At 45.4% G+C, this 143887-nt stretch overlaps 2 protein-coding genes across 2 annotated transcripts; one reads left to right on the top strand and one right to left on the bottom strand.

Annotated features, from left to right (window-relative positions):
• Nucleotides 1-4157: 4157 nt before the first annotated feature.
• Nucleotides 4158-91979, top strand: GASK1A (golgi associated kinase 1A). The gene is made up of 5 exons (XM_053599772.1): nucleotides 4158-4433; nucleotides 58208-59500; nucleotides 88950-89072; nucleotides 90502-90605; nucleotides 91344-91979. The coding sequence occupies exons 1-5, from the start codon at nucleotides 4431-4433 to the stop codon at nucleotides 91552-91554; spliced, it is 1734 nt and encodes a 577-aa protein (XP_053455747.1). The 5' UTR covers nucleotides 4158-4430; the 3' UTR covers nucleotides 91555-91979.
• A 10907-nt stretch (nucleotides 91980-102886) lies between these two features.
• On the bottom strand, nucleotides 102887-126657 carry POMGNT2 (protein O-linked mannose N-acetylglucosaminyltransferase 2 (beta 1,4-)). Its single transcript, XM_053600315.1, has 2 exons — nucleotides 126420-126657; nucleotides 102887-105178 (listed from the first exon to the last, which is right to left on the bottom strand). Exon 2 carries the CDS (start codon nucleotides 105079-105081, stop codon nucleotides 103339-103341), a length of 1743 nt encoding a protein of 580 aa, XP_053456290.1. The 5' UTR covers nucleotides 105082-105178; nucleotides 126420-126657; the 3' UTR covers nucleotides 102887-103338.
• Nucleotides 126658-143887: the final 17230 nt, after the last annotated feature.

The following is a 143887-nucleotide window of genomic DNA, read 5'->3' on the forward strand; positions in this document are numbered from 1 at the left end:
TGTCTGCTCACGTCCTGTCGGTCAGTGTTAGTCTAGGGCCAAGCCCAACAACAGTGGAGCAGAGATACATGCTCTGCTCACAGCAGGGAGAAAGAGAGTGAATATTTGCTGAACATTAATATAAATGACCTCAGCCCCCTTTAAGAGCTGTCTGTGGTCCCCACCCAGTGACTTCCCATTTACTTCTTATTGGTTGTTTTTGCAAGGGAGATTGTGAAATATATAATTTTTTTTAGCTGAGTATTCTGCTGTCCTCTGAAATATAGTTTAGTGAATGAAGAAAAGGGAAAATATAAACTGATGTTAGTAGTCTCTACTGCTATGAGAATGAGAAGAGAAATTTCTCATTCATTATTCATGGATTCAACTAGTATTTTTGACAGTTTACCATGATGACAGTCCTGTTCTGGATGATGTAACTTACATGAACATATTACATGGTTGCAGGCATCCAGGGAGGCAGGCAGAACAGGGTTGATGGTCCTTACTTGTGGATGGGGATGATGCTTTACTGAGGACCCATGCTTTGTGAATGGTAGATTCAGTTTTGAACCTCAGTCTTCTATCTCCTTTCTTTATTTGGAAGCATTTACTGAGTAGCTACTTGGTGGGGACAGAAGGCCCAGAATGGTCTCTTCCTCCAGGGAGAGAAGAAAGGAGACATTATTTGCAAGAGTAGTTTCAGGGGACATGCTGTGTGGGTCTTCAGGATAGAGAGGATTGGTGGGGGATATATCAGCTTGAAAGTGGAGTGTGTCAAGAAAAGCCTTTAAGATAGAGGGAACCACACTTCAGAAGGTTCAGAAATGTGTAGAAGGCCTGCAGAGTCAATGAGCGGTCAGATCTTGATAGGCTCTGAAAGCTGTGCTGACAAATTTACATTTAATTCTGAGAGGTATACAGAACAGGCTGGTGGCAGGCACATGCTTAGATTTAGGTAGTGATGTGCAGGCTCGGTTAGGGGAACAAGAGTACAGCCTGAGAGACTCGTTTCTGAGGTACTGTGAGTGATGGCAAAAATTTGAGCCAAAGAAGTGGCAATGAGGAGAAAGATCCCAGAATCAGAATGACCATTTGGATACAGAAGCCAAGGAAGAGGGATTGTTTAGCTCAGCAGTTCTCAACCCTGACTGTGTTTAAAAAACATAAAGACTCAAGCCTTGGAAAGTTTGCTTCAGTAAGTCTGGGTTGGAGATAGACATGAAACCATATTAAAGAGTGGGCCAATTGGGTAGCTGCCTGGGGTACCAATTTGTAAGAGGCCCTAAAATGTCCTTAAGGCAAGTTGGAAATCTTCTAAGTGGTGAAAATAAAGATAGACTCCCTAGTAAAGTAGGAAGCACCCTCTGGGGAAAATAATAAAATATTCCTGTCTAGCCCCAGCCTGCCTCGGTTGAGTGTTTCCTACTTATGAGGTGCAGAGTGTAAAGTGAGGCCCACCTGGGGGCAGCCAGCTACCAATCAGCCCAGGTTCTGGCAGCAGTAATACATGAAACGCTGTTTCCTAGAAGGGAGAAGCTTACTGATTATCTCCACTTAAAACCCTTTAGTATAGCTTACAAAGAGTTGCCTTGTTCAGAAAAAAAAAAAAAAAAAAAATCAGAAGACGAAACTGAAGAAAGGAGTGTGCGATCTCATATAGATAGTCAGTGAAGGCCTCCCTGAAGAGGGAACACTTGGGCAAAGGCATGAAGGAGAAGAGGGAGCAAACCATGGGTCTGCCTAGGTCATTCAAGGCAGGGGGGTAGCAAGTGCAAAGGTCTTGAGGTTGGAGAGTGCCTGGAGTAAGCAAGGAGCAGTAGGGGGTGAGTGTGCCCTGGAGCACATGACTGAGAGAGAGAATGCAGGTGATGAAGCTAGAGGAGCAGTGAGGGCCAAAGCACAGGATTTACAGCTCCTTCTATGATGTGGCGTGTTCTTCTGAAGAAGTGACACCTCTGGGAGCTTCTGAGCAGAGTCATGACAAAACCTGATTTATCACTCTTAAGTGACTCTTCTCAAAAGTAATTTTATCTGGCTTGGTGCCTGTGGCTCAAGCGGCTAAGGCGCCAGCCACATACACCTGAGCTGGTGGGTTTGAATCCAGCCCGGGCCCTCCAAACAACAATGACAGCTGCAACCAAAAAATAGCCGGGCGTTGTGGCGAGTACCTGTAGTCCCAGCTACTTGGGAGGTGGAGGCAGGAGAATCGCTTGAGTCCAGGAGTTGGAGGTTGCTGTAGCTGTGATGCCACAGCACTCTACCCAGGGTGACAGCTTGAGGCACTGTCTCAAAAAGAAAAAAGAACAAAAAGTAATTTTATCCACTGATTAGGGCGGTCTAGGTTACACTATAGTAATAAACAATTCCCAAATCTTAGTGGTTTAACACAACCAACTTATCTTGCATTCGCTCTCGTATCCAGTGAGAGCTCCTGGTGGCTCTGCTCATGAGTCGCCCAGTGACACAGGCCAATGGGGGCTCTACCTCCACAGGTGTGTAAGAGCAGGCATTTGGATGATCACGCATGGGCTCTTACAGTTCCACCCAGAAGTGATGTCACTTCCATTCCCATCTTATTGGCCAAAACTAGTAACACAGTTGTTTCTAGTTTGGAGACACTATAAATAATGGTGCGGTGAACATTCTCACACATAGCTTTCATTGAACGTGGGTAGGCATTTCTCTCGGTTATGAGTCTACAAGTCATAACCGAGACTTGGGTTATGGGGCACATATGTATTTGTTAAATACTGCTAGACAACTTTCTCTTTCTTTTCTTGACATTTAGCAGCTAACACAGAATGTGATACATTATAGGTGACTGGCAAAAACGAAAAAAAGAAGAAAGGGCATGACATGGTTTGTTAAGTCATAGTATGGCTCTGTGGAGGAGGACGTTATCAGGGAAGTAAATGGTCATGTCTCAGATAATATGGACCAAGAGTCTGAATTATGACGTCAGAGCTGCAAGGAATCCTGTCAACTAGATGTTAGTGAAGAAAGGGTCGTTCGTTTTTCTAGGCAGACTTCTGTGAAGGTAGGTCCTTGGTGGGGTCACTGCACATCCAGGGTGAGTCCTCAGCTCAGTAGGTGCAGAGCTCAATTTTATCTGCATCCCCAGCGGTGGTCATTCTTTGAGTAGTGACTGTTCACACTGTATCTGGCTTATAGGTCAAGTGGCAATTGCTCATTTACAAATGGGATACCTACACTCACCATCTGCACACCTCCTAACTGAGCAGAGTACCAGGTGAACAAAAGGACGCTGAGCTTGGGAGTCTGACCTCAGGATGGAGGGTTTCAACTCTTTGTTCTTGAGTGACAGTTCCCCAGGCAAGGCCAGAGCCTGCAGCAACTTTTCCCACGTGTATCCCAGGAGTCCGCTGAGCTGCTTCCAGCAAGCCTGGGAAACATTGGGTTACTGAGGGACACAAGTCTCAAACAGGCCCCAGGTGGAGATCAGGGGGCTGGTTGAAGGCCTTCCAACTGTCAGTAATGGGTCCAGCCCCGATTCCAGGGCTGTAGACTCTAAGCCCAGGACTCTCCAGCAAGGAGCGTGCATACTCCCCGGTCCTGCCTCCACTGTGCCACTGTCAGCAGGGGTGAATCAGGGGACACCAAGGCACTGTTTGTGCATCCCAAGCGGAGAGGTGGGAATCGGACCCTGGCTCCAGCGACTTTAACAGTGATTAGTTCTCAAGGAGAAAACCTGTGCATTGTTAATAACTTTAAGCGGTCAACAGATCTTCCTTCCAAACCACCCGCAGGAACTGAGCTCGAACGAAATGAATAGGGGCCAATAAAAAAAGGACTTGTCTTTCTGAGGCTGTGTAGGGAGGACGGCAGTTTTGGCGACCTTAAGCCATACGGTCGGGTTGCAGCGAGCTAACTGAGCAGCACCCCACACACCTCAGAGGCGGGATGGGCCGCGCGACTTGGCCCTACCCGGCGCCCCTTGCCGCACAGCCTTCCGCATCACCCGGCGGGCGGGGCGGGCGGGGCCCTTGGGTTCCTGGCACCTGGGCCCTTGCTGCACTCGGCTGCGGCTGGCCGAGCCCCCGGCAGGGCTTTTATTATGAAAGGCGCTCCTCCTCCCGCACTTTCGGGGAAATGGGGAGGTTGGGCCGGGACGTACGGCTGGGACTTTGCAAACTCTGCAAACGCCTGCAGCAGATCCCAGAGGCTCGCATATCCCCACATATCCCTCGTGTGTTTCCCACCCGCGGAGCATCGCAGCGTCCATCACTCGCTCGGCAGTCGGCGCAGGGCTGCTCGGCGACAGAGGTGTGGCCCTTCAGTCAGGGAGACCCGGCCGAGCCCCAGGGCAGCAGTGCATCCTCAGGAGCCCGGCTAGCCACGGCTCCAGGGGCGGCCCGGGGTCGCGGAGATGACTCTGCGAGCCCACTGAGCGGTCCCGCCGGGGGTCCAGCCGAGCCACCGCGGAGGACATGGTAGGAATTGCGGGAGGGAGCGGCCGGTGGGGTGGTCACCCGGACAGGTGGCCGCGAGCAGTGCACACAGGCTCTGGATGCGCGAAACCTGCCGGCCTTCCTGGGTTGGAGTTGCTCCCCCAAAGTTAGGTGGGGCAGCGGCGGCTTTCATTTCTGCACCAGAACTGGGGGCGATCAGCTTTACTGCCTCCCTTGGCTAGGAGGACTGTGATAAGGCACTTTCCATTACCCACGCGCGCGCCTTGGCTGAGCCGCAACCCAGGCGCTCGGCTGCGCACACTTCATGCAATGCACCGGCAGGTAGAGGGGAGGATTCTGTGGGGCACCCAAGGCAGCCTTGGATGAGGGAGATGGCTTTGAAGTCACCTTTATCCTCTCCAAAATGCATGTGAAGTTTGTGCTATCTTTTATACTTTAGCTATGTATTAATATTAAAAAATAGCGTCCTATGTATATTACAATTAAGTTAAATCGGCTCCGGCAAAGTTTCAGGCCCCATCCTCCTCCATAGGGCAGATGTGGGGACACTGGTCTTGCTGGGGATGTCGTTGATGAAGCTAAGGACGTGTGGACGTGGCCCTTCCGTTGATAAACCTCACAGATACTAACAGGCAGAAAAAATAAACCCTTTGAACATGTGGCCACTGCAGCTTAGCTAAAGCACCTGTAACCCTGAAGGGGCGTCTCTCGGGCCTGGTGGGGGCTCTGCTGCTCCTCATCCCCTGGGCAGAAAACCCCTGCAGCCCCACCCCGCTCTGCTGTCCTGCTTCCAAGTCCTCCCGGCTTCTTCTTTCCTGCCTCCAGGCTCACAGAGGGCAGACTAGAGCCCACTGGAGATGCTTCTGGGGGAGTTTAGAAGGCAGGGTAGCTACTCCCCTGTAGGATGTAGTAGGGTCTCTGTGAAACAGCTTCCTGTGTGCAAGGGGGTCCTGGCAGGTGTCCAGACCAGAGGTAGGGCTGGTCACAGGAGCTGGGGGCTCAAGGAAGTTCCCTTTAAGGGTAGGTTGTATGGTGTGTCACCTTTCCCTCATTACACCGTCCACCCAGTCCTCATAGGTCTTTTCCTCAAAGCTCCTAAGGGAGCGTGATCAAAAATCAAGAACCCGAAAAGTATGGGAGATTTTTTTTACTAAAAGAGTGTTGCCAGAAGAATGGGGGTTGGGGCAATTCACTGTGAGGGGCACTGGCGGTGTGCTGGAGTTTCCTGGCTCTAGACGTGGCTGTGGCAGCGTGCACAGAGGGGAGAGGTACCTGCCTTCTGCTCATCCATGTGCTTGCTCCCCTGCTGGTGTGAGTTTCCTGTTCTGTGAGCCAGTGCAGCCTCTTGGCTTCATTTCCCTGGTCTGGGACCGGTTGTGTTAGGAACAGGACTTGAGTCAACACCTCATCAAGTCAGGGTTCACTTGCCAGAGAGAGGGACCCGATGGGCATCCTTGAGCAATGAAGTGGCTTTGGAGATCTGAAGGATCAATTTTGCTTCTCTCTCTGAATGAAGGGTCTTGTGTTCCAGAGGACTAGGGGACCCATGGGACAGCCTGGCTCTGGCCAGAAACAGCATGGGAGGAGACAGCTGATAATCCTTTGGGGGCCTTAGTTTCCTCCTCTGTAAAGTGAAAGATTGGGCCAGATGCCTTGTGAGATGCCAGTTAGCTCCAAAAATGAGTCATATGTGAATAATTCTGAGGCTGGACCTTCACTTTGGTGTCCAGCTATAGTTAGCATAGACTACTAAAAATCTGTGAGGGTGTAGTTCTCAGACCTGGGTTCCACTGCTCCCTAGGCCAAATCCAGGTGGGACCATTCTGAAGGATTTTTCTTTTAGGCTCCACAGGTGATCCCAATACACAGAGAACCACAGGGCTGGGAACCTAAGGGAATAGGGAAGACAGGGATTGAAAGCTGCACTTTCCAAGATAGCCCTATATTATATCTGTAGAGTCATCATTCCTTGAGGCAGTCTTAAAATAGGTTTGGGAAAAGATATATGCAATGTTCCCCTCTTGCAGGGTCCTACCATAGAGCAACCTCTTTTTCTATGTTCATTGAACAGAGATGCAAAACTTGCCTAACTTGTTTGAATATGATATCCTTTATCCAGTGTAAATTCCTTTACACAGTCGTATTACTGATCCAAGGTACACCGGATGGGAAACTCTGGGTTAGAAATATGAAACCCAAAGTCTAGAATCCTTAAGTGTCTTTTTGGAAAAAAGAAAAAGGACATTAAGCTATAGGAACATTTTTGATGATACTAAGGGAGCGTGAGTTATTGCCAAGGCTTGGTGTGTATATTTCTAAAACTAAGACGGGGCCACTGGTCACTTCCTTTCATTGCAACAATGGTTAGAGGCTTGATATTTGCCAAGGACTTGGAACTTCAATGAAAAATATTGATAGAAAAAGTTAAAATTATTACTGCTAACTTGAAAAAATTTTTCTCTCCTGATATTTTGGGGGAAAATATGTACATACAACTTGTATATAGATACTACAATTATCATTTTGGCATATTTTTTATTCTCTTTGAGTATTATTTTAAAGAGTTGGAATTATAGTGACTGTGCAGCGTTGCAATCTGATTCGTTTTACTTCAGGTTATATCAAGCATGTTTCCATGTTTACATCTGTAGAAAAATCTTCATACCCATACATTCACTGTTCAGTGCCATGATTTTGATAATCATCTCCCTATCTGTAGACATTTAGCTCATTTTTAGTTTGGAGCTGTTTTCAGTGGCATGTGGCCAGCTTCTGAGTATCTGTGGACAGGGAGATCTGAGTGTTCAGCCTAGTGGGAATCAGACAAACGCACAAGAACAAGGTGCTTCAGTCTCTTTCTCTATCAAAGCTTTTACTGTAACCACCCTCCAGGGCTCAGAGAGTGTGTTGTGTGGGGAGGTTCCTCCTGTCTGCCTTGGCTGTGAGCCGTGGCCATGTTATCATGCAGGCAGTGGTGGGGCAGGGGGCCAGGAGAGCCCCCATGTGGGTCAGTCCTGCTCAGAATAAACAAGAGCTAAAAATCCCTGGATGTTAAGCCTCAGAGTGGAAGGAGCTGAGGCCAGAGAAGGGCTGTGACCTCCTCATTGTCACTTAGAGATGGACTTGCGGGAACTGGTGTGGCTGGAGGCGGCAGAGGAAAGGCACAGTGTCAGACATCAGAATGGGGTTTGTGCTGGGCCCATCTGGGGCTGTAGGTGAGCACTCTGTTGCTGTGAACCTTGGCCCTTCTTCTGTAAAAGGGGTTGTTACGAGGAGCAAATGGAATCATGAAGGGAAAGCACTTATTCCAAAGGTGCTATAGGAGTGTGGTTTTTATGGTAGATGCACACGCACACACACAGAGGTTTGTTTTTTCTGGGGACCTAAAACAAATGGTGAGGAAGACACATGCTTTTCATTCAATACTAGGCAAGGGGACGCTTCTGGGACTCTTCTCTAAGTATCGATCAAGTAGAAACAGATTTTATCCTAAAATAGTTTCCTTGCTTCTCTAAGTCTCTCTTCTCACTGGGAAGGAAAAAACCCTGTAGAAGAAAACCAATTGTCTCCCTGACTCCTTGCAGAACACTGTTGCTTGTATGAAAATGTAACACCATGGGCTGCCGAGATGCAATGCTGGGGTAAATCCCCCTGCCCAGACAGCATCTCCAAAGTTCTCAGGCTCAGCTGAAGAAGGGATTAAACCAGTTGTGGAATCAGAACAGGGAAATTTGAAATCTGGCCTGAGGAGCCTGGGGGGAATTTGATACCCTCTTTCTCCTGGGAACCTTTCTTATCTGCAGCCCTTGCTTCATATTTGACCCAGGCTTTGGGCATGGATGGGCAGGGAGCAGAAGGTTTTAAACCATCAACGTGATCAACCAGACTAAGGGGGGTTGGGGAGAGGCAAGTTGCCCAAAAAACAGTGGTGGGGACAAGGACAGGAATAGGCCTCACAGAGAGATTAATTCCTTAGTTGTTTCAGAAGCCAGTGAGAGAACATGCTTGAGGTGGGCCTCAAAGATGCTGGGAGCCCCTCAGAACAGGCCTGGGCGGTCCAGCCCCCACCCCTAGCCAAGGTACCATTGTGGGCACAGGGTATATCACTTTTCATTGAGGCTTGGTTGCTGGGACTGACCTGGGACTGTCTTTGCTTGGATCATCTTTTAATGTGCCTGCCACAGTGTTTTCCTCTGGGGATTTTGGGGTAGGGTCCCGGCATCAGCTGGATCTGCACAGGCCTGGGCATGAGGGTGGGAGCAATGGTTGTGGGGAGCCCCCAGGTGCTCATCTCTGTGTGGAATCCATATCCCCCCACTCTTTCTCTCTCCTGGGAGTTGCTTGGATCTTCCCCTGTTCCCCAGAGCCCAGCCTGGTGGCTCCAGAACTGCTTGCTGAGTGAAAAATATGGGGTGTGTTGTAGGAACCCAGGCTTGGAGGGGAGAGAGTGGAAAGGAAGCAGGGGAAGATGTGGAAGATGAGGAAACAGCAGGGACCTCCCTCTGATTCTCAAGGAAAAGGTGTCTTCTGGGGCAGGAGCTGAGTTTTACGCCCAAGTGGCTTTGAAATTCCTGAATGGCATATTAAGAAGGCAAGAAAGGGGAATTAACAATTTATGTATAAGTATGTGTTAATGCTGCCTTCCTCTCCCTGCCACTTTGGCATTCATTCATTCATTCACAAAATGCTTGATTTAAACCAGACATTGTGTAAGGCAGAAAATACAAAAATAAAAAACACATCCCCTGACCCCGGGGAATATGCAATCTAATAAAGCTGCGTGTGTGTGTTTGTGTGTGTGCACATGTGCTTGTGTGTATGTATGTGGGGCCACGGGAGAGGAAAGCACAGAGAAATATTGCAGTCCTGTGAGCCGAATGTTCTGATGAGGATGCAGAGAAAGGACTGGTCCAGGGAGTGGTCTAAGGAGTGAGGGGAGCACAGGGCGGCTCCAGGACCAGGAGTATCTGAGGAAGACCTGGATTTCCTCAAGTGTTAGAATAGTTAAAAAGAGAAATAAAACATTCTGACAACAGCAAGTGATGGCCAGGTTGCAGAGCAACTGGAACGCTCGTCTGTGAAAGATGGAAGAACAGCAATATAGCCACACTGAAAAACTTTGTCAGTTTTCTAATAAAGTTAAACATACACTTACCCCATAGCCCTGCAATCCATTCTTATGTATTTATGCAAGAGAAATGGAAACACGTGTCTACCCAAAAATCTGGGTGCAAATATTTTTAATAACTTTATTTGTAATTGATCCAAACTGGAAACAATCCAAATGTCCCCTCAATTGTAGACGAGATAAACAAACTGTGGCATATCCATGTCATGGACTACTCCTCAGGATTAAAAAAGAACAAATTATTGATCCATGCAACAACACAGATGACTCTCAAAGGCATTTTGCTGAGTGGAAGACATCAATCTTAAAAGGTTACACTCTGGGCGGCGCCTGTGGCTTAAGGAGTAGGGCGCTGGTCCCATATGCTGGAGGTGGTGGGTTCAAACCTAGCCCCAGCCAAAAAAACAAAAAAAAACAAAAAAGGTTACACTCTGTGGGATTCCATTTATATGACATTCTAGAAAGGGTAAAACTGTAGGGATGGAGAGCAGCACAGTGGTTGCAGGGTTTAGGGAGGGGAGGCTGCGATTACAAAGGGGAAGCACAAAGGTTTTTGGAGTGGTGGGACTGTTGTGTCCTGATTGTGGTGAATCTGTTCATGTGTTAAAACTCATAGAACTGTACATAAAAAATTCCAGTTTTACTATATGTAAATTAAAAAAATAATATAACAAAAAGAAGAGGGAAAGGCATTCTAGCAGAAGGAACAGTGTGTACAAAGTCCCTGGAGGCAAAAAGGAACTGTTAAAAGTTGGTTGGGGGGCGGTGCCTGTGGCTCAAGGAGTAGGGTGCCAGCCCCATATACCGGGGGTGGTGGGTTCAAGGCCAGCCACGCCAAAACTGCAAAACAAACAAATAAACAAACAAAAGTTGGTTGGGAGGGGTCTGGGCCAGGATAGCCAGGGGAACCCCTGGGAAATGACACTGGGGCAGAGCATGTGTTATTGTCTTCAGGGCAGAGAGGGGCTTTTGAGCTTGGAGAGGTGGATTCATGTGCATTTGAGAGATCTGTCCTGGGGTCTAGGAGGAAGAGCCTAGGGAGGTGGAGCGGAGTGTCTGGGGGTGACCCAGGTGGGCAGGATGGAGTTCTGGGCCCTTTAGCTGCCTGGGAAGAGCAGGCAGGAGGGGCCTCCAGTCCTTGGTGACCTCAAATGTGGAGCCTGAGTGACTCTAGTTTTCTTGTTCAGGCGTCTGGGTATCCAGGTCTCTGTGTGCCTTCCTCTTCTCTTCATTTTTTTTTTTTTTTTTTCAGAGACAGAGTCTTACTTTATCACCCTCTGTAGAGTGCTCTGGCATCACAGCTCACAGCAACCTCCAGCTCTTGGGCTTAGGCGATTCTCTTGCCTCAGTCTCCTGAGTAGCTGGGACTTCTCTTCATTTTTATTTATCTTTTGGTGTCTTTTTGCTAGTTATGCTTTAAAATGCTCATGATATAGAAGTAATTTATTTTAAAATGACACTAATTATTTTCATTTTGTAGAACAGGTTATTTTGTTATATTCTTAGGAGCAATGGTGAAATGTTTGCTATTTCTCCCTTAATCCTCTTAATTGGTTTTGCACATAATGCCTTTATAATCGTGAAGTATGATAAAGGTAATTCCCATAATAAATGAGTCCATGTTATTTATGTCACCTGGGCTGCCTTGCCTGTGGTCCCTGTTGCCCCTCACCAGCCAGAGCAGCCACGGGCCCCACTGGAGGGTGGCCAAGGCCTGCAGCTGCTGCATCCCTCCTAGCCTGGCTCCTCCGCCTGCCTTGGGCTTGGGTTTCTGCTAAGTGGCCGCAGGAATGGGCTGCATCACATGCTGTTTACTTGTGGGCACTTTTTGTTTGGCTTTTGAGGGTATTTGTTTGCAAGGAGCAAACAGCCTCTTCTAGGACTGTCTGGAGAACTCAAATCCTCCCAACTTGACTGGGATGGCAGGTTCATGGTTCTGTGTTAGGAGGAATTTTTCCAGGAATGCTATCAGCCAAAGAGCTCATCAGAGAAAGCAGAGGGGATAAGACTAGAAGAGAGAAAGGGAGAGAAAAAAAGAAGAATCAGAGCCAGAGGCGTAGTATGTGTGCGAGGTGAGGAGAGTAAGGTGCAGACACAAAGGAGGCCATCTCCCGAGGGCCTGTCACCCATGGGTACAGTGCAAGACAGGCAGGGGCTCCTTGCAGCCTGAGAGTCTGCCACGTGTGTGGGGGGAGGGGCACAGCGTGGGCTGGCTCTTCTGAGCTGGGTTCCATCAGTGGTGATTCCTGCTGGTCTGGGTGGCACAGCTTCATGCCCCCAGAGCTGTCCTGGTATCAGCCCTGTGCTCCTACTGGGGAAGCTTTAGCAAACAGTAGGACAAACCTGACTTTGTCCCACTGGCTGGTCTTGTCTCTGCCCTGACTGTTTTTGCACCAATGCTGTGACGTAACATTTAATATACCGGGCACTAGGAAATTCTTAAGATAATCTGGCAAGGATTTTAAAAGTTACTTAAGTACTTTTAAATGCTTGGTGACATTTTTGAGGCAGAAAAAGCCAGATACAGTCAAATCTGTAATGTCAGAAGGCCGTAATTTCAAAATGTACAGGGTCTACAACCCTTTTTATCCTTTTCACCAAAGGAGATAAACAAACTCCAGCCCAGGGATAATGTGATAACCTTTCCCAGCAAGGAGAAGGAAAGATGGAAAGGGGGTTGGGGAGCACGGAGCCTGTTTCCTCCCAACACATTCCATGCATGGGGCGTGTCTCACATTCACTTTCTGTCTCCTGGTCTGTGCAATCTCTTCCTTTTAGGTCTCCCATTCTGTCCATCTGGACTCCCCTTTTAGGGTTCAGAATGCTGTGGACCTTTCTTTTTGGCAAATGTTGACATAGGATTCTTCTTTTGAGACAGAGTTTCACTTTGTCACCCCTAGTAGAGTGCTATGGTGGCATAGCTCACAGCAACCTCAAACTCTTGGGCTCAAGTGATCCTCTTGCCTCAACCTCCCTAGTAGCTGGGACTATAGGTGCCCAACACAGTGCCTGGCTATTTTTAGAGATAGAGTCTCACTCTTGTTCAAGCTGATCTCAAACTCCTAAGCTCAGGTGATCCACCCACCTCAGCCTCCCGGAGTGCTAGGATTATAGGTGTGAGCCACCTCGTCTGGCTTTGACGTAGGATTCTGAGAAATTTGTTCTTTTAAATATTGTTGCTGCTTCTCTTCCTGACCTAATTATAGAGAAAATTTTCACTGGTTTTTATTTTGGGCCTGATAGTGTTCTAAAATGCTCTGATAGCTCCTGCTCTCTTTTTTAATTATAAGAATGATACCGGCTTATTGTGGAAAACCCCACCTGCTTTTGCATCTCTTTGGAGGTGTCCCTGCCTCAGAGCTGAGGCATAGTCAGCTGCACCTGCTGGGAGGTCGGCATGGTCAAGGCCCGCCTGCATTTGCCCTTGGAGGTAAACTATCCACCAACTTCTCCGGGTGCTGCTCACTGGCTATTCCTGGCAGCAGTGGTTGTCTGTCTATGGCAGAGGGAAGCAGGATAAAGGGAACCCAAATTTACTAAGTTTAGTTATCAGACAGGAACCTGCCTGTCATGTGCCCAGGCACCCTGTCAGCACTGGGGTGAGGAGTTCCCAGGCTGGGGAGCATGGGTGCAGACCTACTCCATGACTGGTGTATTATCAGTGTTCCAGGTGTGATGTTCTGTGTCCCAGGCATGCTGTACCATGGGTCAGGCGTATTGTTCTGACAACTAGATATGACTCCTTCTTTTATGAGTGAGGAAGCTCAGACTCAGAGCCACCTACTGCCTTGCCTGAGGTCTTGTGGCTGAGAAATGGTCGAATCAGGAGCTAGACCCAAACCTGAATAAGACCAGCCTTGTAATCTGGGACCAAGGGGAGAGATGAACACATATGTAAGTGGTGGGAGTGGTTGGCTCACTCTTTTTACTCCAGCCAGTTGGGAGGAGGTTGTGAACACCTAGAAGAATGCCTAAAGTGCTTTGATCATGTTGATGTGGGGTGGGGGCCAGGCCAGCTATTCACGCCATCTACACAGAGTCACACAGACACAGTTCTACATGCTCACTCACACACATTATTCCCACGCTCACATACTATTGACCAACTACAGACACCTCCACTTGCTCACACAGTGACATGCTCACACACCCTCACACACTTGCACTCACACACAGCAGCTGCCAAGGTGCCATCTGGGTTCCCAGCAGCCTACTCTGAAGCAGGGGTGTTTGGCAGGTGGAACATCTGGAGCCAGCCTCAAGCTGCGTCCAGGCCGTGGTGGGGGTGCCGGGGTCATGCTGCCTAGGTGCTGGTGCCCAGGGGAGGTGGAAGCTGCAAGGCAGCTTGAGGGCTGGAGGCTAGGATGGCCAGCGAATGGCCTTTTGGACGTCTATGCTGACGTTGGAGGTGGGTGGGCAGGACACGCAGGCCTCTTTCTCCAGGACAGAGTGGTTCTGTTGTCTGTGCACACAGAGGCTCAGTGTGTGGCTCCTGAGGACCTAGATCCCAGCTCAGGGACTGGCCACCAGCAGGGCTGCTTCCTGGACAGCAAGGATCCTTGCTCCCAGCCTGCCTGTGCCTGGCTACTGTCTGAAGGCCGCGATCCGAGTCTGCTCTTAAAGTCAGTCACCACCTTCTGACCCATCCCACCCCCGCTCTCCTGGCGCCCAAGATCCTTTTGCAACTACAAAGATGCTATTATACCCCTTTCTTTCAGAACACTCTGCCTTGAAACTTTAGTTAAAATCCTTTCATCTCCCTTTAGGCTGACTGGGCAGGGGCACCTGCACGGTCACTTCTCCAGGAGTCAGGAGAGACCCCTGGCTCCTTGATCATGCTCACTTATCTCCCTGGCAGTGGCCCAGGGTGACTGGGTTTAGACCGTAATGGTCATACTAACTTGCTTGGTGCAGTCTTAAAGCATGAAGATTTTAGAGGGTGAGTTCTAATGAGAACTGAGCAACCAGCCAACAGGGAGGGGGAGAGAAGGGAGTAAGGGCAGGCTGGAGCTCTGTGTCAAATCCTGCTCACCATTTTGGGTAAGTCAGTGAGCCTTTTGACTCAGTGAACTGAGTCACAGCCTCAGTTTCCCTGAAAAGTAAGAGGGCCCCCTTGAAGGGATGTATGTTTGGTGCTATAACGGGACATAAAGCACCTCCTACCATCGTCAGCACACAGTAAGTGCTCAGTTAACGGGAGCTGGGATTACTCTGTCCTCAGACAATAGACAGGGCTGGAGATGCAGCAGGGCCTGGGCTTCTGGGTCCTTCAACAGGAGTCTGCAGTGCGTCAAGCGTTGCAGGAGTGGGGAAGGGCTGGACTCTAGCTTCCACACAGATGCTGGAGGTAGGGATGTGTGCTGTAAGGGGACTGCCTTTATATCGGTATATCGGCCCTGTGGATCCATTCCTCTGACAGTGAATTAGAGAAAGCTGGAGTCAGAGGAAAAGGAAAGGTGTGCCTAGACCAAGAGTTCTTACTTGGTGTCCATGTATAGATTTTAGGGTAGCTCTAAACTTGGTTAAAGAAAGTTAACATTGTTATTTTCACTGATCTCTAACTGAAATTCAGTCTTTCTTCAATCATGAATGTAGGCACTACCCACAGTAGTGTTAGTAGGACCTGTGACTTTGTTACCAAGAGAAGTCATATTTATCTTACATCATGCCAGTGGATAAATGTACTTTGAAATATGGTCTTTACTCATCGCTACTTTAAAAATGTAGTTGTATTTTTTGAGACTTTGGAAAACAAAAAAATAAGAAGTTAATTGATGACTCCATACTGAACCTCAGAGTCAAAGCATTCTATAATAGACATACTCTTATTTGACAATGTGAATGTTACTTTCTTTGCATTACTATTATTATTATTGCTTAATACTTTGTTGCAGCAATCATCTGATTTCTTTTCTGAATGTATTTATCTTCGTTCGTTCGTTCTTTACGAGGTTTTCGTTTCTATTCCTTATCTTAAACATTGTTATTGTAAAATTTAAGCTTTTTTAATTTTGTGAAGGCAAAAAGTGGAAACCTAATAAACACACATATATGTAAAAAAAAAAAAAAAAAAAAGAGAGAGAGAGAGAGCCCCCATTCTGGAAGTCTGATACAGTTTGCTGCCCGGGACCAGGCTGAGAGAGCATGTTGTAGATGAGTAGAGTGTTTTCATTGTGTCTTGAGCACAGAGACCTGGTCCTCCTCTCTGACTCTGAGGGCATCTGTGTGACATCACCAGGCGCCACCCACTGTCTTTGGTCTGGGGACGTGGCTTTCTCCCTAATTTCTATAAGGCAGTAACTCCAATGCCCCAGTACATATCATATCCGCTCACAGCGCCCAGCACAAGTTAGAGGCAGAGGATGTGGCAACAAATGTTTTGGTCAGCTGGTGGCCTCCTAAATCTCTCTGGAGTTGTCTAACAGAATTTTCTAAGATGATGGGATGTTCTATCCCATGCTGTTCAACATGGTCGCCACTACTCACGGGTGGCAAGTGAGTACTTGAAATGTGGCAAATGCAACCAGGAATGGAAAATTTTAATTTAATTAAGCCATATGTAAATAGTCACATGTGGCTAGTGGCTCTCATATTGGTCAATGTTGCCCTGGACCGAGAGATACAAACTGAAGTGGGGTGGAGCCCAGGCTGCTGGCTGGCATAAGTGATTGGAGGGGCTGAGTGAGTGAGAACAAATCTGCCTGCATTTTGTTTTCTCAAGTTTAATTGAGCTGTGGTCAGAGGAGTGTTCATTTTCTGTAAGAAAAACAGTAAAGCACAGGAGATGCCAGAAGTGCCTGTTAGAGACAATAGGGAGTGGTGGGGCCTGTGGTGAATTCGGGGAGCATGTCATTGAGAGGGAGCCACACTCAGACAGGCCTGAAGCATGACTAGAGCCTCCCTCTTTGCAAAGAAATCCAGAATCTGAATTTTTGTATAAAATAATCCTGGATTTTAAACACTGGCTCAAATTTATTTAAAATACTTCAGGCCAAACAGAATACATCTGTAGGCCAGATTTGGCCTGTGGATCTCAGTTTATAAACTCTCCTCCAGATCTAACTCTGTATGAGTCCACACCTGGTGACTGGGTGGATTCAAGGCAAAGAATAAGGGGGATTATGTCCTGATTGGCTCAGCCTCCCCGGTTGTCATGAGTTTGGTCAGAGTGGGGAGAAATATGTCTAGGAAGTCACAAACCCGCCCCTGTTCCCTTCTCTGGGGCCATCTTGGCCTCTGAGCAGCCAGAGAGTACAAATCTCTGGAAGACTGGAAAGGAATAACCCAGAAAGAAACTTGCTTAATTTTTTCAGCAGCAATCCCCACCCCCTCCTGGCCCAACCCTACTCCCAGGTCTGAGAGAAAAATGTGTGGCTGTTGATACAAAGGCAGACAGAGAAAATTTCCAACAAATGACAGGGTCTCCAAAATTCCATCTGGCCTGCGGTGTTCCCACACTGGTGCTCTTGAGAGCTGGAACAAAATGCTAATTCAGCTGTGGATGTGGGGAGGGCTCTAGGAGCCAGCAGGGCTGCACGGCCCCCAACCAACGTATAATCAATGCAGACACTGGAGCACAGCAACCAGCCAGCAGGGAGGGGGAGATGAGGGAGCCGAAGAGCTAACACTCCCAATTGCAGGGCATTTGTTCTCAGCACCAGTCCCAGCATCCCTGCCTTGGAGGTGATCCCACGGCATTGCTGTTATCCTGGTAATGGCAACAATACTAATGACCCAGCTTAAGTGCAAGTCCGACTCTGTTCTTAATGCTTTACCTACAACACCACATGCGACTCTCATGGTCCTTAGAAGAGGGATTTTATTTTTATGAATGACAAGTCACATTCTTTTCTCACCAGAATGTTACCACCATTTTTGGACTTTTGTCTGTTTAGTTTGTGATGTATCTTTTCTGCCTGGGACAGTGCTTGGCTCAGGAGATTTCTGCTCAGTGAATTAATGAAAGGACCACCCCATAGGAGAGGTGCTATCCTCAGTGTATGGATGAAGAAATTGAGGCCCAAGGTCACACAGCAAAGATCCTGTGGAGCTGGAATCAACACCTAGGCAGCCTGGCTCCAAACCAGGTGTTGTTAACAGCTGGACGAGGCCGAGTATGGCAGGAGACCCCGGAGACCTTCCCTTCTGCACCCAGAGATGGAACATGTCCAACAGCTTGGAGACTAGAGAAATGTTGTTGTCCTGTGGTCAGGGACTGCGTGGGGCTCCCTGGGACCACTTGGATGTGAGATGCTCAGTTCCTGGCTCAGCCTGTGTGCCACGGACCTTGGGCCATCCACACTGAGCATGAGCATTTGTGTTTTCCTTGGAGAATGTGCACAAACTCTGAGAGGCTGTTTGTCTTTCTGATGACAAGTAGGTTACTCTGTCCCTGGAGCAGAAAGCTGGAGCTGCCTGTGCCAAGGGCCCTGTGCAGAACTGCGCATTACATGCTCCCTTCATAGGCTGAGCAGTAAATCAGAACCGAGGCTGGCACTTGGGCTGGAATAATATCCCCTTTGTGTCAGGGTCAAGGGGCTTTGGGATGAGCAGTCCCACTAGCTGGTGTTCCTCAGCTGGGGCAGGAGAACAAGTTTTCCTTCCTGCTCACCCTCCATCCTCTGCAACACACACCCTGCGTGACATCTGCAACTCCTTTGCAGAGATCACAGGAAAGTCGTTTTGAGTGTGAGGAGTCTGGGAATGGTGAGGGGGGTCTGGGATCGAGTGGCTGGGTCGGAGGGTGGGAACTACTCCCACCTCTGGTCTCTGCTCCCTGATTTGTGTTGGCCTGACTTTGCTGTTTTTCAAGAGGGAGGTGCAAGCTGCTATTTGTGTGTGTGTGTGTGAGAGAGAGACAGAGACAGAGAGAGAAAGAGAGAGATATCTGGGATCCACAGAGACAGGGACAATCTTCAGATTGGAAAACAACACATTCTTTTCCAAATATGCATCTCCTGAGGGCCTCTCATCCATGGCTACTCTGACCCCCATTGGGTACAGACTCTCCCCTCCCCAGCTGTACCTCACGTGACAGCTGTGTGGAGTAGGCATCCTCCTTGTCATAGCTGACATTTATTGAGCATTTACCATGAGTCTAGAAGGATTGTAAGCATTTGGTGGTTATCTCATTTAATTAGCATGATTGCCCTATAAGACTGTGTTAGGTGGCTTTACCCAGAAGGAGACCTCGAGACAAGGCTTCCAGTGCAAGTGGTTTATTTGGAAGATGTTGCCAGAAGAGGGCAGTAGGGAGGAAGGGGGGGATCCTGGGAAGGGGTGAGAGTGGTTCAGGTTGCCGGGAGTGGAGCCAATTTGGAGGGCAATGTGTGCACTGTCAAACGATCATGCCTCCCTGCCCACATATACTCCATGTTCTGGACCCAGCAAATGCACGCTGGTGTTTCTCCTCCACCAGCAAGCACCTTCCAGGCCCGGCAGCCACAGGGCGAAGGCGGTCAGGAGCCTCGTCCTGGACCCAGCTGTTGGCTCCAAGCCTGTCTCCCTACTGCTTATCTTAGGGCAGGGTGGGAGGGAGGAGCTTATTTGCTGTGGCTTCTGTGGCTGGCAGCACAACTGCCCCCTGACACACACACTCGGATGCCTGAGGTGGGCACACAGGACACCGCCCTCCTGCCTCCTGCAAGGGGAAGGAGGCCATGTGGCCAATCTCTGCACAGCCAGGGTAGGGGTTAGTTTCCCATTGTTAGTTTCCAGCCAGGTATGTTAGTTTCCCATTGCTGCTGTAACAACCAAATTTAATGGCTCAAAACAACACAAACTTGTTCTCTATGGTTCTGGTCAGAAGTCCAAAATTAGTTTTGCTGGTATAAACTCAAGATGTCAGAGGGGCTGCTTTTTTCTGGAGGATCTAGGGGAGAATCTTTTTTATTGCCTTCTCTAGCTTCTGGTAGCTGCCTATGTTCCTGGCTGTGCCCTTTCCTCCAGCTTCAGAGACCATTGTTCCAATCTCTGCTTCTGTACTCACATTGCCTTCTCCTCTTTTGCATTCATATCTCCCTTCCACCTCCGTCTTATAAGGCCATGTGATTAAACTTAGAGCCCAGGTAATCCCGGTTAGTCTCTTCCTCTAAAGATCCTTAACTTCATCACATCGTCACATCTGCAAAGTCCCTTTTCCATGTAAAGTAAAATTCACAGGTCCCAGGAATTAGGACTTGGATGCCTTTGGGAGGCCTGGTCCAATTTACTTTGAGGGTCATCCAGCCTCTGCCTTGAGGACCAGAGTTCTCATCCCCCATGGGGTGGCCCAGTCTTGTGAAGCAGGGCAGGCTGAAGCTCTGTTTCTGAGGCCAAGTGAGACAGATAGGACCTTTCAAATGCTTTCTCACTCCCATCTACCAAAACAAGGAAAAGCAATAGTTACTAGATACTTAGCAAGTAACTAGTAAGGCACTTCCAGAGTTAGGTTTCACTGTTCAGTCAAGTTGCTCTTTGAGTTTGTAGAAAGACAGGGAACTATAGAATCTCAGAAGTAGAAGGAACTTGGATAGAGATCATATGAACCGGGGCCACTCACCTTGGGAGCCTCAGAGCCAAATCAACCAGATGATTCTCCAGGCCTGGCCCTCGATGATAAAGACAGAGAAATCTCTGGGAAATCTCTCAAGACAGCATCCACACCTATAAGACCAAGCATTTCTACAGAATTCCATTTCACATGTCAGAAGGTGAACGTTCTGTGGTCTAACACTGCATATCTTTGTAACATTCCTCTGTGACACGCCTGGGCAGATGGAAAAGATGAGGCTCAGGTTCTCTGGAAGGCAAATGGGAAAAACGCATTAATACTTTGTCAATGCTGTCCTTGCATTAGTTGTTTCAAAGTGCTGCGCCCATGGGATTAACTGTGTAGTCATTCAATGAGTGGCTAAAGTTAGGGACACAGTAGTTTTAGTTGTATTTGGGGGCAGGATGGGGCCTGGGGGACACTGAAGACTGATTTCTCCTACTTACTGATTTTGCTCGGAAAGTCTTGAGCTGGAACCATTTCCTTCACTAAATCTTACATTTTCTTGAAGACACAGAAAATTTTGTCCTTTGGGGAACCTCATGGCATCACTGTAAACTGGTAGAGAAGCCCCGGTGCCTATCACTGGAGAGAATTTTCCTGCCTAGGAGGAGCACTCTGTCCTTGGCTGCTCCTCCCCTCTTCCAGCTATCTCTATCCCTCCTGCCCACCAGGTTCACCATTCCAGCTGTCTCAGAGTTGGGAACACTCAGTGGCAGGACTTCACCTTGGCAGAGATCTGTCTAACCAAGGCCCCAACACTGTGGGACTGGTCTAGAAAGCCTGCCTGGGTCATGAGCTGTAAGAAGTTCTACTTCATGACACAGAGAGAGGAGTGAAACCCTTCCAGCTCCTAATTTTCTTGGTGGAACGCAATGATACATTGTCTAGGAAAGTGATCTTTCTAACACTGGACACAAGAAAATCCAAACAGCATGTGGCCACATGCAGCCTGGAACGGACTTGGCCTGGGCAGAGCAGGGCAGGGGGCCAGAACAAGGAGAAGGGCCCAGATGTTATGAAATGCTGGTCTGTGCTCAGCAGGCTGCGCAGCCTCCAGCAAGTATGTGCACAAGAATGCAGAACTTGCCATGGACTTGCAGATGCGAAGCTGCAGAGGAGGGGGATATCCACTGGCCTTAATCCCTTTTGAAGGAGGAGAACTGAAATCTAGGGTGAAGGGCTATAGCTGCTGACTTCCAGGAATGCTTAATTTTTCCAGGAACCTCAGTGAGAAGTTAGAGGAGGTGAGGAAGGCAAGGGTGACAGTGGTAGACAGGTGGGGCTCTTTGAGGGAGATGAGAGGGCTGGCACTGGGGGCCTGTTTATGTGCCAGTGAGAGGGAGTCTAGCTTGCTTTAGAGGAAGAACTTCTGAGAGCTGGGGAGGCTTCCTGTTAGTCAGATCTGCGTTTCACCCTTCCCCTTATCCTGCAGGCTCAGGGATCTGGCCTGTTGCCCTCTCTCCTCAACTGCCCTCTTCCCACCTGGAATTGTGTCTCCTCGAGGCTTCCTGGGCATGTGAGGCAGGTCTCTGACCCTCCACCCACTACTGTCACGCACACCCTTCCTTCCTTTGGGGTGCTTTTTATTACTACAACATAGAAAGTCTGAGGATTGGAAATCTGGTATTAATCATGTCTGGTCTCCTTTCAAATATGAATGGAGCTAGGTAGGTCTGCATTCAGATGTTCTCCTTCCCAGAATCCCCTGCTAGATAATCTATCAGCTTCTTTTCCAAGACTGCAATGCTCAGAGGCTGAGTGGACTAGAAGAATGTTCCAACTCTATGGTTTTATTTTGTTGAGACAAAAGACACAGTATTTGTCTTAAGTCTGGAGGAAAAATTGATGGGGCATCAACCTATTTCTTAGGGGGTTTTCAAGGGTACTTTTGATCTGGGCTTAATTTTTGCTTTATTTGTCTGTATTCTCCCGTAAGTTGGGACTTCATCGAACAGTTTTTATGCTTGCCTCTGTGTTTGCATTGGTCCAAGCGATCTGTGGCTGTTTGTCCTTTGATGTGGTGTTTCTCAAACACTCTGTGGGCTCTTGGGACTCTGAGAACTTCGGCCTTGGTTTCCAGGTGCCACCAGCTGTGTACTGAAATGTAGCTAGTCTGAATTGATGTGGCAAATGTGTGAAACACATGTTGGATTTCAAAGACATTAAAACTGTAAACTATCTAATTAGTAGTTTTTTCATTGTTAACGTGGCAAAGATATTTCAAATATATCTAGTTAAATCAATTATTTTTTTTTTTTTTAAATTCTTTTTTTTTTTTTTTTTTTATTGTTGGGGATTCATTGAGGGTACAATAAGCCAGTTACACTGATTGCAATTGTTAGGTAAAGTCCCTCTTGCAATCATGTCTTGCCCCCATAAAGTGTGACACACACTAAGGCCCCACCCTCCTCCCTCCATCCCTCTTTCTGCTTCCCCCCCCATAAACTTAATTGTCATTAATTGTCCTCATATCAAGATTGAGTACATAGGATTCATGCTTCTCCATTCTTGTGATGCTTTACTAAGAATAATGTCTTCCACTTCCATCCAGGTTAATACGAAGGATGTAAAGTCTCCATTTTTTTTAATAGCTGAATAGTATTCCATGGTATACATATACCACAGCTTGTTAATCCATTCCTGGGTTGGTGGGCATTTAGGCTGTTTCCACATTTTGGCAATGGTAAATTGAGCTGCCATAAACAGTCTAGTACAAGTGTCCTTATGATAAAAGGATTTTTTTCCTTCTGGGTAGATGCCCAGTAATGGGATTGCAGGATCGAATGGGAGGTCTAGGTTGAGTGCTTTGAGGTTTCTCCATACTTCCTTCCAGAAAGGTTGTACTAGTTTGCAGTCCCACCAGCAGTGTAAAAGTGTTCCCTTCTCTCCACATCCACGCCAGCATCTGCAGTTTTGAGATTTTGTGATGTGGGCCATTCTCACTGGGGTTAGATGATATCTGAGGGTTGTTTTGATTTGCATTTCTCTAATATATAGAGATGATGAACATTTTTTCATGTGTTTGTTAGCCATTCGTCTGTCATCTTTAGAGAAAGTTCTATTCATGTCTCTTGCCCATTGATATAAGGGATTGTTGGCTTTTTTCATGTGGATTAATTTGAGTTCTCTATAGATCCTGGTTATCAAGCTTTTGTCTGATTGAAAATATGCAAATATCCTTTTCCATTGTGTAGGTTGTCTCTTTGCTTTGGTTATTGTGTCCTTAGCTGTACAGAAGCTTTTCAGTTTAATGAAGTCCCATTTGTTTATTTTTGATGTTGTTGCAATTGCCATGGCAGTCTTCTTCATGAAGTCTTCCCCCAGGCCAATATCTTCCAGTGTTTTTCCTCTGCTTTCTTTGAGGATTTTTATTGTTTCATGCCTTAAATTTAAGTCCTTTATCCATCTTGAATCAATTTTTGTGAGTGGGGAAAGGTGTGGGTCCAGTTTCAGTCTTTTACATGTAGACATCCAGTTCTCCCAACACCATTTATTGAATAGGGAGTCTTTCCCCCAAGGTAAGTTCTTGTTTGGTTTATCAAAGATTAGGTGATTGTAAGATGTTAGTTTCATTTCTTGGTGTTCAATTCGATTCCAAGTGTCTATGTCTCTGTTTTTGTGCCAGTACCATGCTGTCTTGACCACTATGGCTTTGTAGTACAGACTAAAATCTGGTATACTGACGCCCCCAGCTTTATTTTTGTTACTAAGAACTGCCTTAGCTATACGGGGTTTTTTCCGGTTCCATACAAAACGCAGAATCATTTTTTCCAAATCTTGAAAGTACGATGTAGATACTTTGATAGGAATGGCATTGAATAGGTAGATAGCTTTGGGAAGTATAGACATTTTAACAATGTTGATTCTTCCCATCCATGAGCATGGTATGTTCTTCCATTTGTTAATATCCTCTGCTATTTCCTTTCTGAGGATTTCATAGTTTTCTTTATACAGGTCCTTCACCTCCTTCGTTAGGTATATTCCTAGGTATTTCATTTTCTTTGAAACTATGGTGAAGGGAGTTGTGTCCTTAATTAGCTTCTCATCTTGACTGTTATTGGTGTATACAAAAGCTACTGACTTGTGGACATTGATTTTATATCCTGAAACATTACTGTATTTTTTGATGACTTCTAGGAGTCTTGTGGTTGAGTCTTTGGGGTTCTCTAAGTATAAGATCATGTCGTCAGCAAAGAGGGAGAGTTTGACCTCCTCTGCTCCCATTTGGATTCCCTTTATTTCCTTGTCTTGCCTAATTGTATTGGCTAGAACTTCCAGCACTACGTTGAATAGTAAAGGTGACAGAGGACAACCTTGTCTGGTTCCAGTTCTAAGAGGAAAAGCTTTCAGTTTTACTCCATTCAGTAAAATATTGGCTGTGGGTTTGTCATAGATAGCTTCAATCAGTTTTAGAAATGTGCCACCTATGCCTATACTCTTCAGAGTTCTAATTAGAAAAGGATGCTGGATTTTATCAAATGCTTTTTCTGCATCTATTGAGAGGATCATGTGATCTTTATTTTTGCCTCTGTTAATATGGTGGATAACGTTTATAGACTTGCGTATGTTAAACCAGCCTTGCATCCCTGGGATGAAGCCTACTTGATCATGATGAATGACTTTTTTGATGATAAGCTGTAGTCTATTGGCTAGGATTTTGTTGAGAATTTTTGCGTCTATGTTCATGAGTGAGATTGGTCTGAAATTCTCCTTTTTGTTTGGGTCTTTTCCTGGTTTTGGTATCAGGGTGATGTTTGCTTCATAGAATGTGTTGGGGAAGATTCCTTCTTCCTCAGTTTTTTGGAATAATTTCTGCAGTACAGGAATAAGCTCTTCCTTGAAGGTTTGATAGAATTCTGGAGTGAAGCCATCTGGACCAGGGCATTTTTTAGTTGGAAGCTTTTTTATTGTTTCTTTGATCTCAGTGCTTGAAATTGGTCTGTTCAGGAGGTCTATTTCTTCCTGGCTAAGTCTAGGGAGAGGGTGTGATTCCAAATATTGATCCATTTCCTTCACATTGTCAAATTTCTGGGCATAGAGTTTCTGGTAGTATTCAGAGATGATCTCTTGTATCTCTGTGGGATCAGTTGTTATTTCCCCTTTATCGTTTCTGATTGAGGTTATTAGAGATTTTACTTTTCTATTTCTAGTTAGTCTGGCTAATGGTTTATCTATTTTATTTATTTTTTCAAAAAACCAACTCCTTGTTTCATTAATTTTCTGAATGATTCTTTTGTTTTCAATTTCATTGATCTCTGATTTGATTTTGGATATTTCTTTTCTTCTACTGAGTTTAGGCTTAGATTGTTCTTCTTTTTCCAATTCCATAAGATCTCTTGTGAGATTGTTGATGTGCTCTCTTTCTGTTTTTCGAATGTAGGCATCTAAAGCGATGAATTTTCCTCTCAAAACTGCTTTTGCAGTATCCCACAGGTTTTGGTAGCTTGTGTCTTCATTGTTGTTATGCTCAAGGAAGTTAATGATTTCCTGTTTTATTTCTCCCTTCACCCATCTGTTATTCAACAGAAGATTGTTTAATTTCCATGCCTTTGGGTGGGCTTGAGCATTTTTGTTAGAGTTGAGTTCCACCTTTAGTGCCTTATGGTCTGAAAAGATACAAGGTAAAATTTCAATTCTTCTGATTCTGTTGATATTTGTTTTGTGTCCCAGGATATGATCAATTTTGGAGAATGTTCCATGGGGTGATGAGAAGAATGTATATTCTTTATCTTTGGGGTGGAGTGTTCTATATGCGTCTATCAAGCATAGTTGTTCTAGGGTCTCATTTAAATCTCTTACATCTTTGTTTAATTTCTGTTTAGAGGATCTGTCCAGCTCTGTAAGAGGTGTGTTAAAGTCCCCTGTTATGATGGTATTATCAGATATCATATTGCTCAGACTGAGTAAGGTCTGCTTCAAGAATCTGGGAGCATTTAAATTGGGTGCATAGATATTTAGAATTGAAATGTCTTCTTGTTGTAGTTTTCCCTTGACCAATATAAAGTGACCATCTTTGTCTTTTTTGACTTTAGTTGCTTTAAATCCACATGTATCTGAAAATAAGATTGCAACTCCTCTTTTCTTCTGAATTCCGTTTGCCTGAAAAATTGTCTTCCAACCCTTGACTCGGAGCTTTAATTTGTCTTTTGAGGCCAGGTGTGTTTCTTGCAGACAGCAAATGGATGGCTTGTGTTTTTTAATCCAGTCCGCCAATCTATGTCTCTTCAGTGGGGAATTCAAGCCATTAACATTTATTGAGATAATTGATAAGTGTGGTAGTATTCTATTCGTCTTATTTGGTGAGAGTCCATTGCTTAATTTTATCTTTTGCATCAGTGTGGAGGTTAGGTTTTGTCCTTTGATTTCTGAGTTCTTACTTTGCTGCTGATCCATTGTGGTGGTCAGTGTGCAGAACAGGTTGAAGTATTTCCTGTAGAGCTGGTCTTGTTGTGGCGAATTTCCTTAATGTTTGTATATCCGTAAATGATTTGATTTCTCCGTCAATTCTGAAGCTTAGCTTAGCAGGGTACAGAATTCTGGGCTGAAAATTGTTCTGTTTAAGTAGATTAAAGGTAGATGACCATTGTCTTCTTGCTTGGAAAGTTTCATTAGAGAAGTCTGCGGTCACTCTGATGGATTTGCCCCTGTAGGTCAACTGGCGCTTACTCCTGGCAGCTTGCAGAATCTTTTCTTTTGTCTTGACTTTGGACAGGTTCATCACAATGTGTCTTGGAGAAGCTCGGTTAGAGTTGAGGCGACCTGGGGTCCGATATCCCTCTGAAAGCAGTGTGTCAGACTCTTTGGTGATGTTTGGGAAATTTTCTTTTATAATATTCTCTAGTATGGCTTCCATTCCTCTGGGGCATTCTTCTTCCCCTTCTGGAATTCCTATAACTCGTATGTTGGAACGCTTCATAAAGTCCCATAATTCTGACAGTGAACGTTCTGCTTTCTCTCTCTTCTTTTCTGCCTCTTTTACTGTCTGAGTTATCTCAAGAACTTTGTCTTCTACCTCTGAAATTCTTTCTTCTGCATGGTCTAACCTGTTGCTGATACTTTCCATTGTATCTTTAAGTTCCCTAATTGACTGTTTCAGTTCCTTCAGGTCTGCTATATCCTTTTTATATTCTTCATATCGTTCATCTCTTATTTGATTCTGTTTTTGGATTTCCTTTTGGTTATTTTCCACTTTATTAGCAATTTCCTTCATTGTTTCCATCATTTCTTTCATTGTTTTCAACATGTGTATTCTAAATTCCCTTTCTGTCATTCCTAACATTTCTATACTGGTGGAATCATCTGCAGTAGCTACCTCATGGTCCCTTGGTGGGGTTGTTCTAGACTGGTTCTTCATGTTGCCTGGAGTTTTCTGCTGATTCTTCCTCATGAGTGATTTCTTTTATCTGTTTCCTTGCCCTAATTTTCCTTTCACTTCCTCTTGCTCTTTAAGTTCTTGTGCCTGTGGACTAAGGGTTATAGGACCAGAAGGGTGAGAAGGTTGAAGAGCAAAAAAAGGGGATGAAAGAAAGGAGGACTGAGTGATAAGAAAAAAAGAAAGATAGAGAAAGGAGAGGGGGTGGGTATAAGGAATATTGACAAAAAGAAGAGAGGCACAGAAAGAGGGAGACAGGGCAATATAGGTGTACAGTAGGGTACTTTGACACAACCTTAAAAAACCCCACCTTCTGGGGGTGCCCAGTTGCGTGGTTCCCTTGAGGTCAGCAGCTCTTTGCTAACCTGATCAGACACAGTACCCCACCTCCACCAAGTAGAGAGGAAAGACAAAAATGCTATAAATCAAACCAAAACAAGCAAAGAGAAAACTTTACGGGGATACAGTTGGGTGAAAAACCAAATTATATCGGTAGAAACACTAGCAAAAATGAAGTTGAAGTTATTAAAAAAGGCAGCAATGGGAAATTATAATTAAACTAGGAAAATTGAGAAAGAAAAAGGGATCTGTGTGGAAAAGATTGAAATTAAAAAAACAAAAGAACATCAGCAACGTCAAAATAAACAAACAAAAAAAACAACCAAACCAAAAAAAAAAAAAAGAAGAAAAAAATACACAACCAAAAACAAAGCAGATTGTATATGTTATTGAATATTGTCTGGGCAACACGTGGTCTTCTGGGGTATGAGATGTTAGTCACAGTTCTGATACGACTGGAGGCTGCTGATTTCTCAAACCCCAGCAGGTAGACACCCTAAATCTCTCTTCAGCCTACTTAAAAGGCACTTTGAACTTGTAAACTTGCTGAGCAGAAGCTTTCCCAGCTTTCTCGCTGGAATCGCTGCTGAAGTGGCTATGCACTTACTCAGTGTGCCAAAACCGATCTCACTCTGCCCCCGAGGGTTAGGGCTGCAAGACGGCTCAGACCCCACCCTTAGGCTACTTGGTTGCTGGGTTACCAGCTCCCACCCGTTTCTAGCTCTGCGACCCTGAGGGCAGAGCTTGCCGGGGCAGATCACTGACAATGGATCCGTGTGACCCACCGCCAAACACTATCAGCTCCGTCTGGCTCAGTGGCTCAGACTGGGGCCCTAGACAACGGCCAAAGTTCTCCGCACTCCCGCTCAGGCCTTCCCCAAGGCAGTTCAACTCAGTGCCAAGTCCAAGGACATCAAAACAGTTCACAGGTAAGGCCTTTCTGGTTTGCAGTCTCGCTGCTACTGAACTTACAGTTGTGGGCGGGTTTAGACGGATTGAACACACGTGACCACTTGCCGGCTTTCCACTGTTTTAGTCCTCCTCTTGGGGTCCAGAAGTCTCTCGCTGACTCCCTGTATTTTCATAGGAGTGATGATAGGCAGTTCCCACCAGCCAGAGATGCCTGGAGTCCTATCTCCCCAGACTCACGGTGCCCAGATGCAAGGAAGCTGTTACTCGGCTGCCATCTTGCTCCGCCTCCCAACTTGCTAAATTCTTATTACATACATATATATTTTTAAACAAAGAGAAATTTTATTGGCTCGGTGCCTGTGGCTCAAGCAGCTAAGCCACATACACCTGAGCTGGCGGGTTCGAATCCAGCCCGGCCCGCCTAACAATAATGATGGCTGCAACCAAAAAATAGCTGGGCATTGTGGCGGGTGCCTGTAGTCCCAGCTACTTGGGAGGCGGAGACAGGAGAATCACTTGAGCCCAGGAGTTGGAGGTTGCTGTGAGCTGTGATGTCACAGCACTGTACCCAGGGGGGCAGCTTAAAGCTACGCCACTGCTGAGGAGTCCAGGGAAAAGCCTAGTTAAATCAATTATTAAACTCAATTTCATGTGTTCCTTTTTCCTATTTTAAAAACGAGGCAACTAGAAAATTTAAAATTTCCTGTGTCTTTCACATTCTATTCCTGTGATATGTACTATTTCTATCTCGGAGTTAGAGAAACCCTGGCTCACTGCAGAGTCTCATTCTTTAAAGTCAAATTCAACAGTTTCCACATTCCCTGTTTCCTGATCCTTTCCTCTGATTTCATCTCTGAAAGTCTGAGGACTACAGGTATTCCTTAGACCCTGATTTTCTTATTCACATGAACCTAAACTCCACATGATTCATTTATTTGTAAGAAGAGTCTCTAGGCTATTAATTGCAATCTTGGTAATTCTCCTGGTTCATACATGAAAATACCTACTTTATTTGATGATAAAGACAATCAAACTCAAATCACTCCCTGCCAGAGTCATTGTGTGTGTGTGAAGGCAGACTGCCTCCACATCCAAGGCCTCAGGTGGGGCTCACTCAGCCCAACAAGGTACACTAGATCATCCAGTTGGGCACAGTATGAAAACATTAGCCCTTGTGTTTATACTTATTTTATCTAATCCTTTTATTATGTTTTAAATTTCTTGTTCATGTTTTATAATGAACATATTTATATAATACTATATACTTATGATTTATAAATAGTATGAAAATAATGTGCAAATATTGGAGGGATATGTTCAAAATTATATATGATCTGGTGGGATGCTCAGTGGTCCCGTGGGTCTGGCTCTTTCTTCAACAGTGTTTGGATAGAACAGACCCTGGGAATCCCTCTTCCTGCCTCTGACAGCCCTCCAGCTTTTCCATTTGCAACCTCTGGGACCATCTTCTCAGACACCTCCTTCTTCTGGGACCACCCATCACTGTGTTTTGTGGTTTTCTTTTTATTGTCACTCAACCATGAGGCCCCCAATTTGTCAGAATATTCCACTAACATGGAGGCCAATTTGCACCTACAGACCTCCTGCACCTACAGACCTCCTGTACCTACCTCTCTCTGGGCTTCTATTTCAATCCTCACAATTTAGCTCTGCAAGGCACAGGTCACTTCTAAGAGCTGTCCCAAGAGAAGTTTAAGGGCACCCAGTGTCTCTTGAAGATGCAAAACCAATGTGGTGGCTGTACCCTCTTTCAGGATGTGCAGAAGTCATCTCAAGTGAGTGGGGTAAACACTTGGATGCCCTGGAAGCTGCCATGGCCCTGGAGAAGAACCTGAACCAGGCCTTTTTAGACCTTTCTGCCCTGGGTTCTGCCTGTACAGTCACATCTCTGTGACTTCTGGAGAGCCACATCCTAGAGGAGGAGGTGAAACTCATCAAGATGGGCGACCACCTGACTAACCACACACACACCCCCAATCCCGCCCTGCAGACCAGCTGCTCTGGGTCGGCTGAGTGAGGGTCTTTTCCCAAGGCTCACCCACAAGGATGACAAGGACCCTGCTGAACCCAGTGTACTCTGAGGGCCCCTCTCAAAGTGTCAGGGTTTCTCCCTGAGCCTCTCCCTCCAGCCACTAGCCAGCTTTTTGGCCATTCTGAAAGCCCTTTCTCAAGCCTTCGATCAAATGAAAACAAAGCTTTTTTTGTAGCAAAATAATAATAAATATAAATATAAAAAGGTATACTTGTATGATCAAAACCTTTTGAGATTACTGGTGCAGAGAAGGCAATTTTGCTCCCTAGTGTTAATTGAACCCCACTAGATTTCCTGAGGATCTCTGAGGTGGTAGTAGCCTTGGACATTCGCCTGTCCTCTGGGAGCCTTGATTCTGAATTCATTATTTTCCTGCCTGCCTCATGGCTGGATGAAGTTTCAGCAGTCTTCAGGTGTTTGGGGGTAGGGGAGTAAGTGGTGGAGGCCTTTTCTCTTGGGCTTGCCAACGTGACTTTTTAGTATTTAGCATGTCTTCAGTGAGGAGGGATACCCAGGCCAGGCCATGGAAAGTAAAACCAGTTGACTTCAGGTAAAGATTGTTCAGTTGGTCAACGAGAGGTTTAGCTGCCCAGAGCAAAGGCCGATGCCTCCTCCCTTGGCAGCTGAGACTCTGCAGGTCTCAGATGTATACATGACTGGCCCAAAGTTCCCCCAGGGGTCTTGTTTAACTGGTCAGATATTTTATCGCTTAATGAAGACACAAAACATAAACCAAATTATGAGTGAAACATCACACCAGAGGCACGCCCACTCATCCTCTCCTCAAGGGAAGAGTTCTCATTGGCTAGTTCAACCACAGCTTCTCCTGGTCTGTAGAAGGTGAGAGTAGAAAACTATAGCAGTGCTTCTCAAACTGTTTTTGGTTCTGTCCATTCTTTTTTTGTTTTTTGAGACAGAGTCTCAGTATGTCACCCTTGGTAGAGTGCTGTGGCGTCACATGTCACAGTAACCTCAAACTCTCGGGCTTGACTGATTCTTTTGCCTCAGCCTCCCAAGTATCTGGGACTACACGTGTCCCCCACGCCCGGCTATTTTTGTTGTTGTTTTTGTCATTGTGGTTTGGCAGGCCCGGGCCAGATTCGAACCCTCCAGCTCTGGTGTATGTGGCTGGCACTCTAGCTGCTGAGCTACAGGCACCAAGCTGGTTCTTTTTCCACTCTTTTTCCACTTCCCTCTCTGGAATATGAGGTGTTGTGTCTTTCGCCACCTCTCCCCACCTCTACTCCATACACACCATTCTCATCCATCTGTCTTCCCAATATAATTAGGTAATACATTTGTTTAGATCAGAGTTAATGCACTTATGACTACATAAAACCTCTTCATGGCTATTATTAGTTTCCCATTGCTGCTGTAACCAATTGTCACAAACTTGATGGCTTAAAAACAACACAAATTTGTGTTCTTACCATTCTGGAGACTAGTCCAAAATGAGTCTTACAAGGCTGGAATCAAAGTGTTGACAGGGCTGGATCCTTCTAGAGACTCTATTTCCTTTCTTTTTCTGATTTGTAGAGGCTGCCTGCATTCCTTGGCTTGTGGCCACTTTCCCTCCAAAGGCCGCAGTGCAGCATCTTCTCTCTCACCAAAGCTGCTTCCCTTTGCTTCAGCCCTCACATGGCCTGTCCTGCTTCCCTCTCATAAGGATGCTCTGGTTCCATTAGGTCCATCAAGTCCATCCAAGATAACCTCCCCATTTCAAGACGTTTGATTTACTCTTGCCTTCCAAATCCCTTTGACCTTGTAAGGTAACTTGTTCGCTGGTTCTGGGCTTAGGGCATGAATGTTCTTTGGGGTCCATTTCAGCCTAATGGCTGAGCAGTGTAGAGCAGTCCCTCTTTATCTGTGGTTTCTGATTTCTGCAGTTTCAATTACCCAATGTTAACTGCAATCTGAGAAAAATTAATAGAATATTACAGAAATAAACAATTTATAAGTTTTCTATTTTATGACATTCTAAGTAGTGCAATGAAATCTTATACTGTCCTGCTCTGTTCCAGTTGGGACATGAATCATCCACTTGTCCAGCCCATCCACGTGACAGTCACTCACCAGCCATCTCAGTTATTAGATGCTATGCTGGCATTGCAGTGTGTTCAAGTCACTTTTATCTTACTTGATTAAGGCCCTAAAACATAAGAGTATGATAATGCTGGCAATTCCTTTGAGTGAAAAAGTGAGAGTTCTTGACATAATAAGAAAAGAAAAAAAAAATGGCATGCAGAGGTTGCTAAGATCTACAGTAAGAACAAACTTCTATCCATGAAATTGTGAAGGAGAAAAAAATAGTGTTACTCTTGCTGTCACACCTCAGACTGTAAAAGCTAACAGCCACAGTGTTTGATGATTGCTTGGTTAAGATGGAAAAAGGCAAAACTTTGTGGGTGGAAGAAATGAACAGAAACACATTCCAATCTCCAGCAGTCAGATTTGGTACTGTCCTCGGTTTCAGGCATCTGCTGGAAGTCTTGGAACATATCCCCTGGATAAGGGAGACTACTGTATTACATTCCGATCACTTTCCTTTCCTGGGCAAGTTTTTGTTTCACTGTTGCTAATAATTGGGGTTTTGGTCATTTCCTTAGTTTTTTCACATGATGTGAAATTTCATCTTGATCTGTCTTCACCTGGCTTCCCAAATAGAGCCTGAGGGAGAGGCTCATGTGCTATGTTCTTGTCAGGATGTGCAACCTCAGGGAATACCCAAAGAGAAGCCGGGAAGCAGTGGAGGTGATGCGAGGGTGTATTATCAGGCTGGCTGCCAAGTGCTATTGACTGCCTGTTTCTATGGACCTATCCAAGAAGCTGCATAAATTGAGTTCAGAACCACTTGAATTTACCCACTGGCTTCAGTCTCCCAGTGATCCACTCAGCATAAATTTCCCTTACTTCTAGGTTATACACTCCTTACTACTGTTTACCTGGTAGTCATAGGGGAGTGGTGAGAGGTCAGGATGGGTGACCCCAAGTAGACACTGCTATGGAAGCTTTTGCTATTAATGTCTGCAGCAACAAACTGTCTCCATGACTGTGGAAACGTGATGTTCTGTTCTAGCGGGTGATCCTGCCAAAACACAAGTATGTGGCTGTGTGTGTGTGGGGGGGTGTTGCAACAGATAGAGTAGAACCTCCATAGCCGACCACCTCCTTAAGCTGACTTAATTTTCATAGACCGGACACACACCACATGTACGTATCAGTACAGTAGCCTAGTTCCTTAGGTTCACCAGTTTGTTGCAGTCCCTTGGGTGGTCAACTCACAGAGGTTCTGCTGTAATTGAATTCAGTACCATTAGGATTTCATTTTTAGCCATTGTGTTGGATGCTTAAGGGACCTTTTCAGCTTTTCAATGTTTGGTTGATATTCAGTGTTCTCTGAAAACTCCTGTTTTCAGTACAGTTCCTCTGCCCTCACTTGTGCCAGACATCTTCCAGCATATCAATCCTCTGGCCTTCTCTCTTCATAGAGCAACCTCCAGTCTTTTGCTGGGTGCCCAGCTCATGGTGTGGACTAGGAGATCTGCACATTTAGCTTTCCTTAAGTAGATTCAGCCAGTCCTCTTATTTTTTTATTCACCGTCACCATCCCCTCCAGAGGCACCTGATGGCACCAGTTCTTGCCCTGTTGTGGGCTGCAGTGGTGTAAATCACGTTGAGTCCTGACATTCTGCCTTCTGGTTTAGGGTTCAGCTTTCGTGGGTTTGCTAAGGCCACTGCCACTCATTCACCTGCTTCCCAGCTTCCTGAATTTTGGCTGCCTCCTCCCCTGCTTTCTTTGTCCTCATAAGTTCTTTAAAGACAAGAATGTTTGACTGTTATTTTCGTGAGGTTTCAGGAGGGAAGAGGGCGACTTGCGGATGTTTAATCCATCATTTTTAGCTGAACAATAGCACCACTTGTCTAAATCACACTGTCTGGCTCCAAGCCTGCCCTCACCTCGGTGACCCAACATCAGTCAGAGAGCCCAGTTCACTTTGCCCCTAGAAGCTCTGATTGGCTTTTGAAAGCAAAGGCCCTTTTATTTTCTCCTGGGGCAGGAAGATACTGGCTTCCAGCTCTCCAGGTTTGCTCACTCACTTGCTTAGAGAAAGGAAGGCAGAGAGGAAAACAGCTCTTCCTCTTTGAGGCTTCTATAATAGCAAAAACAAAACTTGGGTTAATAAACTGTCAGAGTGAGCCACACCTGGCTTTGAGTCTAGTGAGAAAGTGACATGATCTGGCCCTGCCTCAGTTTCCTCAGTTGCTCAATGCAAGGGGACGATGCTTCTCTTTTAGGGAAGTCGCAGGGAGCAGAGGACCTGATGTGAAGTACTGGGCACAGGGGACACTCAGTAAAGTGGGCTACGGTCAGCATCCTGGAACCCCTGAGGGCAGACCTCTATGCCTCCACCATGGTGCCAGGTGCATGCGCAGATGTGGCTGCTTCCTTCCTCTCCAGTCCTCTTTAGCCCAAGGCAACCTGTCTGAAAGAAGTTCTGCACCCCATGGCTGTCAGGAAATGCCCCACATACCCCTCCCCACAGACTGCCCATCTGATAAACTCACTGAAGGAAAAAGTAAAGATTTAATTTTTCCGTCTCAGATTCCAAGTGTAGCTTTGTTTTAATCTTCCTGAAGGCTAATCTTCCAGGCATTTCAGGGCTGAGCTCTGCTCTACAGCCAGGCATCTGCCCACGAGGACTTTAACCCTCTCCAGGGCTCTGCATGTGCTTTCAGAGCAGCTGATGTGCAGAAGTCTGCTGTGCTGGGCTGCAGGGTGAGATCACCTGCAGAGATCACTCTTGTGGTCATTTGAGCAAGTCAAGTTCATGGCTCCAAGCAGGTGCTTTGGCATCAGTCCATGAGACCTCCTCATGATGGCAGTAAGTGATAACTAGACAAATATATGTGAGGCCCTGTTTTTAGCACTTTACATATATTAAAACTTGGTGAATCGTGCAGTGGCTCAGGCCTGTAATCCCAGCACTGTGGGAGGCTGAGGAGGGAGAATTGCTTGAGCTCAGGAGTTCAAGACTTACCTGAGCGAGAGTGAGACCCCAACTCCTAAAAAAATGGAAAAACCCAGCTGGGCACCACGGCAAGTGCCTGTAATCCCAGTGGCTTCCTGAGGCTGAGGCAGTGGGATGCCCATAGCCGAGTCTGAGGATGCAGTGAGCTATGATGCCATTGCACTCTGCTCAGGGCATAGGGTGGGACTCTATCTCAACAACAAACTATAAATAGATAAATAAATAAATAAATAAATCTCATTGAATCCTCACAGCAACTCTTCGATGTGGGATCCATTCTCATAACCCTTTTGCAGATGAAGAAACTGATGTTGAGTGACATGTTCGTTAGTGGCTGAGCTGGGGTTTGGACCTAGACAGCCCAGCTCCTGTGTGTACTTCAGCACGTCTTTCTAGATAATTGCCTTTCTGAAGTAGGTGTTTGTATTTGTTGAAGAATGCCAAACTCTGTTCTATCCTATGTCTCAGCAGGTGCCAAGTTCTCATCTCATGCAATCCAGACCTACAGATTTCTCTGGTCTTCTAAAGCCTTCTGCTAGCACTATTTCCCCAGGTCAGATGGGAGTGTTGGAAATGCTTCTGGATAAGCCCCTGAGGGGCCAATTCTTCCCTGTAGGGCCCCAAGTCAGGTGCAGAACTGACTCCTGTGAGCTGGGAAGGGCTGGGTCTCTGCAGGCTGAAGACCTGAGCTGGAGTCCCAGCTCTTCTACTTAGTTGGCATGTTCCCTTGAGCAAATTACTCATTCTCTTTGACCCTCAAGTTCCTCATCCATAAAACAGATACGATGAGAATACCTTCCTACAATCCAGGATTGTTGTGGGAGTATCTGGAGGCAGCATTCTTCTAGCCATAATAGTGAAAACTGCTAAACAAAAATGCGATGTTAGCAGACCTCAGCATGGTGCTCAGGTGGTGGACCCAGGTCTGCACCCGGCTTTCTGTGCTTTGCAAACTCTATCCCTACGGCTTGAAAAGATAAATGACCAGAATGTAGGCAAGGCTAGTTTTGTGGGAGGCTTTGGAGTGGGCAGGACTGGTATGGGGAAAATGATTGTATCCTTCACATCTTTGCTATGAGCCAGTGAGTTGCTTGAGAACGTGGCCAAGCATCTTTCACACTGTTGTCTCCATTTCCTGGTCCAGTACTTGGGAAGGGGATGGGGTGGGAGCAGAATGAGAGGATAAAACTGTAATACAGCAGAGTTTGTCTGGGGAGCCACCTCAGTGCCATGCTGCCCCTTTTGAGGAAGTTGCCTGCCTCCTGCCCCCAGATGCCTTGGATTTCCACGCTGTGCCCTGAGGGTTTCCGAAGTGCCAGTGTCACCTGCCTTTCCCAGGGCCCTTCACTCCATGGTACCTACTGGTTACATTTTGGGTTCCAGGCAGTTGTAGATGCCAGCTCAGCCACCAATAACAGAAGCCACATGCATGGTGAAGATTGGAGTCTGAAAAGGGGACGCCACACTCAGTGTCACCAGCCGGTACCTTCTTCCTGCCAGGTGGCATCTAGAACCCTAATGCTTACAAGACCCACTGCTTGAGGCTTTCTCTGGGCCCCCAATTTAAGATGCTGCATTCTGTAAAATGCCATATAACATTTTATGTTTGCCCATAAATACAGTAAGGTGGGCTGTGAGGGTTAAAATTTCAATTTCTATTACTGTTCTTGAAAAATAATTTTTATCTTGGCTGAAGCTTTCACTGAAAGTTTTTTGAATTGCTATCTGTATTTCATGAGAGCGTGGAGAATTCATTTGGATCATAGATTTCTGCCCTCTCTAAATTTGACAGCCCTCTTTTTATTGTTTTTAAACCTAGTATTATCTGATTTTTGTCTCCCTGGCACCCCCACACCTCCTCCCCAACCAGCCAGAACCATCACTGTCTAAGAATTCTCTTTTTGGTCTGCATTTCCACTCCCAGCACTAGCTATTGCTATTTCTTCACTGAGGAAGTTTCCATCACACCACACGGTTACTGTACTTCTGATGCTATACTATGGAAGCTAAGCAGTAGAACCCAGGAAGACAGCCAAGGACTCATGGCTGGCTGCTCCTACCATTTTTGCTTGGGATAAGTGAGATTCAAATTTGAGCCCCCGGGAATTTCAAATTACCCCCTGCCAGGGACCTTTAGCCTCACTCTCAATAAATCCCTTACGGTCAAATACCTAAAGTGCTTTTAACTATTTAGAATACCTTTTTTAGATGTGTCTAAGAGGGCATTTCCTTGGGCATATTAAGGAATGACTAGAATCTCAAAGAAATTTTTATTGTCAATAGGAACTTCTTCTGTTCTTAAGAATCCACTGTATAGGCTGCCATGTACAAGGTTGGGCTGGCTTCTTAGACTTAGCATCCAGGGAATTATTGCAAGCTGTGGCTGTGTGAAGCCACAGGAGTGGTCAGCGTGAAGCCACAGGAAGCCTGTGAAGGCACAGGAGGGGTAGTGTGAGGGTACAGGAGGGACAATGTGAAGTCAGGGAAAGGGCATTGTGAAGCCACAGGAGGGGCAGTGTGTTGTCACAGGAAGGAACAGTGTAGTCACAGGAAAGGGCAGTATGTAGTCACAGGAAGGCGCAGCCTGCAGGCATAAGAGGGGCAGCCTGATGGCACAGGAGGGGCAGCCTGATGGCACAGGAGGGACAGCGTGAAGGCACAGGAGGGGGCAGTGTGAAGGCACATGAGGGGACAGTGTGAAGTCACAGAAAGGGGCAGTGTGAAATCACAGGAGGCAGTGTGAAGTCACAGGAAGGGGCAGTGTGAAAGCAGAGGAGGGGCGGTGTGAAGTCACAGGAAGGGGCAGTGTGAAGGTACATGAGGGGACAGTGTAAAGTCACAGGAAGGGGCAGTGTGAAATCACAGGAGGCAGTGTGAAGTCACAGGAAGGGGCAGTGTGAAAGCAGAGGAGGGGCGGTGTGAAGGCACAGGAGGGGGCAGTGTGAAGGCAGAGGAGGGGGCAGTGTGAAGGTACCAGAAGAGGCAGTGTGAAGTCACAGGAGGGGGCAGTGTGAAGGCACAGGAAGAGGCAGTGTGAAGGCAGGGGGGGGCAGTGTGAAGGCAGAGAAGGGGGCAATGTGAAGGCAGAGGAGGGGCAGGGTGAAGGCACAGGAGGGGGCAGTGTGAAGGCAGAGAGGGGCAGTGTGAAGGCACAGGAGGGGGCAGTGTGAAGGCACAGGAGGGGCAGTGTGAAGGTACTGGAAGAGGCAGTGTGAAGTCACAGGAGGAGGCAGTGTGAAGGTAGACGAGGGTCAGTGTGTAGGCAGAGGAGGAGGCAGTGTGAAGGCAGAGGAGGGGCAGTGTGAAGGCAGAGGAGGAGGCAGTGTGAAGGCAGAGGAGGGGCAGTGTGAAGGCAGAGGAGGAGGCAGTGTGAAGGTACTGGAAGAGGCAGTGTGAAGTCACAGGAGGAGTCAGTGTGAAGGCAGAGGAGGGGCAGTGTGAAGGCAGAGGAGGGGGCAGGGTGAAGGCACAGGAGGGGCCAGTGTGAAGGTACCGGAAGAGGCAGTATGAAGTCACAGGAGGAGGCAGTGTGAAGGCAGAGGAGGGACAGTGTGAAGGTACTGGAAGAGGCAGCGTGAAGTCACAGGAGGAGGCAGTGTGAAGTCATAGGAGGAGTCAGTGTGAAGGCACAGGAGGGGGCAGTGTGAAGGCACAGGAGGGGCAGTGTGAAGGTACTGGAAGAGGCAGTGTGAAGTCACAGGAGGAGGCAGTGTGAAGGTAGACGAGGGTCAGTGTGTAGGCAGAGGAGGAGGCAGTGTGAAGGCAGAGGAGGGGCAGTGTGAAGGCAGAGGAGGGGGCAGGGTGAAGGCACAGGAGGGGCCAGTGTGAAGGTACCGGAAGAGGCAGTATGAAGTCACAGGAGGAGGCAGTGTGAAGGCAGAGGAGGGGCAGTGTGAAGTCTCAGGAGGAGGCAGTGTGAAGGCAGAGGAGGAGGCAGTGTGAAGGTACTGGAAGAGGCAATGTGAAGTCACAGGAGGAGGCAGTGTGAAGGCAGAGGAGGGACAGTGTGAAGGTACTGGAAGAGGCAGTGTGAAGTCACAGGAGGAGGCAGTGTGAAGTCATAGGAGGAGTCAGTGTGAAGGCAGAGGAGGGGCAGTGTGAAGGCACAGGAGGGGGCAGTGTGAAGGCACAGGAGGGGCAGTGTGAAGGTACTGGAAGAGGCAGTGTGAAGTCACAGGAGGAGGCAGTGTGAAGGTAGACGAGGGTCAGTGTGTAGGCAGAGGAGAAGGCAGTGTGAAGGCAGAGGAGGGGCAGTGTGAAGGCAGAGGAGGAGGCAGTGTGAAGGCAGAGGAGGGGCAGTGTGAAGGCAGAGGAGGAGGCAGTGTGAAGGTACTGGAAGAGGCAGTGTGAAGTCACAGAAGGAGTCAGTGTGAAGGCAGAGGAGGGGCAGTGTGAAGGCAGAGGAGGGGGCAGGGTGAAGGCACAGGAGGGGCCAGTGTGAAGGTACCGGAAGAGGCAGTATGAAGTCACAGGAGGAGGCAGTGTGAAGGCAGAGGAGGGGCAGTGTGAAGTCTCAGGAGGAGGCAGTGTGAAGGCAGAGGAGGAGGCAGTGTGAAGGTACTGGAAGAGGCAATGTGAAGTCACAGGAGGAGGCAGTGTGAAGGCAGAGGAGGGACAGTGTGAAGGTACTGGAAGAGGCAGCGTGAAGTCACAGGAGGAGGCAGTGTGAAGTCATAGGAGGAGTCAGTGTGAAGGCAGAGGAGGGGCAGTGTGAAGGCACAGGAGGGGGCAGTGTGAAGGCACAGGAGGGGCCAGTGTGAAGGTACCGGAAGAGGCAGTATGAAGTCACAGGAGGGGGCAGTGTGAAGGCACAGGAGGGGCAGTGTGAAGACACAGGAGGGGGCAGTGTGAAGGCAGAGGAGGGGCAGTGTGAAGGCAGAGGAGGAGGCAGTGTGAAGGTACTGGAAGAGGCAGTGTGAAGTCACAGGAGGAGGCAGTGTGAAGGCAGAGGAGGGGCAGTGTGAAGGTACTGGAAGAGGCAGCGTGAAGTCACAGGAGGAGGCAGTGTGAAGTCACAGGAGGAGTCAGCGTGAAGGCAGAGGAGGGGCAGTGTGAAGGCAGAGGAGGGGCAGTGTGAAGGCACAGGAGGGGCCAGTGTAAAGACACTGGAGGGGGCAGTGTGAAGTCTCAGGAGGAGGCAGTGTGAAGGCACAGGAGGGGGCAGTGTGAAGGCACAGGAGGGGGCAGTGTGAAGGCACAGGAGGAGGCAGTGTGAAGTCATAGGAGGAGGCAGTGTGAAGGTACTGGAAGAGGCAGTGTGAAGTCACAGGAGGAGGCAGTGTGAAGGCAGAGGAGGGGCAGTGTGAAGGCAGAGGAGGGGGCAGTGTGAAGGCAGAGGAGGGGCAGTGTGAAGGCAGAGGAGGGGGCAGTGTGAAGTCACAGGAGGAGTCAGTGTGAAGGCAGAGGAGGGGCAGTGTGAAGGCAGAGGAGGGGCAGTGTGAAGGCAGAGGAGGGGGCAGTGTGAAGGCACAGGAGGGGGCAGTGTGAAGTCACAGGAGGAGGCAGTGTGAAGGCAGAGGAGGGGCAGTGTGAAGGCAGAGGAGGGGGCAGTGTGAAGTCATAGGAGGAGGCAGTGTGAAGTCACAGGAGGAGGCAGTGTGAAGGCAGAGGAGGGGCAGTGTGAAGGCACAGGAGGAGGCAGTGTGAAGGCAGAGGAGGGGCAGTGTGAAGGCAGAGGAGGGGGCAGTGTGAAGTCACAGGAGGAGTCAGTGTGAAGGCAGAGGAGGGGCAGTGTGAAGGCAGAGGAGGGGGCAGTGTGAAGGCACAGGAGGGGGCAGTGTGAAGTCACAGGAGGAGGCAGTGTGAAGGCAGAGGAGGGGCAGTGTGAAGGCACAGGAGGAGGCAGTGTTAAGGCAGAGAAAGTTATTGAAAGAGACAGCAAAAGAGGCAGCAAAATGCTAGTTTCCTTTCCCAGCTCAGCCCCTCCCTAAACTCACCTGAGTCTTCCAAGACTGGAGTCTTCCCTCTTTGTTGTGCGGTGGAGTGAAAATTACATGAGCATTGGGAAAAATTTAAATCCTGCCTGCCACTTACTAGTTGTGAGACCTTGAGCAAGGTACTTTACTCTCTAAATATGAGTTTCTACAGTTATAAAATTATCATATTAGCATGGACATTGTAGGGTTTGGAGAGTGCCTGACACATGGTGAGTGCTCATTTTTATTAGGACCTGTTACACTCATAAGTTAGATGTTTTGATTTTCTGGCTTATAGTCTAGACTCTAGAGCAGTGGTTCTCAACCTTCCCGATGCCGCGGCCCTTTAATATAGTTCCTGTGGGTTGTGGCCCACAGATTGAGAACCGCTGCTCTAGAGAATGCTCGAGCTGGAATTGGGGCCATCTGGTTCTGGGATGAGCAGGAGGCATAGACCCTGCCTGGTTTTGAGATCCAGCCCTAGACCTAGTTTGGGAATAACAGACTGTTAGAAAGTTGCCTCTGACGCCACCTCTCAGATATGCCCCGATGTGAGTGGGTTAAATGGTGGCATTTTCTCATTGACATTCTATGGATGGCAATAGAGAATGAAGTAGGATGACAGACATAATAAAGTTAACTTCATTTTGAATGAGAAACAGGTAGCCTGAAAACATTTTTATTTTTTGTCAACTAATTTTCCCTGATGCAAAAAGGTTGTCACCTATCTATGACATTATTTGAGCCTCATTTTATGGATGAACTGGCCAGTCCTGAACAGATAAGCACCCTGTGAGGCTTCTCTGCACTAAGACCCAGTGCAGCCTTTGGGAATCAGGACTAGAACAGGGGCCTTAGGTGGCAGCCCCTTCCTAGGGTGGCTGGGGCCAGACTGCCTGGGGACGTGCCCCTGCCAGCAGTGTAAGCCTGGGGTCACTCTGTTGCTCTATGCCTGTTTTCCTCACCTGTAAAATGGGCACAGTAATAATACTGGTACCTACCTCGTGAGACCAGCATGAGGATTAAATCAGTTAATATAAGTAAGGTTCTTAAACAGTCTTGGCCACATCATAAGCACTGAATAAGTATCACTTATCATTCCTTTGGTTTTCTTTCTTTTTCATGGAATTGGCCGAGCCAGAAATTATAGTGGCAAAAGTACTTTCCTGTATTGAAGTTGCTGATGTGGAAGGAAAATCACAAGCCCCTGATGGAGCTGAGCAAGGGAGGCTGGCCGTGTGGCGGCTTTGGAGAAAGGCCGCCTGGAATTCTGCCCACAGTGGAACAAGCGGCCCAGCCTCCCAGGACCCAGCAGATCTGACTGGGAGAGGGACGCTGTGGGCCAGGAGGTTCTGATGAGTTGTTGCAGCTGGGCTCCCTCTGCCTGGGTCTGACTCTGGGAAACCAGGGAGCACAATCTCCACCAGGTCCAGCCTGCAGAGTTACTCACAGGTCTGTGACATGTGGTTTTAATCCAGCCCTCTGAAAATTTGCTCATGTATTCTCTCACCCAGCCATAGTTTTGTTGTGACAGTTATTAAACTGTACTTGAAAAAATGGAACAGAAACTCCAAATTCCAAAATCTTTGCCAGTCTCACTCAGAGTTTGAGTAGTAATCAGTGATCAGAGGGCAAAGGTCAGGGAACAGAGCCCTAGAGGTCATCCCACATGTAGTGATGACTCCTGAAACAGAGACAAATTTGGTCTTTATTAAACACACTCACCCCCTCCCCATCGCCTGGTTTCCTTCTGCCCCTTCTCCTACCCAGAAAACTAAGAAACATTCTACAAGTTCTTTGTAACTTTGTTCTGGTGGAAAGAACAAGAAAGCTTTCTCTGTGTTCTCTCCATCTTCCCTGCCCAGTATGTTATCCCACTGTGCATGGCAGTCGGGTGGAGGACCTGGTTTTTGTCATCTTTTTGTGATGTCTGGTATTTGAGAAAAGATGACTTAGACTTTGGCTGCCCAGGACCTCCGGCTGGTCCTTCTGTGAGCAGCGGCAGCAGCAGGGTGTAGGCTGGGGAGTCTGGGGAATGGAGAGCTAGGCAAGATCCTGACTGGATTTCTCCCAAGTAGGAGAGCATTCCTTTCCCTGTGTCTCTATGGAACTGAGAAAAAGTCTCCAGCTGGCAGTGACAATAGAAACTGTAATAAACTCTAGGTGTCCCTGTTCCTCAAACTGTCTCTGTGCAAAGGCCACCAGCTTATGTTGGAAGTTTTGAAAATATCTCCATCTGACAGCATGCTCCCTCCATGCCATCTGCCCATCTGATGAGGAAGACTGGTTTTGTTGCAGGAAGATGAGGCCCAGCAAGAGCACCCAAATACCCTGTTTAAAACAGGAAGAGCTTTATTTCCACCAATGGAGCAGCGGTGGACCCAGAGTCCCAAAATGGCTGCATTCCCTGACTGGCTCAGTCTTCTCCATTTTATCCCCAGTCAAAAAGTTCCAGCCCATGGGTACCTTTCTCATTAGTCAGTTTGAATCAAGCTAGAGAAGCTGGTTCCAGCTTTTACAGAACTGCCGGCCTTTACAGAAGCGGGAGTAAGTGAGTTTCCAGGTCCCAGGAAATGAAGTTTCTACAAATTCCTAAGAGCTGAGTCACCACCAGGAAGACCTTGCAGGTGTGTCCTTGGGGTCTCCTTGAGAAGACCTCTGTTCTCTTAGACCTTACTTTTTCCAGGTATCTTCTCTCATTTCAAGGACTATATCTGTGACCAGGTTGCACTGTCATCCTTGTCACTACCTGAGCCCCATTTGTAGTGACTGCACTAGGCCCGTATTAGTGAAGGGGGGATGCTGTGCTCCTTTCTAAACAGTCTTCCTGTTACCAGGCCAAGCGCACATGTTCAGCACCAAAGGGTCTATATTGGTTGGACTTTGTCATGATAACACTGCATACAAACAACCTCACAATCTCAACAGCTTACAAGAGCATACACGTATCTCAGTTACAGGGCTGTGGGCAGCCAAGGCCCAGTGGGCATGGCTGGGTTGGCTCCAGGCTGGAGGTTGGGATTATATCTGCTCCAGGTGCCTCACCTGGGGCAAGTTCCTCTTACAGTGAGGACAGGTTTGCAAGTAGGCAAGCCAAACCACACAAGCACATTTAAAACCTCCAGTAGGACATGGCGTATATCATGTCTGCTCACATCTCATTGCCAAAAGCAAGTCAGATGGCCAAGGCCAGAGAGAGTAAGTAGGGAAAGTAGACTATCTGCAGTGAAACCATGGCAAGTGGGGGAGGAGGGCAGAATTGTGGACAAATAATGCCATCAAGGACACTGTCCTTCATTTCATGGTTGAGAGTAGTCTTCCACCCTGTGGAAGCAGTGGCTGGGAGTTTGGCCGTAGCACCTGTCCCCCAATTCACAGTGGGCTCCCTTTGATCATGACTGTCCTGGCTTCCCTTCCCACAGTTGCTGGGGAGCCTCAACCCCACTTGGTTGTGATCTCCTTTCCCTCCCTCTACACACTTCCTTCCTGGCTCTCCCCTTTTGCTCCCCACCTTCTTACATGCGTTTCAGGCCAAGCCATTCATTCCTGTCCCATCCTGGTTACCTCTGGAAGGAGCCTTTGCACAACAAGGTCTTTCTCACTGTCTAGGTGGGCTCTCCCTGGCTGACACCTGTGGTTTTACGATGAAAGAGCTTCTCTTTCTGCCCCTACTTTGAGTTGTACTCACAAATATCTTCATTTTTTAATCTGACATTATAATGTGCCAAAACCCAGGAAGAGAAGTGGGTGAATGGGTATTTTTCAGACCCCCAGAAAGGCAGAGAGTGTTTAGATAGTGGAGGGAGAAAAAGCCCTGATGCACCATTCATGCAAATGCGCCAACACGTGTAGCAGACGCTTGATGTGCTTTGACGTGTTTATTTCTTATGCCAACCCTTGGAGGGAGACAGTATCTCATTCTCCCTGTTTTATAACTATGGAAATGGGCAGTGACTTTCCCACTTTAACCTAGCTAGAGGGCAGATGCAGAGCTCAGCAGTGTCTTCCCCACAGCCTGTGCCTCTATTTTTCTGGAAACCTATCCTGTTTCCACTCAGCCTCCTTTGCAGCTGAGGGTGAGAAGGGAATAGGGAAATCTTTGGGAAGGGGTGGCAGTGGGCACTTGAGGGAAGGAGAAATGGAGCAGCTGTAGAGTCAGACAGGGAAGGTGACTCCATCTCTTTTCCTCTGGCCATGATCATCGCAGGGCAGAAAAGACAGGGTGTGCATATTGGATACTGAGAATTGGGGGAGGAGGCCAGGCAGGCCCAGCTGGCAAGTGTACAGTGTCAGGGTCAGTCTAGGTCCCACTAGCAAACTTTCTAGTATATTCCTTATCATCCCCCACCCCCGCCATTTTTTTTTTTTTAACTCTAATGCATTCTTTATTATTCAGCTGAATATTTTTCTTCAGAGGTTGTTTTCTCTGTTTGATCAAAGCAGCTTTTCTTTCTCCAAAGCTTTGCTTGGGTGGCCCTGCCCAGGACATCTGCTCATGGCCACTTTGAATCTTTTTCTCTGCACAACTGCCAACTTTCCTCCAGGTTTTCTGAAGCCAAGTAAGTCCAAGAGAGGGATCAAAACAGTCTGTCTTTTTGAGACATTTTTAAAAGATGATTTATTTTTCCCTAGTGGCATCTAATACTTTGAGAATATAGATTATGACTCCAACTTGAAAATACATTTTTCATTTTAGAAGGAAAAAAAGCAAGCAAACTTGTCCATGGCCATTTCCCCTTTTAGTATTAATGTAAAATATTCAAATGTTGGCATTCTTGCCAGGTATACAGCCCTGGCCAAACATCAGCACTCTGGACCTTTCCATTTTCTCAGCTGTAAAAGAGGGATTATGTGATTTATTTCCCTAGGTCGTCATGAGGATTAAAGGAGACAGTGACTGCAATAGGGTGAACAGTTAAGGGCAATAAGAGGCATAGGATCCAACAACCCCCCTATTGGTGTCTCCTCTATAGAAATCCTTAGTCTTTCCCCCCAGAGATGCATGTATTGAATGTTCAGTGCAACATTGTCTGACATAGTAAAAAACTGGCAATGATCTGAATCTCCTTCTGTTGAGGAATGGGCACAGTTCCACTGTGGAATATTATGCAGCAGTAAAAAAGAATACTATGGACAGATATGGGGAAAGGTTCAGAACATATTGTTATGGCAACCAAAGCAAGTTATGGGATAGTCGTCTCCTTTATGCCAAAAAATAATTACCATATATAGTAGGCTGAGAAATTGCCCCCAAATGATATTGATAATCCTAATCCCTAGAACCTGTGCATGTTACCTTATTTGGGAAAAGGATCTTTGGAAATCTGACTAAGGCTGTTAAGATGGGGAGCCCATCTAGGTGGCCCTAAATGCCATCACATGTGTCCTTATCAGAAGGAGGCTGAGGGAGATTTCACCTTGATAGCTGAGGAGACCACAGAGGCAGAGATTGGAGAGATGTGACTATAGGCCAAGGAATGCTAACAGCCACTAGACACTGGAAGAGCAGAGACTGCACCCTTTCCTGGAGCCTTCAGAGGCAATACAGCCCTGCTGACACCTTGGTTTTGATCCAGTGAAACTGATGTGGAACTTCGGCCCTCCAAAACTGTGAGAAAATATATTTCTGTTGGTTTACCAGGAGTGTCCAACCTGCAGCCTGTGGGTCACATGCTGATCGTTTGTAGACTGTTTTGTTTATCTGTGGTGTCAGATATTGTGAAAAGTATGCATGGACCTTTTTCCTGCTCATTGGCTTTCATTAGTATTTGTGTATTAAATGTGTGGCCCAAGGCAACTCTTCTTCCAATTTGTAGCAGAGAAGAAAAGAGGTTGGATACCCCTGGTTTAAACCATCAAGTCTAGCTAATTGGTCAGGGCAGTTAAAGGAAACTAACCTACTGTGACATACGGGGGTCTGACAATCAAGATCGTAAGCTTGCCATTGTGAGCTTACGTTGGCAACACTGTATAGCTTGGTAAGGTTTCATAACCTTGGCATATGGGTGTCTCACAGTTGTGTTCATGCTGACATGTGGTGGTATCTTGTTGAGTGGTGTTCATCATTGTTGTTGGGTGTTTTCTTTGTGCCATGATGAGAATGTCAGAGCTTAAATTAGAGCAACAAACAAACATTTGTAATTTTCTTATTAAACTTGGCAAGAATGGAAGTGAAATAAGGTATGTGTTGGTCAAAGTTTATGGGGATAATGCCATGAAGAAAACAGCAGTATACAAGTGGATTAAACATTTTTCTGAGGGGAGAGAAAGTATCATTGATGAAGAGAGGTCATGGCAGCCAGTAGCAACTAGAACTGATGAAAAAACATTACGACAATTTGTTGAATTGTGGATTAAAGTCATTGGCTGACTGTGAGAAGCATTGTAGACCAAATAAACATCAATAGGAAAATCTTAACTGAAAATCTTGGCCAACAACTCCTAGCTCTTGTAACACAACAATGCACCAGCTCACACAGTACCTTCTATGAGGAAGTTATTAGCCAGTAAACAAATTGTATTGGAACACCCTCCCTACTCACCTGATGTGGCCCTCTAGTGCCTTTTTTCTTTACCTGAAGGTAATGGAAATCTTGAAAGAAAGACATTTTGATGACATTCAAGACATCAAGACTAATACCAGGACAGGTCTGATGGCCATTCCAGAAAAGAGTTTCAAAATTGCTCTGAAGGGTGGACTGGGCACTGGTGTCGGTGCATAACTTCCCAAGAGGAGTACTTTGAAGGTGACCATAGTGATAGTCAGCAAATGGGCCTTTTCATTTTCTCAGCTGTAAAATAGGGATTGTATAATTCCTATTTCCCTGGGTCGTTGTGAGATTAAAGGAGATAGTGATACAGTGCAGCACTCTTTCTAGAACGATTTCACAACTGAATTGTCAGACCTTGTATGTGTATACTGTAATGCAAAGGAGAGTAACAGGCCTAGAAGATGCACACCCAAATTATTACCTATGGCTCCCTCTGGGGAGGAAAAGGAGATGTTCACATTTTGTTTGGTTTTCTTGGTATCTGTGTTTTTAACAGTGTGCATCTATGCAGGTATTACTCGTGTGTGTTTTTCAAAATAGTAATAAAGGCCATATTAGAATCATATGTAATTAGAACAAAAATTTAAGGTATCACTTCAGAAGGAAGGCATCGTTTATCTTATTAATAGAAAAGAGGCTCAGTTCCACCAAGGGCCCTCAGCTGCACCACACAGAGTGCCTCTCAGTTGTTCCTGGGAAGGATGGAGGCTGGACACGGATCTACTGAAGTTTGGCCCCTTTAGTTGAGGGCTGTTGCCAGGTGTCAATTTCCCCAGTGCCTCCCGGCAGAGCTGGTAGGAAAGCCTAGAGTGACTCAGGCCTAGGTAGGAACTGGTGGTATGCAAGGAGATTGTCTGCTGTGAGGGCAGCTGGAGTTAGTTGGGGGACATAAAACAAGTGAATCGACCATATTTTCTTGTTTCCTGTTGATGCTTTGCCATCTGGAGCCTGTGGGCTCAGGACTGCCCCTCCCAGGGTTGGCTGATTCCTAGAGACAGCAAGTATCTCTAGTGAGCATGCCTTTGGTATACGAACCAACCAGAGTCCAGACCCTCGCCCACCTCCTTTGATTGAGCTCCTGCAGTCTGTCCCCTGCCACATCACACCTGTGGCCCAGAGTGCCTCTGAAATTATTCAAACTAGCCAATTTGAAGCCTGCTCAGCTTGCTTGGTTTCTTTGCTCATTCCTCACGGTGCAAACCACAGAAAAGCCTCCAGTCCACACTTCCGCTCTCTCTGGCTGCTGTGGCCCTGTGTGGCATGCCATGCCCTGTGTTTCTAGGGGACTGTGATTATAATAAAAACTGATTCCATGACAATCATTTCCATGTCAATGTGTCTCACCATACCTACTTGAAACAAATCCTTGGTATATTTTAAAACAAAGGAGCACAACAAACATTCGCTATCTGGGTTGGAGGAGGGGGTCTGGAGCCCCAGGCAGGGAACTGCCTCAGAGATTGAAGCAGCTCTTCTCACCAGCAGGGCTGCCATGCCATAGGCCAGGGAACAGTATTTGCACCTCCCTGGTAATCCCTGTTATCCAAGGGCTCATTTTATAGAGAGCGTCCTGTGTGCTAGGCATGATGACAGTCTTGAGATGCATGGCAAATGAACCAGTGTCCCACCTGCATGGACCAATATCTACTTGGAGGGACAGACATTCACTGACTGAGCACAGCATGGAGTAACAAGGGCTGTGCTCGGGGAGGAATAGTGTTTTGTGGGAGCACATAGTGAGGGCATCCAACCCATGAGGGGTCCCAGGGGAAGGCTTCTCAGGGAAGGTGGTGTCTAAGCTGAGACCTGAGGAGTGAAAACCAGGAGGAGGGGAATATTCCAGGAAGAGGGAGCAGCATGTGCAAAGGTCTGGAGACAGAGGGGGTCTGGCACTGTGCAGAACTGAAAGAAGCTGAGTACGGCCAGAGCAGCTCTGCACGTCAGTCTGCGCTAAAGAGGGTGCAGTGCTGTGAGGACAGGAGCAGGAATGGGAGCGAGCAGACCAGTAGGGCCTGCTGCAGGTGGTACCTGGGTTCAGGTAGTTGCCGAGGGGCTGATGAGAAGGGGACTGGCTTAAGAGGAGGAAACATTTGTACAACTTGGATGTATGGGGCAGAGGAAAGGCAAAGGTCAGCCCTACATTTCTGGCTTGGAAAGGACTAACTTTTAGCCAGACTGGAACAGAAGGAGGAACATGGCTGGGCGTGGTGGCTCACACCTGTAATCCTAGCACTCTGGGAGGCCAAGGTGGGTGGATTGCCTGAGCTCACAAGTTCAAGACTAGCCTGAGCAAGAGTGAGACCCCATGTCTAAAAATAGCTGGGCATTGTGGTGGGTGTCTATAGTCCCAGCCACTCTGGAGGACAAGAGAATTGCTGTGCCCAAGAGTTTGAGGTTGCCATGAGCTATGACGCCGTGGCACTCTTCTGAGGGTGACAAAGTGAGACTCTGTCTCAATAAAGAAGAAGGAGGAACATGTTTGGAGGGAGGGCATGGGCTGGTCAGTAAATACAAAGTGGAGAAATTCTAGGTGACCTAGTGGTTCCTGCCCCTTTCCTGACTGCTAGAAATTGAACTGCGATAGGTGGGCCACATCACTTCCTGCTCCATAACACCCTTCAAAGACCTTCAAGGGGGTGGGGGTCTCTCTGGAGGGTGCTGCTGAGTGCTCAGAGCACCTGGAGGCTGCACCCAAGTCCCATGAAGCTGGTGAACAGATCAGTGGATTGTGTAGAGGGGGCCAAACTCTTGGACTTCTCAGGGCTGTTTGGGTGCTGTGCTCCTGAGCACAGAAGCGGGGGAAAAAAGTTCTTGCTCCGAGGGCTATGCCAGTCACTGCATTCTCTAAGGCAGTGATTTTCAACTGGTGTGCCATGAGAGCTTTTAAAAACCATTAATTAAATTATTTTTGAAAGAAGTTCAAAGCTCAGTAAGTATATTGTTTTTTTTTAACTCTTTTTTTTTTTGATCAACATAATTTAAGTGTGTGTGGAACTTTATCGGTTCAAGTGTGCTGTGAGATTAAAAAGTTGAAAAACATGGGCGGCACCCATAGCTCAGTGGGTAGCACTGGCCACATACACTGAGGCTGGTGGGTTCGAATCCAGCCTGGGCCGGCTAAAGCAACGCTGACAACTGCAACAAAAAAATAGCTAGGCGCTATGGCAGGCGCCTGTAGTCCCAGCTACTTGGGAGGCTGAGGCAAGAGAATCGCTTAAGCCTAAGAGGTTGCTGTGAGCTGTGACACCACAGCACTGTACCCAGGGCAACAGCTTGAGACTCTGTATCAAAAAAAAAAAACGTTGAAAAACACTGGTCTAAGGGCTTCCTTCTTACAAGGTGCCACTGAGGACTGCTGGTATGAACATGGCAGCATAAACCCTACATTCTCACCTTGTCCTAGAAACCAGCCGAAACCCACAAAGAGAATGGGAGACAAAAGGCAAATTCCTTTTCTAGTGAAATCAGGAGACAGACGCCAAAATACTTGGGAGCAATGTGAAAAGCAGTCGGTTTCACGCAGAAGCAGTGTTGGGAGAAGTGAGAGTGGAGGAGAAAGCCCAGTGCAGCAGGGTCCAGAAAGCACCAGGAAAATATACCTGAAGGTGAGCAACACACCCGAGAGCACAGTTGCCACCTCCCCTTGTCTGCAGGACAGGGTGTGGGAATGGGGGGTTAGTTTGGCAGCCCCGTGGCCCCAGTGGGGCTGTTAGGAGACTGGTACATAAGGAACCACGCTAATAAGCTGTACTTGCAGGACACAGCCTGGTGGTAGGTAGATGAGAAGAAAGGATCTGCATTATGAAAACCAGCTGTTTCCAAATTCTACCTGGGTTCTGCAGGAGCATCTTTCAATTGACTGGTCCGACTCGTACAATGAAAGGAATTCAGTATCCACACAGAGATATGATAAGAAATAAGGAGCCGGGGATGGTGGCTCATGGCTATAATCCTAGTGCTCTGGGAGGCCAAGGCAGGTGCATTGCTTGAGCTCAGGAGTTCGAGATCGGCCTGAGGAAGAGTGAGACCCCATCTCTACTAAAAATAGAAAAACTAGCTGGGCGTTGTCATGGGGCCTGTAGTCCCAGCTCCTTGGGAGGCTGAGGCAAGAGGATCTCCTGAGCCCAAGAGTTTGAGGTTGTTGTGAGCTATGATGGTGACATGGCACTCTACCCAGGGTGACAAAGTGAGACTTTATCTCAAAAAAAAGAAAAAAAAGAAATAAGGAGATAAAGAGCAGCCATGTGTATTGACAGATGAGACCCAGTCACCTTGAAAATATTACCTCAGAAACGGGTGAAAATTTTGAGCAAACATTTCATATGAATTTTTAAAACTTAATGAAAAAATACTCTCTATGAAGGAATATCACAAAACGGGAATGCAAAAACTCAAGAAAAAATGGTGAGATAGGAAGATGTGAAATATAAGCCGGAAAGAGATAGAGAAAAGCAGAACTTAACACAAAGGTTGAATAAATACTAGGTTCAATAAGCCAAATAAAGTATAAAAATCAGAGAAATGAACACAGCGAGATTATAATAGAAAGGATTAAAGAGAAGATGAATGATACGTAAGGCAGATAAACATATACACAATTGAAGCACCTACAAAAGAAAATGAAAATAAAATTGTGGAATGGAACAAATAATATTGACTTCAAGAAAACTGATGAAATAAGAGATGTATACCCTCCTTTTCTTGTAGGTCAGGGATACTGCATGCCAAGAAAAATTGACCCAGAACAGTCAAGGGTGAGATAAAGTCTAATAACATTACTAGACTTTAAAGAAAAAGAAAGAATCCTTAGGACAGTCGGGCAGGCTAAGAAATCTTTCTTCTGTAGATTTCTCCACAGCAGCATTCAATGAGCAGGACAATAAGCTCTTCAGAGAAAGAAACTGCAAGCCAAGTATTTTGTGTCCAGTCAACTTTACTGCAGGTATGAATGCTGTGGAAAAATAGTTTGAGCGTGCAAGAACTCAGGGATAATTGTTTCTATATGGTCTTATGTCGGCCAAGAAATAATGAGAAACTAGAACTAAAGGGACAGGGGTCTGCACAGAAAATGTTTAACTGGCTAACTAAGCCCTGGGCAAGTGAGGGTGTTAAGAGTGATGGACTAGAAGGCACATGCTTTCTCTTCTGATAATGAAGAGATGACACAAACGCTATTAACAGTTAGAAGGGGGATGAAGGAAGAAGGTGGGAGGAAGAATACATATGCTGTTTACTTCATTTATTATTTTTTATTGTTTTATTGTTTTTTATTGTTTGGGATTCATTGAGAGTACAAAGAATTAGGTTACACCGATTGTATTTGTTAGATACGGTCCCTCTTATAATTGTATCCCAACCCCAAGAGGTGTGTTGTGATCGCCTCTTCCTCCTCTCCCTCCCCAGTCCCTCATTCCACTAACCCACACCTTATATTAGATCATCTACTGCCTTCATATTAGAATGGAGTACACTGGATTCTTGCTTCTCCATTCTTGTGATGCTTTACTGAGAATAATGTGTTCCACCCTAATCCAGGTCAATACAAAAGATGTAAAGTCTCCATCTTTTTAATGGCTGAATAGTATTCCATGGTGTACATATACCACAACTTGTTAATCCAATCCTGGGTTGATGGGCATTTATTTGTTTCTACATTTTGGCGATTGTAAATTGAGCTGCGATAAACAGTCTAGTACAAGTGTCCTTATGATAAAATGATTTTTTGTCTTCTGGGTAGATGCCTAATAATGGGATTGTAGGATCAAATGGGAGGTCTAATTTGAGTTTGAGGATTCTCCATAATTCCTTCCAAAAAGGTGTATTAGTTTGCAGTCCCACCAGCAGTGTAAAAGTGTTCCCTTCTCTTCACATCCATGCCAGCAACTTTGAGGCTTTGTGATGTGGGTTATTCTCACTGGGGTTAGGTGACATTTCAGCGTGATTTTGATTTGCATTTCTCTGATGAATAGGGAAAATGAGCATTTTTTTCGTCTGTTTGCTAGCCATTTATCATCTTCTTTAGATAAGGTTCTATTCACATTTCTTGCCCAGAAAATGGGATTGTTGGCTCTTTTTTTGTTGATTAATTTGAGTTCTGTGCAGATCCTAGTTATTAAGCTTTTGTCCAATTCATAATATGCAAAATATATCAGCCTAGGGAAAGATTTTATGAAGAAATCTTCCATGGCGGTTGCAACAACAACAACAACAAAATGGGACTTAATTAAACTGAAAAGTTTCTGTAAGCTAAGGAGACAGCAACCCAAGAAAATAGACAACCTTCAGAATAGGAAAAGATGTTTAGTTCATTTATAATAGGGAATGAAAGAATGTTATTTAAAGATGAAAAATACAGCATGGCCCTGGGGTATAGACATACCTGCTGGCTTCACAGCAGCCTAAGTACTTTGGATGGGGGGTTGGGAGTGGCGGGGGGAGAGATCAGCATATGGGTGTCAGAGACCAGAGGGGATTTTCCCATGGCCTTCTCTTCCCCCAGGTGCAGGAGTGGGGCGGTTAGTGGTCCTTCTAATATAGCTTCAGATCTTACAGCCAGATGGATGGAAAGAACTTAGTGGCCTTCACACATCATCCTGGTTTTGGCATGTTCCCTGGGGTCTTAGGGGTCAGCTCAGAGCTGCAAGGGAACTTTTGATTTTCATGGTCTCACTGCTCTGGCCAAGGTTGACTGGACAGTGGCAGAAGACCTCACTCATGTCAACCCTCTTTTCTAAGAACCACCCCGAGGGCCCAGACTGACTTAAGGGGTGGTGGTGTGGGGGTTCCTCTTGCCAAGCTTTGCCCCACTGTAGATGCTTATCTTGAGTGGGTGGGGCAGGAGGGTGTTCAGGAAGGCCTACAGTGGGTCAATCTACTTCCAGCTGGCCCCCCACCCCCAAGAGTTGGAATCCCTGGATGGGGGAAGTGAGGCCTCAAAGACCATTTTTTATCCAATGCACCCTTTATAGATGAGGAAGCTAGTCCAGAGAGTGAGGCCACATGGTCAACACAGGCTGCAGCCTGTGGTCTCCTTGTCCAGTACTCTTTCCACCACCACACCCTGACTCCCAGTGGCTGAGGTGTTGGGTACAGAGGGTTCAGGAGCCATTAGGGCACCAGGCACAGAGGTGCAAAAAGGGAGATGATGGCCTCATTTCCAGAAGACAAGAGGAGCTGCAACAGGGAAGAACCAGCATGAAGGAAGGTTCCTGGAGGTAGGAGGGAGCCATACATCTTTCTAGGTAGCACTGTAACTGAGCGTTCCCACCCCTTTGATTATCTTCTGATTTCTGATGGCTGAGGAGAGACGTATGTTGGTTCTTGCAGCAGTTGCCCCTGGCACAGGAGCCACAGAGGCAGACAAATGAGGAAATGCTCAAGGGGCCATTCCTCCAGGCCAGTGTTTGGAAGGAAGGAACCACTTAACAGATTCTAAGGAGGGTCAGGGGAGATGCTCTTTTAACTGCACAGGGAAGGGAGCTTGGGGATGATCGTAGTTAGGCCTTTCTTGCTGTGTGTGGCAGGAATACCCACTTGCCACAGCTCACATGTAGATGGAGAACAGGTTTACATGCATAACTGCAGAGTCCCCCAGAGTCCCAGGCAGTGACTACAGCTGCTCCTGGAAGCCAGACAAGGCACTCTATCCTGTTTCCGTCTCTGGTTGGTCTGTGGGGCTGCTTCCTTCTCTCTCCCTGCAGACTGACTCTCAACAGAATAGGACCCAATGCCAGATCTTAAGATGTGTGGCCATGGGGCCTGTTGTGTGACCAGAGATGTGAACGAACAGCAGCTTTGCCGTGGTTGTAAACTCGCTCCTGTAATTATTAAGTCAAGAAACAGACTACATAAGATGAGATGGCGTGTAGCGAAATTCTTTATTTAGGGGTTTAATTTTATACCTTTCTAGTCACGTACACACTTAATTTATTATCTGTTAGTTTTACCATTACCTCACTTTACCTAGCTGAAATTAACTTGAAAGGAAATATCCTGTTACCATATCAACACAATCACTTTGGCAGTAAACATCTTCTTCTAGACACTGACTAATCTCTGGGCAGGTGTATAAACAAAATCATAAAGAAGAAAGTAGCCACAGGGGAACAGAGTTAATGGAAGAATATCTTCAAGCATTCACTCAGTTTACTCAGTATGAAGTAACGACTGTGTCTTTTCCTCAGAGCAGAGCACCTATAGACCTCTGACAATATGTTGTTAATATACGTCAACCCTCTGGCCCGTATTTCTGAGGAAGGGCAGCATGCCCTTTGATCTCAGGCTTCACAGGGTGCGCAGCTTCAGAGACATGGCTTATGGAATTTTTAACTCCAGGGAAGCCAACTCTGTGTGTGTCTCAGGGGGGCTCAGGTCCCTTAAGCCTCTGGAAAAACACTGAGTTCACTTTTTGTGCTTGATGTAGGATATGTTTATTTCTAAATATTATCCTACAGGGCCCCTGCTCTCTAGTTCATGAGCAGAATGAGTCAACTTTCTAATTTATTTCAAGCTCCTCTTCCCAGGGCTGGGGTGGAGGGCAGGATCTACTGGCCCAGCACGGGCTAGGAGTTCAGGCATCTTCACAGATGAGGCTACTGCGGTGGGTTGCAGGGATAGAGAAGGCACTTTTGAGAGAAGCCAGTGGACTACTGCTGCTGCATCTGACCCACAGATATCTGCTACAGAACTGATCCTGGACAGGGTCTTTTTGTCACGCACAAGGGAATTTTTCAGAATGGCAAGCACATGTGAGATTTGTTTTGTTGGCCTAGTTTCCTTGATATCTTTTTAAAAAATCTGTTTACCCATGTGCTCTTTGTATGCATCCCAGCAACTGGCCTCACACTGCACAAAGCATCAAAAATCTGAGAAATATTTGCCAAGTTCAGTAAGTAAACATAATTTGGGGAGAGTTTTTGTGATGTGCAGTGCATTTTTCATTCATTCAGCTGGTCACATATTCATTGATTCTCACTGAGAGATGAGCATGGTACCAGTGCTTTGCTGGTAGGTCTGTCATTAGGGTAAAGGCTCACAGGGACAGAGACTCCAAAGTGCAGAGGCTCAACCTGCTCCTGGCAGCCCTACTCCCACCCAGCCACACAGGCACCTACCCTCCTTGCTTTCTGTGGCTCCACAGTGCGGCTAGAGCAGCAGCTCTTGAACTTGAGCCTGTGACAGAATCACCTAGAGAGCTTGTGACAACAAAGGCTGCCAGACCCCTGTTTCTGATTCTGTAGTTCTGGGGTAGGGGACTGAGAATTCACATTCATGACAGTCCCTAGGTGATACTGATGCTGCTGGACTAGGGACCACATGTTGAAAAATCACTGTCCCTAGGGTGTGACCTTGCTCACATGTGTATGTGCCGACCTGCAGGGAAGAGGGGAGAGGACAGGGCAACCAATGTCCCCTTAAGCATGCGAGGCAAGCAAAAGTGGTAGACTCTTACGCTAATCAGAGACTTGACCTCCTGGCCACAGTTGGCTGCAAGGGAGGCTGGGCAAGGCCATCCTTAATAGGGAAGCTATGTGCCCTGAGAAAGGAGAAGGGCATATTTGTAGGGGACAACTAGAGTCTGCGAGGGTGGGCTGTGGAATCACAGGGAAAAAAGAGGGGCTGGCATGTGGTGGGGAGGGACAGATGTGGAAAGATTCCCATAGTGTATGGTGACAGTGTTGTAATGTGAATTTATTCAAAGGGAGAATGGGAAAAAGCCCAATTCTTTCTGCAGGCATCAGCAAAGCCCACCCCAGGAGGTGGAGCAAGGTAAGCTGAGGCCTGATTCAGCGGACAGAGCTGTTACCTCTCCTGAAGGCAGCTAGCTGTCACTCCACTTGGGCTGTGCCCCTCTCACTCTCCCTTAACTGGGGTACCCCTTTATTCACCATCCCCATTGTTTTGTGGATTGGAGCTGATGTCTTTCCCAGGTCTCAAGCTTTCTTTTCTACCCCATCCCCAGGCATCTTGGCTGTGGAGAAGGCTTCGTGGCAAGAGGCGGCCAGTGATGGCATTCTGCCTCCTGATGACCCTGTCTGCCGTGGCTGTCACCCGATTACCCCCACAGTATCTAGCTGGTAGTCCAGCCCCTGGTCCCCTGGAACCCCAGGGGGTGACTGGTGCTCCTGTCCCCCATGTCCGACAAAACTTGAGCTCCAGCCGGAGGCAGCGGGCAAGAAACCTGGGATTCTGGAGAGGCCAGGCTTCGCCCAGGAATTCCATCTTGGTCTGTGTTGGGGAGCAAGGCCACAAAGCACACACGGACAGAAGCAGGGAGTCCCCAGGAGGGGACAGCAGGCCTCCAGGGAGGGTCAGAAGGGACATTACTTTGACAGGTGATCCAAGACTCAGTAGCCAGCATCTTGTGCTCCTGAGGGAGGATGAGGTCAGCAATCCAGGAGCCAAAGCCTTGGGCCACTCCCGGCACAGCAGATCCATCCAAAAGACACAGAGTGTGGTGGACACCCTGACCGGCCTACTTGCAGGGGGAGATGTGGTGGCCTTAGGGGCTTGGACAGCTACTGCTGCACTGACCCTCAGGCCCCATCTTGTACAAGGCAGGGATCTGCCAGAAAGTGAGGACAGAGGCTTGACTGGTGGGCCACAAGCAGAGGACCCCACCCTGGCCTCAAGGACTCATCAGTGGCCTGGCTCTGTGGGGGAGCTGCAAGGGTCTGTGTGGTGTAATGCTGGGACCCCTGAGCTATTGACCAGCTCAAGGACTGGCAGGCAGGTTCCTCCATGGCTCACAGAACTTGACGTGCAGACCCTGCAACTGTTAATGCAGGGGGCAGTGGTGGGCAAAGCCAGGATCCCCGCCCACGGACAGGTGCTGCAGGTCGGCTTCTCCACCGAGGGTGCCTCTGAAGGCCTGTCTCCTCCCATGCTCAGCCAACTCTGCTCCCAGGGCTTCTGTGGCCTGATCAAGAGGCCTGGGGATCTGTCTGAGGTCCTGTCCTTTCATGTGGACCGAGTACTGGGGCTGCGCCGTAGCCTGCCTGCTGCAGCCCGGCGCTTCCACAGCAACCTGCTACCCTACCGCTACACAGATGGGGGCGCGAGGCCTGTCATCTGGTGGGCACCTGATGTGCAGCACCTGAGTGACCCAGATGAGGACCAGAACTCTCTGGCTTTGGGCTGGCTGCAGTACCAGACCCTCCTGGCACATGGCTGCCACCGGCCCAGCCAGGCTCCATGCCTGGGCATCCAGCACACTGAGTGGGCGCGCCTGGCACTCTTTGACTTCCTGCTACAGGTAGGTAAGTTTGTCAGGGGTGTGGGGAGGCCTGAATTGCCATCTGAAGTTGGACGGTGACTCTCCTCCCAGTCCAGGTCTTTTGACCACCAAGTACCTGTTTTTGTAATTTTCTGCCTCTGTTTACCTGTCCAACGGTGTGCTAGAGCTGGCCCATTACAGCTCATAAGAGCTGACTGCTAAAATTTTCAGTAATTTTGTGACCTGGTTGTGAAACACAGGCATTTTAATAATTAAATTATATAAAATAATCAATAAATTATATTAGAAATAGAGGTAATAAACATTCAGAACCCATCGCTTCTAAATATTTTACTACTTTTTTTGCTTATTGATTGAGGCAGGATCTCATTCTCTTGCCCCGGCTGGAGTACAGTGGTACAATCATAGCTCTCAGTAGCTTCAAACTCCTGGGCTCAACTTATTTTGCCACCTTAGCCTCCTGAGTAGGTAGGATTACAAGGGCATGCCATGCCTGGCTAGTTTTTCTCTTTCTTTTTCTTTCTTTCCTTTTTTTTTTTGAGACAGAGTCTCATTCTGTCACCCTGGTAGAGTGCTGTGGCATCATCATAGTTCACAGCAACTTCAAATTCTTAGGCATAGTTGATCCTCCTACCTCAGCCTCCCGAGTAGCTGGGACAACAGGTGCCTGCCATAATGGCCAGCTGGTTTTTCTATTTTTAGTAGAGATGGGGTCTTGCTTTTGTTCAGGCTGATCTCAAACAATCCACCCATCTGAGCTTCAGTTTTTCTATTTTTTTTTGTGGGGAGGGCTCTTTCTCTTGGTCAGCCTGGTCTTGAACCCCAGACCTCAAGTGATCCTCCTGCTTTGGCCTCCCCAAATGCTAGGATTATAGGCATGAGCCACTGTGCATGGCCCATTTTACTATTATCTGTGCTCTTGCAGTTACTTCTATCCATTGTGTCTATACAGTGAATACTATACACGTGTGAAGGTGTGCTGGGCACACCTCTCCCCTATTCCACATTCATGGAATGTTGCTAGCTTAAAATTGGTCTGGGTGTGAGTATTTATACCATGCATGTTAGCAAATGCTATAAATCAGGGCTCCCCTCTACTTCCAGAGAGCTGATTATTAAACATTTACTAGCACCCCACTGTTGATAACTTTATGTCTTTGAATCAACAAGGATTCAAAATGCTTGCATAATTTAACAAAGAAAGTGGGAGAGAGAAAGAGAGACAAAATGTGGGAGAGAAAGAAAGGATACTGGGGCACTAAAGAATGATAAGGAACTCTGCTGGCTGAAGCTGTTGTGAAGCCAGGAGTTAACCTTGGAGTTGCTGGGTCGAGGGGCAGTGTGGGATCCTATAGAAGGGCTGGGCTGTCGGGGTACCTGTGAGCTGGATGTCAGTGTGGATACACACGTGTAGAAACAAGGCCAGACAGAAACAAGGGCAAAAAAATGAAGGAAGCCCAGCAAGGGTGTAGAAGTGCGCTAAATGCACACAGAGCCAGCCCTCAATTCTGCAGCAGCCTTCACTAAAGAGACATTAGCCCTCAGGTTCCCCACAGAGGTGAATGAACAAGCCATAGGAGAAGATTTAGGGCAGACAGAATCTGATATGCTATGCTGGGGCCATGTGGGTTGGTTCCCAATGTATTTTTTTTTTGGCCAGGGCTGGGTTTGAACCCACCACCTCCTGTATATATGGGGCTGGTGCCCTACTCCTTTGAGCCACAGGCGCCGCCCAGTTCCCAATGTATTTTAGAAAACTCTTAGATAACATAACACTCTGGAGATTTCCCATAAAAGTCCAGCTTTGGAAAATCGGATGGTTTAGTAACAGTGGTCCTTCATCCCCAGGTGGCAGTCCTCAGTCATAGCCGCAACCCCCTTATAGGCTGCTGTACTCAGCTGTTGGCCACAGGCCCTACCTCCTTATTGTTCAATGCCCACTAGCTCTCCCGCTGCCTTGATTGTCACCTGGATGCCTGCAGATGAGCTTGTTCCCAGTCGTGAGACTAGCTGATCAGCTGCAGTGCTCCCAGCTCCTCCACTCTGTGTCCCCACGGCTGCCTCATGGAAAGAGCAGTGGGGCCTGGTGGTCAAGGCATCTGACAGGCCTGGGTTTGGACCCTGCCACCAAGCCACTTCCTGGTCTCCCTTGCTGCGCAGGTTACTTGGCCTCTGTCAGCTTCACTTTTTTCACCTCTAGCATGGGACTGAGTGTCCCAGCCTCATCCCCTAGGGCTTGACCATTTTAGGGCATGGTAGCTCCTAACAGCTGGCACCTGTACCTGCAGGCTTGCTCATGGCCTTGAAGCCTGCTCTGCCCTGAGTGTGACATGCTGGAAATAAAGGAGAAGTAACCCCTTCCAGGTAGAGTGACCAACATCCAGATTGGAAAGGAGGGTTTCCCAGATCTTGATAGGGCTTTCAGTGCTGAAATTGGGACAGTTGTGGGCAAATAAGGAAGCGTGGTCCTGCTGCATGGGGAGCAGCCCTCAGCCGTGACTGATGGGAGTCAGTGTGAAAATGCCCTGTATGCACACCCTCCATGTCTCCCAGAGGTCCCTGATGGGACTGAAGCCCACTCATCCACAGTGGTCATAGATGGGCTTCCCCATCTCACTATATGTTTCTTAGAGTTAGCTTGAAAATGAACTGCTGTTTCAAGTCTTTGTTTCAAGATCTGTCTCGGGAGGCCCAGCCTACATCAGATGCTGACACTGACCTTGCATGGTTTCTGCATGTGAGATCATTCGTGTAATGTCCCTAGCACGGTGCTGGTGGATGGCACATGCTTGGTAATAAGCAAGCATTGTCCTCAATATTTTACATGAATGTACTCATCCAGGCCTCATGGCAAAATGTGAGTTGCTACATTTATCCCTATTTTAAAGTTGAGAAATTGAGGTCCAGAGAGGTTGAGGCACTTGCCAAGGTCACAGCTGGTGGTCCTAGAGGCAGGATGATCTAACTTCAGAGCTCACACTCTGAATCAGAGTCTCTATTCAGCCAGCCGTGAGTGAGGGCAGGAAAAGGGGATGCTTGCAGGGACACTCAGGGAGGTCTGAAGTGCAGCCCCTTGCAAAGCCCCAGTCCAGCTGGTGAGCTTGCAGCTGCTTTCTGCTCCACACAGAGCCTCTCTGTTCATTCTCTGGGCTTGCAGCGTGGGACTCTCCCTCCACTGCCAGGCCCCTCTGTGAGGACAGAAGTTTCTGCAGCCAATGCACACACAGGTTGGTTGTGTGGTCAGACACAACTCAGCTGGGCTCATGCCACCTCTTTCCTGGTTTGCTGAACACCAGTCAAGTCAAACACGCCTGTCTGGCTGACGCTGCCTTCCTAGAAACCACTGGCAAGTCGGAGGGAGACAGGGCTGTAGAATGTGGGTTCCACTGTGCAAGAACCCGGGGTGCCTTCTGACAGGAGGCCGGGGACAAGGGTAGGTGTGCTTACTCCTTGCCTTGGTTTTATCCTGTATGAACCCTTTTTTCCTCTGTGTGTGTGTGTGTGTGTGTGTGCATCACAGCATACCATTTACCCAGACACAAACCACACAAGCAGTGCACACACATCTCTTATATCCCATAAATTATACTTGTGGTTCACAAATCCCACACAACACTATATTAGTGATTGCCGAAGTAACATGGTGTAACAAACCTGAAAACCCAAAGAATGGCTGAAAACATCAGCTCTTGACCTCTTGCTCCAACACCTATGGGTGAGGGCTGGGCTTGGGGCTGCTCTCTTTCTCTTTCTGGGGCCTAGGCTGAAGGGGCAGAACTACTTGGGGCAAATTCTTCGCATGGGGAACTGAGGAAGCCCAAGAGCTCGCCTAAACTGCAGATCACACTAAGTCCTCTGCCAGCCGCGTCTGCTAATGTCCCATCAGCCAAACAAGTCAAAGGCCAAGCCCAATGGCAAGGAAGGGAAGTACAGTTCACCCACCCAGTCCAGCCAATCACACAACCTCTAAGAGAAGGGGAAGGGGGAGTATAGCCATAGTGGAAGGGGGAGAGGCGTGAGTGTGCCTCAGGGCTGTCCCATCAAAGGGCAAGGAAGTCGCATAGTCACCTCCTAACTCCCAGGTGCAGTTGGACGAGACCACCTCCTGAGGACGCAACTCCCTGAACTATAGCATGCTCTGTAGCCAGGATGGGCTGTGGCAGAGTGTTGTAGATAGCTATTGGCATGTGCGGGGATACGTGTGGGACACCAACAGTATCTGCTGCTCACAATGAGTGAAAAATCAAAGGTAAATGTCAACTGGTCACTATGACCAGGATCATGTTCTCAACAATAAACTAGTCTTCTAAGAAGATGAAGTACTGATAGTAAGTGACTACCCTCCCACCTCACCCCAGGCTGTGTCACGGGAAGAAATAAGACCAAGAGGGAGCCCACTGCTGCTGAACAGATCAGCAAGAAGTTGGTTTTAGGGCGGCGCCTGTGGCTCAAGGAGTAGGGCGCTGGTCCCATATGCCGGAGGTGGCGGGTTCAAACCCAGCCTCGGCCAAAAACCACAAAAAAAAAAAAAAAAAAAAGAAGTTGGTTTTACTCTAATGGACAAATGTGTGTGTGTGTGTGTGTGTGTGTACAGGGCAGGATATGCGTGTGTTTGGGGGAGGACGGGGCTCTCTGCCTTGCTTAATATCAAGGGCCACCTGCAACCAGTTGTACTCACTGTGATAGAAGGTACAAAATCCTTCTCCTCTTGGACAGTGAAGATGGTGGCTGCATAACCCAGCTATGTCAGGGGGAGTTGTGTCCAGCAATCTGCTGTAAACCGCATTCAACTTGTGGGTACTTTGGCTGGACCCCAGGGGTCCTCCTGCCCAGAGGAAGTGCTTGGAGATTTGACACATTTTTATTTTTTTCTCTTTCCCAGGGGCTTTTTTTCTCTTAGAAGTTGTGTGATTGGCTGGACTGGGTGGGTGAATTGCAGGGCATCCAGACTTGCGTTAGTAACATTAGCTCCTGGAAGGTATCTGCAACTTCAGCGCAAGAAGGAGTCTTCACATCCCTGAAAGCTGGGACCACAGGAAGCCTCGGCTGCCACCCTCCTGGTCCCAGCATGGCAGTCTGTTTCTTACCTAGACCAACACAACAGCCTCCTAACTTGTCTCCCTGCCTCTACTTATGTCCCTCCAATCTAGTCTCTTTACAGAATTCTGAGTCTGAGTGATTGTCTTGGTTTGGGTTCCCCAGAAGCAGAGCCTGAGGCCAGGATTCCAGCCTAGGATAGTTTATCTGGGAGGTGATCCCAGGAAACACCAGCCGGGGTCTGGGGAGATGAGCCAGGAGGGAAGGCGCCGATGTGCTATGAGGCAGGTCACTGCTGTGGGTGACTGGGCCGAATCCACAGGAACATCTGGAACACAGTATAAAACACAATTGCAGAGTTAGCCCACCAAGAGGTGAGGCCCTGGGCACTTACAGCCAAATCCCCCATTGCCTTTGGTTGAGGAACCTTGTGGAGTGTTAATTCCACAATGTTTGCAGCCCTATGGGTTTCCCACAGCTTTGCAGGAAGTCTCCAGCTTACACCCTACAGCAGCTGGAAGTTAGAGGGTGCTCTGGAGTTTACACACAAGGTGAGGCCCAGAGGACACACCCCTTTTGTAAATCAGATCACGTTACTTCCCTGTGGCTATAAGGTGGGGCCTCCTTGCTGCCTTCAGTTAGGTTCTTCCAGTGCCCATGTTCCTCAAGGACCTGTGTGATCAAGTTCCATCTCTTGGTACAAGCTTCTAAATACACCAGCTCCTTTCAGATGAGGGCCTCTGTCCTGGCTCTCATCCTCGCCTGGAGCACTCCTGCTCTGGCCTGCCTCTGACCTCTCCTCCTCAGGCCTCAATCTCCTGACCGCCCCCTGCTACACATGCTTTCTCTTTCGTGGCCTTCTGTCTGTCTTCTAACTCCCGTTGCAATATGTCAATACTCATTTGTCTGCATGTTCACCATCTCTCTCTATATATGTTTTGTTCATGATCACATTCCCAGCACCCAGCACAGAGCCAAACCCTTAGTTGGTTCTAGATAAGAACTTGAATGAATGATGAACATGCAAGCTTCCAGGGTCTGTGTATGATTTTTCTTTTAGATGCTGCTGTGTTGAGCTTCCTGAAATATCACTTCCTCCTCAAGACCAAAAAGAATCCCAAGACTTTCTACATTTCTTTTAGTAATCGCTGTAGAATACAGAAGTGAAAAACGTGACAATCATTTCTGGAGTCCCTGCCTTCTGGCAGGTTATTAACTGAGGCACCAAAACAGAGGACAGTGTCTGACAAGGCCTAACACTGTTGCAGCACTCTGCAGGTGTTAATGTACAACGCCATGGCAGGCAGAAAGTACTCCTAGCTTCATTATGCAGATGGAAAACCGAGGTTTAGAAGGGCTAAGGAACTTGCCCTGTAGTCAAAAAGCCTTAAGTGTTGGAGTGTGCGGTTTGACTATTCAGCACATGCTCTGGCCCTCTTTGCTGCACCTGACTCTGGAAAAGTTATTTTTCAAGTTTCTTCTGTGTGAGACTAACCCCTTTCAGTCACTTGTGATCCTACATGTGTTCCCTGTTTGAGTCCAAGTCTATGACTTCAATTTTCATGTTTCTCCTCTGGCTTGGTCTTCCTGGAACATCAGATGCTCTGTCAGTTAGAAAGAAGCCCAGATCGGAGACTACTGTCAACCTCTCAGGCTTCTAACCAGAGACACGACATGTAATAGTAACCTGGCAATATCTGCTAAAGCCCCCCCAGGAGGCCCAGAACATGGATGCCACACTCCTGCCCATTTTACAGACAGGGCAGCCAAGTACCCTGCCGGGGCAAGTGCCTTTAAACATGACATTAAGCAACTTTTCATATGTTTAAAAGCAGGACCCAAATTAGGGTGAGGTGCAATAAGGCATCCAGCTCATAGTTTAAAGCCCTCCCCCGTCAGTGTGGGTGAGACCTGTGACTATCAGGGTATGTTACTCCAGGGATAAGTTTACTAATCAGTTAATCAAAAGGGCGATCATCCTGGCTGGGCCTGACCTCATCTTTAAAGAAGGTGAAGCATCTGAGAGTCTCTTGCTGGCCTTAAGGAAGAACATGAATAGCCATATTGTTCATTGCCCATGGGGAGTGAAGATGAAGACCCCAATATCCTCAGTTTTACAACTGTAAGGAACGGTGTCTGCTGGCCACCTGGATGGACTTGGGAGACCACCCCAAGATACTGTGAGATGTGGTATTGGCCTGCAACTTGATTTTAGCCCGGTGAGACCCACAGCAGAAAACTTTTTTTTCAGGTTTTATTTTATTTATTTTTATTTTTTTGTAGAGACAGAGTCTCACTTTATGGCCCTCGGTAGAGTGCCGTGGCTTCACACAGCTCACAGCAACCTCCAACTCCTGGTCTTAAGCGGTTCTCTTGTCTCAGCCTCCCGAGTAGCTGGGACTACAGGCGCCCGCCATAACGCCCGGCTAGTTTTTGGTTGCAGTTTGGCCGGGGCTGGGTTTGAACCTGTCACCCTCGGTATATGGTGCCGGCACCTTACCGACTGAGCCACAGGCGCCACCCATTCAGGTTTTATTTTTTTTGTTATTATTTTTTATTATTAAATCATAGCTGTGTCCATTAATGCGATCATGGGGCACCATACACTAGTTTTATACCCCATGTGACACATTTTCATCACACTGGTTAACATAGCCTTCCTGGCATTTTCTTAGTTATTGTGTTAAGACATTTACATTCTACTTACTAAGTTTCACATGTACCCTTGTAGGATGCACCGCAGGTGTAATCCCACCAATCCTTGTCCCTCCGCCCACCACCCCTCTCCCTCCCCTCCATCTTCCCCTTCTCCCTATTCTTAGGTTATAACTGGGTTAAACTTTCATGTGAAAGCCATAAATTAGTTTCATAGTAGGGCTGAGTACATTGGATACTTTTTCTTCCATTCTTGAGATACTTTACTAAGAAGAATATGTTCCAGCTCCATCCATGTAAACATGAAAGAGGTAACGTCTCCATCTTTCTTTAAGGCTGCATAATAGTCCGTGGTGTACATATTCCACAATTTATTAATCCATTTGTGGATCGATGGGCACTTGGGCTTTTTTCATGACTTAGCAATTATGAATTGGGCTGAAATAAACATTCTGGTACAAATATCTTTGTTATGATGTGATTTTTGGTCTTCTGGGTATATAGCTAGTAGAAGAATTATAGGATTGAATGGCAGATCTATTTTTAGATCTCTAAGAGTTCTCCAAACATCTTTCCAAAAGGAATGTATTAATTTGCATTCCCACCAGCAGTGTAGAAGTGTTCCCTTTTCTCCACATCCACGCCAACATCTCTGGTCTTGGGATTTTGTAATATGGGCTAATCTTACTGGAGTTAGATGACATCTCAAAGTAGTTTTGATTTGCATTTCTCTGATGATTAAAATGATGAGCATTTTTTTCATATGTCTGTAGGCCATGCACCTATCTTCTTCAGAGAAATTTCTCTTCAAGTCCCTTGCCCAGCCTGCAATGGGATCACTTGTTCTTTTCTTGCTTATACATTTGAGTTCTCTGTGGATTCTGGTTATTAAACCTTTGTTGGAGACGTAACCTGCAAATATCTTCTCCCATTCTGAGGGCTGTCTGCTTGCTTTACTTACTGTGTTCTTGGCTGTGCAGAAGCTTTTTAGTTTGATCAGGTCTCTGTAGTGTATGTTTGAAGCTGTTTCAATTGCCTGGGGGGTCCTCCTCATAAAATACTTGCCCAGACCAATTTCTTCAAGGGTTTTCCCTGCATTCTTTTCTAGTATTTTTATAGTTTCATGTCTTAAGTTTAAATCTTTAATCCAGTGAGAGTCTATCTTAGTTAATGGTGAAAGGTGTGGGTCCAGTTTCAGTCTTCTACAGGTTGCCAGCCAGTTCACCCAGCATCATTTGTTAAATAGAGAATCTTTTCCCCACTGAATGTTTTTAATTGGTTTGTCAAAGATCAAATAACGGTAAGTAGTTGGATTCATCTCTTGGTTCTCTATTCTGTTCCAGACATCTACTTCTCTGTTTTTGTGCCAGTACCATGCTGTTTGATCACTATCAATTTATAGTATGGTCTGAGGTCTGGTAGCGTGATTCCTCCTGCTTTGTTTTTATTTCTGAGTAGTGTCCTGGCTATTCGACATTTTTTCTGATTCCATATAAAACGAAGTATTATTTTTTTCAAGATCTTTAAAGTATGACAGTGGAGTTTTAATAGGGATTGCATTAAAATTGTATATTGCTTTGAGTAGTATGGACATTTTAACAATGTTGATTCTTCCCAGCCATGAGCATGCTATGTTTTTCCATTTGTTAACATTTTCAGCTATTTCTTTTCTTAGAGTTTCATAATTCTCTTTATAGAGATCTTTCACATCCTTTGTTAGATAAATTCCCAAATAGTTCATCTTCTTTGGCACTACTATGAATGGAATAGTGTCCTTAACTGTTTTTTCAGCTTGATTATTGTTAGTTTATATAAAGGCTACCAATTTATCAATGTTGATTTTGTAACCTGAGACGCTGCTGTATTCCTCGATCACTTCTAAGAGTTTTGTAGTAGAATCCTTGGTGTTTTCCAGATATGCAATCATATCATTTGCGAAGAGCAAAAGTTTGATCTCTCTGACCCTATATGGATACCCTTGATTGCCTTTTCTTCCCTAATTGCGATGGCTAAAACTTCCATTACAATGTTAAAGAGCAGTGGAGACAATGGGCAGCCTTGTCTGGTTCCTGTTCTGAGTGGAAATGATTTCAATTTAACTCTATTCAATATGATATTAGCTGTGGGTTTGCTATAGATGGCCTCTATCAGTTCAAGAAATGTCCCTTCTATACCAATTTTCTTAAGTGTTCTGATCATGAAAGGATGCTGGATATTATCAAATGCTTTTTCTGCATCGATTGAGAGAATCATATGTCTTTGTTTTTTAATTTGTTTATGTGCTGAATTATACTTATAGATTTATGTATATTGAACCAGCCTGGAGACCCTGGGATAAAACCGACTTGGTCATGATATATAATTTGTTTGATGTGTTGCTGGATTCTGTTTGTTAGAATCTTATTGAATATTTTTGCATCTAAATGCATTAGTGATATTGGTCCATAATTTTCTTTTCTTGTTGGGTCTTTTCCTGGTTTGGGGATCAGGGTGATGTTTGCTTCATAGAACGTGTTGGGTAGTCTTCCTTCTTTTTCTACATTTTGGAACAGGTTGAGTAATATAGGTACTAGTTCCTCTTTAAAGGTTTAGTAGAATTCTGACATGAAGCCATCTGGTCCTGGGCTTTTCTTTTTAGGGAGATTTTGTATGGTTGATGCTATTTCAGAACTTGATATTGGCCTGTTCAACATTTCCACTTGATTTTGGCTAAGCCTGGGAAGGTGACATGCTTCCAAGTATTGGTCAATTTCCTTCAGATTTTCATGTTTCTGAGAATAAAGTTTCTTGTAATATTGATTAAGGATTTTTTTTTTAATTTCTGAGGAGTCTATGGTTATTTCGTCTTTGTCGTTTCTGATTGATGAGAGTAGAAATTTTGCTCTTTTTTTTCCTGGTTAGGCTAGCCAAAGGTTTATCTATTTTTTTCACCTTTTCAAAAAACCAACTTTTTGATTTATTGATCTGTTGTATAATTCTTTTGTTTTCAATTTCATTTAGTTCTGCTCTAATTTTGGTTATTTCTTTTCTTCTACTGGGTTTGGGGTTGGAATGTTCTTCCTTTTCCAGTTGCTTGAGATGTCCCATTAAGTTGTTAAGTTCCTCTCTTTCCATTTTCTTGAGGAAGGCTTGCAGTGCTATAAATTTCCCTCTTAGGACTGCCTTTGTGGTAGGCCAGAGGTTCTGATAATTTGTGTCTTCATTGTCATTTTGTTCCAAAAATTTGGCAATTTCCTTCTTAATCTCATCTTTGAACCAGCTATCATTCAGCATAAGGTTATTTAACTTCCATGTTTTTGTATGGGTATGCAGATTCCTATTGTTACCAAGTTCAACTTTTATTCCATGGTGGTCGGAGAAAATGCAAGGAATAATTTCTATTCCTTTAAATTTACTGAGGTTAGACTTGTGACCTAAGATGTGATCAATTTTGGAGTATGCTCCTTGGGCTGATGAGAAGTATGTGTATTCAGTTTTGTTAGGATGAAATGTTCTGTAGATGTCTGCTAAATCCAAATGTTGGATGGTTAGGTTTAAATCTAAAATTTCTTTGCTCAGCTTCTTATTGGAGGATCTATCCAACAGTGTTAAAGGAGTGTTGAAATCTCCAACTATTATGGAGCTGGAGGAAATCAAGTTGCTCATGTCTGTTACAGTTTCTCTTATAAATTGAGGCACATTCTGGTTGGGCGCATAAATATTAAAAATAGAAATCTCATCATATTGAGTATTACCCTTAACAAATATGAAGTGACCATTCTTATCCTTCCTTACTTTTGTTGGTTTAAAGCCTATAGTGTCTGCAAATAGAATTATAACACCTGCTTTTTTCTGATTACCATTTGCCTGAAATATGGACGACCATCCTTTCACCCTGAGTCTATATTAATCTTTTAAGGTAAGATGTGACTCTTGTATGCAGCAAATATCTGGCCTGAGTTTTTGTATTCAGTCAGCTCACCTGTGCCTCTTTAGAGGACAGTTCAAGCCATTCACATTAATGGAGAATATTGATAAGTCTGGTAAAATTTTGGGTATCAAGTTTTTCGAAAGTCCAGTGGACATTTTTAATCCTTTCACCACTGTGGAAGTTAGAGTTTGATAAAAGTTTCTGAGTGAGTTTACTTTTGTGGTAGAGGATTTGGCTGGTCATTATGGAGGATAGGTCTGAGAATATCCTGAAGAGCTGGTTTGGTTATGGCAAATTTCTTCAACATATGACTGTCATTAAAGTATTTAATTTTTCCATCATAAATGAAACTCAGTTTAGCTGGATACAGGGATCCGGGGTTGAAATTTATTTTGCTTTAGGAGATTAAAAGTCGATGACCACCCTCTTCTGGCTTGAAAAGTTTCAGCAGAGATATCTGCAGTCATTATAATATTCTTCCCTTTGTAGGTAATGGATTTCTTACGTCTGGCTGCTTTCAGAATTTTCTCCTTCATATTAACTTTAGTGAAGTTAATTATGATATGCCTGGTGGATGTCTTATTTGGACTGAGTCAAGCTGGGGTTCTGAAATTGCTATCTGAATTTCAGAATCTCTTGGCATGTCTGGAAAATTCTCTTTCATAATTTCCTGGAGAAGGGCCTCTGTGCCTTGCGAGGCCACTTCATCACTTTCACGGATTCCAATGAGGTGGATTTTAGCCTTCTTCGAATTATCCCAGAGCTCTCTGAGAGAATGATCCATTTTTGCTCTCCATTTCTCTTCCTCTTTGAGAGTTTGGGAGCATTCAAAGGCTTTGTCTTCAATGTCAGAAATATTTTCTTCTGCTTGCTCCACTCTGTTACTGAGGGATTCTACTGTATTTTTCAGATCTTTGAGGGCTGCAAATTCTTGCTTCAGTGCATCAAAATCTTTGGTGGGTTTTTCTTTAAATTTGTTAAATTCTTGAGACAACTTTTGAATTTCTCCTCGAATTTCTAACTCCAAATTTTCCTCCATTCTATTAATCTTGTTTGCAATCCAAATTCTGAATTCAATTTCTGACATCTCGGTCAGCTGTTTATGAATGGGATCTTCAGTTACATCTGCCATATCTTTCCTCAGGGGGTTAATCTATTCTTGTTATTCAAGTTACCAGAGTTTCCCACTGATTCCGCCCCATGATTGTTTTACACTGTTTGATTTTTCCCCTGTAGCTTTGTCAAGGACCCGTACAGTGCTATGGCCTTAGAAACTGGGGACTTGTTTTGTGTGGTGGGGCTAAGTGGTTCTGTCTTGTTTTCAGCTGGTCTCTGTTCGACCCTAGTGAAACAGTTACTCTGGGTTGAAGTCTCAGTTTGGAGAAATACCAGCAATTAAGTCACCCTGCCCCCACAGGCAACAATTGGAAAAGGAAAATCAAACCTTCCTACAACCACACACCCAGTGCACCACTTGAATAGTCCTCGGGTGATAGGCTGAATTCAGAAGGTCCAAATCAATTGTCTCAGTCAGCACCTGTCTTAGGTGGGAGAGTTTAAAAGGTCTCTGGCAACTTGATTGCAGGTGTCTGGTGACAACTCAGATATGTCTTGCTCTGATGCTCCGTGGAGTCAGGAGGACCCACCCGGCAAATAGATTAGTCTCGGAAGGTTGATGCCTCCTTCCCCTCCTTGCACCTCTGTCACACCTAGTCACTGATAGCCCCACAGGGCTGTAACCCAGTTACCTCTAGTTAACAGATACTCCAGGAGTTTGCACCTCCCTGAATCACAAGGAAATCTATTTCCGCTCAGCCAGGCCGCTGTTCTCTGCCTCTATCCAGCGGGGGGAGGTGAGGCCTGACAACCTCGGGTGCCTGATGGAGGCTAGGGGGTGTTCACTCAGCTCAAGCCCCGTCCCTGATTGATTGTTACTGACAGAACAGAACAACTTTGCAGGAATTTGTTTCTGTCCCTGCTAAATTCCCCCACAGAAGAGAAGCTGTTTTGAGTTCCCAGAGCCTGCGCCTCAGGCCCTGTCTTTGCTCCTGCAGATTTGTATTCAGTTAGCTGTCAGTTCTAACCTCCTGCCTTCCTTTGTCTATAGGCTGACGATCCCCTGAGGGCCGGGTGCATCTTAGGCTCAGTAAAGCGGTCCTCTGGGTCAGCCCCACCCTGGGAACTTCCCGGCTCTGTGCATGTGTTTGTAGTCCCCATGCTCCACCCAGGCCGGTACGGCCTCAGGCATACCCTTTACTCACAGGGCCTGTGTTTCTGTCCGAGATCTGTTCTGTGGTAGTTGCCACCTGAGAAGATGCCCGGCTTCCTCTGGTTGCCTAGGGAGACAGGGGTTGTGGCTTCGGAATATCCAGGAGTGAGCCCTGTTGTTACCAAAAAACGACTGCTGCTCTGCGCCTCATGGCACCGCCACTCTGGTGTGGTTCTCCTCTCCTCACTCCCGGGCCACAGAATCAGCACTGACCAGTTGCAGTCTAGGCCCTGTCCACACCTCTTGAGAAATCACCCAAGAATCTGGATTCCTGGAGGACAGGCCTCCAGACCTCAGAGTGAGAGTGGAGGGGAGTGCTGGGAGCTCAGAATTGCAGGTAGAGCATATATATAGTTTTATACAGTTTTATGCCTGGCAGGAGAATGCCGTGGCACCCTAGTAGGGGGGGTAGGTCCAGTTTTTAGAGGGTCTCTCCCATGGAGTGTAGTGGGAGGAACTTTGAACTCTGCTTGTTTGTTTGTGGGGCACTCTGAGCCGTTCTCACAGGTGAGGGGACGCCCATCCATTTGGTGATGGATTTTATACATTTTGTTTGTATCCTTGGGGTTGCAGCTTGCCTCAGCAGGGTTGATGTGTGTTCTTCAACCTTCTCTCTTGGTGCAGTTCTAACCCACCAGGTTACTTGCTAAATTTCTGTTCTTTAGCTCTCCTTCTGGACGGGAGCCTCTGGGGAAAGCTGGCTTCAGTCAGCCATCTTGTTTCTGCCAATTTCCAGGTTTTAGAAACATTTCTCGGCTTTCATGGTGTTCAGACATTCTCCCCGGGATCTTTAGCACTTGCAAGACACAGGGCAACAGTGGCTGTGCAGAACCACCTGGCCCTCCGAGGACCAACAGTTAAGCCCCCCACCCCACCCCACAGCAGAAAACTTAGCAAAAATGCAACTCTTGACTCACAGAAACTGTGAAGTGAAAGTGTGTTCCTTTAAGTCACTAAGTCTGTGGCAATTTCTTATGTAACAATAGAAAACTAATTCATAAAAAAATAAAAAAGAAAACTAATTCACTAGGCAAGGGACAAAAATTTAAAGCACTCACTGTCTGGTGCTAACACTTCATCTGCATGGTCCTGCTTCTGTTTAAAAAGCTTTTAAAACAAAAACAAAAATACCATCCATATTCTTTGCACAATTTTCTATTAGGTTATTTGGTCTTTTACTTAATGAATTTATAAAGTTTTTTAATAGATTAAGGAAATTAGCTTTTGTTTTCATTGTAGTGTAGTTTTTGTCTTAGAGCCAATTACCATTAAGCTTTGTTTATGGCTGTTTTGCTGTGCAGAAATTTTTTTAAAATCAGCATTGTTAAAATGATCAAGCTTTTCCTATGTTATATTTTAAAAGGCCATCCTCATTTCAGGATTATTTAAAAAAATTCTCTCATGTTTTTCATATATTTTTGATCCATCTGGAAGATATTTTGGAGTAAGGGATAAGGTGTGAAACAGCTACTTTATTTTAGATGGCAACCCAAATGTCCCAGCACCATTTGTTGAATAATCAATCTTGTCCCCAATTTGAACGACTACCTTTACCATATAGTCCATTTCCATATGTAGATAGGTCTATTTCTGGACTTTTATATGTTCTAGGAAAGGGTCTATTTATGTGCCAGAATCACACTGTTTTAATTACTGAGCTTTATATTTTATTTAATAAGTCTTAAGGCTTGGGCCTTCTTGTTGCTCTTTTTTAGAATTTTCATAATATTATTGTATACTTTTTCTCCTGTGAAACTTAGAGTCAACTTGTTACTTCTTTCCTCTTTCTAAATCCTTTGGGGAATTTACTGAAATCAAATTAAATTTTTGTGGACTAATATAGAGAGGATGTACACCCTAAAATATAGAGCCGCTTTAGCTGAGAAAAGTTCAGTTCTCCTGGAAGCATCTTCATGTTTTCTTCAGCTGTATTTTCACATTCATGGTATTTTATCCTCTTGTGGCCACTGAAAATAGAATCTTTTCTCTGGCTGGTAGTTCTTGTGTGAAGGCTTTTATATCCGTATAGCAATTTTGTTACTGACCACCTTCTAACTTCATCACACTGTCAACACATGCTCGATTTATCCATTTGGGCTTCCCAAATATACCACTGTCTCATTTGTAAAGAATGGAATCCTATCTTTGCACTTCCTCTTCTTTCTTATTCTTACTTCATTATATTTGTTGGTGCCTCAAGTCCAATGGTAAGTGTTAATGGGATGATGGACATGACATGTTTCTTGCAGACTTCAATGCAAACTTTTGACTGAAGACATGATAAAGAGCTATTCGGGTTTTTTTTTTTTTTTTTTTTGAGATAGAGTCTCACTTTGTCACCCTCAGTAGAGTGCTGTGGCATCACAGCTCACAGCAACCTCAAACTCCTGGGCTTAAGCAATTCTCTTGCCTCAGGCTCCCAAGTAGCTGGGACTACAAGTGCCCACCACAAAGCCCAGCTATTTTTTGATTACAGTTGTCATTGTTGCTTAGCAGGCCTGGACTGGGCTCGAACCCACCAGCCTCAGTGTATGTGGCTGGTGCCCTACTCACTGAGCTTTGGGTACCAAGCCATGAAGAACTATTCATTAGCCCTGCTTTATGAAGAGTTTTCACTATCAGGAATGGTTGTTTAATTTTATCAAATGACATTCAAGGATTTATGAGGAGATCATAATATTCCTCTTCTAGTCATTAATGTAGGGACTTTTTGTGAAAAGTGTTCTAATGGTGACTCATCCTAGCTTTCTTGGTCAGAAACTACTTTGCTGTGGTGGATTCATCTTTCAATTGCTGCTGGGTTTTGCAGCAATGTTTAAAAGGGACATACAGATGGCTTTTTAGATAAGCTGTAGTTCTTCTCAACCCAGCTCCTCCAAGCCCATCAGCTGGTCTGTTCACCTGCTTCCCTGGCTTAGAGCTGATGAAGCGGTCCAGATGCCCCTTCCCTGGAGCCTCCAGGGAAAATGTCCTGTGTTCAGAAACACAGGACGCACATCAAGGTGAGTACTCAGAGAGAGCGAGTAAGAGTCAGTGATGCCTCCCCCAGGCTCTGTCCTCTCCAGAGGCTCACTGAGTTCTTTGACAGCCAGTGTGGGGCCAGCTGCCCTTCATGGAGAGACAGATGCTGGGTGTGAGAAGGACACTGGACTCTCCTCCTGCCTCCAGCCACATTGCAACTCTCTGACTCCTAAGCAGTAGGCCTTTCCAGTTGAGAGCCACCCTTTTTTTTCCTGGAAGGTCCCAGGCCTGTGACTTCTCTCCAGTTGGGGAAATATTCTCGCATTGGGGGAATGAGCCACCAGATGGCAGGTGGCTGTTCTGGAATCTACCAGTCTCAGATCAGGCATTGGCTGAGGAAAGTCAGTCTTGACCAGGAGCCTGGAATGCCTGGGTAGAGGACTTGGACCCTCCTTCCTCCACAGCTGGGCCTGGGGTCCTTCCTTGGCATATTGCAGCATCTTGTTCCAAGGTGGAGCAGATGTCCTTTTAGGAGGTCACAGACGTGGACCTTCCTTGATACCTTCTGGTGTTGGCCTCCTAGGCAGGGAGGTAGGGTATGATGGGCAGGCTGTCAGTGCCCACAGTCCTCATGTGAAGTCCCTATTGTGTCCTTCATACTGTCGCTCAGTTATGTGCTTCATTCATTCTTAAATTCAAAAAACTTCAACTGCATCTCTGATTGTGTTAAACACGGGCTCAGTGCTGGGATCGGATTGAACCAGGTCTTCATCTTTGCTGCCCAGCATCTTGCAGCCTCTGATGCCAAAGAACACATGTCTGCCACACTGTCTGACCTAGTGGTCATGAGTTAGAATGCCAGGTTCAAATCCAGGTGCCACCACTTTCTAGCTATGTGACTTTAGGCACTGTACTCAGCCTCTGTGACTCAAGTTTCCTCATCTTTGAAATGAGGATAATAATGGTGTCTACTTCTTGGCTGCTGGGAGGGATCAAACAAGTTGTGGTATGTAAGCACTGAAAGGCACTGGCACAGAGTCAGGGCCAGACAATGGGTTAAATAAAATTAAACAAAGACTTCAGTTCACATGATTACGCAATGCTGTCAGGTTGGCTCAGAAACCAAAACTGTATAAGATTACCATTTTTTCTTGGTAACTGTCATTTTCTCAAAAAGGGAAAAAAAATGAAATCCTGAAGAATCATGGGAATTAGAGTTAAGCTTGGTCTTGATTGGCTGCTAGTCTGCTGCTATTTAAACTTAATTTCTCTTCTGCAGAAAAAAAAAATTAACCAGACAGCGTGGCAAAATAATCAAACTGGCTAGCGTGCCCGCCAAGTCCTTCCTGTTAAACATTCAAATGGGAGTGGATTTTGGGAAGCCAGCGCTGCATGTATCATATGAGCCAATATTCCCTACAGTTTTCTTTGGAAATAAATACTGCTGCAAGCTGAAATCTGCACAGAATGGCCTTGAGATGGGCGCAGGGAGGGTTTGGCAGGAGCAAGGGGGTTTGGCTGGCTCTGCGGCAGGCATGAAGTAGGATCCAGAGCAGGGACTGTACTCCAGTCTTGCTAGAGCTGCCTGACATTTACTCCACCAGCCAAAGAAAACTCAGCAGGTGGGTTTCTGTCTTACAGATACGTCCATGCTCCAAACACGAGGCTTGCACGGGAAGAGTGGCTAGGCCATCATAATTCTTGCCCTGTGCCACTCTGCTTCTCAGGTTTTTAGGGCTAGTGGGCAGGGCTGAGGCCAGCAGTTCCTGGAGGGAACCTCTGATTTCTCCTTCCTAGGGCTGGAGACTACTGAGAACTCTCCCTAGCAACCACCCTCGTCTTACACACATCATCATCCCATGTGACCCACAGCACAGCCTCGTAGGGGGTATCACTGCCCCCATCTTCTTGAAGTGAAAACTGCGGCATAGCAAGATCAATAACATCCTCAGGTCACACAGTTCAGACATAGTGGAGCCAGAATTCATCCCTAGATTCATCTGGGCTCCAAACCAGGGTTCACAAACCAAATCATTACCCAGCTAGATTCACCCCTGACCTGTTTTTAGAAGATTTTAGAATGGTGTTAGCATTTTTAAGTGATTAAAAAAAATTGAAAGCAGAGTAATATTTTTGGATATCTAAACATCACATATAATTCAAATTTCAGTGTACATAAAATTTTATTGGAGCACAGCCGCACTCATTTGCTTACATATTGTCTATAATACAGACAATAGGTACTACAGTGGCTTGGGTAGTCATGAGAGGCCATATGGCCTCAAAAGCCTAAAATATTTACTCTCTGGTCCTTTATAGAGTAGTTTGCTGACCTCTGCACTAAACCACTGTGTGGGCAGCCTCTAGAATGGCTCTTGCTAAGGATGGGGTGTATCTGGAAGTATGAAGTAGGGTCTCCCGTGCTAAGTTCAAGGACAATCTGGAGAAATATGGTGGTGTGATACTAGCTTTAGTGGATTTGCAATGAACTGGAGGGCTGGGAGGTCTCTGGTGGCATGCTACAGGGTGATGTCCTCAGCCCTGTCCTGTCCTGGCAGCCCCTGAATGAGGGCATCTGGGCTGTACAGGGCCCAGTTGCCCTGTGCTCCTTTCTCACAGAGCACTGATCGGATTCCCCTCCCCTTCATTCCTGGGTTGGGGGATCAGTGCATCACTATCTTCCATGATTGCTGGTAGTCCAAGGATGAGTGTGTGTCCTAATTAGGCTGAAGGGAAGGGCTTCTATTCCATGGGTCTTAGGAAAGATTCCTTGTCTGTCTGCTGCTGCCCCCACCCCTTCTCTCTCTTCCTGGACACAAACAAGGAAATTTCCCCACAGCAGCCACTTGCAGTTTTCCTAAGACAAAACTGGGATGTTGCTGACATAGTGAGTGGTAAAGTGGAGAGTAGAAAGTGACAATACAGAGATGCTAAGTCCACTCTGCCCACCCTACCGCAGGACTTCCTGTTGTCGGTTATCTCCATTTTCCTTACGCTTTAAGCCACTGGGAGTCAGGTCTTTCTGTTACTGTGGCTGAAAACACTCCCATGACATAGCAGCTCACTAACCTGGCTGGTGCAGGACCTAAAACTGGCAGGGGGAGGGGAAGCAAATGCCTGGGCCAGCAAAGCAATCCAGAAAGGAAGGGAAAATGGCTTAGCATTACATGCAAAGTCCTCCACTGAGGGACCCCGAGTCAGTGATGTGAACACAGGGTAATGAAGACCCGGCTCAATGGCTCAGATGTGTCAGTTTGGGGTATACACAACTGGTGTCAACAATGCAGTGGGACTGGAAAGACACTAAGCCATGTTTAAGTCTGCTTAAGTGTCAGGTTCATTCTTACATACTTTAGCACCTGCAGTGCTCTATCCTGATCCTTAGCTGGAGTGCAGTGGCCAGTGCTAGGTGCTAAAGTATGGTAAGAATGCTGACCAACAAAATCCTGGACATGTGACAACAATACATGTGTGCAGGTTTTCTGTCCTGAAAAGCAGACCCTGGGACCAGGATTTCGGTATAAGCAGTGTGTTTGGGATGAGGTCTTAGAAAGCCTGGTGAGCAAGAGGGGAAAGCCAATGAAGGGTTCAGTAACGAGCAGGCTGCCACTGTGGCAAGTGAGGCTCAGCCGAGATGAGGGACTTCGATGGAGTGTGTAGAACACTGGGGGTGGGTGTGTAGAACACTCTGTTCTGATACTTGTACACTAACTGTTATAATTCTTTTTTTGAAGTTTGCTCCTGGGGGCATCAGTTTTCTGGTACTTTCTGCCTACTGCATGGGTAAGCTGAATCTGTCCAGGGGCCAGAGATCACCCATAGATGTGGACACTGTATGGTGAGGACTTTGTGCGGATGAGCCCTAGGTTCATGGGTGGGTCATGAAGACCATCTGCTATAATCTCAGAACCTAAGCATGTTTGATTGGAAGAGAGAAAAGTCAGGGGGCACATCACTAGGGGGAGTTTGATTCCAAGCAACATAGTAACTCTGGTTGACTTAAGCAAGAAAGAACTTATTTTTTGTAAGACATTAAGGACTTCAGAGCATGGAATAGAAAGCTCCAGGTTACCCAGGGAGTTAGAGGCAGGATGGAAAGTGTGAGGCCACCCTCCATTCCAGGAGTGCAGGATACCTCAACTAATGATGCCATCAGACTGTATCTAGTAGCAAGGGTTGATTCTCTTACAGGAAAACCAAGGTCTTTAGGGGAACACTTCTGATATCTGCAACTTGCTTTAAAGTGTATAAAAATTAAGAAATAAGATGGTTTGATGGATCACTACAGGGATGTATAGATACATAATGAAGTAAGTATAATAAAATATTAATGGCAGTGGGTATATGGGTGTCACCATACAATTATCTCAAATTAGCTATATGTTTAAAATTTTTTCATAGCAAGGTATTGGAGAAAGAATGAAAATTGGGTTTTGTTACCAAAGTTCAGGAAGCCAAAGCAGTGAAGAGGGTCATCCTCAGGGGGGTCTTGTTAATCAGCTTATTGTTATGAACAAGGCTGTGGTTTTTTGCCACACTGGACTGGTCTTCTCGGCTTTCTATATTGACCTCTGGGCTAAAATTGCCATTTTTAGTAGTTCAAGTGGATGTATTTGGTCCACTGCTCCTGGAAATTCTACCTACTGTGGCCTTGCAGAAATGCCCTCAGCCTGCTTAGGGTGAGTGTCCAGGCCTGAGATGTGACTTCTTCACATTGAACTGTTGTTAAATCAGGTAAATAATGTTTTGACACAATACTTCAGACTGTTTAACACTGTCTCATTTCTAGACATCTGGTTTTATGACATTAGTTATCAAATAGAACTACAGTTATTTTCTTGGTGGTGGCCCTGGGGTTACCATTAATATCTTAATTTATAACAATCTAAGCTAGATTACTAACAATTTAATTTCAACAGTGTAAAACACTTTGTTCCTATATAAATCTTTTCCCCTCCCACTTTCACTTGTCAGAAATTACATCTTTATACATTTGGTGCCCAACAGCATAGATTATATTATAGTTGTTTTTAAAATCAGATAGAGGAAAAAAGGAGTAGCAGACAAAAAGTACATTTATACTGTCTCTTATGTTTACCTATATATTTACTTTGATCATTGCTTTTTAATTCTTCATATGGATTCAAGTAATTATTATTTTTTTTTTGTAGAGACAGAGTCTCATTTTATGGCCCTCGGTAGAGCGCCATGGCCTCACACAGCTCACAGCAACCTCCAACTCCTGGGCTTAAGCAATTCTCTTGCCTCAGCCTCCCGAGTAGCTGGGACTACAGGCGCCCGCCACAACGCCTGGCTAGTTTTGGTTGCAGTTTGGCCGGGGCCGGGTTTGAACCTGCCACCCTCAGTATATGGGGCTGGCGCCTTACCGACTGAGCCACAGGCGCCGCCTCAAGTAATTATTTAATGTCCTTTCATTTCAGCCTAAAAACTGCTTTTTGGTATTTCTTGTAAAGTAAGTCTGCTGGCAATAAATTCTATTTTGTTTATCTGTGAAGGTCTTAATTTCTACTTCTTTTTTTTCTTTTCGATTTTTATGGTAACTTGGAATCTCCTTCATTTTGAAAAGAAAGTTTTATAAAATTCTTGGTTGATAGGTTTTTTTTTCTTTCAGCACTTTAAATGTTATTCCTCTGCCTTTTAGCCGCCATAGTTTTTGATAAGAAATCAGATGTTAGCTTTCTAGAGGAACCTTTGCATGTGACGAGTCACTTCTCTTGTTGCTTTTAAGATTTGTTCTGTGTCTCTGGCTTTTATTAAAACTGTGTCTTACAGTTTCATTCTAAGTGTGGGAATTTGGGGGTTTATCTTTCTTGGAGTTCACTGGGCCTCTTTGATGTGTAGATCAATCACCAAATGTGGGGAAATTTTAGACATTACTTGTAATATTCTTTCTATACCCTTATCCTCTTTTTCCAAGACTCCCATTATATGTATGTTGGTATGCTTAACAGTGTTACATGGGTCTCTGAGGCTCTGTTTAATTTCTTCATTCATTTTTTACTTTCTATTGCTTAGACTGAATAGTCTCAGTTGACTGCCTTCAAGTTTGTTGATTTTTTTTTTTTGCCTGCTCAAATCTGCTATTGCTTCTCTGGATGAACATTTTAAAAAGCTCTTGTAATTTTCTTTTTTTTTTTTTTTTCAACTTTTATTCCATGGTGGTCTGAGAAGATGCAAGGAATAATTTCTATTCCTTTAAATTTACTGAGGTTAGACTTGTGACCTAAGATGTGATTGATTTTAGAGTATGTTCCATGGGCTGATGAGAAGTATGTGTATTCAGTTTTGTTGGGATGAAATGTTCTGTAGATATCTGCTAAATCCAAATGTTGGATAGTTAGGTTTAAATCTAAAATTTCTTTGCTCAGCTTCTTATTGGAGGATCTATCCAACACTGCCAAAGGAGTGTTGAAATCTCCAACTATTTCCTCCGAGCTGGAGGAAATCAAGTTGCTCGTGTTTGTTAGAGTTTCTATTATAAATTGAGGTACATTCTGGTTGGGTGCATAAATATTAAAAATTTAAATCTCATCATATTACCCTTAACAAATATGAAGTGACCATTCTTATCCTTCCTTACATTTGTTGGTTTGAAGCCTATAGTGTCTGCAAATAGAATCACTACACCTGCTTTTTTCTGATTACCATTTGCCTGAAATATGGACAACCATCCTTTCACCCTTTGGTGGTTTTGTCTATATTTATCTTTTAAGGTAAGATGTGACTCTTGTATGCAGCAAATATTTGGCCTGAGTTTTTGTATCCAGTCAGCTAACCTGTGCCTCTTTAGAGGACAGTTCAAGCCATTCACATTAATGGAGAATATTGATAAGTCTGGTAAAATTTTGGGTATCGAGTTTTTTGAAAGTCCAGTGGACATTTTTAATCCTTTTGCCACTGTGGAAGTTGGAGTTTGATCAAACGTTTCTGAGTGAGTTTACTTTTGTGGTAGAGGATTTGGCTGGTCATTATGGAGGATAGGTCTGAGAATATCCTGAAGAGCTGGTTTGGTTATGGCAAATTTCTTCAACATATGAATGTCCTTAAAGTATTTAATTTCTCCATCATAAATGAAACTCAGTTTAGCTGGATACAGGATCTGGGGTTTAAAGTTATTTTGCTTTAGGAGATTAAAAGTCGATGACCACCCTCTTCTGGCTTGAAAAGTTTCAGCAGAGATATCTGCAGTCATTATAATATTCTTCCCTTTGTAGGTAATGGATTTCTTACATCTGGCTGCTTTCAGAATTTTCTCGAAGTTAATTATGATATGCCTGGGGGATGTCTTATTCAGATTGAGTTGTGCTGGGGTTCTGAAACTGCTATCTGAATTTCAGAATCTCTTGGCATGTCTGAAAAATTCTCTTTCACAATTTCCTGGAGAAGGGCCTCTGTGCCTTGTGAGGCCACTTCATCACTTTCAGGGATTCCAATGAGGCGGATATTAGCTTTCTTCGAATTATCCCAGAGCTCTCTGAGAGAATGATCCGTTTTTGCTCTCCATTTCTCTTCCTCTTTGAGAGCTTGGGAGCATTCAAAAGCTTTGTCTTCAATGTCAGAAATCCTTTCTTCTGCTTGCTCCACTCTGTTACTGAGGGCTTCTACTTTATTTTTCAGATCTGTGAGGGCTGCAAATTCTTGCTTCAGTGTGTCAAAATCTTTGGTGGTTTTGTCTTTAAATTCATTAAATTCTTGAGACAACTTTCGAATTTCTCCTCGAATTTCTAATTCCAACTTTGAATTGCTCCTCAAATTTCTAATTCCAAATTTTCCTCCATTCTATTAATCTTGTTTGCAATCCAAATTCTGAATTCGATTTCTGACATCTCAGCCAGCTATTTATGAATGGGATCTTCAGTTACATCTGCCATATCTTTCCTTTGGGGGGTTGATCTATTCTGGTTATTCATGTTACCAGAGTTTTTCTGCTGATTTCGCCCCATGATTATTTTACACCATTTGACTTTTCCCCTGGATCTTTGTTGAGGACCCGTACAGTGCTATGGCCTGAGAAACTGGGTATCTGTTTGGTGTGGTGGGGCTAAGTGGTTCTGTGTTGTTTTCAGCTGGCTCAGCTCTTGTAATTTTCAACTCCATAATTTATATTGGTTTCTCTTTATAATTTCTTTTCTTTCTTCTTTTTTTTTCTTTAGAGTGCCATGGCGTCACAGCTCACAGCAACCTCAAACTCTTGGGCTTACGTGATTCTCCTGTCTCAGCCTCCCAAGTAGCCAGGACTATGGGCGTTTTTGTTGTTATTGTAATTGTCATCATTGTTTAGCAGGATGGTCCCAGGCTTGAACCCATCACCCCCAGTGTATGTGGCTGGCGCCCTAACCACCAATCTATGGGTGCCGAGCCTCTCTTTATAATTTCTATTTCTATATTGACATTATCTATGTGGTGAGGCATAATTCTTATACTTTCTGCTAGTTCTTTAGACCTGGTTTCCTTTAGCTCTTTGTGAACATTTTAAAAATAGCTAATTTAAATTTTTTGTCTAATAAGTTCAATGGCTGAGCTTCGTCAAGAACAATGTTGATTAATAGCTTTCCCCCCCTGTGTATTGGTCTTATTCTGTTTCTTTGATGGTCTAATAATTTTTTGTTGAAAAACAGACATTTAAATAATGTAATGTGGCAGCTCTGAAAATCAGAGTCTTTCTTTTCTCCAGGGTTTGTTATTGTTGCTGTTGCACTTTTTTTTGTTTGTAGTTATTTTATTTGCTTGTTTTGTTTGTTTCTATGACTAAATTCTATATTCATCTGTATTCTTTGTTATATGTGCCCACTGAAATGTCTGCTCAGGTAGTTCAGTCATCAGCTAATGACTGGACTAGAGATGCCCGTAAAATACTTGGAACCAATTCGTCTGCCAGTCTTTGCCAAGGGGTTCCATGTGTGGCTCTTCCTTACTCATTCATGCAATTGACAAATCTGCTTTTGCCTTCACTCATGCTTGTGCATCTCAAGGTCAGCTAGAAGTGAGAGCTTAGGGCCTCTTCAGGTTCTTCCTGAACATGTGCACAGACCAATATGTATGAGTGGTTGTCCAGCTTTTCAGGAATATATTGGAGCTTTTGGAAGGCCCTTGGACATTTCATTTCTTATCTTTCCCTTTTAAAGCTTTTTGGTTAGCCTAATATTTATCCCAACCTCTATCCATTATCTCAGGCAGCTGTGCTGATAAAACACTTGCCAATAAATGTTTTCAATAAATATCCTCCACCCTTCCAGGGAAAAGCCTTCCAAGTGAGGTCTACTAGGGAACCACCAGTGGGGTCAAATAATGACAATGCTTTTGGAATGAAGCCTGCTCTGCTCCCTTCAAACTGGGAATGTGGGCTGTTATTTTCAAGGCTACAACTGAGCTGGGAATGTGGTGTGAGACTAGGCGAAATTAAAATGCTATTCCAAAGCTCATTGTTCTGACTGAGATTCCACCATTTTTCTTTCATAAATGTTCCCCAAGTTACTATAAGACTTTGGTTAATTTCCAGAGTTTTATTTCATTGCTTTTGTAGAGGGACAAATTTTCAGTGGTGCTTACTCTGTCATTTTACTCCAGATTCCCATTTGAAGAGTTAGAGGACTTGATGTTGAAGGAAATCTATCTTGTATTTGTCACAACATTGAGAGTTTTCTACTAAGGGATATGGGAATGGAATAGGACCTTTTATTGGCCAACACTGAGCTGGGCTGACTGGACTGAGAGAGGGCTGTCCTTGTTTGGATGTGTGCTGCATCCTGGAGGTGACAGATTGTGTCACCCTGTTTGTGGAGAGCGGTTGGCTTCAGAGGAGCAGGAGAGACAGGATAGTGCTGTCTCGGCCTGTCTATCTCTTCATTCTGGCTGTTCAACTATAGCTGAACCAGGTCTGTGGCTCAGGTGGACTGAGCTGTGACTGCAGAAGACAGGTATGGACCATCCAAACAGCACCAAGCCTGTCACAGCCTTAGTTGTCATGGATGATGATGCTCTGAATCTTCTAGTGCTTCCTCTTTTTGCTTTACAGTTTTAAAAGCTCTACTCTAGCCTTAATTAGCAAGGCTAAAACCAAATTAATTAATCCTATAATGACTGACACTGAAGACTTTATTTGACTTCTATCAAACTGATTCATCCTTCTTGTTTTTCAGGAAGGCAGGGTAGGATAACAGAAGGCTTTGGCTTTTGGTCAGGAAGATCTAGGTTCAACATTTATTAGCTCAGTGTCCCCATGTGTAAAATGAGGATAATATAAAGCCTTCCTTGTAAGCTGCAGTGAGAAGTAAATGAGATGGTGATGGTAGGGAGGTGGTGGTGGTCACCTGAGTGAAACCAATCACCACTCCAATACCAACCCATGTCCAATAATTTGATTTGATTATAACTTTGTGCACCTGGAGTCAGTATCTGATTCCACAAGCTAAAGAGCTCAGTTGCACAAAGTTGCCCCCACTTCAGATGCCAGTTGCAAGTCTTCAGTCAGTTACCTCTGATAGAATGTCTACGTGTATAAACTGAAGGTTCCTATGACCTCCTCCTCAAGTTTAATAATTTGCTAGAATGATTCACAGAACTCAGGAATACACTTTTCTTATATTTACTAATTCATTATAAAGGGTGCAAGTGAATATTCAGATAAAGAACAGACAAGGAGATCTGGAGGGTCCACAGTGGAGCTTAGATTTCTGTGGAGTTGAGGATGCCACCTTCCTAATATGTGGGTGTGTTCACCAACCTAGAAACTCTCTGAATTTTATTGTTAAGGAATTTTTATAATCCAATCTCTAGCCTCTCTACCTTCTCTAGAGAAGGAATTAAATGGGGGAGTGTCTTTCTGATGACCAATCCCATCCTGAGGCTATCTAAGGGTTGCACCTTAAGTCACCTCATTAGCATAAACTCAGTTGTCATAAAAAGGGGCTCATTGTGAAAAACAGAAGACACTCCTATCGCTCATGAAAATCCAAGGATTTCAGGCAAGAAATGGAAGACAAAGACCAAATATATTTCTTATTATCTCTCATTATTATCATCTCAGGGGGAGAGAGACTACATCATTGCTTTACTGAATAAAAATGGCTGCTGTTTTTGCCCAGGGTAAGCCTGTGACTGCTCTGCTTCCTTACCACCATGGGGGAAGGGGTACCAGCAATTCTGCCAGAACCTAGTGGTGGAGCCTCCTGACAATTGAGCCCCAAGGCAGCAGGGACACCCTTCCTGTGGGGCTCCACCCAGTGGGGAGCCATCTGGCTTCCTGCCTACAGCCTCCCACCATCTGACTTCTACTCACTTCCAACCAGATGCCTCTCCCTTGGTCTGGGCAGTTGCCCCAACCAAGGCATGTAACTAGTGCTGGTTTCTAGATGACCAGGCTGGTGTTGTCCTCTCCAGTGATGTTCCCAGGCCTTCTAATTCAGACTAGCCAATCTGCAAAGATGGGACCGGAGTCCCCAATCTGGGTCTTCCCTACACCAAACCTCAACTTGAACCTCAGCCCTTTCACCACTGTCCACCAAACATTTCACAAGCATGGCAGTTTCACTGAAGGATGGAGGATCCCAGGTGGGCACATCTGGGAATGTTCCTACCTTCCCTTCAGCCCCTCCCAGGCACAGTAAGTCCTCCTCCACCCAGACTTCTTGGTGTCTCACCTTCTACCCTAAGTACTCATCAAGGTATTATATCTAGCAAGTGTCCTTGCTAAGAGGGAAAAAGAGTGAGTCTTTCCAGCTCACCCTCCCTGCATGTGGCCACAACTTCCTGTAGCTCACTACCCTGCTTCCTCTCTCATCCACTTCCTAGCATCTCCCATGCCTTTTCCATGCTACCTCTCTGTCCTTTCTCCCCACAGCAAACCCTCCCCTCTTCACCCCCAGAGGATGCTGCCACTTCTCTATTTAGACCTCTTCATCCCCACCCTCTGTCCTGGATGTTTGTAGCAGATAATGTCCTTCCACAGGTCAGGGCTAGGGGTTGACCCATGGTCTTCTTAATTCCTGACTTGCAGGCTGCGCTACCTTCCTTCTAAGAAAGGAGTAGGCAGTGGGATTGATTCTAGGAAGCCTCAGGTCTTGTCTGAAATGCTGTCTGTGCAGCGATGTATATATGTAGGGGATAGTGGCAAAGCTGTGCAAAAATGACCCCATACTACTTAAGGATGCCCTCCTCCCTCCCCTCAGTCCTACTGCGGGGTGAAAGAGCTGTCTGCTCAGAACTGTTGAGACAGTCATGAAAGAATTTGTGCCTTTGAAAAAGGGAGGAATCCCTGATGTAGCACTTGCTGCTTAAAGAAAAAACAAAACAAAACAGAGCCATGTGTGGGTTTCCCTAGGTAGACATAACCAGCTTTTGGAGGCCAGTGGTGCCAGGCCAGAGTTCAGGAGCAGCAGTGTAGATTAAGCAGTGGGTACCACATGGGAATCCACACTGGCCTGAGGCCTGAGCAAACAGCTCCTGATGTGCAGAGTGAGCTGGCCAGAGGAGCAAAGCAGAAACCAGCAGCAGGGCTGCCAACCCAGAGAGCCTTGAGGGTCACACAGGGAGCAGCAGGTCAGGTGGCCTCGATGCTGGGCCTGGTGGGGACAGGTGCTGTGCCACACCACCTTAGAGGCTGGGTGTCTCCACAGGTCCATGACCGCCTGGATCGCTACTGCTGTGGCTTTGAGCCCGAGCCCTCAGACCCCTGTGTGCAAGAGAGGCTCCGAGAGAAATGCCAGAACCCGGCTGAGCTGCGGCTGGTCCACATCCTGGTACAAGTCTGCACCCCTCCTTTTTACCCCAGACCTGGATCTTCCTGTCTCCTTCAGAAGATGCTCTTCACAAGTGTCAGAGATCAGCTGATGCCGGGGTTCCCAGCTTTAGGAATGTGACTGAGGTGGAGAGTGAGGTGGGGGTTGGAGCCCTGGTTTCGCTGTCCCTACTTCTCCCTGGAGACTTCAGGGAACCTCTAGGACTCCTGGGAGCAGAGTTTGAGAACTGTGACTAGTCAGTGTCCTCCTTGTGCCAGTAAATGAGGAACTGTGGCCTGGTGGGGATGAAAGGGAATTTCTGAGTCTGCATGGCTTGTTGGTGGCAGCATTTGGGTGTGAACCCAAGACCTTGATGGCTCCCAGGCTGGTGCTGACCAGAAACACGGTGTTTCCTCCTGTTAAAACCAAAGCCAGGGCAGGGAGCAATGTGCTGGGGCGATCAGAGAGGGTCTGGCAGGGTAGAACAGCCCCTTCTGCACAAGAAGCAAGGTGCCCCCTCTGGGGACTGGCTTCCCTATCTCCTCCTGCAGTGAACACTAGTGTCCTTGCAGCCTCATGTTGGCAGTTTTCCGCATGGGGCCCTGGGCTGAGCTTCAGGCAGGCTGTACAACCCCAAGGCCAGGGTTGCCTAGTGGCGGATCCTGATAATTCTCATCCCTTGTCACAAGGGATGAGGCTGCAAGGACACTAGGGGAGAATCTGTGGGACTGGAGTGGTGTATGGGGCTGGGGTAGGAAGAGATAGCCTTCTATTCCTAACCATACCATATTCTTTAAGAAACTGAAGAACTCTATGTTGATTTTAGTTTTGAAAAGGTTCAGGAGACACTTTTGACTCGTCTCCTATGGAGACAGAGTGTGGTCAGGGTTTATTGAGGATAAAGGACATCACCGTATGTTCTGATCAAGCCCAGGAGAATGCCCAGGTGTGTAGCACAGGTGGCACAAAGGGGTGGGTGTGTATGTGCACATGTGTAAGCTGATGGCTCCAGGAGCAGGCCACCCACACCTACCCACTCTGTTCATGCTCCTTGCCCATTTAGCCCCCCGGAACACTGATAGATCCCTCTGTGCAGTTCAGCAGGTGGTGCTGTGGTTTAGCCTTGCAGGTCCAGGTTTGAACTGGCCCCATTGCTTGTCAGCTGTGTGATCTTATGCAAAGTGCTGGACTTCTTTGTGCCTCTGCCTCTGTAAAATGTGGCTAACACTAGTGCCCACCTCCTGAGGCTGACGGGAGGACTGATTGAGATCATGCCTGGACGCACTTTGTACAGGGCCCAGCACAGAGTAAGCACTAAGCTCTGTGGACAGTTTGTGGGGTGGATTATGGGACCAACAGTTCACAACACCCAGCCCCTCACTCTGACAGGCTAGAGGTGTCTGCAGTGCTGCACCCTTACCCTCCCTGTGTCTGTCCATCTTCCCCTGAGGTCCGGAGCAGCAAGCCATCTCACCTGGTCTTCATTGATAACGCTGGCAACCTTCAGCATCCTGAGGACAAACTCAACTTTCGGCTGCTGGAGGGCATAGATAGGTGAGGGTCAGAAGGGTTGGGTGGAGGTTCATGGGACAGAGGCTTGATGGTCCTATTGCAGACCCTGGGACCTTGAACCCACTGGTTCCCAAGAAGCCCACTGTCCATTAGACAAAAGCTGTTGGATCTGAGATTCACACTCATACTATATTCAAAGGGAGATTCGGAGGGTGGTGACAGCCTGGGAAAGCTGAGAGGGGATATGGTTGGCTGGGGATACAGTTGGCTGGATTACTCTCAACATCCAGGGAGATCTCCTGTGCCTGCAGAGCACCAGCTGCACTGCTGGGGTATGGGAAGGCTAGCTCTCTGCCTTTGCTCTGGGCAGGGGAGTGAGCCTGGGAGCCTGCACTTCCCTGCTGCCTCTTGGAAGGCAGCTCAGCCTTCCTAGGGCTTTCTGGCCCTGCAGCTGCTCAGTGGAGCCCAGGAGCAGAAGTGATCCACCTGGCTTCTCTGTGAGATAAGCTTATCTGAAAGCTCTTCCCTGCTCTCACAGCAGAGCCAGTTGAGAGGTCCTCTGATGAGAGAGCAGGTATGGACCTAGGGATTTTGCAGGGCTTGGCCAGGGCTCCTCAGCAGTGCAAGCTCTGCCTTTCTTTTTTTTTTTTTTTTTTTTATTGTTGGGGATTCATTGAGGGTACAATAAGCCAGTTACACTGATCAAGCTCTGCCTTTCATTGAAACTCTCTGAGATCACTTTTGCTTTTCCCTTCTGTTACTGGGCTCTGGGTACTCCAGGTTTCCTGAGACTGCGGTGAAGGTTCTGGCATCAGGGTGTCTACAGAATCTGCTTCTCAAGTCTCTGCAGATGGACCCAGTGTTCTGGGAAAGCCAAGGTGGGGAGAAGGGGCTGAGGCAGGTCCTCCAGACCCTGGAGCAGCGAGGACAAGTATTGCTGGGACACATCTGGAAGCACAACCTCACCCTCTTCAGGCATGAGGACCCATGAGCCCCACAGCTGCCTAGACAGGGCTCTCACCTCACTGGTGGGGGGGCCTCACAACACAACCTTTCATCCTGATGACCATGTCTTCTTGGGCTCACCCATCTTCGGGACAAATGGAAAAAGCCAGAAACCAGAGGGACATATGGATGGCACGGGATGGTTCACATGCTTGGGATGGTGGTAGTGCTGGGTTGTTAATCTCAATGCACTCCTTCCTGTCTTCTTAGCTCTGGCTGTTTACTCCATTGCACCAATAAATACATTCTATAATGTCCTGAGAACTGCTCCAGGTACTGTAAAATTGTGCATTGCACATGCACATGCAGAGCTGGACACCTCTCTCTGTGTGTGTGGAAATATGCAGATGTGTGTGGCACGTGTGCACACCCATATGCAACATGTGGGACAAACTGAATAAAGTCTCCTTGTAGAATTGTGCTCATGGCTCAGAACTGCTCTGGTTTAAAGTAGACTCAGGTCTAAGAAATGAAACATGAAGCCTTTGTCTTTACAGGCTTTAAATCTTCAATTCTTACTGTTATGCTTTTTGGGTTACAAATTATAAAAGTAATAATATGATCACTGAAAATAAAGTCACAAATAATAGAAGCATATAAAACAAAAGTAGAAGTCCCAGAAACTCCCTAGAGATGTGTATGTGTGTCTATTATTCACACTCATACTATATTCAAATTAAAAAACAATAAAAATGGGGTTAGGCTTTGTCAACTCCTTATTTTTACTTTATTTACTATATTCTCTATCAGTCATCTGAATTGGCCTAATTTTTATTGATGATTGAGTGGAATTCCAGGGCAGAGATGTGTCATATTTTATTTAGCTGTTCCCATAATAACGAACATTTAAGTGATTCCAATTTTCCACCAATTATAACGCAAACAATGCTGCCATGAACACCATCACATGGCATGGAGTGTTTCTGCAAGCTAGAGTCCCATAAGTGGATTTCTGGGCCAAAGGGTTCTGACATTCTCTATTTTGAATAAAACTGCCAAACCGCTCTCCGAAATGATAGTATTCATTCACGATTTCTACCAAGAGAGTAGAGGACTGTTTCCCTACGTGCTCACCAACACTTGGTATTCTTAGACTTTTTTGTTTTGTATCCATCTGAGAAGGGAAACCTATTTTAACAACTAAATTTCCTTAATCACTAATGAAAATATCTTTCTACTTATTTCCAGTCATTTGTATTTTCTTTTCTTTCTCTTTTAAGATGTTTGTCCTTTCTTGGCCAGGTGCAGTGACTTAAACACCTGTAATCCTAGCACTCCGGGAGGCCAAGGAGGGAGGATTGATTGAGTTCAGGAGTCCAAGACCAGGCTGAGCAAAGCAAGACCCCATCTCCACTAAAAATAGAAAAAATAGCCATGCAACATGAGTTTGAGGTTGCTGCGAATTAGGCTGAGCCCATGACACTCTAGCCTGAGCAACAAAGTGAGACTGTCACAAAAAAAAAAAAAAATTGTCCTTCCCTTGTGCATCTAATGAATGTAATCAATCTTTTTCTCTGCTAGACATGTTGTAAATATTTTCTTCCAGTCTGTCATTTGTCTCTTAACTTTGTTTATAAAGTCTTTTGCCAAGTAGAAAGTGTTAATTCTCATGTAATCAAATGTGTTTATCTTTCCCTTGAAGTCTTTCATGTCTCATGCCTTCTTAGACAGGCTGTCATGACTTCAGGATTATTTAAATAATCTCCTGTGCTTTATTCTAGTATTTATACAGTGTTTATTTTATATTTACTCCAAATCCATATAAAATTTATATTTGAGAATGGTCTGAGTTAGGGATCTTAAGTTTCATTTCCCCCGAAATGGACAGTTAGTCCAGCATCATTATTCAATACTCTGTTCTTTCTCTACTGCTCTAAAAATATACTCTTACCATATACTAAGTTCTCATCTGCATAGAGGTCCATTTGCAAACTCTGTTCTGATATATTTTTTCCATTCCTGCATTAATATAATACTGTCTTAAATTTACTTTATTTTTTACTATCTGGAAGGGCAAGTTCCCACCATTTTATTCTACTTTAAAGATTTTTCTTTGCTATTCTTGTGCATGTGTCTCTAATATGATAATGTGCATCTATGAAGCCTGCTACTCTTCTTCTGTCGTCCTCAAAATTCCATTGGTGTTTTGATTGGGATTGTGTTGGATTTATAGATTAATTAGTGAGGATCTGACTTAATTGAATATTGAATGCTCTCATTTAGAGACTTGGTTTATCAATCCACTTATTCTTTGATGATCTTCAATAACATTTTAAAGTTTTCCTTAACAAATAAGTTCATTTAAAAGATAATTCACGATTTTTACTGCTACTAGAAGTAAGTTTTGTCATAGATTTTTTTCTAGATTTTAAATGCATATCTTAGTTTTCAAGTTGAAAATCATACATTCAAATAATGATAATTTTAGATTTTTCTTTCTTTTTTTTTTTTTATTAAATCATAGCTGTGTACATTGATATGATCATGGGGCATCATTCACTAGCTTCACAGACCGTTTACCAAGTTTCACATATACCCTTGTAAGATGCACTGCTGGTGTAATCCCACCAATCCCCTTCCCTCTACCCACCTCCCCCTAGATTTTTATTTCACAAGCTTTTGTAGTGGTGCGTGTCTGCACACCTTTTGTGTGTTTGTATGGTCTTATTATTTTAGTTGGAATCTCACTGGAGTCAAGTTGAATAATAGCACTAATAGCAAATATCCTTATCTTCTTTCTGACTTTAATGGGAACATCTCTATGGTTTCACCATCAAGTATTACCAGATTTAAAGAAAGAAATTCTGCTGAATATCTTTCATCAAGTTAAAGAAATTTCTTTTTCTTCTAACTTACTGAATTTTTAAAAACTGAAGAATGGGGATTGAATTTTAACATCTACTAAACATACAGTTTTTGTCCTTTATTTTCTAATACTGAATACTCTTTCTCATAATACACCTATTTGGCTGAGGTATAAAAATCTTTTAGGGACTATAGGATTTAACTTGCTAATATTTTATTTAGAATCTTTGCATATACATTCATATATACCCTCAAGTTTTCTTTTTCTGGGCATTCCATGGATGTTTTACTATTCAATTTAAGCAGGCCTCATAAAATAAATTCAGAACTTTGTCATATTTTTAAAGCTTTAAAATAACTTAAATGTTAATCATTTATTCCTCAAAAATTTTTAAACCATCCTATAAAAGCATCAGGGCCCTGTGTCTCGCACTAGATCTTTTACAACCTTTTCAAGGAGCTTCAGCCTAGTATGGGAAAAGGTAGTGGGGGGCCTACAATCGACCAGCATGCCTGGCATCCTCAGTGGGCATGGGAATGCTGAAGTGTCCTGAGCAAGACAATAACCCTTGGAATAGGGAGTCTGGTTTCAGACAGTTCAGGTATTTGCTTAAGGTAACAAATACCAAGAACATATCATTACAAAGCTGAGTTGAGCTTTCACATCAGGATGAGACTCATTCTATTTTGTGACTTAATTAGCCCCTTTGAGAAAAACAGAGCTAATACTGTATTATCATTTAGAGACTGAATAGATAAGTGGACAATGGCAGTTTTAACGTGGGTGGGCTTACTCCACACTGCACAGCTTTGAGGAGTAAGCAAAGTTAGAAGGTAATCCAGGTGAAGGGAGCTGGCCTGGCACCCAACAAGACAGACAAATGGAGTTACATCCTGGAAGAGCAGGTTTCCTTCACATTGAAATAGGTCTAGGATGTCTACCAGAGTAAGGAGAGGACATCTGGTTGGCAGGTGGGTTGGCTGGCCACCAAGCTCTTTTTGTCCTAATGTGAACAGGTCTGCTCAGCACAGATAGGGTGTGTGGCTGGCACACAGCAGCCCCTCCCTGGCTGTTCAGTGCATACCAACCACCCGGGGCACTGTAGACAGGGCCCAGCTCTCCCTCTTTTGCTTACCCAGCAAAGACACCATTTCTGGGCCTCATCACTGCTGGCCTCTTCCTCCCTCTTGGCCCTGTGAGAGATGGTTTACCTGGATCAAAGCATTTAACCTCACCATAGTCCCATGGGTAGGTGTGATTGCCATGATCTCCATTTTACAGCTGAGGCATAGAGAAGATGAGTAACTTACCTGAGGTCACCCAGCTCATAGATGGAAAGGTGAGACCTCAAACCCAGCAGGAACTGTGCTAGCAAATCTTGCCCCCAGGATCACCACTAAAAGATGCTCCCACCACCCTCCCCAGACACCCTGACAGTTCCTCTTGGGGTAATCCCTTTGGATTCAGAGCCAATTACGTGGCAGGGCCTGGACCAGGGAACAGCAAACTGTAACTCCCAACCAAGCATTTGGATCTTTGCTTGTCAAAGTCTGCTCAATCCATTAACTGTGTCTTTCCTGCAGAACTGAAACTTCATCCACTGTTACCCTTTTCACAAAAGCTCTTCATCCTCAGCACTTGCTGCTTGCCTATCCTCCCTCCACTAGCCCCAGCCAAACAAAGCCAGGATGGCAAAGCAGGGGGTTCCCATCAACCTTTGAAGAGGCTTTGAGGCCTGGAGCTGCCATAGGGTCTTGCAGTGCTCAGGGAGGGTTGAGGGTTCTGTTCAGCCTCAGCGAATTGGCCTTAAGGTGGCCTTAACTGGCCTCCTGTGCTGCCCAACTGGCCTCATCTAGGCCCAACCTGCACCCCAAACCAAATGAGGTGTGTATGCATGTGAAGAGCTTCCCTTTGAAAACACCAAGCCAGACTCTCCTGTCAGTGAGCAAAGCTCCACTTTCCAAGGAAAATGATGCAGTCTCCAAGCTGGAGGGACTGATGACAGTAACACAGGTTCACATCCTCTAGATACAATTCCAGCAATCCCTAGAGCTCTGAAAATTGATCCCAAAATCTATGCCTCATTTAGGGTGAATATTCAGACAATTTGCTGCTGAAATAATTATGTGTTTGGTTATCAGGTATAACCTCAGACCCTGCTGAGGGTACTTCATAATGTGCAGCATGTGCACCATACTGCCTTTCTCCATCTGAAAATTTCAGAGTTCTGAATCATACCTGGCCCCCAGGGTTTGAGTCAATCCTGAATAGACCTATAAAAACGAATGCTAAGGATTTTACCCAGATTATTCCACGAATGCCTTACAACAGTCCCAATTTTAGTATCTGCACCTTACAAATGAAGAACCATGACCAGGCACAGGGGTGACTTGCCCGATACCACACAGGTGGGAGCAGCAGACTCTTGTTTGTGATGCTGGACAGATTTTCTATGGATTCTTGAGACCTTTGACTTCAGAAATTTCCAAGGAGGCCCTGGGTCTGGTGCATCTTGGAGATGCAGCCATAACAGCATGTGAAAGGCTCTGAGGTGCTGAGGCCAGAGCCCTGATCCCTGCAGCACTTCCTAAACTTATTTTGTCAAGAGCCAATTCCTTTTTTTTTTTTCCTGTAGTCTTATTGTATGTTACAACATCTATTGAAGTTCTTTAACATGCACTTTGGGCCAGCCTGACTTGGTTCAAACCTCTGTTCTGCAGATAAGTGTCCTGAGGTCCAGGGACAGGGAGGTCCTGGACAAGGATGCAGGCAATGGTTCTTCCCTACAGGGGTGATGGTGATGCTCCTCTGCCCCAGCCATGGCCCCACCCTCAGTGGGAGGTCAGATGTATATTTCCTGAATGAGAATTGGGAGCCTGCAGATTGGAAGTAGCCCCTTTGCCCATTCATCCCCCTCAAAGGAGAGGGATGTGATGAGCTGGTGTCCATGTCTCAGTGGCCAGAGGGTTAGCTGATTTCTGCCATTCTGTGACCAGGCTGGGCAGACATTGTCAACTGGGAGAGAAGTAGGATTTGAGCCTGCTAATCCTCCTCTTCATCCACACCCAGGCACTCTGTGTTTCAAAGGCACAGATAAGCCATGGCTGATCCAGAGGGTGAGTGCACATGGCTAAGAGGGGTGGGTGGGAGGTGTCTGGATGGCAGGGCTCAACTCAGGCTAGAGAGGCAGCCCCTCCTGGGGGAGCAGTCTCCCCCTTATTCTCCAATTCCCACAGTGGCTATTCACATCCTTGGACCCCTGAGCAGTTTTCGGGTTCAGGGACAACAGTTTTCGAGCCTTTGCTGTTAAGGAAAACATGGAGCTTCTCTGGGATTTGTGAAAACGCTGGGCAATTTGGAAACTAGCATGGAATAGTTTTTCAGTGTATTTCAAAACTAAGCAAACGGTCTTTTCTGAAGAAACCTGATCTATATCCCTCTGAAAGGAGTGTTTATACACTGACAGAATTAAGACAATTCAGGAGGGAGAGATTTTACTCAGCTTTGAATCTAAAGGAAGAAATCTCTCTGCAAAGAAGTCAGCCATGGCTTTGGTTTGCTTAATTAAGGATGGGACAAATATCTGAGGTCCATGTGGGAATAAACGGATGTCCTCAGTTCCTTAGGCTGCCCTAACAAATTACCACCATCTTGGTGGCACAAAGCAACTTACTCTCTCATGAGCCCCTGAGCCACCAGAGGAGCACCTGCTCCTTGTCTCCTCCAGTGGCTGCCTGGCTCTCCTCGGTGTTTCTGGTTTGTGGTGCATCACTCCCGTCCCCCATTCCCTTCTCTGCATGCATCTGTGTCTAATCTCCCTCTGACTCTCTCTTATAAGGACACTTGTCACTGGATGTAGGGCCCACCTGGATAATCCAGGATCTGCTCCTCTTGTCAAGATCCTTAAACATATCCTTTGCCAAAAATAAAATGACATTCACTCTTTAGCTATTCAAGACACTATTTCATAGATTCCGGGGAATAGGCAGTGAATATTTCTTCATAGGGCCATTTTTTCAGCCTACCACAGTGGGCACTGTAGCCCTTACATGCTGGTTTGCAAAAACTAATGATGTAAAACACAGCCATTATTAAAAACTCAAACAATAGAAAATTACAGTTAAAAAAAATGACATTAAGGCTCAGCGCCTGTAGCTCAGCAGCTAGGGTACCAGACACATGCACCAGAGCTGGCGGGTTTGAATCCAGCCGGCCAAACAGCAATGACAACTACAACCAAAAAATAGCTGGACATTGTGGTGGGCGCCTGTAGTCCCAGCTACTTGGGAGGCTGAGGCAAGAGAATTGTTAAAGCCCAAGAGTTTGAGGTTGCTGTGAGCTGTGACACCATGGCACTCTAACCAGGGCAACAGCTTGAGACTCTGTCTCAGAAAAAAAAAAAAAAGAAAAGAAAAAAAGAAAGACATTAAGACAATAGTAAGTACTCAAAATATATCACTTTCTAACCATTTTGCTATGTTTTACTATCATCCATGATCCCAAGTTTATCTCCCTCTGCTCGCATCTGCATGGTGGAAACTCTGTAACTTGTGTGCTGTTGTGCGTTTCATTCTGACTCTGCATTCAGTGATGTCACGTTGGTACTTACACCACAGAAATGGGTAAATGCTCCAACTCAGGACTTTTTGCTTTGGAGAGCCACTGAAAAGGTTGATGCCCCTGCAGGGTGTCTGAGAGGGTTTCCATATCTCAGGTCCACTTAGGAAAGAGAGCTGGGTGGGGCATCTATGGCCCTGCCCTCTGCAGGAATCTCAGGGAAATGCCGGCCCCTGTGGGTGGATAGAAATTGGGTCATTATTCCTTAAATGAGGGGCCGGGGCGACCTCATGGTTATACACTAATCCTCTTCACACCCCCATTTTCCATTAGTTGGAAAAGACAGTTTTGCCAAATATTGTTTAACAGAATTCAAGTTTAAGTGGGTGTCCTGGGCTTTTTTGTTTATTTGCTAACTCTAGTAATCACAGAAAAGGGCTAAACTACTTGAACCAGCCAATAGTCTTGACAGTATCACACTAAAAAACAGATCATTTGGTTATTTTTACTAGATGTAAGCTCCCAGAAGTAAAGATTACATCTTTTTGTACTTTTTATTCCCTGGACAGAATTAGCTCAAATTCTAAATAAATACTGAGTGACTTCATGAAGTTTTTTTTTCCTTTTTGAAAAAAGAAATGATGATAATCCTTTGGTTAAAGGACCCACACAGCTTTCTGGCTGTGCCACTGTTTGGCAAGAGGGAGATTTTTTTTAAATGTTAAAGAACTGATTTGACTTTCAAAAATTCATATATAAAAACTAAGGAAAAGAGGGCAGCGCCTGTGGCTCAAAGGAGTAGGGCGCCAGCCCCATATGCCAGAGGTGGCGGGTTCAAACCCAGCCCTAGCCAAAACTGCAAATAATAATAAAACAAAAACACAAGAGGCTTCAGAGCACATCCCTTTAAGGTAACTCACTGTGCCTATCTGCTTTCCCCAGGCTCACTGTGGCCAGAGCTGTGTGGCCACCCTTATCCCACTGCTGAGGAGATGCTTGGGACCTCCTGGCCTGCCCATCTCCTAAGCAAGGCCTCCAGTGCTGGCTGGCCTATGGATCCATGCAGTCTCAGTTCCCTGCCAGGCCATAGTCATCAGCTCCAAGAACAGGCAGGGACAGGGCCACGCCCTGTGGAGACCAGTAATGACAGCACATCTCTTTCACCCTTACACGTTGGAAAGGAGACTATTTACAGACCTGAAACTGCCTTTCTGTCCTGAGGTGGAAATTCTGACGGTGGGCCTCACGATTGTTGGGCCTTACCTGGGGCATAGGTTGGCACACCTGGAGTAGCTGACGATACTGGGATGTGGCGAACCGGGGTGGCTCTAGGCCTGGCCCTTCCCTGCTACCACCCCACCTACAGCCAGAGGGGTGCCCTTAGCTGACTCCCAGGGGTGGGGTGGGGTGAGGCAGGGGTAAGAGGAGCAGAGGCACTGGGCTGTGGAGATGTAGCCCGGGGAGCCCTGGCTTCCTTGTGACAGGCTTTGACCTCAGAAGCCTTCTGTACGTCCCAGACCCAGCTCTCAGGCTCTCCTGCTCTTATCTTCACCTCTTTGAAGGGATGAAGAGCTAAGATGCGGGTTTAAAATAGACAGAATAGAGTAAATGTAAATATGCTTAAGGTTAAATAAGCTTTTGTAACTCTAAAAATGATTTTTGCATGCTAAATTTCTGGTTTAAAACTCTGTGCACATGGGGGTGATGGCGATGATCTCTATCTTGCAGAAGAGTGGGTTACTTGGAGGTATGTATTTGTAAAACTCATGGAACTCGATAATGAAGATCTGTGCATTTCCCCATAAATAAGCACCAAAGTAATATGCTAAGGAACAAACAGCAGCAGCAGGAAAGAAACGCTGGCACCACTCAGTGCTGTCAAGGGGCCCTGGGCTGCTGGGCACGGGGCCACACTCCTGCCACTATGCACTGTTACCCAGGGAAAGGAGGCTTATATCTGAGTGATTCTACACAGTCTGTGGCCAACCAATCTTGTTTTCAAAGAGTAATGTTCAGTGACATAGCAGAGTGTCCATGTTACAATGTTAAGAGAAAAAAACTGGACAAAGTGTCACATAAGGCAGGATTCTTGACATAATAAAGAACAATCTGGTCACAGGCAGAAATCTATTTATTCATTGAACCCATGAACTACTAGCAATTGAGCATTTGCTTTGCTATGATCTACAAGTGTGATCACAAGCCCACACTAAGCCTCCAGCAACCCCATGGGGAGAGGTGAGTGCCTTCCTGGGGGCAGCAGAGACTTAGACTTAGACTTCTCTTTGCTGACTAATCACCTGGGAAGTTGGAAGAGATACAGACTGGGCTTTCCAGGAGAGCTGGCCCTTGGGGTGTTTTTTTGTTGTTTTTTTAATTGAGGTGTCCCACACATAAAGTGCAGACTGTGTACCGTGTATTGATCTGACAACCACCAAGTGCAACCACCACCCAGATCCAGACGCTGCCAAACCCCAAGGGTCCTTGTGCCCTCCCAGTCTTTACTCAATCCCAGTAGCAATTCTGACTTCTGTCACCATAGATTTTTTTTTCCTGTTCTAGGACTTCATCTAAATGGAATTGTAGAAGTATTTGGTGGCAGAGACGGTGTGTTAATCTGCCTTCTTTTTACTCTACCACGGTTCTTTTTTTTAATTGTTGTGTCCATTGTAGGAATATACCTGTTGATGGACACTCAAGTTGTTTACAGAGTCTGGCTATAAGAGTGGTAAACGTATTAGACATGTCTGTTTGCTGACTTCTCTTGGGAATATATCAAGAAGTGAAATTGCTGATATATAAGATAGCTAAATGTTCACCTTCCACAGAAACTGCCAAATAGTTTTTCAAGTGGCTGCACCATTTTTCACTCCCCCTGCCCCAGCAGAGTCTGAGATTTCCAGTTTTGAGCCGAGTCTTGATGTGTGAATTTCCATGGCAGTATGTGGTGGTGGCAGATGGAGACTATAGCTAAGGAGAAAGATATTCTGGGTAAAAGGAATGTCATGAAGGCAAATGGTGACAGTGAAAATACACCACTCACATCTGCAGCAGCGAAGGTGGGATGGCCCTGCTTCTGTGTGGAGCCTACCTCAGTACTGATGCTAAGGCCACACTTCTCAGCCATTGAGCAGAGCAGCAGGGATCCCTGTCTAATGGACACCTTTGGTTCAAGAACGCCCAGTCAGCCTGGTGAAAGGTCCTAATTCGAGCTACATGCAGCAGGTCTCCCTAGCAATGAAAGGGTGACACTCCTCCTCTCAGGACAAATCTGAGCTTAACTCTACCTCTGTTTCCAGGGGAACCAACAAGCCAGTCAGTTGAACGTCTGGTGCAGTGTTAGACAACAATGCTGACGGCAGCTTTCATCTCTGACTGATACACTACCTATGGACTGGAAGGATTAAGGAAAGGCTGTTAGAACATCTGTTATAAACTACAGCCTTAGGCTTCCCTAAGTGCAAAAACTGCTATAACTGGGCATGTCCCTGGATGGAACCTGGGAACTATGGTTGCAGGTTGCTGAAAAGATATTGGGGCCTGGGGCTTCTGAGCCAAGGTGGCCTCCACAACCACTGAGGTGGCTCTCTTGTCCTCACCCTTGAGCAGGCACTCGGGGAAGGGAGAAGAGAATGGCCCTTGGACTAATATGAGGACTCCTCCTGTGGGAAGAAACTGCAGTCATGGCTCTGCTAGCACGCTGAGCGTCCCGTCCTCCGTCCTTCTCAGTGATCCAATACCAGGTATGGTCTTTTCAGGCCTCATGACTCTAAACATCTAGCTGAATTTGAAGAATACCCACGGTGGATATGGCTCTTCCTCAGCGCAGCCCTCCCCTCCTACCTGCCAGCCTGCTTGTTTCATGTTTCAAGGTCCTTGACACTTTCCCCTGAGGACCTCTGGGCTCTGAATGCCAGCTCCCCCTTCTTACCACCCAGTGAAAAGACTGGACCAAGATGCTTATATCATTTAATGGATGTGCAAACACTCCCTTCACTGGGCTATAGGAAATTTCATGGGGATGGAAGCTGATGAATCACCCACCCCAAAAACCTCATGATTACTCATTTTCCAGAAATCTGGATGCCAGAAGGACTCAGCTGGACACAGCATGATCACTTAGCCAAAGGGGTTCCTTGGGATTCTTACTTTCCTTCCTCCTCTTTGCTAAGGAACTTCTCCAGGGGTACAAATGATCAGGATGGGAGGGAGGCTGGGGTCCTATCTCTCTGGCGAAAAGAGGAGCACTGGAAACCCATACCCTAGGCGCTGTAAGACAACATGGAGGCACAGGTCTGGCACAGATCTGTCAATAAATAACAAACAGAAGTTATAGCACAGCGGGCTCAGGGAGCCTGAGGACGATGGCTGGAGGAGCCACCTCCTGAAGCTTGGGGGGCCCTCTTGCTACGTGCTGCACACCAGCACATCTGCAAAGGGTCCCAGGAGGGTCTTGTTGAAGATGCAGCGGACCCACACCAGGTAGGTGGTAAAGGGCTTGATGTTCTCTGTGAAGGTGTGGTTCTGCAGGGCCAAGATGAAAGGCACATAGGTGTTCTCGCCCTGCTCCTGCAGCCACACCTCGTACTTCACCTCTCGCACTTTCAGGTACTTGAGGTTCCACGGGATCTGCCAAGAGACGGACAGGCGGGCCTCTGAGGCCCCCTGCACTGACGCCTGGCATCGCGCCTCCCGCACCTTGCCGGGGTATAGGCTGACTGTCCACTTCTGTTTCCGTGGCCCTGGCTGACCTTTCACCACACGCCGTATGGTTTGAATGAGGGATGGGATGTCCACCTTGGTGTCCTGGTAGATTCGGAAGAGCCACTCGGGGTTCCGGCAACAGAGATGACGTGGGACCTCACGGCTTTGCAGGATACGAGCCTGCTCAGCCCGGTCCAGGTGGGTGATGCCTCCCTGATCCCAGGGCCGCTCAGGGTGTGTGACTGTGTTCTCGGGCATCATGTTCCGCCAGGCTACATACTGGAGGTCCATGCCAGGCAGCATGGCCAGTGTCTTATATGGGGTGTAGTGGTCAGGATTGACGGCATATGGGAAGAGCTCAACCACAGTTGCCCCACGGGGCAAGAAGAGGGTGGTGACCAGCTGAGCCCCATGCATGCTGACTAGCATGGAGGCATTGCTGACCAGCCGCACAACATCTGCAAAAGTGTGGTCCTCCAGGGACACTGTCACTGTCTTCATCTGAAACTCCTGGGCCAGTGCCAGAAGCAGCTCTGCCTCATTCAGGATGAGTCTGTTCTGGGTGCGGCTAAAGACCAGAATGTACGACTCGCCCAGGGGGGCTCCCAACTGGCTCACATTCAGCTTTTCTGTCATGAACCGTGCAAACTGCCGGATCTCATTCCCCGAGACGAGGATATTGGCCTTTGGGCCCTGGGGCTGGACGAAGCCGTACTGGTACCAGGTGGTGATCTTGGAGAGGCCCACGAAAGCGTGAGAGAAGCACAGCAGCCGGCCCAGGGTCTTCAGCTGTGCCCGCAGGAGAGGCTGCTTGGGGCTGAGGAGCTTGTAGAGGTCGAAGTGTGCGCCCTCGCCCCAGCCCTCCATGAAGAAGAGCCGGGCGTCATGGGCCAGGCCAGGGAACTGCCTCAGTGTGTAGAAGAGCGGCAGCAGATCGTCGTGAAAGACATGCATGAGGTTGTCGGGGTTGAAGCGGTTGGCGATGAGGGCCACATCGGGCACGAACACTGGCTTGGGCATAAAGCGCAGGGCGGCGGCGGGCAGCTCCACAAAGTTGAAGTACTGGGTGTTGTGGTCCTCCACGGTGGACAGGTCGAGCAGGGCTGGCTGGAAGCGTCGGGACCCCAGGTTGGGCAGCATGACAGAGGTGTTGCCGTGGAAGAAGATGAACTCCTCGGCCTCGTTGGAGTAGCAGAGCCACTTGAAGCGGCAGATGCGGTCCGTGTGTGTGCGGCCTGTGCACACCATGTGTGTGCCGCCCTCCATTAGGATCTGCAGCGCCTTGGGGTAGTCGATCCTCAGAGCTGGGGCTGGCTCTGCAGCCTGTTGGCCGAGGGCCAGCTCCTCCTCCAAAGTGGCCGCGTGCTCCCGCAGCCGCACATGCTTCCACAGGACAGCCGCCAGCACCGACACCAGGAGGGCGTTGAACACTGCTGAGAGGTGCATCCTAATGCCGCTGTGGGGCCCTAGTGAGAAGACGGCCACGGAGAAGTGCCACAGGCCAGGTGGGCTTCACCCATCCCTACGGGCACTGGAGGACAGCCTACGAGGAGAGAAGGAAAAGGAGTTGGCATAGTCTGCCTGGTGCCATTACAAGCTCCCACCAAGCACAGGCATTGTGCAAAGCTCTGTGTGCCTGCATAGTACTGGCTCCTGGCAGCCACTGTGCACACTGGTAGGCATGGTAGATCAGGCCATTGTTCAAAATATTTATTCCCTCCTCATCATCCTTACACTTGACTTTGGGCTTGGCCACATAAATTGCTTTGGCCAGTGAGATGTTGTTAACAGAACATAATCAAAAGTTTGGATTGTACCTGGACTGACTTTGCCCTCTTTGTACTTAGGACACGGCCATAAGAAGAATGTGTTCAGGCTAACTTGTTGGCCCTCCTCTCGCTCCCTAGAGGAGTGAGATACTCATGGAGCAGAGCTGCTCTGGCCGGGCCCTGTTTAGTTCAGCTGACCCCGATGCCTGAGTGAGCCCAGCTAAGATCAGCAGAGCCATCAGCTAAACCCAGCCAAGGACAGCCAACACACAGACTCCTGAGGTGAATAAGAGCTTTTTATTGCATGTCACTGAAATTCCGAGGATGTCTGTTATAAAAATGCTGCTGCAGCCAAAGCTAACAAGAGAGCTATGAGATGACAGGCCATAGGAAAAACCCCTGTGAGGGGCTGAGGCTGCTGGACTGCCAGGCCATGACTTCTCCTTAACTGGGAACTGGCATTGAAGGCCTGTGAACACTGTTCCTAACATACCAAGACCTCAATGCATCCCTTCTGAGAGACATGGACGTATGAGCAAGGAGCAGACTGCCTGCTGGCCTTTAGAATCCCATAAAAGAATGGGTAGAAACGTGCCCCCTTGATGATCAAGGAAGAGAATTGTATCTGGGTGTCTACCTTTGACAAATGTTTTATATTTTGAGGGAAAAATCCCAAAGGGGTTTCAAATACCCTTTCCCACATACACACACCTATAGAAAGGCCTGGCTGCAGAGTGGGCATTCCCTCCCCTTTTTTGCATATCATGAAGGGTACCATGCCTCCTCTGGAGCCAGGACTATGCAGACAGCTGAAAAATCTCAGCTTTACCTATGCTGCACTGTGTGGAGAGCTATATGCTCTTTTATTCCTTTGCAGCTAGCTTCTGATGCAATTTCTACCTCCTTGAAATGAAAACAAGCAAAGGGAGCTCTTGCCCAGAAAGAGAAAGTGTCTGACTCTAAGAAGTAGAGTCAGAGACGAGGATTTGCATCTAAACACTTTGAGAACTCATCCCATGAAACACTCATAGGAGAGGGGAAAATTGAGAGAGAGAGGGGACAAAAGCCAATATAGGGTTCACTACTTTGGGAAAGCTGAGATATGTGTCTATCAACTCCTGTCAGGCTTAGGTGAAGGCCGTTCTGGGAGGTATGATCTCTCCTGGCCTACCCTCGTCAAAGGGTTGGAAACACACACAAGCACATATTATATAACACACACCCCCACCCCTAATTTCAGACAATGAGAATTACTTCGTCTAGGTGTTATGTACTCTAGTGTTTTTTTCTAGTCTATTCTATCCTATTCTAAGTCCATTAAAAAAAAAAAAAGCTGGTCATGATCCTCTTATTTTCCAACCTACTTACTAATAGGGTTGGCAACTTGCTGTTTAAAAGATACTGGTCAGGGCTGGTACGGTGGCTCATGCCTGTAATCCTAGCACTCTGGGAGGCTGAGAAGGGTGGACTGCCTGACCAGCCTGAGCTAGAGTAAGACCCCATCTCTAAAAATAGCAGGGTATTGTGGCAGGCACCTATAGTCCCAGCTACTTGGGGGGCTGAGGCAAGAGAATCGCTTGAGCCCAAGAATTTGAGGTGGTGGTGAGCTGTGACACCACGGCACTCTACTGGGGGCAACAAAGTGAGCCTGTTTCTTAAAAATAAGTAAAAGGTATGCTGATTGGACAGGAGTAATAAAGTCTATATATAAAAAAAAAAAAAGAAGATACTGGTCAGGCCAAAGGTTCTCAATCTAGGAGGATAGAGAACCCTCAAGGGGCACTTGCTAAAATCCCACGTGTCCCCACACCAGTCCTAAAGGCTGCAGGTTAGCAGGTCTGGGGTATGGCGTAGGTATCCACGTTATTCATTTCTCTGTTTTCCCTACCTTCTCATGGATTACTTGAATTTCATTTTTATTTACCTATACTGTTTTTTAATGTATCTCTTGGTATAGATTTTTTAGTAGTTAAAGCTCCTTTAGAAATCATGCCTGCTGACTTTTAGAATCCCATAAAAGCAAGAGTAGAAACATGTCCCCCCACCCCAGTGGTCAAGGAAGAGAATTGTGTTTGGGTGTCACCATTGACAAATGTTTTGTAAATTGAAGCAAAAATCACAGAAGGGTTTTAAATATCCTCTTCCGGTTCTACATACCTACATTGCACATCTATAATATTCTCTCATCCACCAAGGCTCCTGGCTGTTGCTGGGCCAGGACTCAGCAAATGCTTCAAGTTAAGTGTAGAAACCCCGCCTCTATTTAGGTTCCTTTATCCTCTCCCCTTTACAATATATTTTAAATAAGATTATCATAAAATACTTTTAAGATAACTAAAAGTATTATCTTAAGTAGTAATACTTAACAGTAAGACTACTAATACCACCATTATGAATATTAATGCTATTAAGATAACAATAATTGTTAAGAGAATTCATAGATAATTATCATAAGTATTTACTCTACATACATTGGACCCACATCAGACAATATTATAATTTTGGATTCAGCTGGCAAATATAATTTCCCAAAGATGAAAAGGACAGTCTATTTTTTATCCGATTTTTACTATTTGTTTTTTCTTACTCCTAATGGTATAGGTTTCCTTCCATTATCATATTCTTTCTTTGAAGAATTTCTTTTGGCCATTCTTTTAGGGTGTATCTCCTGACAACAAATTCTTTTTTTTTTTTTTTTTTTTTTTGTAGAGACAGAGTCTCACTTTATGCCCCTTGGTAGAGTGCCGTGGCATCACGCAGCTCACAGCAACCTCCAGCTCCTGGACTTAAGCGATTCTCTTGCCTCAGCCTCCTGACTGACAACAAATTCTTTTAGTTTTCTTTCATGAAAATGTCTTGATTTCATCTTCATTCCTAAAGGATAATTTCACTGACTACAGAATTTTGGGGTAATAAATTTTTTCTTTCAGCATAAGAAAAATGTGCTGTGATACTTCCTTTGCCCCATGACTTCTGATAAGTCAGTTGCTATCATTTGAACAGTGCTTCCCCTAAAGGTAATACATTGTCTTTTTTTGCTCTTAAAATTTTGTTTTTGTCTAGTTTTCAGAAGTTCAATTATAAAGTGTCTTGGCATGAGTTTCTTTGGCTTTATCTTCTTTGGAGTTTGCTCAGATTCTTGAATCTGTAGATTTGTCTTTCACCAAATTTGGGAAATACTCAGCCATTATTTCTTTGAATACTTTTCCAGCCTCACACTGCTCTCCTGGGACTCTCCAATTACACCAATGCTAGATTAAAAACAATTTTTTCCTATGGGTCTTTGAGGCCTTGTTAATTTTTGTCCAGTCTTGTATCTCCTTGTTGCTCAGGCTGGATATTTTCTACCATTCTGTCTTCATGTTCTTCACTGATTCTTTCCTTTGTTCTGCCTACTCTTCATTGAGCCCAAAAATTTAAAATTTTTGGTTACTCTATTTTTTTCACTTAGTCTTTCCGTTTAGTTTTTTATATCTTTTTTCTTTGCTGGCATTTATTCAGGACATTCTAGGAATAGGGTTATGATGCTCTGGATCTCATTTAAGTCTTCAACTTCAGCAGGCTTCTGCTGAAACTGTGCTGGTGGGGGAAGGGAGAGGTAAAGAGTGCTGACTCTTTACCACTGGGTGGGGCTAGAATCCCAGGCCTCCTCACTAGGCCTCTGTCAGCACCCCCCTGACTGGGAGGGTGGGGGAAACTCAACTGCTGAGTCAGGATGGCAACTCAGCCTCTGCCGTTGGCCTCTACTGGCACCACTGGGTGGGGATTGAAGTTGAGGCCCCATGGATACCTCAGGGGTACTAGTAGTAAGTGACAGGTGTCAGCACTAGACAGTACTGAAAGTCCTCCTTTCCATGCGGGGAGGCATTTGGTTAGTGCCAGGCAAGGATGAAAATCTAGGCTATCCACTGGCCTTTACTAAAGTGGGGGTGGGATGGAAGTGGAGGTAGAGGCCAAAATTTTCCTTGATGTTTTTCAGAAACAGGGTGTTTATGGTCAAAAAGGTTTCTGTTTTGCTGACTGCTCCTGTTCAGTCTTTTGACAAAGGAGACCAAGCTTCCTGGGAGCTTTGTTTTGGTCTATTTCCTCTGGCATTTCTGGGCTGTGGGCCTCTCTAGCACCCAATGTGGGTATACAGGAAGTAAAAGAAACCCCAGGGAACTCACCACTATGTTGTTCTGGGAGTTCCAGAGTCACTAGCTATTCCTGGCTCTTAAGAAGGAATCGCACAATTACAAAGGTTAATAACCACTAAGCAAGTCCTCTTTGTTTGATAGAGAGAAGCAATTTGCCCAAAGTTATACAGCAAGTCTATGGCATAGCCAGGATAAAAAGGGAGGAATCCTGAGCACTTCTGGGACAATGTTGCCTCCCAGAAGGGTGGGTGGGGAGACTGGCAGGTCACTAGCAGGCCTGGCAGTGTAGCTTCTGTGTTCAGGTTCTGAGGTCTGAGAGTTCCTCATACAACCCAGCCTTTTGGCTTCTCCACCCACCTGCCCAGCTCCAGGCTGCAGCCAGTCCAATGTGGATGTTACTCTGAACCTTATGGGAGAGCAGGGCAGGGAGGCTGGGTCAGCCACAGTCAGAATAGGAAGCTGACTCCTAAATTACTTTGGTGGGTTTGCTTTTTTGGAGTTACCGATAAAGTAAGTATAGGTAACTATCATATAGTAGCTATCACATCATACCCCACACCAGGTTGGCTCTGAGTTCCTGCATACTGTTGGTTGCAAGGCAGCTTCCTGAAGAGGGTGTATGCTGCCTCCCACTGGAAAGTTTGAAGACAAAAAGCCAGACAGACTCCAGGTCAAATCCCAGCTTCTTGACCTACTGTGAGGCCTTTATGAACTTAAGCCACTCACTGGCAAAGATAAGGGTACAACTCCACAAGATTGCAGAGGAGGTCAGAAATAATGCTTTAGCTACACCTTGTGAATACTGATACTCAATCACCTGGAATGTACAAAAACAGCAATTTCATTCAATTAGGTTCAATCTAATAGGTGGAGTGTATAGTGGAAAGAAAGAAGCTTGAGACATCAGATAATTACAAAAGGGCCACTGAAATACACAAAGAAATTTGGCATTTTAAAATATTTTGGACACACTTGGCCACCTTCATCTGACTTGAAGCAAAAGTTGATCAGTGCTGAGATAGGAACTGTCACTTTTCATCACAGTCATCTGAAACAAAGGATTTTAAATCTAAGCAGGAGAAGATGGAAATTGAAGCCAGCCAGCACATGTTATTACCTATGTCATCTGTGGCACCATGGCGGGGTTGGCCACAAGCCTCTGCATCTAGACACTTGCTTCCCCTGGCATCCATCTTCCCTTTCCTTTTCCTGCTAAGATTCTACTTTGTCCAGATAGCCTCCCACTGATACTCACGGGGTTAAGACCTTGTACTCCAGGAGGGGCCATCAAGAGAGAGCACGCCTCTAGCCCAGGCATGCCATGTTGCCCAAGTGGGCCCATCAGACCAAGGAATGGGGAGTCACATCCCACATTCCCACCCACTAGACAGAAAAAGAAGGTGGTATCCACGGCTGCTGGCTGCCACCTGCTGACCATACAGAAACCAGCCACAGATGGTGTGGCCAAAGAGATACAAAGAACGCTGGTGACATCTTTGAGCCTCACCTGACTTCCTGCTGTGAGAGACGGCAACTTTCCTTATTGTTGAAGGAATGGGCTGGAGTTTTGGCTTCTCACAGCCAGAATGTTCTAACTAGTACACAGAGAGAACCTGATGCAAAATCTTGTATATAAGGCAAAGGCACAGGGTCTGGCTGCATCTCTTATTCCTGAACTCTGTGTTCTAATGCAGTGGGGCTATTAGGCATCAGTTTCCCCTGGAGCTTTCAAACTTGAGTAAACAAAGCTCTCTCCCTAAGAAACTTTTCTATAAGAAAGCAAATCGAATTATAATTATTGTAGCAAAGAGGAACTACAACAATTTTCCACACCAGTGCCACCTGCTGGTGGAGGACAAGGACCAACTTAGTCATAAGGCTACTTAGGAGTCACAGAACTGGCAGTAGGAGGGCTATAGTGAGCCCTGCAGGCAGTAAGCGTCAGATCTCTTTGGAGGAAAAAATCAGTCCTTCCGCTTTGGTGTTTCCTGGAGCTTTCAGAAGGAACAGAGATGTGGTCTCAGGGGTGGGAAGAAAGGGGATGGGGCACTGTCAGGGAGTGTAACCCAAGAAGACCAACCAGTCCAGGCTGGTTGGAGGGGATGGTTTACAAAGAGAAGTAGAGAGAGACTTAGAAAAATCAGATAAGGCCAGAATGTCAGTGGCTGTGATGCCAGATCAGAGAATTTGAGCAGAGCCACGTGGAGGTTGTCTGGGAGAACAGAGGTGGATAAGTCAATGAGGAGCACCCAGCCCAGTGTCTCCCTGCTTAACATGGGAAGATAGCCTGGCAGTGAGAAGTGGTGGTGGTGGGGAATACAGGGCACAAGCAGAGGAACCTAACGGGTCATGCTCTGTACAAAGGGGACACAGGAGCACACTCCTTATAGCAATTCAAGTCCCAAAGTCTGCAGATGATTTAAATTTTAAATAAATTCCTATGGGGTGGCTTGGCACCTATAGTTCAAGCAGCTAAGGCGCCAGCCACATACACCATAGCTGGCAGGTTTGAATCCAGCCTGGCCTGCCAAACAACGACAACTACAACCAAAAATTAGCTGGGCGTTGTGGTGGGCGCCTATAGTCCCAGCTACTCGGGAGGCTGAGGCAAGAGAATTGCTTAAGCCCAGGAATTGGAGGTTGCTATGAGCTGTGATGCCATAGCACTCTACCCAGGGTGACAGCTTGAGGCGCTGTCTCATAAATAAATAAAGAAAGAAAATAAAGAAAAAAAAATTCCTATGGACTCAAACTTAGTCCTTTAATAAAATTCCCACTGATTCATAGACTAATGGGCTGTCTTAATTCTAAGAGAAGAGAATAAAATAACAGCTACCCTGAGGGTCCTGCTGAGAAGAAAGTAGCTAGCCCTTGAACTTCACATCCCTCATGCAGGACTTCATGGGTTTTGTGGAAGAAGGGCCAAGAACTTCAGGTAAGGATGCTGTGGCTGCCTTCTTGGCTGAGTTTTGACTCCATCCATTCAGTTCTGTTCATCTCCAGGGAAGATGTCTCTATGAGCCGAGAAACCCTGCAGCTGAGAAACCTACTTAAACATTGGTTTTTCCTGGGTCTTTTCCAACCCAGGCACCCACTGATATTGAAGAAAAACTCTCATGCCACAAAGTTCAGTATCCTCTTGCTCCAAGAATCCCTCATTCACAAGAGACTCCTTTCTGCACTGTCTGCCCCTGAAGATCAGTGGATTTCATCAACCCTTACTTTATGAAGTTGGTATTTTATATCTATATCTATCTGTGCATTTTAATGTAAAATTATATTGCTGCATATGCTTTCTCCAATATGCACACCCCATCTGGGAATTCTCCAACCAGCAGCCCCACCAGCAAAGAACTACCGTGTTACTAGGTTTAACCACATTAAATTACTGATATATGACCATTTTTGCCCAGTGTCCCAGTCTTTACCACCACCGTGGTGTGGACTATACAAGATGGCTCAAGAGAGAATACCTGTGTACTCAGTAAGACAAGCCCTCAGAGAGAGTGATGACATCACCCTCTCTAGAATAATAGGAGAACCCAGGAACCAGAAAGGCCAGAATGTCAGTGGCTGTGATGCCAGATCAGAGAATTTGAGCAGAGCCGCGTGGAGGTTGTCTGGGAGAACAGAGGTGGATAAGTCAATGAGGAGCACCCAGCCCAGTGTCTCCCTGCTCAACATGGGAAGATAGCCTGGCAGTGAGAAGTGGTATTCAGTATTCAGGTGGCCAGAAGGAGAGAAAGTTAATTCATCCTTAGGATCAGGAGAGGAAAAAAACAAAAAATAAGAGAAGAGATGAAAAGGGTTTAAGAAGACAATGCAAAGTCAGGGAGAACAGAGTGTCTCACCAGGGGGTAGTGAGACCACCCTGAGGTCTGCAGGTCAAATCTGGACCAGGGAACTCAAGAAGGGCTCACACTAGAATGATGGAGGCATAGGAGCAGTATATGTGAACAGACCTTGGTTTTTAAATATCTTTCTCTATTATAAGGAACCAGAGCTCCTTAGGTAAATGACTGAGTCTAGGACTGGAGCAGAGAAAGTATAAGATGAACTTGGAACATCTTACAGTGTTAGAATGTAAGAAAGTGCCTTAAAAAAATGGTAAGACATAGCAAAAAGTCACAGTACCCAACCTGAAGGAAAACCCCATAACTAAATCAGGGACAATTCCAGTAAAAAAAAAAAAAAAAAAAAAAAAAATTAAAAAGTAATGATAACAGATTAAAAACCATAGAATAAAATATCCATGAGTTAATATTGATGTGAATAAATAACTGAATAAATAAATAGGAGAGAAGGGCGAGCTCTTCCTTACAGTATTCCAGTTAATATATGTAGAAGCAATGATGGAAATAGAAGATCACCATTTGGCAAATATCGCAGTAATAAGTGTTGCAAGCAAGATCTGCTGACAGATGCTAAAATTAGTACGTGAAAGTGTGATGAGAAACATGGTATTTGCATAGTCTCAAACTATCTCCTCATGAGATATACATTAAATACAACGGAGAAAATAGAAACAAGAGTAGGGAAGCTAGGCAGATATCCCCTGAACCAAGTAATTAAAATTAACCTGACCAGTAATAACATACTGACATCATGTACCCCTTATTATGATGTCGTGAGAAGGGCACCTCACTTCTGTGGTATTCTTGCACCAAATACATAACTTTAATTTATATTCCTAACTGGGGAACCCTGGTTCTAGCTTCCATTGTAGCTCCGAATATGGTCTATAGGTTACTTAATAGGGAAAACCTTAAACCCAAATTGGGAGATGTTCTAGCAACTACCAGTACTCAACAGCGTTAAGGCCATAAAAGACAGAGGAAGACTGGGGAGCTGCCCAGGTTGGAAAAGACTAAGGAGACATGACAAGAAAATGCAGTGTGGGATCCTGGTTTGCACCCTGGACCACAGAAGGGAAATTAGTGGGACCATTAGCAGAATTTGAAAAAGGTCTGTGGTTTAATGTGTTGTATGAATTTTTGGGTTCTGATGATTGTACTGTGGCTCTGTACTATGGTAACATTAGGAGAATCTGGATGAAGTGCTTTTTGTAACTTTTCTATAAGTCTAAAATTTATTCAGAATATTTTAAAGTTTCTTTTTTAGTTAGATACAGTATATGTGAACAGACTTGGTTTTTAAAGAACAGTGAGTCTTTATATGTAAAATGACATGTATGTGGTTTGGTTTAAAATATTCCAGCAAAGAAAGCATGGAGACAGAACCCAACGGGAGGATACTCATCATCATGGAGGCAATGATGGGGCTCTTTACATGATCCTCTTTTGTGTTTGCTGGACATAATAAGAAATTAAAAAGGAAACGAAGAATCAAATCACTATTAAAATGACAAGAGAATTCTGGAGAATGGTTCAGAAATAAATTAACTTTGGAAAAAAACAAACAAACAAAGCTCTCTGTAGAGATGGGAGGCAAGCGTATGTGCCATTAACTGATGCACATTTTACTCTGAACAGAGACACAACAGCTTCCAACAGAAGCTAAAGCTAAAATATACACACCCAGGGAATATCAGAAAGCAATATTTTCCTTTGGGAAATGAGGAAAGACGCCCCTCTCGCCACCTCTCTAGTGATTGCTCTGCCACCTGCCCCTCTCCTAGGTGTACTTAGGTGTACTTATGGTCTGAGGCAGGCTTGGCAGCAGGTGGGGAGGTGGGGCAGTGACCAGGATCCTCATCTAGATCTAGCTGGCTGTGTGTGCAATGGCCAGTCCCAGCCAAGTACTGAGCTCAGAGGCTTGGAGCAAAGCTCATGGGATCAGAAGACATGGGGTGGGGTCTTGTGGGGCAAACAGGCAACTAGTCTCAGCTTTTGAGACTAGGGGATGAGAGGACTGTTTCTAATTAGTTCCAAGGTTCCCCCCAACTCTGTTGTCCCTGCCAGAATGATGTTGAGAGAGGTAGGACAGACTGACTCACGTGGACCTGCACGGGGCATTTCAAGTTCCTGAGTTACTCTTCCAATGGGGGAAAATGGGAAGAAAGGTTTGCTGGGGGTGGACTGAGCAACGTTTTGCTAGAAATAGCATGGTGATTAAAGCATGAATGATTAAACCATGGGATTAAAAGGGGAGGTCCAGTTGCTTGGGCTTCTACCAACTTTACCACTTACAAGAAGGGAATGGATGCAGAAATGCCCATAAATAACCCATAGGCGAGTTAGCTTTGAGGTCTTCCCAGGGCTCCCCAATGGGATTAAGCTCCAGCTGTCTATACTAGTAAACGGCCTGATGCACAACCTTTTGGCTGCCTTCCCTTCCCAGTCTCACTTCCTCACTCCCCTGTTCATGTTTATTGGGACTGAGTATAAGTCATCTACTTGCAATTGAATCCTTGGCTCAGAGCTGCTCCTAGTGGAACCTTAATTAGCATGTATATTTTTGTATTTTGTCAGTGTAGAGAGACATGGAAAGCCATCCTTGCATTTCCATTTACTGTAAAGTAGCCAAGGTGTGGCAGCAGGAAGCCAGCAAGTCCTTGGGCAGTCAAGTCACTATAAACCCCTCCAGTCTGCTTCCCACCCTCCTCCCCAGCTGCACTACCGCAGCCCACGTAAGCCAGAGAACTGCAGGGCAGGCACACTCCTCAGGAAAGTTGTCAAAGACAACAGATGGAGGCAAAGAGTAATCAGATCCCTAGCCCTAAAGATGATCAGGAGGCCTTTCGCCATCACCACATCGAAATGTTCCTGGATAATAATCACAGAATTCTCTGGCAAGAAAATAAAAATGATGCAGAACAACTGGACCATCTGCTTACTGGGCAGCAGACCCTCCCCTTTGTCCAGGCAAATTTTCACTGCTCCTTGGGGCTCCCAGTGCCCGCAGAGGCTGCTACTCTCCACGATGACAGGACAGTGGCAGGAAGAGCAGAGAGAGAATCCAAGCCTCCCTTCCAGGTCTCCAGCACTGAGAAAGACTTGGAGCTAAGCGGCTACCTTCTGCAGACTGATGGTGGCTTGGTCTGACTGATGCTGTCTGCTTGGTCTTGATGTTTGACTGATTGTTCAGGACATCCCTATGGGCCAACAACCTCACCAGGGCACTGGTTGACAAGGGGTAAGAACTCTTAGACCAAAGGCCTCCTGGCCCACTTCAACTCTCACCTGGCTGTGCTGAAATGGGCACACACCAGAATCCCAGTGTCAAAAGAAATCTTACCTTTTCAGTGCCAGGGAACTCTCTCCAGCTCAAACACTCAAAGGTGGAGCTGGAATTTGTCTCTCCCTCACCTGCTGCCCTTCATGCTGTCTATCCCAGTGAACCCACACGTGAGCAGCAGGGAAGTTTCCACCCTGTCTATAGTCACATCTGCAAGTGCCACACACCCACATGTCCAGTGTTGAAACCACTATTAGCCCAGTGCCATGCTGGGTGTATGCATGTACACGCGCGTGCACCCACACACCGTCTCACTGAATCCTTTCTTACTGCTGCGCTCGGCAGGAGGGCATGCTTGGTCCCCATCTTCCATCTAGAAAGAGGCTCAGAAGCTGATATTCACCCCATACATCTCCATCTGTGCTGCCTCTCAGACATGAGGGCTGCCCAGAGGGAGTCTTGTCATGAAGAGGTGAGAAGGTGGTGCTTAGACACTGGGGCCTCCCAGGATAATATATTTTGTCTCTGCCTAGTACCTTCCTGAAAACCTATGCTAGTTCTTTAGGATCTGCAGGTGAGCATGAAGGTCTGTGGTCAGTGGGGAGTAAAAGATGTCCAAAGATGGACAGAGAGTCTCCAATGGGTCTCTGATATGGACCATTCCACACAGAGAAAGAAACAATTCAGATCAGCCTTCTCCTGCTTGGGCAAGGACATGACCAGAGTCCTAACAATGAGTGGTGCTCCAGCCCTCCCCTGCTCCAGCCAGGACAACCACCTGCCTTCACTGGCTTCCAGCTCTCTGCCTACACCACCCCATTTAGAGCTCACCCCAATGAAATGGGATATCATCACTCTCAATGCTTAGATGAGGAATCTGAGGTCAGGAAGGTTCTGTGACTTGTCCAAGGCCATGTGGGTGTGAAGCCTACATCCAAACCCAGTGTTTCTGAACTCTGAAGACTGGGCTGGAAACCATTCTCAAGACACAGAACACATGGTTTTAATTAAAGGGGGGCAAGGGGTGGGGAAGAGAAGAAACCTCTCACGCACTCAGAGGAGGAACAATCCCCAATCAGGACACATACATCCCATCCTGCTTTGTGGCCAGCCCCCCTCTTGGACTAATGACAATGACCAGAGAATGCTCCTTGATGATCAACCAGAGTCATCTGGCTCTGGAGCAGAAAGGAGGCTCTCCAGGGGAGGGAGAGAGAGAGAATGCAGGTGTGACCACATGTTCAGTGTTGAAACTCCAAAGGAGAAAGAAGGGCTTTAAAGGGGACCTGACAACCTGGCTCTGTATTCACCTGCTTTTCTTTAGAAAAGCCGAGGAAATAAAACTAGGAAAAGCTGCCTCTTGCTATTACTCCATTTCATGCCGTAAAAGTGAGTTTTGACCCCTCACTAATGAGGTTTCAGTGCTACCTGCTGAATGCCCTGCACTGTGCCTCCATGCAACCCATACTTAAAATGGAGTCCCAGATTACTGACAATTATTATTATTACTTTTTTTTGAGACAGAGTCTCACTTTGTCGCCCTTGGTAGAGTACCGTGGCGTCACAGCTCACAGCAAACTCTAACTCTTGGGCTTAAGTGATTCTCTTGCCTCAGCCTCCAGAGTAGCTAGGGCTATAGGTGCCTGCCACAACGCCCGGCTATTTTTTGGTTGCAGTTGTCATTGTTGTTTATCAGGCCCGGGCCGGACTCGAACCCACCAGCCTCAGTGTATGTGGCCGGTGCCCTACTCACTGAGCTATGGGTGCTGAGCCAACTGACAATTATTAAATAGCAACACACTCATACCTTGAAATAAATCCATTAGTCTCCGGCACTTTATGTTCCAGGCAGTGTATGAAAAATTGTATGTATGTTTTTTTCACTTACTCCTAAAACCAAGAGGATCAAGGCTAACAAATTCCTATTATTCCCACCTTACAGATTGAGACACAGAGGTTGGGAGAAGCTAAATAAAACATGTCCAAGTCTCTCCATTTGTAAGGAAGTGAGTCAGAATTTGAACATGAATCCTAGGCACTGTCTTATGCTAACGGCCCAGGCACCACGAGGACCTCATCTTCTCAGCATTCCAGGGTCCTCAATCATCACCACATTTCCCTTTCTAGGCCTCCTCTACATTGGGTACCAGACCCACTTGTGTGTGGAACAGAGATGATGGCTCAGCCAGGACAAAACATGATATGGCAAGAATTAAAAAAAAAAAAAAAAAGAAAAAAAAGAACTAAACAAGAGATTAAAACATGTTTTAAAAAGGCCTTTAGAAACTGAGGCAGGAAGATGGATGCTCCCAACTCACCTCCCAAACCACTTTATTAAGCCCCCAGAGTAGGTAAATATTATCAGAGTCCCACAGACTTACTGAATCCTCCTTTCTGGGATCCCATCTGTTCACAGAAGTGTTGGCGGAAGGTGTTGATAAGCCTGTTGCACCTGCAGACGCCTTTACTTCTGGGAGTGAAGGCCACCTGCCACCATTGAAGGCTGGTCCCCACACTGGGTGCAGGGTCCACCCTGGGGGACTGGGCCAGCCCCACACACAAGCACAGGAAAGCCCATAAGGACCTTGAGGTCTGATAAGGAGTAAAAGCACCAGGCCTAGAGTACAAACTCAACGGTTGGTTTCTGCTGAGGCCTCTCCTCCTGGCTCGTAGATAGTCTCTTCTCTGTTCGTGCATGGAAAGGGGAGACAGAGAGCTCCAGTCTCTTCTTCTCCTTTGGACACCAGTCCTATCAGATCACATCCCCATCCTTGTGCCCCCATTACCCTTCCTTATTACCTCCTTAAAGGCTCTATCTCCAAATACAATCACTTTGGAAGTTAGGGCTTCAACATAAGAATTTGGATTGAAAGAATTGGATTACACAATCCAATCCATAATAATACTCTTCTGGTGTTTCCAGAGAAGTTAGAAATCCATTTAAAATGTGAAATGTCCTAATTTGTAACTAGGCAACTATTCAAACTGAGCGAAGACAACCTGCACCAAGGGCTGGGGCTGCAGGCCTCACTGCTGCCTGGTGAAAACAATGCTCACTTGCAAACTCTGGTCTAAAGCAAATCCCCCCCTCCTCTTGGCTGCACTGCCTACACCTGGGTTTCCAGCTGGTGACTGCCAGAACCAGCTGTTCACATGTCACTCCTCCAAGACCAGGGCTATGGAGGAGCGGGGACCAGACTACAGCAAGCACCTGCCAGACCCAGGCTGCAGAATATCCGGCAGGGCCCAGGCCAGGAGGTATAGAAGGTTTTTTGTTTTTGAGACAGTCGCACTTGGTCACTCTTGGTAGAGTGCCGTGGCATCTTAGCTCACAGCAACCTCAAACTCCTGGGTTCAAGTGATTCTCTTGCCTCAGCCTCCCAGGTAGCTGGGACTATAGGCGCCTGCCACAGCGCCCAGCTAGTTTTTAGAGACGGGATCTCGCTCTTGTTCAGGTTGGTCTTGAATTTATGAGCTCATGCAATCCACCCACCTCAGCCTCCCAAGTGCTGGGATTACAGGCGTGAGCCACCGCACCCAGCCAGAAGGTTTTATATTAATATTACAGCAATTTGACCTTTAAGGGCTACTCATATTTCCAATAGAAAATTATAGAATTCTTATTTTGTTTTTGATTTTAAAAAAGCGTTTTTTATCCTAAATGCAGACTGAATTACGGAAGTTTCTGGTCCTCTATCAACAACATAGCTCACACATTCTGAGTTAGTAAAAAGCAAACAAGTTTCACTAATTCAATCTTACCCTGAGAATGGTTTCTCCTTCACCCCCCCCCCTTTTTGTTAGAAGTAGTATAAGGAATTGGCATTTGAAACACAATGCTTATATATGCTTCAGAATTAAATATTAATCTAATGCTATTGATAAATTGGGACATTTATAGGAGATCAGGTTGTCTGACACAGATATCTACCCTTTACAAAAGGTTGGCAGCCTCTAGTGGTCCTTACAAAACTTGACAAGTTTAATTATTAAGGTATATTTAACATTTAGTTAAGAGTTCACAATCTCAAACTAAAACCTTGACACAGGTCCTTGCTTTAGTATAAAGAGCAAAGCAAAGTCAAAGCTGGAGACATTAATTCCGTGTCAAGATATAATGGAAATTAACTTTGATATTATACTATTATGACTCTATTGCCACTCAAAGATGGTAAAACCCCAAGAGAATTCAAGCCTGTGCGATTCTGGTGAGATGGGTGATGTCAGTCTTTGCTGAGGATGAGCCAAGGCTCAAGTGGGGGGCAGGACAGCCTAGCCACACAGGGGAGCCCAGTTCTCCACCAGCTTGCCTGCAACCCTCTCACCGTTTTTAGCCACCAAACAATGCCATGTCATCTGGCTTCTGCCTGGCACATACGGGTTACTTAGAAGCTACATCTGCCTGCGTTGACCCCTCTGGCATCACAGAGTGGCACTACTGTGTAGCAAGGTGGTCATAAACTGGGACGCAAACAGGGAATAGGATGGTATGAACCTCTGTCATGAGGCTCTCACACATGAAGCAGAACATGCCTACGCCAATTTTTCTAGATGAAACTACCAATTCTAATGAAAACAATTCTTACAGGGGATGCTCAGATCCCAGTGTGTACACTGAAACAGATGGGTCCTTGGGCCCAGTTTGAGAGGGTCAAATCCATCAAGAGATTCAGAAAACATCCGCCTTAGGAAGCATAAAATAATCACAAAGAAACACATAGGTGAACAAGCAATCTCACTGCTATGCTAAATTTTTTTCCCTCGTGTTTTGGAGATGGGGTCTTGCTAGATTTCCCAGAGCAGTCTTGAACTCCTGGCTTCAAACTATTCTCCCACCTCAGCCTCCTAAGCAAAGGGGATTACAGGCCTGAGCCACTATGCCTAGCATTTGGAAATAACTTTTCAAACTTATAAAAAAGTTGCATGTATACTACTACTACAAAGAACTCCCCTACATGTTTACCTAGATTCACCAACTGCTAATTTGATACATTTATTTTTATCATTCTCTCTATAGAGTCAGCCCTCCATAATAACCAGATTCTGCATCACAGGTTCAACCAATTGCATGTAGCTAAAAAATATTCAGGAGGAAAAAAAACAAAAACAAAAAAATAGCAACACAACAACAAAATGCCAGTTTTAAAATAATACAGTATAACAACTATTTATGTTATACATAAATTTACACTGTATTAGGTATTATAAGTAATCTAGAGATGATTTCAAACATGTAGATTATATTCAAATAGGAGGGAGTCCTGGAACCAATCTCCAAGGAGACTGATGGATGTCTGTATACAAACTCTCTTTTCTGAATCATTTAAAAATAGATTGATGGCTGGGCACCTGTGGCTCAAGCAGGTAAGGCACCAGCCACATACACCTGAGCTGGCGGGTTTGAATCCAGCCCGGGCTCGCCAAACAACAATGATGGCTACAACAAAAAATAGACCGGCATTGTGGCAGGTGCCTGTAGTCCCAGCTACTTGGGAGGCGGAGGCAGGAGAATCGCTTAAGTCCAGGAGTTGGAGGTTGCTGTGAGCTGTGACGGCACTGCATTCTACCCAGGGCAACAACTTGAGGCTGTCTCAAAAATAAATAAATAAATAAATAAATAAAAATAAAAATAGATTGGAGACATCTTGCCCCTTTATCCTAAGACTTTACTGTATGTTTTCTAAGAATAAGAACAGTGTCTTACACAATACAAATTCAGGAAATTAACTTTGATATTATACTATTATTAATCCATGGTCTCTATTTCCTGGGCCAGAATCTAATCCAAGATGAACCACAGCATCAAGTTATCACATCTGTCTAGTCCAGCGGTTCTCAACCTGTGGGTTGCGACCCCTTTGGGGGTCAAATGTCCCTTTCCCCTTTCATAGGGGTCACCTAAGACCATCGGAAAACACATTATTTCCGATGATCTTAGGAACTGAGACACCACTCCTCATGTGTGGGGTCACCACAACATGAGGAACTGTATTAAAGAGTCACAGCATTAGGAAGGTTGAGAACCACTGGTCTCGTCCCTTCAATTGGGGGGCAGCTTCTCAGTCTTTCCTTTATTTTTGTGACTTCAACAATTTTTAAGTGTTGGGGCCAATTATTTGCTACCATGTTCCTCAATGTAGGAACTGCAATGATAATGACAGTAACAGTAGCAATCAACAGAGACCTCAGCCCCTTCTTGAGGCTCATGCAGGGTTGACTAACTGCTAACAGTGAGGAAGAGGCTCTCTGTTATGCTTCTCAAAATGGGAAAAAGAGATACACTCCTAACATATGGCTATACCAACAGCAGTCACCACTGGCAAAGTGAAAGATCTGGTTCTCTTACAGATGCTGGGTTTGGAGTATGTACCAGTGAGGATGTGGGAAGCCTGAGAAAATGGAAGGATTGATCTTTGTGCAGGCTAACTAGAGAAAAGAGGATGCTGGCCTCTGGGGCACGGGATGGAGATGAATGGTAACACCATCACACTTCACTGAGCACCTATGTCCCAGGCACTCTCCTAAGTCCGTTTCCTGCCCTGTTTCTTTCAAACCTCATAAAAGCCCTCCAGTGCAGGTACTAACTAGTATTATCCTTATTTTCTTTTATCATGAGAAAGCCCAAGGTAAATGGGGTTAAGAACCCTGCTTAAAGCCTTACAGCTCAAGCAGGGGCAACAGGATTTGAACCTGCCTCTGACTCAGAGGTCTTGTTTTTAAGTACTGGGCTCATCTTTCACTTGGAGCAACAATCAGTGACAGAGAAGCAGGGCAGACTACAGAGTGGTGAGGTTTTTATTGGTCAAGGGCAGAGCAGATGTAGATAGCTGTGGAAACACAGACTCATAGGCCCTCAACTGTAACTTAGCAACCCCAGGCTTCTTGCTGTAATTTCTCCCTGCCCAGTCAGGCAGAGCGAGCTGCTGTGGAAGGTGGCTTGGGAAGCTGTGGCCACAGTCTTACCCCAAGGAGAGTCTGAATAGCATATTGGGGTGATAATTAGCCCACCTTCCCTGATGCAGTGCTGAGAGGGTTCAGCCATCAATTTAGAACTACAAAACCACTGCTTTTTAGAGCTAAAAGAGCCCTTAGAAATGATTTCCTCCAACTCTTTATGTTATAAAAAAAGTCTTATCAGTGTAACCTGGCTTATTGTACCCTCAATGAATCCCCAACAATAAAAAAGAAAAAAAAAAAAAAAAAAAAAGTCTTGACAGGAAGTATGAGCTCTCACAGGCAGCCAAGATTAAAACGGTGGCGTACGTGCTGGCTCTCAGTCCAGGGCTACTTCTCCCGACATCCACAGCTCAAGCAAGGGCTGCCCAAAGCAGAGACCAAGCCAGAAAAGTATACAGTTTAGGAGCTCTTCCTGTCAGCTAAGCAAGGGCATTTCTTTTCATAACACACTTCCCATATCCAAGTAGCCTGCGCCCTCACCCAGCTCTGTGGTCCAACGATGAGAGCTGAAAGATGCTAGGGCAGGACGGCCTCTTCCTAACACATCATCCCCTGAACTCACCCAGGAGATGCACGCCTCCTCCAGCTTCATCACTAATCCAACCAAAGAGAGGAATGCACATGCTACAAGTCCCACCTCTTACCTGACAGGTGCGAGGAGACGCCCCATTGCAACACTGGAGGCTGCCGCAGGTCATAACTGTGCTTCGAGAATGGCAAAGACCACAGGTAGCAGAGTAGAATTAAATGGCACCAGTTCTAGAGCCAGAAGATGCTAGAATGTAAGTTCCTGTCCCTATCACTCAGGAGCTGCATGACCCACCCCGTAAGCCTCCATTTCCTGGCTTGAAAAACACCAACTATGCCTACTTCACAGGGTGGTTTAGTGAATTCAAAAGGACAACACAGGCAGAGCCCTGTGCCTGACAATTATTTTTATAATATTACTACTAATCATGACAAAATAACTCCCATTCGCTGGCTCTTATTTTATGCCATGTACAATGTTAAGTGCTTTGCATGCATTATCTTACTTATTCCCTGTTACAAACCTAAAGGAGATGTTATTAATTCCATTTCACATTTTAGAATGAGTAGTTAGCATTATTAAGTGAATTGCCCAATATCGCACAGCTAAGTGGTGGAACTCAGATTCAAACCCAAGTCTGACTCCAAAGCCCATGACAACCTTTGTAGCTTCTTGCCTTTTACATTCAGTATTTCAGCCAATATAAGAAACCCTGGAAATCATGTGATCAGCAGGTCCTGGGGGAAAGTATCTCACTGACAACCAAGCTGAGATTGAGAAGGACCCTTGGGAAATGAGGCATCTGGTAATTTAATTTTCTAGTTAGATGTATACGCCACAGTCACTAAAAGCTTTGTTTATTGCTAAATGTTTTCTAAAACAAGGTTAAGAGCACAAACTTGCCAACCAGAATGCTTACATGGCTACGGTGAACCCCAAGCAGCACCAGTGCCACTTCGTCCCCTCTGCTAAGAATCTCCACTCTCCCCTTCTTGTCCTCCTAGGGGCCCAAGGCTCACTCTGGGGATTAAGGGACCTATGCTCTTTCTCAGCTCTGCCACCACTTGGGACTCAGATTCAGGGACTTGGAACTCAAATTCTTCATATGTAATGTGAAAAGATGAGCTGGAAGATCTCCAACGTCCATGCACACCAGAGAGGGCAGCTAGTTCCAGTAAAGATAAACATGGATTCCAAACTCAACTTTAACATTTCCTTTGACTAGCAACCATGATTAGATAGTATTTGCTGCACACACTGTGTTCCAAATACAGGACTGAGGACTTGCCTAGCATTATTCATTTAATCCTCACAGCAAACTTGGTGATGAAGGTACTGTACATTCATCCCCATTTAGCAGAAAAAGGAACAGAAGCTCAGAGAAGAGAGCGACTTGTTCAAGGGCACACTGATGGTAACAGACACGTGTAACAGTAAATATTTGGTGAATGAACCTACCTCTGCGCTCTTAGCTACTACATACCAAGCTCGCCCCATAATTTTGAAGTCATTCCTTCCCAAGCGGGCTCTTTCTTCCAAGAGTAGGCTCTGAGGGGTGGCCAGCTCAAAGAAAGCGGACATTGGCCTCTCAGCATCGTTGTGCAAGACTCTGGCCTCGAGGTCCCATACTTTAGAGGAGGGCTGCCAATCAGCGGCAAAAACGGGTTCCTACACAGACGCATAGGGTCAGGAATCCATTGCGTCCCTCCTTCAGAGGCCACCCTGCCACTGTCAAGCAGGCTGTGGCAGGCTTTTGCCACAGGACGCAAAGCAGGTGCCCTCCAGAGCCCCCAGGAGTCCAGGGATCAGCTGTAGACCTGCCCAGGTTCTGCTTTCAAAGTAAACTGGGATGGCCCAGACCCCACTCTGCGCACCCCGACTGGCTCCCTGCCACCCGTACCAAATGCGCACCATCACCTCCCTAAGCAAAAGAGCGTGGGGAACCGCTGCTAGTGCCCGCCAAGAGCTAAGGGCATCAGTAGGCACGTCCAGGGGCGCTGCCCGGGCCCCTGCACCCGCACCCTGAGATTCTACCCGCGCGTCCCCCGCGCCCACCTCCCGCGCCTCCTTCAGCCCGCAACACACGTCACTTCGTTCTGCAAACTCCCCAGCTCCTGAAGCGGCCAAAAAATTTCCCCCTGACCCGAGAGTCCAACTCCTAGTTGTCCCCTCCAGAGGAGGTCGGGGGTCGATCCCTCCCCTCCAAACTCCAGACGGGTAGCGGAGAGACACCAACCCCGAGTGCGCGCGTCTCACCTGAAGCCCGGGCTCCGGGGGCGGAAGCTACCTCAGCCGCCGCGTCCCGGGGGCCCTCGGCGGCGCCGGCTTTCCCACACCGCCACGGCCCCACGGCGCCAGCTCGGAGCGCAAGAGGCCCAGGCAGGGAGAAGCACGTTCGGCCGCTCCGCGGAGTCAGCTGCCACGGCCGCCGCCAGGTTCACAGGTCCCTGCCGAGCGCCTGCCGGGCCGGCGAGCCCGGCGCCCGAGCCTGTGCGCATGCGCAGCGGGTTCCGGCGCCGGGGGCTCGGCCAGCGCCACCGCCCGGCTCGCGGAGTCCTGGGAGTTGTAGTCCCCGTCTGAGCGCAGCCTGCGGAATCTTGGGAGGTATAGAGGCGCCCGCGAAGCGTGGGTTTTACTTGGTGCGGGGGTTACACATTATGGGAGTTCTGACAATACACTGAAATGCAAGCTAAACCAACAACCAAGTGTCATCTATAAAGTCAAAGTAATTAATACGTTTACATGCTTTTAAAAAACATAATCCTACAGGGAGCTTAAATACAAAAGCATCATTCTTACCTTAGAAATGAAAACAATGTAACCTGAACATTTGTACTCTCATTAATCTGAAATAAAATAAAACATTAAACATTAAAAAATAAAAACATTATTCCGCTTCTTTACCAGGGCAATCGCCTGCCCACATCCCATCCCACCTTGGCTGTCCAGCTCCTCAAGGGCAACTACTCCCAACTCTGAGAGCTGCTACATCTGACATTTACTACCAACTCTCAGCATATACATATGCCTCTATTTCTTGATTTATGACGTTTAGACCTCTTGATTTCTTGCTAGGAAAAATGAGAATTGAAGTCATTTAGAGGTACACTGACTAACTACCTCCACCCTGACACAGTTATGAGAACATTTCTGCTTATCAAATTGAAAAAATGCTGTCTTTAATTTATAATTATGTTAAATGATAAATCCCCAAGCGTTTAGACAGTAAGTTGGTAAATTTATGCTGGGTTATTTGTCAATATAGTAAAAAAGCCTTTAGAAATATGCAGTCAAGAGCTTCTCCAAGAAATTGTAATGATTATGGATGAGTGCAAAACTGAAAAGTATTGTTTATAACAATCATCCATTGGAAGGCTGGGGTGACTATATTAATTTCAGACAGAGTAGAATCCAGAGGAAGGAAAATTCCCAGGGATAAAAAAGGGATAATTATATAATGATAAAAGGAGTCATGACAATCAATTCAAGAAGTCATGACAGTCCTAAGTGCCAATGTAAATAAATGAATCAAATACTGATAGAACTAAAATTAGAAATAGACAAACCTCTAATTATAGCTGGAGACTTTAACAGCTCTCCCTTACGAATTGGTTGAACACTAGACACAAAGTCAGCAAGAATATAAAGTAGCTCAAAGACGCCAAACCAACCTGATATAACTGATATTTACAGATCACTCCACCCAACAATAAATGAACACACATTCTTTTAAAGTATCCATTTTTATTAAAATAAACTGAATCCTGGGCCATAAATTTTAAAACGAGCAAAAGACATGAATAGATATTTTACCAAAGCTGACGTACTGATATAATCACTTGCAAAGCTGTTCAGCACCAATAGCCATTAAGGAAATGCAAATTAAGACTGTGATATGACCATACACCTATTACAACTGCTAAAAGAAAAATAATAAAGTGATGGCAAAATTAAATACTGGTGAGTATGCAGAAGACTGATCTGTCATGCATTGCTGGCACAAATAGTTTGGTAGTTTCTTTAAAACCATTAAGCATACACTTCCCATATGACTCACGAATCACACTACTTGGGCATTTCTCCCAGAGAGATGAAAACTCACACTCACAAAAACTTGTACACAATTGTTCATAGCTTCTTTGTTTGTAATTGTCAAAATCTAGAAACAAACAAAATGTCCTTTAGTAAGAATGGCTAAACAAACTGTGATACATCTATACCATAAAATCTGTTCAACAATAAATAGGAACAGACATGCAACAACTTGGGTATTATGCTGGGTGAAAAAAAGTTAATCTCACAAGGTTACATGCTGTATGGTTCCATTTATATAGCATTTTTGAAATGATAAGACTACAGAAATGGAGAGAATAGTGACTGTCAATGGGATAGGAAAGCAGGTGGGGGGAGAAGTGGTGGGTGTGACTACGTGGGGGTAGCAGGAGGGAGATGTTTGTGGTGATGAAATGCCTTTTTGTTTTTATAGTCTGGATATTTGTCCCCTTCAACTCTCAGGTTGAAATTGGATCCCCAATGTTGGAGGCATGGCCTAGTGGGAGGTGTTTGTATCACGGAGGCAGATGCCTCCTAAATGACTTGGTGCCATCCTCGGTAGAGAGTGAGTTCTCACAAGAACTGATTGTTTAAAAAAGCCTTATACCTCCCTCCTGTCTCCCTCTCCCCAACTCTTTCTCTCTTTCCCTTCCTCCCCCACCCCTCTCACTCTCAGCCTGCTCTCACCAGGTGGTGGGCCCCCTTTCAACCTCCCCCATGAGTGGAAGCAGTTTGAGCCTCTCACCAGAGGCAGATGAGTCATTCTCAGCAGAATGATGAGCCAAATAAACTTCTTTGTAAATTACCCAGTCTCAGGGATTCCAGTATAGCAACACAAAAGAATGACATTTGTCTTGATTGTGGTAATGGTTACACAAATCTACACGTGATAAAATGACATAGAACTATGCACAAACTTTTTACTAGCATCACAGTCATCATCTTGAAATTGTGCTATAACCATGTAAGACGTAATTATTGGGGAAAACTAGATGAAGAGTTTCATTGGTCCTCTTGGTACTATCTTTACAACTGCTTGTGAATCTATAATGACTTCATGATAAAAAAAAAGGCAAAGAAACCAAACCTGGAAACTGCTTAATTCCTTGATTATACAAAATCGATTAAATAAAGTCATGGATCATCTCTGAAATCATTAAAAGGGTGTTGCAAAATGACATTTACTTAATGCTAAGGAAGATACCTCATACTATATAATATTTAATGAAAAAAGCGTCAAACATTCAATATGATTCCTTTTTAAAGAAGTTAGGTAAATTCCTACAATGTCCTTCTTTCCCGCCAATCTTACTTCTACTATTCTGGTACAGGGTGGTCCTATATGTCTTAACCATTTCAAAAATATATAAGATAAAAATCATATGTGTCTGTTAAATTAATGAAGAAACTCTAGCACAATTTGAAACCTATGCATGTATTTGGGTCTTTAAAAGGAATCCTCAGACTCAAAGCAAATGGAGAAAGAAGAAGCCAGATAATCTCCATGGAATCTGTGCCCACATCAGAAAACAATGAGGCCCAGGCAAAGCCAGCGAGAGAGCTGGCTTGAAAGGAAAAGCAGATCAGGGGAGCTCTTCCCCAGCCAGGCAGCCAGGGCGGCTGTCCTCAGATGTGGCTCCTGAATGAGGTTTTGAAGGGCTTTAAAAATAATGCTTTTGAAAACATAATCATCACTTTTGACAAAATGCAATTTTTGTAAATCTTCCTAACTGTATGTTTTTTTTTTTTTTTTTTTTAGACAGATTCTTACTCTGCTGCCCCAGCTAGAGTGCCATGGCATCAGCCTCGGTCACAGCAACCTCAAACTCCTGGGCTCAAGCGGTTCTCCTGTCTCAGCCTCCTGAGTAGCTGGGACTGAGGCACCCACCACAACATCCCAGCTAATTTTTCTGTTTGTAGTCGATACAGGTCTCACTTTTGTTCAGGCTGGTCTGGAACTTCTGAGCTTAAGTGATCCTCCTACCTCAACCTCCCAAAGTGCTAGGATTACAGGTATGAGCCACCATGCCTGGCCCCAACTACATGTTTTTAATTCAAAGTTGTAGTTAGCCAGTTCACGGATGGTATGGTAGGCAGTTTTGCTATCATTTGAACTTATCAAGTCTGCTTACCATGGGGATACTTCACTCTCTCTTCCTTGGTGAGCACTCACTGCCCTGCGGGACGGGAGGTGGAATCAGGGCACCAGGAAGGCCCTTGCTATGCACTGACTTACACGGATAATTAAGGGATACCTGGGAGGGGGATAATTATAAAAGACACAGTCATTTCCTGAAACGGAAGTTTAACCAATTGCAGTGCCTTTAATAAAGCTAAGTTGTAGATGCGTGCAATTTGCATAATTCAACCATCCCATTCTTTCATCTCCTCACCTCCAACACTGCCCCTCTCCTTGCTCCTGCTGTTGTCTGCTACTTGAATCGTCTGCCCTATTCAATCTTGCAAGAAATTTTATTCTGAATGTGGGAAGGAAGGCAGACACATCCTCTCATGGTAAATGCTCAGTTACATTGAAAAAAAGTGCATTTGGTACATACACCTTGGAAATAGATGACATACCCTACAGGACTGTCATGAGTCACTTGCTTGTATTTCTTTAGTGGTTCACTTATTCAAACACTCGAAGCCACCTTCAGAACAGGCTGCTTCTGAAATCTCTAACTTAGTAACTTCACTTTCTGTAGTCCCACACCTTGAACTTCTAGAAACTTAAATGTGGAAAGCAGGGTACATCAAAAGGCCCAATATTGGTGAGCATATAAAAAGAAAGGCATGCCCACACACTGTCGAGAGACTGTAAGTCAGCATGGAGCCACAGGGGCCTGCCTCAGGGAGCTGAGAACATTTATGAGAAACAGCCCGGAACTGTTGAAGACTCTAAGAGGGCTTTCAGGGATGCAGACTCATCTGGCTTTTCTGCTCCCCTAGCCTTATCCGCAGCTTTCCCCTAGAGGAGGGAAGTACGCAGGGAGCAGAAGTGTGGGTGGACGTTCCCTTCTCTGAGCCAAAGCGTAAAAATCAGGTGAGGAACATAGATGTTTTCCCTTCAGCTACAGCTCCCAGCTCCTCAAGTATTCACTCCACAGGAAGTCAGAGAACAGGCTGACATCTCAGAGATTGAAGAGTGTTGCTTGAGGGTCTGTAAATAACTATCTTCCTTTTATCCTTTTCCCAGAAGAGGAACCAGGTGAGGCAGGCTCAGCAAGTGGCTGTTAAACACTGTGGGTTCTTGGAGACAACAAAGTCCACCCTTCACCCTCAGGGAAGGAAACTGAGACCCAGAGAGGCGCAGGGACAGTGGTGACAGGAATTTTCTAGGTCTGCCTGTTGGAGATCACTTGAGTTAAGATAGATTTCCACAAACGTTGAGGCCATCACAGTTACTTTGTTGAAAGCAGTCATCTCTCTCCATGCTCAGAGGAGCAGCTGATCACCCTAAGCTGATATTTCATGAGGCAGGGCCTGCTCAGTCCTCCAGAAACTCAGGCCTGTGTATGTCTGGGCACCTGCCTGACCAGCTGTAAGGATGCAGCACTAATAGGGGAGCTCAGAGCAAATGGCTCTCCAGGTCCCTGGTGGCTCCACTCACTAACTACCCCTACTAAATGAAATCCTGAAAGCACCCCTGGAAGGGCATTATTGAAGATTTGTATGGAAACAGCCCCATTTGTGGGGAGGAATAAGGTCGAGTTATCCTTGTACTTTCTCCAAATTCATGAGGCACTTAGACAAGAAGAGCTCAAAGTTGTGATATTATAGAGACCAGGAGTGGGGGTGACCATTTTTATAGTCCTGACTATTCAAATGGCCACAGAGGAATGGAGATTTTCATGTGTGAGTCAACTGGAGAAGTATTTGTCCTGCTGCTGTGTGTTCTCAGCAGGAACGTGTATGGGAGTATAGCTGGTGCCTCCAGCCTGCCCTCACCCCATGAAACCTGAAGGACCCAAGCAGGTAGGGACAGAGTGACATCGCCTAGGATGACTTTCCTCTCTACCTGACTCCTATGTAGCACCTTCCCTGATTCTGGTTCTGAGGATCTTTTCAGCTAAGAATGTATTTTATGTGGGCTTAGACATGGTTTGGGAGCACTTTGGCACATGCCACTGTGAAATATTTGATAATTTAAAAGAAGAAGCAGAGCCCAGGGAAACCCCAATATATGGCTCTATCAGACTGAGATTGGGGCTCTTTCCTCAGCAGGAAAGAGGGGACTGCACCACAGCAGTTATCTGGGTCTACCCACCTGTGTGAAAGGGCTTGGGGGCCTCTCTGCTTCCTAGCCTCATCCATTCATGCCACAGACATTGTCCAAGAACCATATCTATGCCAGGCACTGTGCTGTCCCCCTTGAGATAGGAATGAAATGAAAGCCGGGCACCTGTAATCCTAGCACTCTGGGAATCTGAGGCAGATGGATTGCTTAGCTCAGAGGTTCAGTAGAAAAACTAGCCAGGCATTGTGGTGGGTGCCTATAGTCCCAGCTATTTGGGAGGCTAAGGCAAGAGGATCACTTAAGCCCAGGAGATGGAGGTTGCTGTGAACTATGATGCCACAGCACTCTAGTCTGGACAACAGAGTGAGACTCTATCTCACGTATACACAAGAAAGGAATGAAATGGGACAGGGAAGAGATGGCTAGCAAGCAAGGGATTGGCCTCCCAGAGCCATGACCTGGGAAATTTCCACTGAGAAAGCAGGGGAGCAGCATTCAGTAAGACGCCAAGTGCACAGAGATGAACAGAATATGTGGTGAAGGAGAAGGAAGATTGGGTATACAGAAGGAAGAACAGCGGGCAGTTCTGTTTAGTCTGCCCAGAACTGGCTCTCCATGTGGGCACGTTCCCTCGATTCATGTGGATTGAGCAGACTGGCCTTGTTCCCAATTCTAGACCTGGTTAATTATAGCAGTCCTATCTCTGCCCACGGGATTCAGTTGAGAAGTGGGCAATTGGCCTCAATTCAAGGACTTGTGCTGTATCTCCTGGGAAAGAGAAGCCCCTTTCTCTGGGGTCAGCAAGATATGGATATGCTAAGGGGCACTGAAGGTGAGACTCCACTGGAGAAAAAAAGAAATGGGGTAAAAAGATGGAAGAAAAATGAGAGTCAGAGAGGGAGGGTCCCCTGAACCCTAGATCCAGCCAGAAATGAAGCTGAGATCCCTGGGCTTGTCAGAAACATGAACCAATAAGTTCCCTCCTCTCCATTTTTTCCTTTTATGCCTGATCCAATTTGAGTAATATTTGCATTTTATTAAGAATGAGTCAAATCATGTTTCAGAATATAAAATCAATGTCCACAAGTCGGTAGCCTTTGTATACACCAATAACAGTCAAGATGAGAAGCTAATTAAGGACACAACTCCCTTCACCATAGTCTCAAAGAAAATGAAATACCTAGGAATATACCTAACGAAGGAGGTGAAGGACCTCTATAAAGAAAATTATGAAATCCTCAGAAAAGAAATAGCAGAGGATATTAACAAATGGAAGAACATACCATGCTCATGGATGGGAAGAATCAACATTGTTAAAATGTCTATACTTCCCAAAGCAATCTACCTATTCAATGCCATTCCTATCAAAATACCAACATCGTACTTTCAAGATTTGGAAAAAATGATTCTGCGTTTTGTATGGAACCAGAAAAAACCCCGTATAGCTAAGGCACTTCTTAGTAACAAAAATAAAGCTGGGGGCATCAGCATACCAGATTTTAGTCTGTACTACAAAGCTATAGTGCTCAAGACAGCATGGTACTGGCACAAAAACAGAGACATAGACACTTGGAATCGAATTGAAAACCAAGAAATGAAACTAACATCTTACAACCACCTAATCTTCGATAAACCAAACAAGAACATACCTTGGGGGAAAGACTCCCTATTCAATAAATGGTGTTGGGAGAACTGGATGTCTACATGTAAAAGACTGAAACTGGACCCACACCTTTCCCCACTCACAAAAATTGATTCAAGATGGATAAAGGACTTTAATTTAAGGCATGAAACAATAAAAATCCTCCAAGAAAGCATAGGAAAAACACTGGAAGATATTGGCCTGGGGAAAGACTTCATGAAGAAGACTGCCATGGCAATTGCAACAACAACAAAAATAAACAAATGGGACTTCATTAAACTGAAAAGCTTCTGTACAGCTAAGGAGACAATAACCAAAGCAAAGAGACAACCTACACAATGGGAAAGGATATTTGCATATTTTCAATCAGACAAAAGCTTGATAACTAGGATCTATAGAGAACTCAAATTAATCCACATGAAAAAAGCCAACAATCCCATATATCAATGGGCAAGAGACATGAATAGAACTTTCTCTAAAGATGACAGACGAATGGCTAACAAACACATGAAAAAAGGTTCATCATCTCTATATATTAGAGAAATGCAAATCAAAACAACCCTGAGATATCATCTAACCCCAGTGAGAATGGCCCACATCACAAAATCTCAAAATTGCAGATGCTGGCGTGGATGTGGAGAGAAGGGAACACTTTTACACTGCTGGTGGGACTGCAAACTAGTACAACCTTTCTGGAAGGAAGTATGGAGAAACCTCAAAGCACTCAAGCTAGACCTCCATTTGATCCTGCAATCCCATTACTGGGCATCTACCCAGAAGGAAAAAAATCCTTTTATCATAAGGACACTTGTGCTAGACTGTTTATTGCAGCTCAATTTACAATCGCCAAAATGTGGAAACAGCCTAAATGTCCACCAACCCAGGAATGGATTAATAAGCTGTGGTATATGTATACCATGGAATACTATTCAGCCATTAAAAAAAATGGAGACTTTACATCCTTCGTATTAACCTGGATGGAAGTGGAAAACATTATTCTTAGTAAAGCATCACAAGAATGGAGAAGCATGAATCCTATGTACTCAATTTTGATATGAGGACAATTAATGACAATTAAGGTTATGGGGGGAGAAAGCAGAAAGAGGGACGGAGGGAGGAGGGTGGGGCCTTGGTGTGTGTCACACTTTGTGGGGGCAAGACATGATTGCAAGAGGGACTTTACCTAACAATTGCAATCAGTGTAACCTGGCTTATTGTACCCTCAATGAATCCCCAACAATAAAAAAAAAAAAAACTTAAAAAAAAAAAAGAATGAGTCAAATCCCTTCCTTCTTCCAAGTTGTATGGTTCATCCACTTGGTGAAGCCTGGGTCTCAGTTGGACCCCCAGTTGGAAGGAGTCTGGGATATGCAGTTTGTAGGTCTCCATCTCCAGTGTGGGAGGGAGTAGGAGTGAGTGCTCAGCAAACAAGTTTGTGGTGTCTGCTATGCTCGCCAAGCACCTTATGCCTTCTAAAGCTGGCTCCTTTCATAGAATAAATTATATTTCCAGTTTAAGACATTTTTTCTCTCTCTTACTGTATAGCAATATAAAATTAAATAGAATAAGCTACTGGCACAATGTCTATCATATGTGAGGGTTCACTATATATTAGCTATCAACATCAACTGGTAGGTGGTAGAGAATTATCTTCTGGCTGGCCCTTTAGGGTCAGGGAGGATTTCCAACCCAAGGTGGTTAAGGAAAGAAGAAACAGGAAAGGAGGGTGGGGGAGAGGGAGAAGACCTATTAATGAAGGTGTTGATTGTTAATATTTTTCTCCCCATGGTCCATTTCAGCTATCCTCAAACGTCTTTTCATTCTGCTAGAATGACCAACTTCTCTTAACATTGACTCCACCTGTTGAAATCTCTGAACAAGTCAGCCCTTCAAAGACTCCAGAGTCATCTGTAGTCCCTGATTTTGTTTCCATTGTATATTTCCATCATATTTTCATCAACCTGCACAAGTTTTGGATCCATTGTCCAAGAGGCAGCAGGCCTGGAGAATACATTATATCCAGGTGAAAACTCTTGAGAACAAGAAGATGGTAATGTCCTTGCCTCGGATGCTTCCCTGCAAAGCTTGGAAGACAATAGTGAACTCTCAGTTGTTGCATTCCCCTCTAAGGCCCAGCATTTTTTTTAACAACCAACCTAAAAATTTGCTGTGCATCATATACAAATTCTATGAAGAAAACATCTTCAGATTAGGGTGAGGGTTAGTTTGTGGAGGCCCAGCTATGGGTGAGTCAATTTTTAACCAGATGCTGTGTGGAACAGCCTTGCCCATTGCTGGAAGTCTTCCCCTCCAAATAAGAGGAAGCCTCAGGCCTAGTTCTTCAAGGGGAACAACATTCTTCAACAATTTTCTTCATTCAGCAATATATTGGGTATTTACCAGCGTTTGGAGAGGTCTGCAATGCACGTTCAGGCATTTGGGCTGAGTTAGATCCATCAAAGAGAAGGCTGCAGGCTTGCCGACTTTGCTTCCTTTATTAAAAAAAAAAAAACCTCTTCTAGGTCTGAGTGAATCTACTTGGTTCACAGCCAAGCTGGGTAGGGGCATTCATCTAAACAACAGACATTCTAAGGGATTCTGGGGTGGGTATGGGGGGAAGAGACCCTCTGTCCTACTCTAATCAGATTGCCGTCACCCCCTACCCCTCAGTTCACAGAAGAAATTTCCAGCCCTTGGCCTGACTTTGAGGGATGAGGATCAAGCTCTTTAATTTGCTCTGTCCCATATTTTGTTCTTCTGTCAAGTACTTGATTCTCTATTGTGAAAGAGACATTTTGTAAAAGCAAAAATAGTAAGAAGACTGATTTGGCAATGTGACCTAAAGAACAAATGATCTCACTGGCACATTAAAATTCACCAGTTCAGAAAAGGAAGATTCCTGAAGATGAGGGAGAATTCTTAAAACAAACAAAAGTTGTACAAATAATCAACACACTGAAATTGGCATAAATGTATTTATGATCTATGTACAAAAGACTTAATAAAAAACAAATTAAAAAAAAGATGTTAAGAGTCCACAAAGCACATACAGTTAAACCCAAAATTCATGTATAAAAAACAAAAAAAAAAGTCAGCTTGTTATGGCAGAAAAATCATTCCTTCCCTAGGGCAGGGAAGGAAATCCAACACAGCTTGCTCATTTCTCTATACTTCTCCTTTGAAGCTTTGCTCATGCAGCTTCCTCCATGTTCTGTCTCATTCAAACCCAATTAACATACTAGATACTGGATAAAAACTGTCCAAATCATCTCCACCTCTAGAGAGCCCTCTCCCCTCTATGGTTTCCATTTGTTGTCTTATTCTCTTAGATTGCATTTGAGAGGTGGCACCAGGAAGTCCCAATCCAGAAGTAAGAAGTGAGACAAGGGAGAGAAGGAAGCCAGTGCAGGGTGAATTAATGCCACCACTGTGGCAAATGGTGGCTTAGTCTGGAGACGGCATAGAATACTACTCAGAGTCATCTCACCTAGTAGGGTAAGAGTGGAAGCTTTTATCTTCCGATTCTCCATCCATTTTGGCAGGAGCTGTTTCCAGGAGTATCAACACATCCTTCTGCCCCACACCTGTGGACTGAGAAAGTCTTCAGATGGAAAATCCCAGGTATTTGCCTTAGAAACCCTTCAATATACATGGAAATAAAGAGAGCTAAGGGAATGTGGGTGGGGACCAACAGCATCTGCTGTGCTTCCTCCCATTTATCTGTTGATTTGTCACTTTGTAGAAAGCCCTCTACCAAATACTGGAGTACAAGACTCTGTCCATGGTCTCCTGAAACTTAACATCTAGCAGGGAAGACCAATGTTAACCAGATAAACACATAAGCATATAATAAAACCAGTGACAACATGAAGTGAAATAATAGAACTGAGACCTCTGTGAGAGGATGGCAGGGAAGCATACTCTGGTTTGAGAAATCATGGAGAGCTTCTTTGAAGAAGACATAAGAGTTATCTAAGGAGACGTGCTGGTGGGGGATATGAAAAGAGCATTTCAGGTGCAGGAATGGCATGTGCAAAGGCCCTAAAGCAGCAGAGATCATGGTCACAAAGCTGGGGATCAAGAAGGAACCAGAAAGTAGGATACTTGGGGCTGAATGAAACTAAAGAGGTAAGTATGGCAGAGTGTGCACTGCTGTGCAAGCTATGCTCAAGATTTTGGTCTCTTTCTTAGAACAATGGAAGGATGTTAATTTAGGAAGTGATATGACTAAATTTTTCTTGCACTTTTTATTGTGGAAAATGCACATAACATAAAATTTACCATCTTAACCATTTTTCAGTATGCATTTCAGTGGTATTAAATACATTCTTGGTGTTGTAAAACTGTTATCCACCATCCATTTCCAGAACTCTCTTCATCTTGTAAACTGTAACTCTATACCCTTTAGACAATAACTTCCCATTCCTTCTCCCCTACCCCCAGCAATCACCATTCCACTTTCTGTCTTTATGAATTTGCCTATTCTAAGTACCTCATATAAGTGGAATTAATTAGTACTTTTCCTGTTGTGATTGGCTTATGTCACTTAGCATAATGTTCCAAAGATTTAATATGATTAGATTTTGAGTTTGAAAACAGATTTTTTTTAAAAAAGATAGTTGTTAGAGAATGGATCAGAGTGGGAAAGAGTGATGTCAAGAAGGTAGCTATAGATCACCATGTTTATAGCTCAAGGGACGTAGTCTGAGACCTCGAAAGTCTTGGCCCTGATGTATTATATAATTACCTCAGCCTCTTCTTGAATGTTGATGTGTGTACACCTTGTGCTCCCATCTCAGTTGTAAGCGCTGTGGGTTCAGGAATTTTAACTTATCCCTATGCCAATGCTACCACTCCATTAGGCTCCATTACACTCACTTTAGCAGCATGATGAGGTGACAAAAACATGAAGTTTAGAGTAAGACAGGCCTGGCTTCAACACAACATTAACCTCTTACTAATATCATGACCTTCAGTAAGTTACCTGTTTCTCATCTGTAACATGGCAGTAATAGTAATAGAACCTATTTGAAAGGATACTGAAGGGACTTAATATGATAACATGAGCTTTGTGCTTGGAAAGGTGCACGGTATTAAGTCCATAACAGAGATTGGCTATAAACTTGTTGAACCTATCTAAGCCTCAATTTTCTCTTCAGGGAAACACATACAATGATACCTTCTTATCAGCTAGCTATTGTTGCACCACAACCACCTGAAATTCCGGAGCTCAAAATAATCATCTTTAATTACTATAACTCACATGTCTGTATGTCAGCAGGGGCTAGATCAGTTAATCATGGCTGGACTGACCCATGTGTCTGTGGGTTGGCTGAAGCCGTTTAGTTTGGGTAGCTCTGTTCCCATGTCTCTCATACTTCTGAGCCCAATGGGTTTGGGAAGAAATGTCCTTCTCATGAATATGGATAAATGCTCTGCTTGTAGCATGTTGGCTAGCAATCCTACTGGCCAAAGAAAGTCATATTGCTGAACTCAGGATCAAAGGATAGGAGGTATAGTACAGCTCTTTGAAGTGAAAAGGTATATGACAACATGGATATACAGATAGTTCAAGAGTTGGGGCAACAACGCGGTCAGCAATATAAGGAGGGGCTGGGAAATGAAAATTAGAATTCAAAGCAATTGAGACGGCAAGGACTCACGAGACTGAGGTCTTTTGAGAATAGTAATGCAGATAAGTGAAACCGCTTATTCTCTCAAGGCCTTCACTCACTCACTCACAGTGTGGTCTTGGAGAAACTGAGCAGAAAGTAGCAGCTAAGAAGATGAGGACATTAACAGAGATTTTGTAGCCTCAGAGATCGGGGATAAAAGTTGGCTTTGAAGTCCTACCAAGAAGGAAATACTCTAATAAATAACTCAGGCTTTCAATCAGAACTCTTAGAGACCTACACCTTAGGAGTAAATCAATTTCTGATTGAGCAGAAAATCAATCAGATCTCATAAAGACTGCAGAGGTGATAGAGTGATCATTATTGTTATGATACCTACCCTCAAGCTGCAACTAGATTAAAATGATCTGTCCTAATTCTAACTGCTTGTCATAAGTTAAAGGCTCAGTTAGGGTTTCTACATTTTATATATAATGTTTGGCATTCAGCCCAAGTTCTCAGGCTACCAAAAAGCAATGGAAAGAAAAAAAAATAAGACAATAAAAACAGATCTAGATCCAGATATTAGAGTTATTAAACATAGACTTTCAAATATCTGTGATTACTATGTTTGAGAAAGCAGATGACAAAATTAAAAGTTTTGCTAGAGAACTGGAACATATTTTTAAAAGATTCAAATAGAGGGCGGCGCCTGTGGCTCAGTCGGTAAGGCGCCAGCCCCATATACCGAGGGTGGCGGGTTCAAACCCGGCCCCGGCCAAACTGCAACCAAAAAATAGCCGGGTGTTGTGGCGGGCGCCTGTAGTCCCAGCTACTCGGGAGGCTGAGGCAAGAGAATCGCTTAAGCCCAGGAGTTGGAGGTTGCTGTGAGCTGTGTGAGGCCACGGCACTCTACCGAGGGCCATAAAGTGAGACTCTGTCTCTAGAAAAAAAAAAAAAAAGATTCAAATAGAAATTCTAGGGTTGAAATGTAAGAAAGGAAATTAAGAACTCAATGGATAGGTTTAATAACTTATTACACATCTGCAGAGAGAATTGGTGACATGGAGGTTAAAACAATAGATAACCTCCAGATAAACATGAAGAGAGAAATAAGAAAAAAATATAGAAAAGAGTTTAAGAGACAAATAGGATATATTAAAAGCTCTAATATACAAGTAGTTGGAACTCTGTAAAGGAGAAAGTGGTACAGAAGTGATATTTGAAGAGAAAATAATCAAATATTTTCCCCAAAGATATCAAACATAATGGAAGATATTAATTAAGAAGCAATATGCAATCTGAGCCAGGTAACTGCAAAGAAAGCCATGCATAAGCAAATTATAGTAAAACTGTTATACAAAATTTTAAAAAAGTCTTAAAAGCGGGGTGGCGCCTGCAGCTCAAAGGAGTAGGGCGCCAGCCCCATATGCCGGAGGTGGTGGGCTCAAACCCAACCCCGGCCAAAAAAAAAAGACTGCAAAAAAAAGTCTTAAAAGATAGGAAAGGAAAAAGACACATTGCCTTTGAAAAGATAATATTAAGAAAGACAACTGAGGGAGGGGAAGGAGGAGGTTGGATAGAGGGAGGGTAAACAATGAGACCACACCTATGGAGCATATTACAAGGGTACAAGTCAAATCTACCAAGTATAGAACATAAATGCCTTAACACAATAGTTAAGTAAATGAGGTGAAAGCTATATTAATTAGTTTAATGTAAGCATTCCAAATTATATAAAAAAAACACACTGTACCCCACAAATGCATAAATGTATTCATGATCTATGTGTATATAATTTAATAAAAGAAAAAAAATCCCCCCCAAAAAAATTAAAAAAAGAAAGACAACTGACTTCTTAAAATAAATTATGAATGTTTTTAAACATTTTCACATTTTTCTTTTTTTATACATATATATTTTTTATTAAGTCATATATACATAGATCATGAATACGTTTATGCCTTTGTGGTATTTGATGTGTTGATTGTTTGTACAAATTGGAGTGCTTACATCCCACTTATTAATATAGCTTTCACCTCATTTACTTAATCACAGTGTTAAGACATTTGTGTTCAATACTTGATAGATTTGACTTGTACCCTTGCAATATGCTTCATAGGTGTGGTTTCACCATTAACCCTCCCTTTCCATCCACCTCCCCTTCCCTCCTTCATCCTGGGCAATAGTTGTGATTCATCTCTCATATGAAAGTGTGAGTGATTATAAATTGGTTTTATAGTAGTACTGAGTACATTAGATATTTTTTTTTACATTCCCAAGATACTTTACTAAGAAGAATATTTTTCAGTTTCATCCATGTAAACATAAAAAAGGTAAAGTCTCCATCTTTTTTTAATGCTGCATAGTATTCCATGGTATACATATACCACAATTTATCGATACATTCATGGATCGATGGGCAAAACTCGGCAATTATGAATTAAGCTACAGTGAGCAATCTGGTGCATATATCTTTGTTGCCAAGTGATTTTTGGTCTTTTGGATATACACCTAGTAGAGGAATTGTAGGATCAAACAGCACATTTTAACATTTTAAACAAAAATTTAAAAAATTTCGTTAGAATTTTCAGTTAAGTGTGATGTTAATTTAAAAATGTAAAATAAGAAAACTTTAGGTCCTACAACTATTATGAGGGATATTTCTTTTCCAAACCACCAAAGTAGGTTTTTTAAGTAGGCTTTCAATTTTGTAAATGACATGAGTATCAATGTACAAATTTGGAAGCTCAGAGAATGTTTTCTGAGCTTCCAAATTTTGCACATTGATAACTCATGTTATTTATGTAATGTAAAAGTATAGGAGTTCATTTATGAATAGGGATACGTTGTGTGTTTTCATCCAAATGAAAATTTCATGTTAAATTCTACAGCAAAAAGTTAAAGAAGACAAGTCAAAGTATACAACGGGAGGAATTATTTCCACTAAAGCATAACAATCAGGAAGGGTTGGAGGCGGAGCAAGATGGCGGCCGAGTAACAGCTTCCTTGCAACTGGGCACCGTGAGTCTGGGGATATAGGACTCCAGGCATCTCTGGCTGGTGGGATCTGCCTATCATCATCCCTGGGAGGATACAAGGAGTCAGCAAGAGACTTCTGGACCCCAAGAGGAGGACTAAAACAGTGGAAAACCAGCAAGTGGTCACGTGTGTTCAATCTGTCTAAACCTGCCTGCAACTGTAAGTTCAGTAGCAGCGAGACTGCAAACCAGAAAGGCCTTACCGGTGAACTGTTTTGGTGTCTTTGGACTTGGCACTCAGTTGAACTGCCTTGGGGAGAGCCTGAGCAGGAGTGCGGAGAACTTTGGCTGTTGTCAAGGCCCCAGTCTGAGCCGCTGAGCCAGACGGAGATAATAGTGTTTGGCTCTGGGTCACAGGGAGCCATTGTGAGCGATCTGCCCTGGCAAGCTCTGCCCTCAGGGTCGCAGAGCTAGAATCAGGTGGGAGCTGGTAACCCAGTGACCAAGTAGCCTAAGGGCAGGGTCTGAGCCGCCTTGCAGCCCTAACCCTCAGGGGCAGAGTGAGACTGGTTTTGGCACACTGGGTAAGTGGATAGCCACTTCAGCAGTGATTCCAGTGACAAGCACTTTCCTGGGAAAGCTTCTGCTCAGCAAGTTTACAAGTTCAAAGTGCCTTTTAAGTAGGCTGAAAAGAGAGTTAGGGTGTCTACCTGCTGGGGTTTGAGAAATCAGCAGCCTCCAGTCGTATTAGAACTGTGATTAACATCTCATACCCCAGAAGACCATGTGTTGCCCAGATAATATTCAATAACATATACATACTGCTTTGTTTGGTTGTGTTTTTTTTGTTGTTTGTTTGGTTGTCTTTTTGGTTTATTTTGATGTTGTTGGTGTTGTTTTGTTTTTTAATTTCAAGCTTTTCCATACAGATCCTTTTTCTTTCTCAATTTTTCTAGTTTAATTATAATTTCCCATTGCTGCCTTTTTCAATAACTAGAACTTCATTTTTGCTAGTGTTTCTACCACTATTATTTGGTTTATCTCCCAATTTTATCCCATAAAGTTTTCTGTTTGCTCATTTTGGTTTGATTTATAGCATTTTTGTCTTTCCTCTCTACTTGGTGGAGGTGGGGTACTGTGTCTGATCAGGTCAGCAAAGAGCTGCTGACCTCAAGGGAATCACCCAACTGGGCACCCCC

This window comes from Nycticebus coucang, chromosome 8 (genome assembly GCF_027406575.1).
Source record: "Nycticebus coucang isolate mNycCou1 chromosome 8, mNycCou1.pri, whole genome shotgun sequence".
NCBI lineage: Eukaryota > Metazoa > Chordata > Mammalia > Primates > Lorisidae > Nycticebus > Nycticebus coucang.

Excerpts from the sequence above, each read along its gene's own strand:
- GASK1A (XM_053599772.1), top strand. Across the intron at positions 89,073-90,501 it reads TGCGGCTGGTCCACATCCTG|GTCCGGAGCAGCAAGCCATC; the intron begins GTACAAGTCTGC and ends TCTTCCCCTGAG. Across the intron at positions 90,606-91,343 it reads CTGCTGGAGGGCATAGATAG|GTTTCCTGAGACTGCGGTGA; the intron begins GTGAGGGTCAGA and ends TGGGTACTCCAG.
- POMGNT2 (XM_053600315.1), bottom strand. The coding sequence starts at position 105,081 with ATGCACCTCTCAGCAGTGTTCAACGCCCTCCTGGTGTCGGTGCTGGCG.